The following is a 144,179-nucleotide window of genomic DNA, read 5'->3' as shown; positions in this document are numbered from 1 at the left end:
GCTTGTTTTGTTTTGTTTAAATTCCACATGTATGTGAAATCATATGGTATTTGTCTTTCTCTGTATGACTTATTTCACTTAGCAGAACGCCCTCTAGACCCATCCATGTTGTAGCAAATGGCAAGATCTCATTCCTTTTAATGGCTGAGTAATATTCTATTGTATATATGTACCATATCTTCTTTATCCATTCTTATATCAATGGACACTTGGGTTGTTGCCATGTCTTGGCTATTATAAATAATGCTCAAATAAACACAGAAGTTTATGTATCTTTTCAAGTTAGTGTTTTTATTTTCTTCGGGTAAATACCCAGTAGTGGAATTATTGGATATTTTTTAATTTTTTAATTTTTAAAAATTTTTGAGAAACCTCCAGACTCCTCCATGGTGATTGCACCAATTTGCATTCCCACCAACAGTGCATGAGGGTTCCCCTTTCTCCACATCCTTACCAACATTTTTATTTTTTGCCTTTTTGATTCTAGCCATTCCGGCAGGTATAAGGGTATTTCTCATTATGGTTTAGATTTGCATTTCCCTGATGATTAGTGAAGTTGAGCATCTTTTTTTGTTCTGTTGGCCACCTGAATGTCTGCTTTGGAAAAATGTCTCTTCATGTCCTCTGCCCATTTTTAAATCAGGTGGGTTTTATTTGTCTTTTCGCTGTTGTTGTGCTATATGACTTCTTTATATACTCATTAATCCCTTATGAGAGATACCATTTGCAAAAATCTTCTTCCATTCACTAGGTTGCCATTTCATTTTGTTGATGGTTTCCTTTGCTGTGCAAAAGTATTTTATCTTGCAGTAGTACCAGCAGTTAGTTTTGCTTTTGTTTCTCTTGCCTGAGGAGACATATCCATAAATATGTCACTAAGGACAATGACCAGGAGATCACTGCCTATGTTTTTAAAGACAGTACTTTAAAATCTCTTGCTATAGTGGTTTCATCATTTATTGAATACTGTGAATTACAAATGTTTATTTTATTGTTGGTAAAGCTTTACTTAATTTTTCAGTAGACTTTTGGCAGTAGTGAGCTCAAAATATGAAAAATATGTTTAAGGAAAACTAGTACTAAATCTCTACTTCACACACACACACACACACACACACACACACACACACAACTTATCAATGAAAACCCTTCACAACAGTAAATCTAGTAGTCACTACAGAGCCAGAAAACACAAGTCCTCAAAGAAATATCAACATATGCTTCAAAAGTTAATCTTATTTTAGGAAGAGTATTTCCAAAGATAATAAACTAGTACCCATAACTCATACATTTTATGCCAAGAAGCATGAGTTTTCATTTAGATCAACTGAGTGTTCTTCTGATTTAATTTACCATTCAATCCCAATTTTTCTTGGGAACATATGAAAAGTAAAGCAACAGCAATGCTAAGAATTCATGTAGGTTAATTCCAAAAATGCTTCAGAATTTTTACCATTCTATTTATGGAGTCAAAGTGAAAATTTCAGAGAAAGGGAAACATCTGACAATTGCAAATTACATAAGAGTTGTAAATTCAGGTAAAAAGTTCAACATAGAGGATACAGCTATTTATTTTTACAATGATTATGTAAATACAAACTTGGGTGGAGTCAGCACTGTGAAAAAAACCAACAGTTCTGGCTAATTTAAGAAACCTGTTGTGTCAGTTGGCCATTGGTACATTAATGCTGCCTAGTAAATTATCCCAAAATGTAGTGGCTTAAAACGAACTATTGATCTGTATGGATGTGTGATTTGCAGATAGCAGGAAGACCAGCTGATACATGAGTGCAGTGATCAGGAGTGAAGCGATGGTGGCTCAGGCTGGGATGAAAGGAGTAGGGACCTGGGTAGTAACTAGATTTTCATGTATAGGTCAGCTTTGCTTCAGACTGTGGCAGCTCAGGGTAAGCTAATCTGGGTTCCATGCAGCTGACACTCTATTCTACGTGTCTCTCCTCTTTCTCATGGGCCCAGTGGGCTAGACAAGGACCTGTTTTTCTCATGCTGATGGTAAAGGCTCTGGACCACAAGCAGAAAAACTTTAAACTTCCTAAAGCCAAGCCGAGGCTCAGAACCAGCACGTGCCACTGACCTAAGTAAGTCCAAGGGTGGGGAAGAGGATTCTGGTCAGAATGGCAAGGCTGAGCTCGAAACGAGATCTGTTATTGGCTGTGGTCACACATAATTAAGTGAATCCCTAAGAATGCGATGCTCTATAGTCAAAGTAGAGGATACAGAGGTCAAAACTTACACCTTTTAATGTTTGTTCACAGAGTTAAGTACAAACTTTGGGGGATAAAACTGATGTGAAATAGATGTAAACATGCCTTCACCTTGAAGGACATGTTTTCACGTGCCACTTCTCTGTAGGATTTTAAGAAATATTTGTGACTTGGGAAGACAGACTTTGTACAACAACCTAAAAGTCCTGTAGTAGAATTGGAATTCTTTACAAACATGTAAACAACAACAACAACAACAACAACAAAATCCTCTAAATTTTGCTTGTATTTTGTTGAAAATTAAAGTTGAAAATATTGAATGCAAATGGAACAATAAAAAAGATACCTTTTCAAGGTTTTAGAAAAATAAAATTATCGAGAATAGTGTTAAAATCAGGAAGGCTGAGGGCACCTGGGTGGCTCAGTGGGTTAAAGCCTCTGCCTTCGGCTCAGGTCATGATCCCAGGGTCCTGGGATCGAGCCCCACATCGGGCTCTCTGCTCAGCAGGGAGTCTGCTTCCTCCTCTCTCTCTGCCTGCCCCTCTGCCTACTTGTGATCTCTGTCAAATAAATAAATAAAATCTTTAAAAAATAAAATAAAATCAGGAAGGCTTATAATGTATTTGTACAAAAACAAGCTAAAGATTGAATAAATTAATGATGAGAGCTCAAACAAGATACAAGATTTATGGTTTGAATTCTATACCTGCACTTTGGAAGATGTCAGTTTGTGGGATGAATCATTTGATAAAGGTCTGCATGGATAAATGTATAATTTCTATCAAAGTTGAGTGAAAGTGCTATAATTTTAAATATGGTGAAATAACCAAAAAATAATAAAGAGATAACCTGTCTGATAAGTTTTTTCTGACAAGTTTTTTCTTATAAAATATACATCAAAGAGAGGCTTTCTGAATGAAGACAAAAAGATAAAACCTGTCCAAATATTTAGGTTAAATATCTGCACATTTGAATTGCAAAAATAAAAGAAAGAATTGACAGTATCTTCCATTTAGCAAAAATTGCTTAAGTATTACCAGGAATCTTAGCATCTATAAAGAGATAAATTAAAAAGAGGATGATCTACAGAGAAATAGTAATCAAAATTGTCAACAATTTCAAATTTAGTAACCATAAAATACAACGCTGAAGAACATTGCAGGTAATTACATGAAAACTGAAAATAATTAAGATATTCTTTTTTAAATGTTTTTCCTAAGAAAAACATCAATGGGGCCCCTGGGTGGCTCAGCCGGTTAAGCATCTGCCTTTAGCTCAGGTCATGATCCCAGGGTCCTGGGCTCCCTGCTCAGCAGGGAGTCTGCTTCTCCCTCTGCCCTTCCCCCTGCTGGTGCTCTCTCTCAATCACTCTCTCTCTCTAAAATAAATAAATCTTAAAAAAAAAAAGAGGAAAAGAAAAACATCAATGGCATCTTTAATCAAACTGATTGAAGAATGTATGTGCCAAGAATAATTATTCTATTTTTGTAATATTCACATAATCAATATAAATAAATGTTAAATTTCTTTAATGAATATGGATAGATGCTATTTTTATTTCTAGAAATCATTATATAGTTTCAGCATTATAATAATAAAATAATTTGAGGGTTAGAGAAACAAATATTTTAAAAAGTTATGTAATTATTTTGATATCCTCTTTCATTCTCAAAATTATCCCAGACTGAGATTTAAAATAAATGGTTAAACCTATATTTCAGTGATATAGGAATGACATCACAGTCATTTGAACTTTGTAGATAAATGGTAATTGTCAGAAATAGAGATAGTGCTTGATTATATTTAAGAAGAAAAGTCAGTAGAAAGTTAAGTAAACATCTCCAATTTTTATATTTTTGATTAGTAGAACTAGTTGATAAGTGGAACTCATCAGTTACTAGATGTTGTTGGGCTTCATGGGATTTAAAAAAAAAGGAAGAAAGGTATGTAGTTTGGCAGGAGATTAGTTTTCAGATGGGAGTATCAAGAGACATTGAGGTTCTTGATGGTGGTCTGAAGACCCAGAGATGGTCATGGTTTTGATATAAACTAAAGGACAGCTTCTTCCCTAACTAACCATATCAAAGGTATTTCTCCTATCAAATGTACAGAGTTTTGTTCATTTGAAACCTCTGAATGTACTTATTTTAGGTGTTTTAAAACAAGGCTAGGAAAGAGATAACATTTTCTATAATTATGTTTGTATGACAGATAAGTTACAAGTTAATTAAAAAAAATACTCTGCTCTATACTAATTTTCTGTGAGACCTAGGCAAATCAATTAAGAGTCCAGTGAGATAATTGTATAATTCCATTTACCCAGTAAACATAATGCATAATTCAACTAAGTAATAAATCCATTGGAATTCTATGCACTAAGGAAGTTAAAAATTAATATATTTGCATTCTCTGTTGATTTATTTAGTTCCTCATGAAAACATACACACACACGCGTATACTGAAATCACAGCCCATATAATATCCCAGATGAGAATGCACAGATACAACCTGTAAAACTGGATCAGTCTGGCATTTTAAACTTTTTTTTTAAAGACTTAAATTTTAATCTGGTTAATTTTATTTATCTGATCTATTTAGTAAGACAGTAGATATTGCTTTAGCACACATTAGGTTTTTCATGTAATGTGATTTTCTAAAATCCACATTTTTTGTGATTTCTCTCTTTTAAGATTTTAAATTTCTTTATATTTTATTTTATTCATTTATTTGGATAGTTTGAAAAATTATCATGTGTGTTCACATGTACAAATTTTCGAAAAGCCTTGTGGAAAATATGATGTAGACCTTTTAATAATATAATGCCTGAATTTATAGGACGGTAAATTTTTTTTTTTTTTTTAAGATTTTATTTCTTTATTTGTCAGAGTGAGCACAGGCAGACAGAGTGGCAGGCAGAGGCAGACGAAGAAGCAGGCTCCCGCTGAGCAAGGAGCCCGATGTGGGACTTGGGATCCCAGGATGCTGGGATCATGACCTGAGCCGAAGGCAGCGGCTTAACCAACTGAGCCACCCAGGTGTCCCTAGGACGGTAAATTTTAGTCCTAAGACTTATTGTATCTGAGGAATTCTATTTAAATATTACTCTTTATCACAGATATTTAGACATTTAATCTGGCCAGATATCAGTATGTATAGATAATCAAGTTCTTCCCAGAGTACTATAGATGGATCAGAAAATAAATAACCTAAGTGGAAACAGAATCAATTAGATTCTAACAGTTATTAGAAAACTATTCCTTTTTTTAAAGATTTTATTGACTTTTGAGAGAGAGAGAGCACACGAATGTGGGAAGGGGCAGAGGGAGAAGCAGACTCCCCCTCTAAGCAGGGAACCCAATATGGGACTCAATCCCAGGACCCTGGGAGCCTGACCTGAGCCAAAGGCAGACTCTTAACCAACTGAGCCACCCAGGCGCTCCTCAAGTTGATTCTTGTATGTGCTGGATTCTATCCCTTCTTGCCTTTTCGAGGACTTCCATGCCTCAGCCATGCCTCAGACATGCCTCCTCTTTCCTACCTCCTTAGTCGTTTCATCTTCCCATCATCCATTTTTCCTCTCTATTGGAATAATTCCATCAGCATACAGATGTTCTCTACTCTTCCATTTTTTTTAAAAATGATGTTTGCCATCATAACTTTTAATTTTTTTTAGATTATTTATTTATTTATTTGACAGACAGAGAGAACATGTAGGCAGAGAGGCAGGCGGGGGAGGGGGGTGGAGCAGGCTCCCTGCTGAGCAGAGTTCAATTCGGGACTCCATCCCAGCACCCTGGGATCATGACCTGAGCTGAAGGCAAAGGCTTAACCCACTGAGCCACCCAGGCGCCCTACTCTTTCCATTTTTAAATCTCTTCCCTAACCCCTCATTTCCTCCAGTTACTGTCCTATTTTCCTTGTCCTCCTAGCAGACATTCTCTATCTAGTTGCCTATCCTCTCCAACTCTCTATTTCTCCAGTCCATCCATCAAACTACACACATTTCCCTTATCTGCCCTTTCCACTGACTCTTCTTTTCAAGGTCACCAATTACCTCAGAGTTGCCAATTCCAATAGTAATTTCTCTGCGTTTATCCTACTCGGCCTCTTGACAGCATTCAACACGTTGGCAATGCTCTTCTGGAAACCCTTCCTCCTGAATTCTGTGACCTAACAGCTTTGGGCTTTTCCTCCAGCCTCCCTATTACCTCAAAGTCAGACTCTGATTTATATCCTTTCTTCTACTTCTGACCCAAGATTTAGTTTGCCTCCTCTTCTTTATTATCCAATTATTTCCTAGGTTATTTTTTCTTTGTCGTAGCTCTAGATAGCATTTCTGTGCTTCCACATACTAAATGTATTTGTCCAGGTCAGACCCGGGAGAATTCTAGATGATGCATTCTAGACACATGTGTTCAACCGTCTGCCTGCTATCTTCCCTTAGAGGTCTAACTGAGTTGAAATATTCAAAAGCTAATTGAATCATTCTCCCTGCTGACCCATTCCTCTCCCTGCTTCCCCATCTTATGCAAGGGCTCTGCCATTTACTAAAGCAACAACAATAACAAAATCTAAAAACAATGCTTGACTCCTTTCTGTTCCACACCATCATTCCTGACATGCAGTTGTTTACCAGGTCTTGTTAATCTAACTCTAAAATATTCTTAAATTTATCTACTAGATGTCCATTCTAATGCTGAAATGCACCTGCCCTGTTCTAAGTTATCTTCCTGTATTTCCTAAAATAATGCAAAAGCTTTCTAATTATTCTCCCTTGTTAACAGTTTTTCCATTCTCCAAATTGTGGCAAGAGTGTTCTTTTAAGAAATAAAATGAGATCGCATCGCCTCTCCATTTATTTTCTTCTCATTGTTCCCTAGTTTGCCTTTCCGTCATCCAGCTCTTACTCACTTCTGCAAACAGGTCCCTGGAATCACCTCTGGGCTCTGTTCCAGGCTTCAGCCACCTCACCTCCATCCTGCTCTTCCGGTAGCCATGTTCCTGATCCCTGCTTGACATGAGTTCCTCCCCCGTCCCGTCCTCACCAGCCTCATTCTCATCCATCATACTTCAGCTTCAAGTTCTCACTTTTGAGGACTCCTTCCCTCCCCCATACCATTTAAAGTGGCCTCTGTCTACTACTCTTTATCTTCTCTCTCTTTTTTTTGCTGATCACAACTGACCACCACCCAAAAACATTCTACTTGGTGTTCTGTTCACTGTCTATCCATGTGAATGTCCATTTAAATGGAAGTTCCCAGAGAACAGGGTCATTATTACATTATTTCTCTGGACCAGTGTTATATTTTCTTAGGCCCAGGTCAGCGTCTGCCCTATATAGTACCTGAGAGGTCATTATTGAATAAACATACGTCTAAATGAGTAGATTATTTATAAAGCATATTTGTTATATGACAAAGGCCAAGGAATGTGAAATTGTATAGCATCACACTCTAACCCAAACTAAGTGCCCCAACACCCTCAATTGTATGAAAAAGCCAGAAAATAAAAATAATCCAAGATGACCTGGAATAACCGGACAGTCAAAAGAATAAAAATAAAACAAACGTATTAAGTTTAGAAGGATCCTTCTTCCCTCTTCTTTTTTAAAGTTCCAAAGAAATGTATATATAATTGTAGAAATCTTATAAAACATACATAAGAAAAATAAGATTAACCTGCTAATCCGTCAACTGATTAAAACCTCAATTAATATTTTGTTGGACATTTTCCAGGCTTTTCCCATGGAGATGTACATACAGTTATTGAACACTTAAAACTTGGTTATTGCACTTGAGGAAATGAATTTTTAGTTTGCTAATTTACTTATTTATTTTTAATAAAATCAAAATTAAAACTAAAGCAGTATAAAATGTTTCTTCCAAAAAGCACTTTATTGTTTGTTATGAGTACATTTTGCTTTAATGAAAATATAATGTCTTACTTGAGATGTTCTGTGAATGTAAACTAAGCACTGGAGTTTTTAAAAAGAGTTTATCTATTTATTTATTTATTTACTTGACAGAAAGAGGGCACAAATAGGGGAAGTAATAGAGGAAAGGGAGAAGCAGGCTCCTTGCTGAGCAGGGAACTTGATGTGGGACTTGATCCCAGGACCCTGAAATCATAACCTGAGCTGAAGGCAGATGCTTCACTGACTGAGTCATCCAGGTGCCCATATGCACTGGATTTTAAATACAATATAAAAAATAGTGCCAAAGAAATCAGTAATAACTTTTTTGTGGATTCCATGTGTATTCTGGATATAATAGATTATATAAAATATATTTTAAAATGTAATCTACTTATTTTTAGTTTTTTTATAGTAGCTACAAGAAAATTTAAATTACATGTGTGACTTGCATTATATTTCTATTTAATAATACTTCTGTATATACAAAGACTTTTACATATATATATTCACATCTGTTTTTATAAAATGTTCTTTTATAAATTATTTCCTTAGTGTTATTGTACAATCATCTTTTGCAGTCAATAAATACAGATCTATATTTAGCCTTTTGGAATGATTGTTTAGTATTTCACTCTGTGGAATACTAGATACATACTTTTTTACTGACCATGTAGATGGTTTCTAAATTTTCACTTTTATATACAAGTAGGAGAAACACATTAAGGGATATTTTTATTTGTGAGGGATGCTTACAAAAGCCAAGTACCTCTTACGGTAAGTGTTAAAAGAATTGGATAAGACCAGGAGAAATTTTTAGAAAATTATTAAGGCAATGAGAATAATGGAAAGCCAAAGCAATAGTGGATTATTGGGTACGAAGGGGCAAGAATGGGATGCAGAACTGGTCACAGTGCGTTCCAGGAGGAGCACAAGTCGTGGCAAGAAGAGTTTTCAGTGGCAGAGGGAGCACTAACAGAGGCTGAAATCAGAGACAGGAGGGTTGTCTGAAGGTATTTGGTCCAAGTGACCTTACCCAACTCCTGCACATATTGTTGTAATAGACAGAAGTTCCTAAGGATAATAAATGAGATCTGACCTGTTTCATACCTTCCGTTTAAGACATAATGTAAATATTCATTGATATGACATGATGTAAATAACATATTACAAAGATTTCTGTTAATAGCTAATTTTAAAAAATCTATGTAAGATAGTTCTAATTGGGAAAATATGTTATTTGACGAGTTCACTCTGATAACACTTTAAAATAATTTTAGATAAATACTGCTCTTTAAAAAACAGAATACAAGGTCATAGATATAAGGCACAGAAAGCTCTGGCCTTAACCTGTCAGTTTTGCCTGTCTCTGAGATGTCCTGAGTAGTTTCTGAAGACACAGAGCCTACAGGGACTGGTCCCCTGGTCCTGCCCTCCTGAGGAGTGTGTGTTATCTCTAGTGTGGTGTTTCCCCACCTATGTAGGCCAGTCCAGAGGTTCGTGGAAGGATGTGGAATGGAATTGTTCTTGGCCCAGTTCAGGTCCCTGTGTTCCATCCTATGAGATCTGCATCAGGTATCAACAGTCTGTAACTATGTTATCTCCAGAGAACTTAGGATGCACTCTACTTAAGAGAAATAAACAGAGTAGTTCTTTCTTGATTTTCCAAGTATTCTTAGTATACTAAATAATACTTAGTAATGCTAATTAGTATACTCTGTGTATACTAAGTATACTATACTCTTATTATGCTCTATGCTTAGCGTTTCTGTATTGTGTGAATTACATATTCCCAGTGTTCCAAGGCCATTGCTTGGTTCTTAGACTGCAAAAGATTCAAGTTTAATACAGAGGAAATTATAGATGCGGAAGAAGAACTATTTTATGGTATTACATAGAAATAAAATATAAATACTGTATTTAACATTGCTAGAAAAAAGTCTTTTCAAATTTGAACCCATCATGCTACTTACTCCATAAATAAAATCATGTGACTTCCTTGGATAAGAGCAGTACAGTAGAGTCTTTTTCAATCATTTGTTTCATTAATAAGGGTTTTGCCTCCTGGGGTGCCTGGGTGGCTCAGTCCTTAAGGGTCTGCCTTAGGCTCTGGTCAGGATCCTGGAGTCAGGCTGCCTGCTCTGCAGGAAGCCTGCTTCTCCCTCTCCCCCTCCCCCTGCTTGTGTTCCCTCTCTTGTTGTGTCTCTCTCTGTCAAATAAATAAATAAAATCTTTTAAAAAGGGGAGGGGGGTTCCCACCTATGTCTTACACTGGAATTTTACTACGATTTCCTGCAATGTAAGGTGAAATAAGTGGGATTTAAGAATTGTTAAGTTTCCAACAGTTAAACCTTTAATGTCAGTATACTGGAAATTCAGTCAAAAGCCACTCCTCTTTACATCATTCCTGGAGGGTCACAGAAGTAGCCAGAAGCTCTGTTCTCTCTTTTTGTCTCTGCTAGTTATTTCACCAAGGGTATGTCAGTTGATTTCTCAGAAAGTCAATTTCCTCATTTATAAAATGGGACAATAGATCTTATGCTGCCTACATCACAGGTTGTCATGAGAATCAAATGAGGTAAAATATATAAATACATTTACAAACCAAAAGATGTATTATTCCTGGAAGCTTAGAAAAATGTTAATATCAAATTCTCATTTGGTAAATATTTATTAGGAATCTTATGATTGCAAACTATAGAGATCAAATCCAACTTACTTAAGGGGGAAGCCAAAGGTAGACAGAGGGTTAGATTATAGGGATATAAAACCATTTCCTGATATCCGAAACCAGGAGCACATCAAAGTCACCAAGAACTAGAACCAGTCACCTCTCCGTCTCTCTTCTGTTTGTTCTCTTTCCCTGAAGCATTTCTTGAAAAATACCTACAAATAGATTTCTTCTTCTCCTTGAATGAAAATGTGGCTACCCATAAAGCCAGAACATCTGTTTTATAGATCCAGTCGCCTGGAGACGTTTGATCTCTCATTTCCAACGACAGGTTCACAGGGAACCTTGTTATGTTCGGATTCCATGCCCACCCATAGTCCCGTATTGTGATGAACAATAAGGACAAGTTAAAATGGCTGGTGAGAACTGCTCTCGATTTTATTTTCCAATAGACTGGAAAGAGAGATACTGCTTCCCTCCCAGGAAAAGGGATTGTCAGATATAAAATCCCTAAAGTATCCATTACTATCCTAAACTTTCCAAAGCCCTTTTTTTCATGTGAATGAAATGGGGGCAGGGGGGGGGTGTGTGGGGAGGAACTATTGTATTAACAGATAGAAACAGAATTTCTCTGAGGGATAGAAATTTTAGTTAAGAGGAAAAATACCTTGGCAAGCTATTTAAAGAGTTTGTGGTGCCATCTGAATCCCAAAGACAAAAGAGTACAGAAGGAGCCTCTGCTTGGCAAAATGAAAGGTATTAGATTTTTTCTCCTAAGAGGGGAGGACATGGGGTGGGGGGTGGTAGGAGCAAAGGGAGCAAGAGCTGCTGGGCAACAAAGCTCCACGGAAGAAAGAATCTCCCTGGTTGTAGGATACCCCGAGCATTCATTCCTATTTACCTAACCACTCCCCAAAAGCCCTTTAAGAAGAGAAATAACCCATATGTGATTTTTAGTTGTTTCTGAGTAATTTAGATTATATGTCTGCTCTGTGGACATCACAGAGAGTGTGTGTGTGTGTGTGTGTGTGTGTGTGTGTGTGTGTGTCTGTGTAAGTAAATTAAGCATGTCTGGACCAAATCACTAAGAAATAGAGGAAATGTAGAAAAGCAGAATCAGAGGCATTCGAGGGCAGGGAGGCAACAGCTGACTCAGGGTTATAAATGTATTACTTCCTATGATCCGCCCAACAACTTGTCAAGTGATGAAAACAGATTATCATTACCATGTGACAGATGAGAAAACTGAAGATAATCATTTACTTAATGGCTTATAGCAAATTAGTTTCCAAACAGAGCTAAAGCCTAGGTGTCTCCTCACTCCTGGGCTCATGTTACTGCATTGGATTTACTTTCCTTCCTCCAGATGTTATGACAACAGAACAGTGGTAACACACTTTATGGGCCAGAAAAGAAGACATTCTTTTTAATGAAATGCTTTTCATGCTTTTTAATGCTTTTTAATGAAACCACTAAGATTACCTCTTCTCCACTCATCTAATAGGTGTTTGTTGAATTCCTATTCTGTGACCAGCACTGTGATATGTGATAATTCTTTAAAAAAAAAAAAAACACAAACATTTTATTCATTTATTTGACACAGAGAGAGAGATCACAAGGAGGTAGAGAGGGAGGCAGACAGAGTGGGAAAGCAGGTTCCTCACTGAGCAGAGAGCCCGATGTAGGGCTCGATCCCAGGACCCTGAGACCATGACCTGAGCTGAAGGCAGAGGCTTAACCCAGTTAGCCACCTAGGTACCCTGTGATAATTCTTTATTATGAGTAAAAATAGCTTGACGAAAATGAATCTTAAAACTGAGAAAGAAGGGACGCCTGGGTGGCTCAGTTGGTTGGGCTGCTGCCTTCGGTTCAGGTCATGGTCCCAGGGTCCTGAGATGGAGTCCCACTTTGGGCTCCTTGCTCGGCAGGGAAGCTGCTTCTCTCTCCGCTTCTGCCTACCACTCTGCCTGCTTGGGTGCACTTGCTCTCTCTCTCTCTCTCTCTTTCTCTCAATAATAAATAAATAAATAAATAAAATCTTAAAAAAAAAAAAAAAACTGAGAAAGAAAATGACCAAATAGTAACAAAGGACCAATGCAATTCTCAATGTTCTTGATTGTGTGTGTGTGTTTTCTTTGAAATAGCAGTGTCACACAAAGTCTGGTCTGGTGTCAGCAGCAGACCCAAACAGTTAAAAATCTCATACTAAACACATCAGCCCTCATCTGCTGCTACTAGGAATATGAGGGTGCAGCCATTTTGGAAACAGCTTGGCAGTTTCTCAAAAACTTCACTATAGAGTTAACATAGGACCTAGCAATCCTACTCCTAGGTATATGCCCAAGAAAGAAAAATCAGGTATTTAAACAAATACGTGCACATACATATACATATCAGCCCATTTTGCAATAAATGGAAACTCAAAGTGGAACTAACCCAAATATGCACCAGCAGATGAACGGTAAACTAAACCATGCGGTGTATTTATACAATGGGATAATATTGAGCAATAAAAGGAAATGAAGTACTGTACCGCATGGATGAGACTTGAAAACATTATGCTAAGATACAAAATACACATTGTATGATTCCATTTACATGAATTACATGAATGGAAATTCATGTTCTAGAAATGTCTAGAACAGGCAAGTCCATAGAGATGGAACACAGATGAGTGGTTGCCAAGGGCTGGGGTGAGTAGGGAATTGGGAATGATTGCTAAAGGAGACAGAAGGTTTCTTTCTTGGAGTGATGAAAATGTCCTGAAATTAGGGGTAATGATGCACAATCCTTGTGACTATGTTAAATCCATGTGAATCCTACACATGGATTATACCATAGTTCCATGAAGTCAGGACAAATAAAATTATCAACATGAACACTGACCACACTGCACTCATAGTACTTTTGTTACATTTTCTTTTCAGTGTTTTCCTGTGCTATCCAAAATGCTCTTCAGTGAGACACTTTCTGTTAGAAGTGTCAACAATTTTATGGAAGCCAAACTTCTGAAAAGAAGCCGATGCCCTACTTTACCTTTCTCAGTAGTCTGGCTCTGTGTCCGAATAATCTTTTTCTTGTGGAAAAGCAATTGTTAATGGCTCAACACAGTGTAGGTCGGTTGTCCATCTCTGCTTTGAGAATTGCTAGAGATTAGGGTAAAGCTTTGAAATTATTTGAAATTTTACTTTCTAGGACCTAGAAATGCTTGAAAGTGCCCTGGCAATAGAAACCTTACTCATCTAGGAGTTCCCAAAGAGCTGATTCGAAAAGGAATAGGAGCACTTTGAATCAAAATCCCACACTGTCAGTAGCCCTGCAGCCTCTATATCCCAAGTAGAGCTTTGTAAAAGGAGGAGGTTGAACTGGGGCTGAAGCTTGAGGGCCAGCAGCACCTCCCAGTGAATACATATTAAAAAATCTGAGGGGGTTGGTGCGTTGGGGGAACCTGCCTGGCTCAGTGGGTTAAGCATCTGACTCTCGATCTCAGCTCAGGTATTGATCTGAGGGTAGTAAGTTCGAGCCCCACAGTGCATGCTAGGAGTAGAGCCTACTTAAAGACAACAACAACAGGGCACCTGTTAAAACCCCTGTCTTTGGCTCGGGTCATGATCCCAGTGTCCTGGATTCGAGCCCCGCATCGGGCTCTCTGCTCAGCGGGGAGTCTGTTTCCTCATCTCTCTCTCTGCCTGCCTCTCTGCCTACTTGTGATCTGTCAAACAAATATATAAGTATTTATTTATATAAATATATAAAATCTTTAAAAAAAAAAAAAAGAACAACAACAACAAACAAAACAATTCATGGGCCAATATGCTCAGGCTTAATTGTGAAAAAAACAGTGTACCCTAGGCAGGCTTTAAGCCAATACACATATTTAATGCCCTTCTTTTCGCAGGACATTTAGGACTTGATCTTCAGCATCTGACTAATAAACTCTCCAATTTGCCTGCTGCTATAATTGGGTACATGGAAAATCTGGAGAGTTTCATGTCTTAAAGTCCCTCGTGTGATTTCTTCCCCCATTCAGTGACCCTGAACTCATACAAAGAGCTCCTTTCTTAATAACTTAATATGAAGCTTATTTTGTCCTATTTAGTCCCTAATCCGTACATAACCTAATAAGGTGGCGATATTGAACAAATGCTTGCAAAACTCCTTACTGCCTTTATTTGGAATAATATTGCCAATAACTGTAATTAGGACAAAAAGGCATTCAGTGCTTCCCTGAATCTCTTTGGCCTGGCTCCTACTCCCTGGCCTGATCAATCCTTCTGTTGCATTTCCTGCTGAGCAGAACAAGAGACACACATGTCAGTTTCATAGCTGAAACAGAGAGCTAGAGTGAAAGAAAAAACAGCTGAGCCAGCAGGGAGCATAAACTGAGGGGGAGGTGTCAATAGAGATCTTTTTAAATCCAATGTAGTAAATAAACACATAACCTTTAATAAAGCTAGGTAGCTCTATCCTTGAGATACTAGCCTTTGCTTCAAGCTTGGCCCAAGGTTCAGTTGATTCTTTATCAGAGCAGCATTTTAAGGAATTTTGGTAAAGTCAAACAAATGTGGGAGAAAGAAAAAGATAAGGTGCCCATTCCTGGGCTTGTTCTCAAAAAGAGAACTGGGAAACCTGAGACCCACGAAAAGTCAAAGCAGGTAGGAGTCACAAAAATATATTCTAAAAATTTAGGATTGGCCATCAAGATACAAATGGATACTATATCACAGATTTGACTATGACCTAATCTTTCCTCTTTGGATCTTATGCAAATCCCTTGTCTTGGCTCTCAAAGCTCTCAATCGTCTTCTCTACCTTAATCTCTTCTCTTTCCCAGTCTGCTAAAGAGTGAAACTCTTAAACTCTTGGATCTGACAAAGCAAAAATTAAAGTACTGTAACTCTGAGCAGACAGGTGCCAGGAATTAGGTTATACATTATGTTACTTAATCATCCCAGTCCTTCTGCTTATGTGTTCAGTTTTGATGAAAAATTTGAGGCTTATAAATTCTAATTTAGAATAAAGCTAACTTAAATTCTGCCCATCTTTGAATGGTCTGCCCAATGCTCCCCGGCCTACCTTGCAGCCCTCATCTGTCTTGTCTCCTACCCCTTCATCTTCACTTTTATACTTCAAACCACCCTTTGAGATCCTTGAGTGGGCCAACCTTAGTTCTACCCCAGGGACTTCGCATCTGCACGTTGTCAGTGAGGGAGATCAGAATCCTCTTCCTTAAATCTGATTCTTCCTTATCTTCTACTTCTTAACTCAAAAGTGTCACCTCCTTGTAAGGTTCTCTCTAAACAGGTGGCTAACAAGTACCGAGTCCTTCTCTCAGAGTAGCTTCCTATTTTGACCATGGAAGTGGATCCTCAGGTAACTCTCTAGGGGAGTATAGCTGACTGACTGACTCCAACTGCTCCATCTTTAGATCCACTGCAGTGTTCAGTGTAGGTCTGAGACTTTACCCTTCGGATGCTGGTTGGAGTCTGTGACTGAGCAAGGTGAGGGCACAAGACCTGGGCTGTTTCTGCCCAAGGCAGGACTCTTCCAATGAGCAATATTTACTAGGAGGTGGGGGAAGGGACCCCATTGGCCTGGTCAAGATTTTCTCAGTATTGTACCCTAGTCTGAGGCTATACCTACCCAGTCCTTCTTCGTTCCTTCTTCCCAGTCCTGTCTTCCCCTAATGAACCACTTGCACATCTCCTTCTGTCTTGGTGTCTCCTTCTCAAAAGACCTGAACTGGTGAGCTTTCTTGCTAAACACTTTGTTTTGTTATCTTCATAGCACTTAGAATTACTTTTGAATGTATCCAGTTTAATTGATCAGCTTACCTATTTATTTAACATGTCTCTCCAGTCTCTGCCCCCATTCACACCCTGAGATCATACATCTTACTCACTGATTCCCAGTGCTAAGAACATTGCCTGGCTAATGATAGCCCTTCAGTTATTTTTGCTGAATGAATTAATGACTGGTTTAGAAGACTAGATTTATGCTCTAAATCTAGTTTCTCCATTTATCCATTTACAATAGGTATTTACTCTTCTAGCTGTTGGAGATAAAACAGTAAACAAAAGAGACAAAGTCTCTGCTTTTCCGAATTCATGTTCAAGTGAGAGAGACGGGCAATAAAAGATCACAAAAATATGTGTGTGATGTGCTAAGAGTTACAAAGAAGTGGTAGTGCATAGGAAGGGAATGAAGAGGGACAGAGTATATTCCCCTGATTAGGTGACATTTGCACAAAGATGTGAATGAACTAAGGGAGGGAGCCAAGAAGATATCTGGCAGGAGAGTGCACTAGTCACGGAGAACAGAAGTGTGAAGGCCCCATGATGGAGTGGGCGCTTGGCAAGTTCAAGGAAGAGCCTGGAGGTGGTGAGGCTGAACCACAGAGAGCGGGAAGGAACATGGCAGGAAATACTCGGGGTGAAGGAGATGAACTTGATAAATTATGTGAGTCCTTGTGTGTCATCATAATGACTTGAGATGCGATTTTTCTCTAAGTAGGACGAAAAGTGAATGGATGATTCTGAGTAGAGTGAAGATATCTGATTGACAGTTTTAAAGGATGGCTCCAGTTTTTAGCTAGATGATAGCAGGAGACAGCGGGAGAAGCAGAGGGAGTTGCCACAGGCTATTGCAATATTCCGTAGACAATCTGAACCAGGCTGTATCAGTGGATGTTGATACTGAGTCGTATTCTGGATTTATTTGGAGGCAGAGGTAAGGGGATTTCCTGACACACTGGATATATAGGGTTTGGGGGAGTGGGAGGAAGCAATGCTGACGTTTGATTTTTGGCCTGAGCAAATGGAAGGGTGGCTTTGCCGACTACCATGTTTCTTCCAGTCAAGCTCAGCTGTGCAGGTACAGACACGTTCAGGCAAAGACTTGATTAACCAAATTGGAGGTTTTCCCCACTGAATACAATGATGGTGGTGTTTTGAAGGTATGTGGCAAAAGTATGACGATCCTGGCGGAAGATGGGACATAAGTTGCGTAATGAGAGAAATTAGTGCATGACAGCTCATGAGGGACTGGGGAAAGGACTGTGCTCAGTGGATGGAAGGACTTGATGGCATTGAAGATTGGTGACTAGAAGGTATCACCGGGAGTGAGGGGAAAAAATCAGAGCCTGAGGTCCAAAAGTGGGGCAGCAGTGTTCCTTCCCTTGTACCATAAGCACTGCCTTTCCTACCCCTGCGTAATGCCTGGGAAGACTCATGGCTAAAATGAAACAATAAATCTCAAACCTACTTCTCCATCTACCATCCCATGTGTCTGCCGCTCTTCATGATTAAAATTCTTAAATGTTTCCGCATTACGCTCTGCAATCACAGCACTTACTTAACGTGGAATTTTACATAGCATGGATTCCATTCACAACAGTACATCAAAGTGCTTTTGTATCTTTGTCAACCACTTCCTGGGGAAATGATACACTCATAGGAACTCAGAGTTATTGGGACCTTGCGGGTGATCTAATTCCATAAACTCACTTTGACAGATTGGGATGCTGCAGTTTAGAGAGACGAAGGGACTTTCAAAGACAAATACGCAGTTGAAAACAGAGCTTTGAACTGCTCTAAGTTTATCTGATTATCTGCGTAGAGGTTCTTCTATCGTATACTATCGCCAGTTCTTTTTCTTTATACTTGTCCGGGGGGATATTTTGTGATGTTTTGGAAATCATATATTACCCTTTTCCCCTAAACCTTTCCCTCCTTCATTATGTCCTTTTATATTGTTCAGTTTCTCCTGGCCTCATCAACAGGGACTTCAAACCTTTGCTGCTTTAGCATGAATTTAAGCCTCCTAAAAATGTTTCCCAAGTATTTCCAAGAGTCCACCAAGGTGGCCTTCACATGTGCTCTCAGACCAGCCTGTTGGTTGAAGTCACTTTTTTTTTTTTTAAACTATCCTTCACGTTTTTTTCTCTTCTTTTTCAGTTCCTTCTGTCATGGCCTCCGTCTGTGAAGCTCCTTGAAGGAAACTGGGGATTACCACTGGCACAATGCCCATCGGGAGAAGGTGAATGCCCATACCCACACTCTGCTTCTAGAAGTTTTAGTCCCTCAGTGTGCAGGTGCCTGAGACTTGGTATGTTCCCTGCAGAGATGATGCCTTTTACATTATCTCTGCCCACATGTAACTTGCACACCCAAAGAATGTGACTTGACCAGTAAAGTCTCTCAGTAATAATTCAATGGGTTTTTCTTTTTCAACCTTTGCCTAGAATCCCACTACTCTAATAGAAATGGTTTTGATTTGGCCGTTTCTATCTCTAGCAAAAGAGGGGTATACATGCCATGCTAGCCCTTCTGTTTTTCTAATTTTTTTTTTTTTTTTTAGTCCCTCCCCAAACCAAACTCTTCCCTTCTCACTTAGAAAGTAATAACCTCACTGTAGGCAATGGAAAAGTATCCACACGCCACGTCTGTTCTCACCTTTGTGAACCAAAGATACACATTGCCCTTCTGATTTCTTTCTCCCTCCCTTTGTGTGTCCGTGTATGTCAGGTTGTCTTGACTCGGTCTTCCTCTCTGGTTCCTCCTTATCCCTGCGCCTAATCCGTCAACACACCAAGCCAACACCTGTTAGATGCACTGCCTTTTCCCACTTTTGAGTGTTTTGTTATATAGCAAGATAAGTAGGGACAAGGCTGGAGGCCAGAAGGAGTTTCTGAATTTTAACTCTCAGTTCTGACACTAATCCCATCTGACTCCTGAATGATACGGAATCTCAAGGTTGGAAGGTATCTTTAAAGTTTACCTATTTGTAGATCTTTCCCTAAATGCAATCATCCAGTCTAGACGTTTATATCTTAGTCAAGAATGAGGAAGCTTCCAAGGTCACCTATTCCTTTTAGGGGAATTGTACACCATTTTCCCTCACATCCAAATAAAATTTATTTGCTATAGCTTTCTTTCAATACCTCTAATGTACCACCTTAAAGTCAGACAGTGTTGAGTTATGACACAGTTTCGAGATACTTTAAGACCTTGATGCCCACAGCTGAATGTCTCAATTGGTCTTAACATGTCCCTAACTTTTTAAAAAATTAAATTCTAGTGTAGTTGGCATACAGTGTTTTATTAGTTTTGGGTGTATAATTAACTCTCTCAACATATGATGCTTATTAGTACTCAGCACTAAAAGAAGTGAAGTCCGGATCCATGCTACAACATGGATGAAACTTGAAAACCGTATGTGAAGTGAAAAGAAGCCAGACCCAAGGGTCACATACTATATGGTTTCTTTTATATAAAATGTCCAGAAGGAATGTATCTACAGAGACAGAAAATATATTAGTGGTTGCTTAGACTTGGGGTCAGGAATTTAAAAATTGGGGATAAGGCTATGGTTTAAGGGGTTTCTTTTTGGGGTCATGAATATAATTTATAATTGATGGCCATCATGGTTGTACAACTCTGTGAATATCCTAAAAACCATTGAACTGTACACTTTCAATGGATAAATTATATGGTGTGTGAATTATATCTCAATATAGTTGTTTAAAAATATGATGTCCAGAAGGGAAAACCGTACTCTGCTGTAGATTGCCTTAACCTCTGTATTTCAGTTTCATTCTATAAAACAGATGAGTTAATAATATCTACTCCACCTCCTTGACAGGATTGTTGAATCACACTTTGCAACATCATAATTATGTAAGTTATTAGTTTGAATGACTCTCACCACCTCATATCTGGATCACTGACACAATCCATTTACTGTAACTCATTTGTTTTGTGGGGTAAAAGACAATTTTTTTTTAAACACTTATTACCCAACTCAGGAGAATGTAAGGAACACTTAGCACCCATTGCATAAAGTCTAACACTTCACCTTAATATTTAAAGCATTCTTCCAACTTTGCCCCACACTTCCTATCATTCTTCACAGCCAGACTACATTTTAATGATAAAACACTTGCTTTTCCCAACTAGTATTTGATGTATTAACCTTTTTAGCTGGATATTCCTCTCAAACAAAATATACTGTGTTACAGACTGTCTTCCCTTCCCCCTCTCCCCCAAATTCGTATGTTGAAGCCCTAACTCCAATATGATGGTATTTGGAGGTGAGTCTTGGGAGGTAATTAGGTTTAGATGAGGTTGTAAGTCTGGGGCTTACAGATGGGAATTTAATGGTGGGAAATTAGTCCTTATAGAAAGAGAAAGAGACTAGAGCTCTACATGCCAGGGCACAGCAAGGAGGAGACCACACGTAAGCCAGGAAGAGAGTCCTCATGGGAGACCCAAATTGGCCAGCGCTTTGATTCTGGACTTCTCAGCTTCCACAAATGTGAGAAATAAATTCCTGTGGTTTAAGTCACCCATCTGTCCTATTTTGTTATGGCAGCCCCAGCTGACCAATATATGCCCCTGGAAATCCTTCACTAATCCCAGTTATGGCTTCCTTCCAAAGTTTTTTTTTAACTTTTTTTGTAACTTTCTCTTGGACCTGCCCCCCCATCGCCTTACTGATTACTCCATTACTCTACATCCTCGAAGAAGGTTAGCTTCATATAAAGCTAATTTTCAGTTCTTATTCACTTATGTACTATATTTTAACTCCTTACCTACTTGACAAATTTGTCAAATGAGAGATGCAATGTGAATAATTTTGTTGCACCTTTTCCAAAATATGAATTTTATGGTCATTTCCTCCAGTATTAAGTCATGGCTGCTTCCTCCTTTCCTGTCATTGTTGGCCCTACACTGAGTATGGCCCAAAGCTTATAGCCAATAATCCCAAATGGCTATTCCTCATAGCCAATAATCCCAAATGGCTAATATTTAAACACTATGTTGAAAGTTCACTCCATCAAATTTAACTCCAGAGTTTCTGATGAGTGTCAACATTTAAAGCACCAAGAAATATGGTAGCAAGTGATTAAGTACAATATAAAGCTTGTATCTTTTTGTCGTTATGTTACAAAAGGTCATAGGAAAAGTTGGGGCAGTTCTTGAAATTGCATCTCTTGAGCCCAGCGGGTTTGACTATTGTGGGAGGACAGGAAAAGGCATATCCAATAAGAAGGAAACTGCAGCCTTTGCTAACTCCCCAGCCCGGGGTTCACTGACCCACTTCTGCCCAGAGCATCAGTTCGACCTTACCTTCATGGAAAACTCAACCAGTTTGGTTTTTGTTTCTGTGTTTTTTTTTTTTTTTTTTTTTTTTTTTTTTACAAACACTTTGTAGAAAGTAAGACTTCTAGGTGGAAACCAAAGAGCAATCTCCTAATTTTTTAATACATTAAAGAGGATGTTTTTCTTTTTGCTACTAGCCCCGTCTTCTAATCAATCAACACTTCCTGCAACGTCAGGGAAAAGTGTAGTGTAACTGACAGAAGAGACCAGAGCTTAAACCTGCGCTCATTCATTCCATTCTGGGTGAAATGCCTCCGAGAGTCCTACAGGCTTATTCCCCCCACAGACCAGTTGGCAATAGAAGGTTGGAGCCATACTATGGATCATCTCCAACTCATTTTATGGGCAAGGAGACTAACTAAGGCCTGTGAAAGGGAATACCATGCCTGGTGACTTAGGATTTACAAACGTGGTGATAAAAATTGGTTCAAAATTTGGTGTGGAAGCTTACAGGATGCTCCATAGGAGGTAGGTTTTGGTGCGGAGCACATTTATCTGTGTAGGTGTGTTTTATTGCTCCTGTCGTTATAAAATCTACTCTGAATATTTGTCTCATATTTTCTCAAGTTATGAGAAAATCTATCAAAATGTTCTCTGCTTGTGAAAAGAAACGTAAGAATGGATGGAAGGAGGGAAAACAACGAAGGAAAGAAAAACCTGAAGGAAGTAAGTTAACCTCCCAGCCCCCTCCCCTTTTCTGTTCCCCACCGTCCCCATCTCTGCTTTCGCCATGGCTCCATTCCCTTCCCAGCTCCCTTTATTTCCCACAACCCTGAAGGCCAGCCGACAGGGGTTTACATTTCGAAAACCCTTGCGCGGCTGCCGGAGCTGGGCATGCTCAAACGCCCAGGACGGGCTTTTTTCAGCTTCCAACTTTGGCAGCTCTCCCACCCGCACCCCGAAGGGGCAGGTCCGCACAGATCCCTCGGTGTGAGTAAGCGGGGAGAAATTAACCCACTCCCACCGAGGAAGCGAGGTAGGGGAGCGAGCCGGGCAGTTCGGAGTTCCGGGGGCGCTTCCAAAGGGCGGGCGCGGGGTTGCCAAGCCCTGGGGGGCTGCGCAGCGTGGGGGGGTCTGTGGCCGCGCGGGCGCGCGCGCCCGTCCGAGGGGGCGCTGTCCGAGGGCACGTGCGCGGGAGCGCGCGCGGGGAGTGGTCGCCGAGTGGCGGGCGGGGCGGGCAGGGGCGGGGCCGCGGCGGCGCGCGGACGCCGAGCTCCACCGGGTTTCCTGAGGCTGCGGCGCGGCCACCAGCGGGAGGGCGGCAGCCACCGTATCCAGAGCCCGAAAACCTAGGATTTCGGGGGCGCTGAGGGACGCAGGAGCGGAACCCGGCCGCGGGGAAGAGCCGCGCGGTGCAGCTCGCGCCTTTGCAGACAGCGCTTTCCTCGCTCCGCTTAGGAAGTGGGTGGGGGTGTTTCGTGGCCGGCGTCGGGAAGGATTGGAACGCCCGCGCCGGGAAAGAAAGAATTCACCTGTGTTTGAAGGCAGCTCGTCGGACGTGGAGGGAGCGGCGGCGAGCTCTCGCTCCTGGCACAATGGGCTGTACGCTGAGCGCCGAGGATAAGGCGGCGGTGGAGCGGAGTAAGATGATCGACCGGAACCTCCGTGAGGATGGCGAGAAGGCGGCGCGCGAGGTCAAGCTGCTGCTGCTCGGTAAGGGCGGCCAGGCGCGTCCCGGGGGGCCCTGGGGTCGGGCGGCTTGCTGGGCGCGGCGCCCCGCGGTGGCCGCTACGGGCCCCTCGCGTTTGGAAACGCAGAGCGGACGTGTCAGAGCGGCCGAGAGCGCGTCTCGAGGCGCCGGGGGATGGTTTCCGGGCGAGAGCGCGGCCGGTGCCGTGCGGAGCCGCGGCGGGCGCTCCCGTCCCTGGTCCCCTTGCCTGCCTTCTCCCTGGCCGGGGAGAACTCGCCCGCGGGCGGCGGGAGCCTCCGTCCACTGACAGGCGTTGGTGTGGACCCCGCGAGGAACCGCGGAGCGGGTCGCGAGTAAGCCCGGTTTCTCTGAAGTTCGCTCAGCCTTCGGAAGATGAAGGGGGCTTTCGCGGCGAGGGTGGGGGGGGGGGAGAAAACAGCCCACCACCCCTCCCCCCTTGAAAACCCTTCGTTAGGAGGTGTCCTATCGTGGTTGTGGTTTTCCCCTGTCTAGAGTGCCTCGTTTTGTGAAATCAGTGCATCTCTTGTGAGGTTCCGTGGGATCGAGATGGGTCCTTCCTGTTAACTTCCTATGACGACTCAGTAAGTGTAAAGGGAGCACCGACTATATTTACCTTGCTCAAGGAAGTAGGCTATCTCTGCTGGATGCTCGGTTTTTATTACTGCGGAGACGTGGAAACCATCAAAGTTGGGTAACGTTTGCTGCGGTCGTAGGCAAGGCAGATACTCGAGGGGGAGAAACCTATGCGAAAGGTGCGAACGGGTCACGCGGAAAGCGAATTCTCTCCCAGCCGCCGCGGTTTCTGATGAATGAGATTTGCCAGGTACACGCCAGGCTTTTATTTGTCCTTAGTATTGTTCTCTTGGTGGAACGCTCTGGGGAGGTCTTTTCCAGCTTCTTGAGAGACCCCCCCCCCAAAAAAAAAAAGAGTAAGCCTGGGTTTTGACTGAAGAATACATTAGGAAAATAATCACAGTTTAAGATTTGTAGATCTGTGAGTTGGGGTTTTCTTTTGTTTGCTTGCCACCCCTCCCCAACACACACACTCTATAGCTATTTAGGTAGGTGAAAGATTTCAGAATCTTTATTTGCGCTTCCAGCGATTGCTTTTGTTTTAGAACAGTTAAAATAAAAGGAATCTTGCACAAGCCTGTTTTCAGTAAGCTTCTGTTTCATTGGTTTAATGACTGCAGGAAAAATGGTGGGTTTTTTTCTCCATTACTAGTAGGCTTAGAAGCAGCAAAGTTGGCATGACTAAAACTAATAATGATCTGAGTCATTTTGCTAGCAAACTGTGAAATAACTTTGCATTTTAAAGACCTGAGTGACTTTCTTCACCCTTTCCTCCAACATAAATCTTTCTCAATTAATACTGTTTACCCAAGTTTTTATGTTATTAAGAAATAACATATTTTGCCTGGGTCAGTGTGTTTTTAGTGTCTTGAACATAGAAGAGACACACCTTGACATGGAAACGTGTAGATGTTTCTCTTCTGATGTGGATGTGCTTGAGACAAAAATGAAACAAAAGAAAGATTGCAAAGTTCTCTTCCTGCAGTTTCTGCACTCCTGCTCTGATGTATTCTTTCAGTGTATTTTAGTGTGACTCTAGTTTGAGCCAGCCATCCACCGTGTTTAAAGCAATTGAAAATTGAGTCCTCTGGTGTTGTTTTATGCTTTAATTAGATGTCTAGTGGAGAGAGATGGCCTAGGATAAAGGTCAGAGGAGTTGGTTTTTGCTTATATTCAGAAGAGGTCAGTGTTTCTCAGCCTTAGCACTATTGGCATTTTAGGCACGGTAATCCTTTGTTGTGCAGGCTGTCTTGTACGTTGTGGGATGTTCAGCATTGCAGGATGTTCTTTGGCATCTACCTGTTAGATGCCAAGAGCAGCCCCCTTAACCTTTGATCCTTGAAAATGTCTCCAGATAGTCCCCAGACTCCCCTTGGGGGTAAAAATTAATCTCTGACGAGAACCTAGATTGACAGGTATAGTGACTGTATAATGTAGAAGTAAAAGTTGCCCCTCTACAACCAGCTGCAGTAAGAGTTAGAGGAAGGTGTAGCAGAGTCATGCTTTTCAGAAGAAATTATGAGATTTTGTTTTTCTATACCACTAATGTTAGAAAGATTTCAAAATGATTTTTAATATTTTTTAGGTAACTGAATTCCTTCAGTTGTCTTTTCTAGCTTTGGTGTTTTGCTTTTCCCCCTGCATCTTCTTTCTCTGTAGAAATCCCTTTGCACCCCTGTTGTGGGCCCAGTTCTCCCTCTTCTTCCTCTTTATCTGTCTTACTCCTACTCCTCTTTTGCTCAGGGTCCCAGCGTTCTAGATCCTATAAACAAAATGCTGGCTTATTTCATAAATGTTATTCTTGGAATGTTTCAAAACACTTTTTTCCCCCTAATTTGTCTTTAGCAGTGAAGTTTTGACCTTTGGTTCTTTTATGGATGTTTAAAGGCGTATGTGTAAGTAGCTCAATGAAATCATTCCACATAAAACACGACAGCTGAATCAACTAGAAAAACAAAATGGTTTTCTGGGTAATCAATAACCACTGTCACTTCCATTTATATCAGGTCTTTCTCTTCAATTATTTTATTATTTTTTTCATCAAATGAACTTTTTTCTTTTAAAAATGCCAGAAATCTCCCAAAGTATATTTCAGATAATATAATAAATAGTTCATTGTATTGCATTTTTTCTTGAGGTGCATATGTATTGTATTTTAAACATCTGGGTTGGAAGTTTTAGGTATGCTATGCCCATTATTGGGGGAAAAAAAGGTACTGGGTGTCTGTTATAATTTAAACTTTTTTAAAAATCAGAGCTATTTCCCTATCCATACTAAGAACAGTGAATTAAGACTTAAAAAAGAGAGGACTTAGTCTAATCATTGTCCTAAGGGAAATGAGGTCATCATTAGAGTGGTTCAAGTCTTTAGGTTTAGTTTTCAGGCACTGATATGAGAATAATAATCCTAAATAGAAAAACCAATTTTTTAATTACACCCATTTTCATTAAACCCATTTTAATGAAAGTTTTCTTCCCATTATAGATGGCTAATTGCCTGAGGGGAAAACATTTTTTATTGTCATATCTTTGAGGATGTTATGATTTATCCTTTTTTAAGGTCTGTATCATTAGGTTTTGACTGTTTTTACAGTGAGACTATAGTATGCATATGGACACTTCTTAATTATAATTTTCACAGATGTAAAGGGTTAGATTATACAAAAGTAGAACTTCCATGCATTCTTCATAACATTGCACTCTGAAGCGGAGTTTTGAATCTCCTTCCCTCCATCTCATTATCCTCTCCGCTCCACTCATCCTCTCAGACAAACACAGATCCACACCCTTTCTCTTTCTGTAGGTGGTTTTAAATACTATAGGGTAAGTGAAAATGAGGAGAGGGATAAGATCTCTTCTGCTTGGTGAATATTTTTCCATTGCTACCAGCAACCAGCTCTTTGAGAAGCTACATCATTAATCTTTTTGTTCCTTTATACTTGCCCTGTGACTTCCTTCGTTGGGAAATTCTGGCATTGCAGGACGTTGGATTTTGCGTTGCTTTAGCTATTTCCTTAGCATTGGCTCAGGATCTTACATGTTGGGAGTCCCATTTCCTTGAGTAAATGGACCTGTATTTCAACATGGGTTCTATGTTTCTCTCTCACTCACCTACCTTGAGGTTAACGATTACTTTGATAGTCACTACAGGTGGTATTAAAGTGTGTTTTGAAAGGGCTGATTTTTCTGTATCTTCTGTTTCTCCTTCTTAAAATTTATAGTTCAAGTTCTCTGATGCCACTGGCAGCCTAATTGCAGAAGGCTTTGCAGCGTCTGGTCTTTCACCTCTTGCCTACTCTTGGTATTGTGCTAATTCCTTGCTCAGAAACCTTTGTTGTCTTCTCCATTGCCTGCATAAAAAAACTTTCTTCTAGACCTCGCTTCCCTCCATCCTTATGCTCTTCTCCTCAGGGCACCCTCCTCCTCCAGACAGGAACAGTTGGCATATGGTGAAGCATATTGTGCTCTGGTTTCTAGTTTGGTTTAGCTGTGTGCCCTGCCTGTTTCTCGGACTAGTGTGAGCACTTCAGGGGCAGAATCATTGTCAGTTGTACTTATATGCATCCCAAACAACCATTTACTTTGTCATATGCTTAATTAGTTGCTAATTATGTTAATACCTTATGTAGAATTAGGACTTCATCTAGAATATAAACCATATACTTGGCCATTTTCAGTATTGATGGGAATAATTATCCAGCCAAACAAAGTAAACCAAAAAGGAATATTAACAGCATGTGATGACCAAAATAAACACATGGTATCTAAAAGCAGATTCGTTTAAGAATTCTTTTTGATTTTTATGTGAATTTTTCACAGTCCTTATATTATTTGAGAAATTAGAAAAAATTAAAGAAAAATGACAGTGGATATTCAATGGAGGAAAGTCTGCTGTGTTGCAGTTGATATGTTATTCCTTAGTTTTTTTTTTCTTTTGTACAGATCTTATTTTGTGATCTTTATTTTTGGCCTCTTTTAACCATAAATAAAGAGCATAAGTCTTATTAAATTTATCAGTGATGGGAAATCTAGTGCCAATATTATAGGACTTAGAAGATGTTTGGAAATGTAATGCCCATTTTCTAGGATTTAGTGGGAGATGTTATTTAAACCTGGGAATGATGGGTAGAAATTTTTAAACAAAAAGTGAGCATCCAACCACAATCTTATTGCTCCTTGTTTTGCATGCCTCAGCTTTGGAAAGTTCAAGCTACCACAAATTCCCCTGGGAGGACCTGAATGTATTTGTTGCACTTCTAGGTCACATATTTCTTGGTCACATGTTCTGGCATATGCAGTTACCCAATGTGTGAGTTCCCACAGTGTGACATTGGTGAAGCTCAGATCCCAGATGGCATTTGAGCTGTATGAACTAAGGTCAGCAGCACCTAATCTTGTAGTGCTTAGACTGCCTTCTGTCATAACTTGTTAAATACTAATTAAAAATCTTAGCAGAAATAAGGCAAACATCATTTTAAGGTGAATGTTCATTCCATAAGTGTAGTGGCTTTTAAACAATGTAAAATGTAATTAGCTTTATGTTCCTGGAGGTCAGAAGTCCAAAATGGGGTTGACCAGGCTAGAATCAGGATGTCAGCAGGGCTAATTTTCTTCTAGAGGTCTCAGAGGAGAATCTTTTTCTTGGCCTTTTCCAGCCTCTGTCTAGAGGCTCCCTGCTCTCCTTGGTACATGGGAAACTGTCTCCATCTTCAGAACCAGCAGTGACTGGTGGAGTCTTTCTCAGGTAGCGTTGTTCTTGTACTAGTCCTTTCACTTCCAGGGAACCCTGTGATTTCATTGGGTCCACCTGGATGATGCAGGATAAGTCCCTTCCTTCAGGAGACTTGTCTTAATCCCTTCCACATAGTTTCTGTTCCCATCTAGGCTGACATGTTCTCAAGTTCCTGGGATTGGAACATGGACATCTTTGGGCATCTCATGGGCTATTATTCTGCCTCCCACAGTCTGCCCTCTGGCTGCCAAAGATTTATGTAAAATGCACTTACCGAATCCCAACATCTCCCACAGTCTCAACCCATTACAGCCTCAGCACAGTGTCCAAAATCTCATCCAGATCTCATAATCTAACTCATTTTGGGTGAGAGTCTGGGTATAATCCATCTTGTGACAAAATTCCTCTCTGCCTGTGAACCTGTGAAACTTGAGAACCTATCATCTGCTCCTATAATATGATGGTGGGACAAGCACAGGGTATCAGTTACAGATCTTCCTGTCCAGAAAGAAAGTGGAACCAAAAAAGAGTCATCCGGTCCCTTGCACTGTCCAAACTACATTAGGTTTCAAGACCTGGGAATAATCCTCTGATCCTCTCTACCTTCAGCGTTCTAGACCCCACCCTTCCTTTTAATGAAAGGTAGCCGTGTTTGCAGCTTGAGTAATTTTATCAGCCAGTTTCTTGCCTATAGAATTCTTGTGACCTGATAGGTTTTTGGACTCTCTCATCTTTTTTCCTTTACTGTTTTATAATAATCAGCAAGAAAGAAAACAGCTTGCACCTTCCAACAGTTTGCTTGGAAATCTTCTCATCTAAATACCCAAGCACATAGCTTATATGTTCTGTTTTCACATAACCACAGGACATAATTCACTTAAGCTTTCTGCCACTAGGTAGCAAGGAACCTCTTTCTGCTAGTTTATAACACGTTCTTCCTTTCTGTCCAAGTCCTCGCCAGCAGCACAGTTAAAGTCCATATGTCTGTCAGCAGCATGTTCATGGCAATGAAAATATTTCCTGAGATCTCCTATGTTTTCTCTAATATATGTTCAGATACTTAATATAGGTGTTAACACCTGTATTTCTAATAGTGTGTTGGGGGCAATCCAGGCTTTTACAACCTTGTTCCTCAAAATTCAGCCTCTGCCTGTTGCCTGATTCCAAACCCATTTCCGAATGTTCAGTTTTTTTTTGTTTTTTTTTTTTGGCAGCATCACTGATATCTCACGTATAACTTAGAGCATGCAGAATGATTATGACTTCATTTTCTTCAGTCTTTTGCAATTTGCGTGACTATCATGATAACAGCAAAATCACCAGTTTCTAGTGCTTCGTATTGAACCCGTGATATTTCAGTCCAGGCATAGTGTTAAAGAATAAGACTTATATTTTTGTTTGCCTCCGCTTCAGTGAAGTTTTTCCTGACCATCCAGTCTAAATTTGTCTTCCTTCCTCTCCCTTCCTAATTACACCATTTTGAAATCATCTTGTGCATTTACTTTTTTATTGTCTGTTGCGCCTTGTGTTAGGGTTGGCTTCCTCAGAGCGTGAATCCTGTCTGACTTGTTTTATCATCAAATGACACAGAGTAGTCCTTCCATAAATGCTGATTAAATGATTGACTAGTTAAATTATTGAACATTAATTTTGATTAATAATCTTTTAAAAAGTTGATACATTTTTCTTGTGCCTTGGATATTTTTAATGAGTTTTGGCCCAGTGTATTCTCATTTATTTCTTTCATATCTTGCTGGTTATTATAACTAAAACCTACTACATTATTATTCACACTCTTCTAAAAACTAAAATTAATTTAGGATACCTAATTCTTGTTGCATGATCAGAAACATACTATGACTCTTGGGAAATTAGGTGTAGAGTGAAATGTGATTTTTATATTTGCGTATCCTGGACATTTTTTCTTTATCTTCGTGGACACTTTGTTTTTAATAGGATTGTTGCATTGCTATTTCACCTGTTATTTGAGCGCTTTCTTAAAAGGCCTGCAGTCATAGAGCGTGACATCAGATGTATTCTCACAATCATAGCTTTCACAGCAGGACAATGAGATTGTAACTTTGGCTTTCTGGAGCCAAAGTTAGAGTGCTCAGAAACTGACCACAGTCTATTCTTTATGTCTTTTCTATCTTTATGTGGCGAGAATTGTCATTGGGGCATTTGCAAAGTGCTTTGTATATTTTTGGTTTTGAGTTATGCCTTAGGCTTACCAAATCCTTAAGAGAATTTATAATTTACTTAGGGATATATATACATAAAAGTAGTTACTCATAATGGTAAATAGGGAAGAAATGGTATAATAATAGATACTAGGGAGGTGAGCTTTAACACTGGGTGTCTTCATTATTGATCACAGATGAGGGTGGAGGTTATGTACCTCTCAGGAATTACCTCTCAGAATAACTGTGGTTTTAAATCTGTCCATTTCCATGCATTTCTGAGCTTATTTTTTGATCCTGCCTGGCTGTAAGCTCTATTATACAGAAACCTGCAATCTAGAAGAGACTTTGCTATCTATGACGTAGTTTTCTTACAGTCTCCACATAGAAGGAATTTTAGCCCTCCAAGGTTTATTTAGCTCTGTGCAGAGACTCTCTACACAGGGAAGGGCCGTTGACCTGGCAGTAAAATGTTTCCCTTGAGATCTTGGTCAAGTTATCCTAATTTTTGAAGCTTTAATTTTCTTTTCCATAAATTCCGGATAGTAAACGTACCTACCTCACTGGGGGACAAAGTAAGCTAATACATCCAGGGTACTTAGAGTAACACATGGCGCAGCAGTTCTTAGTAAATACAAGCTGATAAGATAAATACTTCAGAGATTCTTTGGAGTCCGCCCTCCCTCTCCGTCTCCTTCCGGTTTGATCCATTTATGTTCGTAGATATTAAATCATTTGTTGGCTCTTCTTAGCCAAGGGTCTGTACATAGCAAAGATATCGAGAAGTATAAAGCCTGTCTTAATTACTAGTTTCTGATCCAGCCATGGCTTCCTTGTGGGACTTGGCTTTCTGCTAACAGTATCTTCACTGGGAAAAGACCAGGTAAATATCTGTGCTGTTAGGAATTCTAGAGAGAGTAGATTTTAAGTAATTGGAAAACTTTACAGATGATTTAAAAGTAATTTTTTCTCCCTTTTATTACCTGTTTTTAGAGTAAATGTATTAATTTCCTGTAAACTTTCCTTTTTATCTTTCTTGAAAATAAAACAAGGCTGTTAATGTAAGTTTTGAAACATTATTTGAGTTGACTCAAATGAATGTGCCATTTCTCTGGTGAATTTATGATTAGTTGCCATGAATTTAAAGCCTTTTCGAAACTTTCTGTACTGGTGACTCAAACAGATTCCTAATAAAATTTCAAAATTACCATGAATATACTTTTAAGAAAGAAGTAGCATCTCTTGAGAAAGTGGTAGTAACCTTGATATAGAAACAGTGGAACATTTACTCTGTGATAGTATTTGTCTCTTTTAATAATATTTCAGAGGAGTCTCTTAAGACTTAGTCTTGAATTACCTGGAATTCCTTCTGCTTTTATTGTGCCTTTCTAAGGCACAGTCTGAATTTTTTTCTAGTAATTTACTTATCTAATCTATATTGTAATTTTTTTGTTTGTTTGGGCTCATGTCTTTTATTTGACAGACTTCCATGATATTTAAGAAGCATTGGACCTGTAAGTAAATGGCACCCAAGATCAATGTAATAGAATAGGAATTAGAAGAAAACCTCCTTATTGGTAGTTCTGAAGTTAATTTAATTTCCAGAGTTAAATTTATTTCAGTGCAATTTAAAATTGATCTACTGAGTTTTTACAAACTGAGCAGTCAGTGTAATCAGCAACAAGATCAAGAATTATAGACAAGGGTTATGCTGTGACTGTAACCAGTTGCCAGTCTGGCCAGTCTGGAACTGATGAGCTGGTGCACTGGCTCCCACTCAGCCTCCCAGAACCTTCCATCCTATCCTGGTTCTCTCTGCCATCTTCATATTTCTCTAAAGACTCTTGCATCCTGGTCCATAAACATTCTCAAGTCATGCCCAGCATTAAAAATAATAACATCCAAGCAAGATGTCCATACTCTCCTTCAATCATTTTTAATCTCTTATTTTCCATCTAAACTTTTCAAAATAATCAGGCTGCATTCCATTTTTCCTTTTTCACTTTCCATTTGCTCTTTAAATTGCTTTTTATTTAAAAAACTTGTTTTTCAACTATATAGGAATATTGAGAAATAAAACAGGCACTCTTGTAATCTGTATGAATATATTTTTTTAAAGAGAGACTATCTTATGGTTAGTCCCTTCTATAATTAGGTCAGGCCTCTCATTCTGACTTCCTATCTCTTAACTTTTCTCCAGTTTTTTCTTCTTTAATCTCCTTTTTATGTTACGTATATATCTTTTAGTTTACCTTATCTATTTAGCAATAAACTAATCTGCCTTTTAACATACTGTTTTTAATTTTATTAGTAATATTTGTGTTTCTAGGAACTCTAATCTTTTGGAAATAGTTTTTTCCATTCTTATATTTTGTAGCTTTTTAAAATAGTCACTTTCATCATACCATACTTCATAGTCTCTTTGTGAAAGATTTATTATGTAAAGTTCTTAACAGTTCACATATTTGTAGGGTGTTGACTGTATTTCACAGTAGGTAGATCGTGTGCTCTAGTAATTTTTTATTGTGAGCGCATGGTAACCAGCACATTGTGTGAATTTTGTGCACCCCAGGTTGGCTGTAGTTTTTTCTTAGTCTTGCGGGGTGAGGGTAGAGGGCAGATTTACTTTACTCACCTTATTATCACAATATTCTAAAACGGAAGGCCCCATCTCTCACCCACTTACCCAACCACTTCTTCCTCCTCCTCCTCCTCCTCCTTGCTGTTGGCTCTATTTTAGTTGGTGGCACCACTGATCCTTGATTTCTTATTTGCTTTCACACCCATTTAGTCAAAAGCTCCATTGACTTTGTTTTGTGAATTTGTAAATTTGACTTTGTTTTGTAAATATTTTGCTTATTTTCCTGTCTCACATTTTATCATCCAGCAACACTGAACTCAGGGTTTCTCTCCATTCCTGTGCAGTTTTCTTTCTTTCTTTTTTTTTTTTTTTGCCGCCAACCACCCTTTGCTCATGTGGTTTCTGTTTAGGTGAGGATTACGTGTGTGTATATGTGCATGTCCGTGAACCTGGTTGGCTCTTCCAGTGCTGTTCTGGACTTACGATGAACTCCCATGGTGTCCCATGTTCCTGGCAGCCAGTTTTTTTTCTTTGCCTGCCAGCGTCCCCTGCTTATTGGTCTGTTATGGCTCATTTTGTTCACGGCCAGGACAGTTCTCTTACAGTCTTGCCCCTCCTTTGTGTCTCATGGGTGCTGTGGACCTTCTGATCTCTGTTTTTCCTGCGTAGCCCTTTGCTGCAGAGCCAGTCCTGGTAGCCAGGCTCTTTCGTGGCTACCTTGAGTGCTCTGTCTTCTCTGGTCACATCAAGCATGTTGAAAATTATATGTCCTATGCATTTTGCAGTGGTGCTGATATGCCCCGGAGAGATGCCTCAGGGGCTTTCTTCTCCCCGGATCTCACATAGGCTCTTCTGCCTTGAGCAATCTCTTCATCTTCTCTGACATTACTGGTCACCTCCGAAACTGTGGCTCAAAATGGGATATCAAGATAGAGGTGACTCCCGACCTCTCTCATCCCTAGCTGCCTCCTGCATTTGCCACTAGGCCATGGATGACCCTCTGGTTACCAGGCTAACGGTCTCTGCCATGCGATGCCTGGAAAGTAAAGCATTTGTACCCATCCATTTCATCTGATGACACTAATGCACCCGGTCTGCCTCTTCTCTCATTATGCATGTAAATGCAAAGGAGAAAAAAAGAAAAAACACATCAGTAATTCTCCAAATACTTCTAGCATTACATCCTCTGTTGTTCTTTCCATTCCTGCTCTGAAGTTAGGCCTTTTCACACTTGTCATTATTGTATGCTCTTGCTGGTCCAAGTATGCTAACCTTATTTTCCTAAGGCAGCTCTTCTGAAATTTAAACTTTAATGTGCACTGAAATAAGACGGAATCTTTTTTAAAATGTAGATTTCCTTTCTATGTCTGGGATGGAACCTGAGATTCTGCATTTCTCACAGGCTCTCAGGGCCTGCCTTTGCCACTGATCCCCAGGCCAGTCCATACTTTGGGAAGCAGAGTTCTAGAGCTGGTGATCCTCCTGGGTCTTTTCCATTTATTCAGTGGATAAGCATTTTTCAAGACTTATGCCATTTTTGCCATGTTCATGAAATCTCCCATAACCTCATCTTTAAGGTATTTAAAACAGTGCTTTGCACAAAGAGCTATCATTTACACACGCATGTTCACATGCGTATGTAACACCTGTCACACTTACATAGTTAAGCTGTTAGTGTTAACCTGAAATGGTTTTTTAGTAGAATATTTTGAGAAAAACTATTTGATATGATCTTGCATGGAAACATGCACTTCCTGGAGAGTGATCAAAAACTGTAATTAGCCATAATGAGTCGTCAGTGTATTTAGCAAGTATTTTTAAAATGGATTTCTTCTTTTGATGATATGCTTATTCAAGTCAGGTTGAATGTGACCTTATAAATATATTTTTATGAACATTTTCATCTAGTAATATTCATGATGACATTCCTTTCTCAGAAGTAAATAAAAGATGGTTGCAAACTCTCAGAAAGTTTATAGACATTGGTCTTGAAATAATTGATCATGCTATTTTTATGTAACCTCATCTCTCCTAATCTCACCTCACATACAACATGGTTTCCATTGCCTTCTTTAAAAGGCAATTCTGGTCTTAGAAAACTGTTCTTTCCATTAATATTTACTGGCAAGTACTACAAAATATGAAACATTTTATGATTAAATATAGCATAAATGACTTATCACTTCTTTTCATTTGCTGGTTAGGCTTAACTCTAAGTTAGTTATGACACCCGGTTCTTATAAAACGTGTAACTTCATTCAATAAATATTTATAGATGCTAGCTCTATGGCTTGCATTATCTAGGTATCTGGAAATGGAACAGTCTCTGGAAGCTGATATTAATTAAAAGAGAGGAAACATTCTTCAAGTGTTTTAAGTATTAAAATACTGGAAGCGTAGAATAAAAGCAATATGGTTATTTTGGCTTGTTTACTAGAAAGTTTAAAGCTTAAGAAAATGGGTTCTGTTTTTTTTCTCTCTTTTGTCTTACTGTGTCTTTGGAGTAGATCATTTTAACTTTGTTTTGGATGATTGCATTTTTTTTTATAAAGATTTTATTTATTTATTTGACAGACAGAGATCACAGGTAGGCAGAGAGGCAGGCAGAGAGAGAGGAGGAAGCAGGCTCCCTGCTGAGCAGAGAGCCTGATGTGGGTCTCCATGCCAGGACCCTGGGATCATGACCTGAGCCGAAGGCAGAGGCTTTAACCCACTGAGCCACCCAGGCTTTCCTGGATAATTGCATTTTATACATCAGGTTGAATTTTACTGCTTTTTGCCAAACGCTATTCAAAAACTTCCAGATCAAGGAATAAATAAGGAACTCCAAAGTAATTTATACCATTCACATAGCCATGCTTAGAATTTTAAGACTAATTTCTTGAAAAGTTTAACCAACAACATAGCCCATGGGAGTTTTAGCAGTATATTTGAGATGCCTTAAAGTTAGATACAAAATGTAACCAATATAGAGGTGCCTGGGTGGCTCAGTGGGTTAAAGCCTCTGCCTTCGGCTCAGGTCCTGATCCCCGGGTCCTGGGATTGGGCCCCATATCAGGTTCTCTGCTTGGCAGGGAGCCTGCTTCCTCCTCTCTCTCTCTCTGCCTGCCTCTCTGCCTACTTGTGATCTCTATCTGTCAAATAAATTAAAAAAAAAAAAGTAACCAATATAAAGAGAGTAGTTCTGAAGAATAGAAAACTCTTAATAGACTCTTAGTATGGCTATATTTGGAGAGCCAGTCAGCAGAAATTTATAATTCATAGACTTGTGTAGATTTTGAAATATATTTGGGCATGTGTATGTTTTGTTCATCAGTGAGCAAGTGTTATTTAAAAAAAAAAAAAAAAACCAAACCAGAAATGTTAGAAAATTCAAACATCAGAATGAGTCTTTCAGATAAACAACTTGTTTTTTTCTGAATAGAAGTAGAAAATGCTTTTGTGAAGTTTTTGTAGAATGAACCCATAGACATGAGGAGCTGAGTTGAGATCTCAACTTGAATATTTTCAGAGTTGTGTGGTATTCTAGAAATCATTTGGCATCATGGTTTGTCTGAGTTTCTGAAAGTTAAGATTAGTTATTTATATTTATGTAGTTTTAGTTATTAAATATTATATGAATAAGTTTGCAACCAAGAACCAAGATATTCAGTGCATTTAAATAGGACATTTTGAGTAAGGGTATGGAGATGTCATTTAACCTTTGCTGCATTTTCAAGGTTTAGTTTGTTATTAAGATTCTGAAACTGGATACGTGTGACCCTTAAAGGGGAGCATTCAGTGGAGCATTTCTGTTACTATCTAGTGATTCTGTGTTTTTGAATATGTTTCTTCTAATAATGGATTGTATGGTGTAGATCCAAGATAGTTTTGTATTTTTAATACAACAGTGGTGTGATAACTTCAGTACAGAGACCTCATAAAAGATACATTTTGCAAATTTCTTGAGCATAAAATATTCACTATCTCTGTTTTTCTAATTTTTTCTTCCTATCTGTTTTTCTAATTTTATCTTTAATATTTATATGTTATTCTCTTATAAAAATGGCATCTGGGCTGTAGACATGGTAAACATTTGACCTGGTAAGTGTGTGAAGAGTGCCCCTGTTTATAGGTAAGGCTTTTTCTGTGTTAGGGGAGATACTCTTCAAGCTAGCTTCAGCACAGAGTCTATTATGAGGCAGACACCTCAAAGGAAACCCAACACTGAAACTTGAAAGCTGGTGCACGGGGAACAAGACTGTGCCTTTGGCTTTGGAGCTGATGGCCTTGCCATGGTGGTTTCCTTCCAGCCTTCTGATTTCCTCACTCCATAAGTTTTATACTCAGTTTATACTACTCACTGCGTCAGACTCTTAGTTTTCCAAAGTGAGACAACTCTGATCCTGCCCATCTCACCTTTTGTCCCCTGCTGTAGTGTCTTCAGCCTCTGGCAGGTGGAGATTGGGCCACCTTTTGGTCAAATACACAGTCCTCTTCAGTTCAGGCAGCTGTGGTGGGAGAGCAGGGCAGGGCCATGGTGCCTGGTCCTTGGCCAAGGAATGAAAGGCTTTGTTACACAAAAAAGTTTGGTGCTGCTTCCAAAACTTTTATACATCTAGTATCAAAGAAATAGTTTATTTATGACCTCTTAAAGAACAAAGAAGAGGCTTTTTTTATGAGACTGTTCCATCAGCAATGACATGTATGTTCATTGTCTTACATGCTTTGTGTTGTTTAGTTTTAAGCTTTACATGAGAGGTTACTAATATCTCAATATATCTTGAATATCTTTAGTTATATACAGCATTACTGTTTTATAGAAAGAAAATATAGATATTGATCCCTTTTGTTCTAGTATCTAATTATCTTCAAAGGCTGATCATCTAATTATTATTACATGTATTCTTTGAACATTTGGGAAAATAAACCTTTGAGAAGTTTCTTTCCTCTCTGCATTTTGAATAGTTTACATGATACTGTATATGTATTTAACTGTGTACTTTTGTGGCTCATATATCAACCTCTCATTAAGTATTTCCAGTATGTCTCAAGTTTAGTGCCTACACAATAATCCACTTATAGATCTGCATAATTTATTGAATCACACTAATGTTGAAAATTGAGGCATTTCAGTTTTATAATCAGATATTCTGCCATGATGACTGTATTTTATGCATATATCATTATGTGTATTCCTGACTATTTCCTTAAATTATTGGGTTAAAAGGCTTGAACTGACTTAAGGCAGATGATGTGTACAGCTAGACTGCTTTCCGCACACATTCTGGTTTCCACCCCTGCAGGTGGAACATCCCCTTCATTAGCATTGAGGGTTCTTGTAATTATCTGTACTAAACTGATGAGTAAAAATGGCTTCACATTGTTACTGTAATCTGCAATCTACTTTAATTTGCGAAGGGGTGGTGGAAGGACTGTTCTAAGGAAGCGAGTCTGGTCCATTTTCAGGTTCATGAGAACCTGCCCTTTAATACTTTGCATATATGTTGCATATAATTTCCCCTGTTGTGTGGTTCTGGATTTTGTTGCTTTTAGACATACATTGCTTGTTTTACTTCAAGTTCAGTAAGAAGATACAGAGTTGCTTAAGTTGTTGGCTCAGTAACTATGCCTTGAGTGATTTTGACAAATGGTTTTTTGGTATTAATTTAATTATATATGCCTTCAGAATATACAGCCTGAGAGCTTTCTCATCAGCAGTAGAGAAGACTTCCTTAAAAAACAATGGAAAAGTGCAAATTGTAGAAGACAAAATTGATTAATTCATTGATGATAACATTGATGACATATGTACCATGAACAAAGTGGGGCAAAAAGAATACTGTGTGCCACCTGTTACGATGAAAATGCAAATTAAGATGAGATACCATTTCATGCCTTTTAGAATCAGGCAACACCAAATGCTAACCTGGACAACTTTAATATCCTTTTGGGTGGGAACATTAGTTGTTAGAAGCATGTTGGGTAAAGATACAGATCTTTACCCCACTGTAGTAATGTAGTAATCCCACTCTCAGGTACAGACTCCAGAGAAAGTATTGTGGTTTTAGTGAGAAAAATTTTCCTTGCAATATTGCTTGTAATAGCAAATTTGAAATACCTAAATTATTCAACATCAGGTGTGAATAAATGCGAAACAATGAATAGAGTATATCTTGAAAAATGAAATAACCTGATGATTATGCAAATGAAATATTATACAGAGAAAGTAAATGTGTGATAAATCTTAGTGGCAATGTTAAGTCAGATATGCAGTTTGCAAAATGATATATTCTATGACACATTCATATAATGTTAAAAAAATGTTCAAAACTATAATATGTTTGGGCGCCTGGGTGGTTCAGTGGTTAAGCCTCTGCCTTTGGCTCAGGTCATGATCTCAGGTTCCTGGGATCAAGCCTCACTTTGGGCTCTCTGCTCAGCAGGGAGCCTGCTTCCCCCTCTCTCTGCCTGCCTCTCTGCCTACTTGTGATCTCTCTCTCTGTCAAATAAATAAATAAAATCTTAAAAAAAAAAAAAACTATGTTATATGTTTATAGGTAGAACATATATAACAGAAGTATAATAAGTGCCTGGCGAGGCTAAACATCAAAATCAGAGTGTTGGTTATTTTAAGGAAGGGAGAAAGGGAAGTAGGTGAGGGAGAGGTGTCCAGGGTGCTGTAATGTCTTCAATCTTAAGCAGGGTGCTGAATGCACAGATGTTTGTTCTCTTATTTTCTGGATACTTTCGTATGACTGAAATATTTCATAAGTAAACAGAAGTTTTGTTAGATGCTAATTCATTGCAATTTTGGCATCTTTGTTTTCTCTGCTCCCACATCTGGTTGTTTCCCAAGCCTTGTTTACTCTCATTTCCATTCCCTTGTCCATCCTCGTCCTCCTCCCATTTTCACATAAATTAGTCTGCTGTAATACCCTCCTACCTGGTCTTCCTGCCTACACACTTTCCGCCCTCCATTCTAAATTAATCTTCGTAAATGACAGCTTTGATCTTATCAGTAATTTCTCAGAAGTCTCTAGTAGCTCCAGTTATTTACAGAATTTCACCCTGTTTATTAGCACTTCTGTGGTTTGGCTTCCACTCTGCCTTCCAGATTTCCCATGACTATCCCTTGGCAATCTCTGAGGACGTCCCATGCTTTCTTATCTTTGATACCCTTGCTCATGCTGTTCTTTCTAGGAATACCTTTCCATCCTCACCAATTTCTAGTCCTGTCCATGTGTGTTTTGGACAGTATTTGTCAAAATTGAATAATCTGTCTTTAATAAGGAGGAAACAATTCTTAGAGGTTCCTAATACTGATTTATGTATATTGTGATACCACTTATACAATTATGCAGCATGTAATTAGGTGTAAAAGTCATATGTTTCTAACTTCTAAGCAGTCATAAAGCCAAAAAAAATTGCAAGTCTACAAACTATACAGTTCTTACGAACATTACTTGTTCTGTGCTGATTGTGATATGAATCTGATAGAGACTGCTTTTGTATTTGGCATTCCTGTACTACCAAATGCCACAAGATGTCTCAATTCTCTCCTCCACTTTCTGTAATTGAGCTATTGTAAAACCCTCATTCCTGTGATGTGCCCACCTTCATTGGAATAAATGCCTCATTGAGGAATCATCTGTGAGTATCGTGAATTGTAAGGCTCAGTGGTGTTCCTACCGTGTAGTCTGATTTTATACATAAAGATAATATATCTCAGGACCTTAACGCAGATATTCAATAAATCTTTAAGTAGCTACTGTCAGCTGTGGGCTGTGTCAGGTGTGTGGATCCAAACATGCATCAAACATGGATCTGCTCTCAGGGAGTTCAGTGGCAAAGTAAAGCAAAAGGAAACATTAGTTATAGGAGGAACAAATGCTGGGAGTGGGCTTGGAACTTATAAGGAGAGGCACTTGAATTTCAAGTTCTAGCTGTTAACTGTTCAGCCCTTCAGCTATTAAAGTGCACATACAAGAATCTTATGTTGATACGTTTATATTGAGTTGATGTCTCTACTTTTATATTTATGTTCTTCATTCTTCTTTCCTTGCCTCTCATTTCTTTTTCATGGACCCTGTTTTTTCAATTTTTTTAGAACTGGGGTAGGTAATATTAATTTCATGCTGCAAAGGATGAAATTGAAATTGAGGCTTAGATAGACATGTAATATGTCCAAGGTTATACAACTAGTAAGTGGCCAGGCTAGGTCTTGTCTCTCCCCTCATCAAATCCTAAGTTCTTAGCTTGCCAAGTACTTCCTTACACTTTGAACTAAAGTAAGCTTCTGTCCTCTTGTTATATTAAGTGGGCTTTTGCGTTTGTGAAATTAAAGGATATTTCCCCTCCATTAGGGGGACAGAGCCTGGTAAAGAGTAGACATTCAATAAATGTTGGTTGAATAAATTAGTTCTATCTTATGTCGAGAGAATTAGTAACTATAACTAAGAATACCAGTATTAACTGATAATATGTGATCAGGTGTTTTAACTTGATTTTTTAAAGTGGAGAATAACTCCTACCTGTATATTAAAATAGTGTCAGTGTTTTGTTTTGTAAAAATGAGAGAAACCATCCTCAGGATATAGTCTAGGATTAGTATAGATTCAGTCTCGTCTCTTACATCTTCTTTATTTAGGGCTGAAATATTTCAAATGAAAAATGAAATATATATATATACATATATATACACACACACGTATACACACACACACACACACACATATATATATATATATATATATATATATATATATAAAGATACAGGTACAGTTAAATATCCTGAGTCTTTGAAGAAAGAGTTAATTATACTTAAAAACTGTACTTACCAAAGAATAAATTTGGATTATTATATTTTAGAGATACTTTTTTTTCTATGTCAGTGACTTCCTTATTAAGCAAAGTAACTAAAATGTTAACTTTTTCAGACTGTGCCACAATGTAAAAATATCCCTGTCATTCATAAGCCGGCCACAGCTTGATGATGACAGAGACTCTAAGAGGGCCGATTAAATTAATCAGGCTTGTCATGTCTGATGTACTCTTCAGAAAGAATCCAAGTATTCATTTTAATTTAACATTCTTTTTTTTCTTTGATAGATACATAATACACAGTTTTACATTCCTGTTTTAAGGTTTTGATTATAATAGGTTTATCTTAAAAAATGGGAAGCTGTAGTTAATGCCTATAAAGTATCTTTCTAATAACTTTGGAAGTATATTTGAACACCAATAGGTCTGATTGAAGTTGAAGTATTTCAACTTCAAATTGAAGTTAAGAGTATTTCCCTTTCTACAAGTGAACCAGGAATATGTTGGAGGTATTTCTCTCTGATAAAATTGAAAAAAAAGAGTGAGATGATTAATAAACAACTCACAGGTGCCTGGGATAGACTGCGCTTATTCCATCCAAAATGGTAAAATATTATAAATATACAAAGGAGGGCTTCTGGTTGTCTTATTTTGAGGGGTCATATTAAATGACCTTACCATCCTTAAACAGTGCCCTGGGTACTTCAGAAACAACAAAAAAGAGATCTGTCTTTTGTGCCTTGGGCAAGAAGGAGAGGAAAAAAAAATTTGTGAGCTGAAAATAATACTTTTTTTCCTTGCATTTAGGAAATTGTCTCGTTTTGTTAATCTTTTGTGACTTCTATTCTCTTTCCTATACTGTAATTCCTAGAAGTATTTCATGCAACCAGCTTTATGGAAATCAGGCTTATGTACTCACTAAACTGTTTTTTTTTTAAAGAGAGCAATAAAGAAGCACACCTTTATTTTGTTATTTTTATGATTATAAAGTTTTTGTTTATTTGAGTTCTGGATTGTAAATGTTTTGTTAAGTGTGTGCTTTTAAGCCCCTGTGAAAATAGAGCAAATTTTGTGTTTAGGGCAGTTAATGGTAAGGTAGGCCTAAACTCTTTGCAGAGAGACTTTAGAAATAAAACTTTAATCTTTTCCAAAGATTTCGGTGTTTGCCCTGGACAGAGTGGCAGGGATGGGGTGATAAAACCTGATTTTGTGAACTCGAGTGTTAATTTCCAGACTGAAATTATCTGGGGCTTTCTTTTTTTATTTGGATACTTCTTAGATAAATAAACTTCTACCATAATTTATATTCTTTGTTGGAGTAATTTTATTTAGGTTTATGGTTGACAAGTAACACAGTTCAACTGTTACATAATTGTTTAGGGTTGTTATCTTTATAATAAAGCAAATGATGGGTATGTTTTACATTTGGGAGAAAACTATAAAATATCTTTTGAAATTGGTATTTTCTCTCAGTTGCAAGAACTTAGAAGGATTTCAATTATTCTAACTAGAGCTTTGACCTCAGTAATAGCTCTCTGGGCTGTGTTCCAGAATTATTTGTGGGGTCTAATTGTGAAAGACGTGGTTTTACAACTTATAAAGCTACAAATACAGTATTTTTTAAAGTAGGTTATTTTTATAAGATGTAGTTTCATCTTCAGTGAGAAATATTACTGCAGCAGGAATACCTATTACCTATTATAAAAAAAATAAATAGGTCAGTTATTTTTTATTCCATTTTAGCCTGCTTTTGAAAATTCATTTTTATATGGATAAATGTTGTATTTCTAACCAAAGTATGAGATTTTTTTCAAATTACTGACTCAGTAAGTAGGATTATGAAACTTTTGAATTATTGAACTTTCCTTGGTAAAAAGAAAATTTGATGCTTTGAGTCTCCTTCCACAAATAACAAACCTTTCAGCGTTTGCTCTTAATCGAACATATAACTTATTTTGCTTTTTGGATATTTTCATCATGATTGAATTGTTTTCTTCTTACATAGAAAAGGAAACAAAACTTTCTTAGATAGTACTGCCAATTTAAGTGATTTCCAAATCTATATTTCTGTAAGACATGTATAAAGTATAAAAATGAATTTCTGAATTTCTGAGGGGGTGTGTGTGCACCAAGTCTATAATAAAGGTTTTAGAGATTTCAGAATTTGGTTGTTAGGAGTATTTGTTTTTATTTTGAAATCACATGATTTCATCAGGGTTAAACAAAACTCCTATGTGCATACCTTCCTTAAATATAATTTATGTAGTCTAGTTTTTAAGACTTTGCACTCTTAGTCATTAAGGTGTCAAAGTCAGTGAGTAGGCTGATATCTTTATTATTAAAGATCAGTGATTATAATTGAGGTTTTGAAATTTTAAGTAGCAATGGCATCCCAGAAAGAATGATAACAGAGTTATGTAGTTAGATGTTTAAGAAAAAAAAATTCACTGTCACTGAGTAGACTATTAGAAAGCTGATGTACCTACGAGCAGGCAAGTCTATTGGAGCTTGTCCTTAGTCATCTCTTAACAAAGAACTGTTGGAGCAGGACTTTGTTGTTGAGGATGCCATGTGCATTTGCATAATTCTCCCAAACACTTTTCCCCTGTCTTAAATACATATGTTGTAGTCTGTAAGCACATATTGTGTGCTTATTGTGTGCCATGTATCCTGTTGTAACAACTGAAAGAAAACAAGAAAAGACAAGGTTCTTGTACCTTAGGTCTAGTGGTGAGTGAGGGATTTAAGGTATCCCTTTTAAGGTGAAATAAATCCCCAAGTATACATTATAAGTACACTTATTCTACCTCAACATAATAAAGGCCATATAAGGAGCTAACATCTCACGCTGTGGTGAAAAGCTGAAAGCTTTTTTCTAAATTCAGAAATCAGACAAGGATGCCCACTCTTCCCAGTTTTATTCAACATCGTATTGGAGGTCTTAGCCAGAGTAGTTAGGCAAGAAAAAGAAATCAAAGGCATTGAATTGGAAAGGAAGAAGTAAAACTCACTATTTACAGATGACATGATATTATACACAGAAAATTCTGGAGACTCCGGTATGTAACTGTTATAACCAATAAGCAAATTCAGTAAAGTTGCAGGACAAAAAAAATCAACTTAAAGAATCTGTTGCATTTCTGTACACTAATAATGAACTATCAGAAAGGTAAATTAATAAAACAGTCCCATTTACAGTTGCATCAGAAAGAATAAAATAGCTAGGAATAACTTTAACCAAGGAAGTGAAAGTCAGTCTTGTATATTGAAAACTATCAGATATTAATGAAACAAATTGAAGACACAGATAGAATACAGATAGATACTCCGTCCTCATGGATTTTCAGAATCAAGATTGTTAAAATGTCCATACTACCCAAAGCAGTCTGCAGATTCAGTGCCGTCCCTATCAAAATTCCACTGGCATTTTTCACAAAACTAGAAAAAATGATTCTAAAATATGTATGGAAGCACAAAAGATCCCAAATAGCGAAGCAGTGTTGAAAAACAAAAACAAAGCTAGGCATATCAGGCTCTCCGACTTCCAACTATGTTACAAAGCAATAGTCATCAAAACAGTATAGTATTGGTATAGAAACAGACACATAAATTGATGGAACAGAATAGAGAGCTCAGATATAAACCCACACATACATGATTGATTATGATAAGGGAGCTGAAAATATACAGTGGAGAAAGGCCAGTCTCTTCAATAAATGATGTTGGGAATATTAGACACCTATATACAAAAGAATGAAACTGGACTGCTGTGTTAAACTATACACAAAAATTAATTCAAAATGGGGTGCCTGGGTAGCTTAGTCCATTCAGTGTCTGGCTATGGTTTTGGGTCATCATGGGGAGGACAGAGAAATGGGTGTACTGTTTTCTTTTCCCTTCTTTTTTTTCTAAGTTTAAATAAATTGAATTAAAAAAACAGAATGGATAAAAATAAGCTGAGAAAGGGTGGAAAAAAAGAGACTGACAAAAAGATACACAAGTTAAATATATATTATGCTGTATGGTGTTAGATTCTCTGGAGAAAAATGAAGCAGGAATTGCAGATAAGTATTGGGACTGGGAGTTGAAATTTTAAATAGTTGTTCAAGGAATGCTTCAGTGAGAAGGTAACATTTGAGCATATACCTTAAAAGAGATGATGGAGTAAATTACACCAACAGCTGGGACAGAATTTCTGAGGATTAGAAGCAGCCAGTGCAAAGGCCCTACTGTGGAAATATGCCAGGTATATTTAAGATTAGTGAGGAGACCATTGTGGTTTGAATGGATCCAACTAGGGGAAAATAGGAAATTGGACTTCAGTGAAAGTCCACATCAGAAGCAAAAGGTTTATATTTAAATGAAGATTGAAAACTCTTCATCTAAATTACCTTTGAGGCCCTGAGAAGCATTAAAATTCTAAGGTTCCTTCTTATAGTACATAATCAGTGAGCCTTCATTCAGTGATATTAACTGAACCCCCCCACCTTTTTTTTTTTTTTTTTTTTTTTTTTTTTGCTAATTAATATCACTCCTCAGGGATTCTATGTTTTTCCAAGAACTGGCTCTTAATACTTTTTTGGAAACTCAACTATCTTATTTTAGGAGGGAACGAGAATGGACAACCTGATCATAGTATCTAATTTGGCTTTCTAGAAGTCTATTAAATCCACAGTGGTTTTAGAACTCAAATATATATTGTTTTCATATTCCCACAGCCAAGTATGTCCGTCTCAAATTCCTAAATTATAAATGGCAAATAAAGATAACTCTGGAGAACTTCTTGAGAATTAACCAAGTTGAAATTTCTTTTAAGTTATCAAACATTTGAATAACCACACACTGTGGCACTTTGCCCTTCCTCAAAACAGAAAGAGCTGTTTATTTCAGTTGAAAGTTGAAAACATACAGAATCTCCTGAAGAGGAACACTCAAGTTGTAGGGTGAACCTAGACTGTTACCCTTCTTTGAGTTAATTTTATGCACCTACTGAAATCACCGAAAAAACAAAAACAAAAAACACTTACTCTAAAGGAGAACTTTTGAAATAATTTCTTTCTGATTCCAAAACTGTGAATGAGGGGTTTATATGCTTCATCAGTCTGCTAATACTTAACAGTTTTTTCTAGACTTTTAATTAAATTTTTCTTTTTCGGAGAGTGACCCTTAAATGAATATAAGTCGCATTGCCACTGGTGAAGCCTATTTTCTCAGTGTGCACCAAGCTGATCTTGCCAGCCTCAGAAATCTATCCTTTCACATTCTTCCTAATCCATCCTGAGATTTGTCAGGGAGTCTTCTTGAGCTTTTGCTCTTGGCTTTCCATGGACTCTGTCCCTTTCTTCTGCTTTTGGCATGACTCACCATGGAGAGGTCTTCTCGAACTGTTGAGGTTAGAGGTGGCCTAACTCCTGACACTGCTCATCACCCACCCCCAACATGCTGGGACTGCTGATGCCCAGCCTTGAGGGTGCTGTTTCTGTCTTGTAGCCTCACCAAGTCTTCTGTGGGTCAAGTTAAGAGTACTGTTCTGGGCCACCGCTGCTGGTGCTTTGTGCTCTCACAGTCCCACAGACACATTTATGAAACAGTTCTTTTTAGGTTTTACTACAGGTTGTTTATTACAGTGCTCTTGTGCCCTATTCTGGCACACATCCAGATAGGCTTGGCCAAATGACACTAAGAACCATAGCTCTGGGTCTCCCTTGTTTTCGAGCCAAGAGTGTGTGACTTGATTTCTCCTTACTCCTCTGTTTCTTTTGAAGTAGTGTCTTGTAGTGTTGAGAAAAACCTGAATCCTAGATGACCACAGCTCGAGTTCAGGTAATACGTTCAGAGGGTGGTTCATCACAGACACTTGAGACATTTCTATTTATTATTTTCATTTTCAGCAGTCTCTCGGTATTTTGAAATATCTTTGTTTCCTGTTTGGATGGCCAAGAATCTTTATTTGTGGTTATAGCCAGGTAGATTCTCTCCGTTTTTCAGTTTTCTATACTAAAATATTCCAGTCTTCAAACGGGCAGAATTCAGTTTGAATCTCTACTTCAGCTCTTTAACTGGTGGGGTGACCATGGCGCATTTCTAAATTTCTGGGGAACTCAACCTCCTCATCTGTGAAATTGGCGGAAAACATCTGTCTCATAGGGATTGTAATGAGGATTAGACATGTGTCAAGTGCTGGGCACACACGAGATGCTCATTACCTGCTAGTTAATGTTGACCTCCCTGAGTTGTTTGGATCACTCATTAACCATCAGTAAGTAAGTCCGCCCTCCCCTTTCTTTGTCTCCGAGATCTCTGCTTGGAGACAGCTCTGTTGCGTTTTGGTTCCTGGCAAGCCTCTCGGGAAGATGACAGTTTCTTTTTTTAAATGATTTCACCATTACTCCACAAGTGACGTTTGCATATAGTATATGTAGCCTCTCTTTTAGGTTAGCTCACTGCAGACAGTGTTCTTTGAAAATATGTGGGATAGCATTAGAACTGTTTGCACATGATGTGAACATATGATAGCGGAGTGTAGATTAAAACACAGGAGTTCATGGAGCCCAGTTCCTCTGTAGTTCTCTGAACCTCAATTTTGTTATTAAGAAAAATGGCAGGAATGAACCAGGTGATATTTTAAGAACTTTAATTTGTTTGAAAAAATCTGTTATTCTCTAAGATCTGTGCTCAATTTTGTATTTTAGGAAGGTGGTTTTCATATAAGGATATTTTCTGGGATTCCCATCATGGAGTAATTAAGTGTCCAGGAGAATCTCAGTAGAAATCAGAGTTTGGAAATTGATCAGACAGTTTCCAGCCCCTTTTGGTTGTGACCTTCAGAGATTTTTATTTTAAAATGAATACTGTGACATTCATTTGAAGATCAAAGTCTTCTAGTTACTTGCCAATGTGTTATCTGGAGTGATTTTACCCGTTAACACTTTTAAGAGGAAGAATATTACCTTGAATTGTTATAGTACATTATATTCTTGAGAGCAATGTGAAAATCTATTAAAGAGGATATTTTGGTAAAACAATTTGAGTATTTCCTAAGAAAGGCAGGAAGTACATTTTTAATATTCTTTCCATGTGGTAATATTATTTTTCCAAAAAAATGCTTTGATAGCTAACATAGTAGTTCATGTCGTATGGCATGGTATCTTCCACTTTTCTCCAGAACACAGAATTTCTGTACATCAGGTAAATTGGCTTCCCACATCTAAGAAGTACCAAGTTCAAGTTAACAGATTTCTACTGTAGGACACTTGTGAATCTTTAATACGGGGATGTGCATTGTGAATTCTCAAAAAGAAGGTAAACACTTTATGACACTAGCCTGGTATGCACAGAATACTTCTTGGCATTCTTCATCATATCAGTGTTACAAGGTTACGGTTTGCGAGAAACTCATTCATATATAGTATTTGGCAGTTTATAAAGTGCTGTTACATTATTACCTCATTTGATCCTCTCAACCCTGTTAGGTATTGTTTTAATGTTGCAGGTATTAGGAGCATTGGAGAAACTGGCTGGCAACATTATGAAGGCACATATAAATGTCCTTGGAGATTATTTTATGCTGAGAAGGAAATTAGATCTTAAATCAGCAGCAGCATGTTGTTTTGAGAAGCATTTGAGAAGTTAATTGAGAATGGCTTTGGTGATTAAAGAGAAATCTGTTAGAAGACATTGATTTAGAGAATGAGAGTTTAAGAATGTCAACTATTTATCACTGGCGTGCTAGTGAAATTTTCCACTCCTTAATTATGTTTGTGTCAACAAGAAAGAATTTCTTTAAATGTCATGTGTTTTTAGAAATGCATTATATGGCTCTGCAATATAACATCTCTGGGGTTCTTAATAAATTTAATTTAAAAATACAAGTTAATCTATAATGTTACTATTTGTTAAGGCGGTCTGTGTTTGTTTATAACGTGTGATGGGATCATAGGATGATGGGAAGTTTAGTCCAAAGAAATTTTTGTTGTCCCTTACTTCATCCATCCTCTTTCTCAGAAAGCTGGGGTTATCCCTGCAACATTTCTAGTAGACCATGGAAGTGTATGGCATGATTGGAAGTCACTGTAAAGGTGCTCACTTGCTTTATTAACAGGTACTTATATGGTGCTGGCCATTTGCCAGGCAGCCTCCGAAGTGATCTGTAGAAATACCAGTGTGTTTCATTAATACTCACTGAGTATGTGCTAATGTGCCAGGTGGTTGGCCTGGATCTTTAAGGTACTTTATGAAATCCTACAGCAACTTGTGAGGACGTGTGTATGAGTATTCTCATTTTGTAGATCAAGAAACAGATATTCTTCTCCTGCTAAGTTAAATCAGGAAATGTATTCTTCTCAAACAGTGTGTACACACCTGCATGCCAGGGTTAATACAAACCACAGGAAGAGAACTGTGCTACATCTTCCTGAGTTGGCTTTGTTGACGCACAAGCAGAATCATTAGAATTCCCTTCAGTTTCATGTTTTCAAAGAGGTTTTGCTCCTGGAACTGTCATCTCAGTAGGTCAGTAGTTTAGGGAAATCTGTCTACCTGGAAACTCTTCTTGGGTTGAATGAATCCTTGAATAGCTCCTCAGGTTGGTGGAGAGAAGTAAGTGGTCATTATTCAGTCACATACTAGGGTTTGGTGTGACAGTGTGGTGGGTGGTTGTGGAGACACCAGCTGAGAACAGAGTGGAAGGGAGCTGGAGTGACTTCCAGTGAAGAGAGGCAGGGGAAGGAGGAATGGACGTGTGTGTTGGGGAGGGGGGTAATACTGTTAGGTTTCTGGGATGTACGGTGTGATACCAATTCTTATTTCTCATCTTCCCACAAAGTCTTTCTTAAACTTTAAAAAATAATTTGTGAAGCTGGACTTATATTAGGGAATGTGGCCAAGTGCTGACTACAGGTTTGAGGGAGGCTCAGAGCTGACTTGAGATGGACACATCTAGGTGCCTTTGTCTTTGTAGTCCTTGTATGCATTTCCCTCTGGCAGTGTTTGTGTCTGTTCCCTTTTACAGAGCATCTGAATGGTCCCTATCCTAGAATTCTTCATTTTTTAATCTAAGATAAGTAATTTTAGCTTTGTAATTATCTTTATCACATTACCACCCTCCTGCCCCCCAGATACCTTAGTGTCCTAGGAGCCCTTCTGCATGTAGGCCCATGCCTTTTGGAAAACAAGGTATATTTGAACAATGGCACATATTTAGACCTTGTGTCATCTCCAGATGTCTTCACAGTATGGTCTGTTTCCGGTAGAGTCTTCATCAGTCTGCTGTGTTTGGTAAACTCTTCACCATTGGCAGGTTCATTCTGTTCTTCTGAAATTAATAATGTAATTCCTTAGCTCAAACCAGTAACACATTTGAGAAATGGGACATTTTCCATCTAACTTGTATTTCTCATGTCCATTTTAACATATGTGAAATTATTAGTTCTGAATTTTAAGATATTTACAGATAGAGGTTTTTATTGCCCACCTTATGATTAAGATAATGGATTTTGTAGCATGTTATTAACACGCTGATAGTAATTAATTAATCAGTATTCTTTAAATAGATGCTAGATACACACTCGCCTAAATGAACTGAAGTCCAGCCCTATATTCTTGTATTGAGCACACATATATTATGGGGCATATTGTTAAAGCTTTGCTGAAATTAAGTTAGTCTCAGGTGTACTCAGGCCTTTTTCTCTCATAACCTTATCAAAACAGGGCTAGCTTTTTTTAGTGAACCTAGGCCACATCCTCATGCCAGTGACTTTTCTATGTGCCCACAATTTACCTTTTAATGAGTTGTTTTCACAACCGTCAGAAACTGATTCCAGACTCGCCACGTTTTCCCACCCCTCCTTGCCGATCCCTTCTCTGACATTCTCTATGATTTCCTAGTTTTCATTTGATGATTTTACAAAAGTACCAGGAATTGGAGGAGAAAGAAGGATGGCTTAATAATAGCTGATTGACATTTCAGAGCATTAGAGTACCACTTGCTTCTTCATTCTGCCTTTTAAGAGTAATGGAGGGCATCAGGGAAAAGGATTTATAAGCAGTTAGAAAATAAAGCTTATGAGAAGAAGATAAAGCTGACCTATTTGTCCCCCCAAAAGAGAAGGCTGAAGGCTTTATAAGTAAGGCTGTATTGTAATGGTCAACTGTTGTGCATATTTCACAAAGACCAAACAAAAGGAAATGGATTTAGGCGGGACAGTTCAGGGGTTTATATTGAGTATTCTTAGGAATTTTAGGATTCTAAACATTGTTGATCTCTGGAGTGACTTTTTGGAGGAAGTAGATTTTTTTCTCCGTAGTGTCCAGAAATGAGAGATTTTTTTTCATTTCTCAGGAATGGTGTAGTCTTATTGTGCTCCCAGAGGCTAACAAAGATACTCGATGACCTTTACAAGTTCTTTCTTGCTCAGTGATTTTGTCTTTTCACAATCTCACTTCACATCTAGAGATCTGTTGCATTAGAGTCACTTTTATTCTTTCTCTGTCATTTAAAGTGCTGTTAACATTCCATCATGTATCTGCTAATGGAAAAGTGACTGTGCAGTTTAGTGTGCTCTTCTCAGTATAAAAATAAAACTCTCTATGTTTATATAAAGTAGAAAGACCTCACGTAATATTTCACTAATTTAAATGGCACTAGGTACTTGTGTTTAGTGACCAACTTTATTTTTCAATTTATCTTCAGAGATTTGACAAGAGTATTTTTTGTGTCTGTTGTGAAATTGGATATGCCATTCATTTATTTTTATTTTCTCCTTCAAATATGTCATTACTAGTTTGTTCTTTTAGCTAGATTATTCTATAACTGGAGTAAGAAATACTATAGTACTTTCAGAAAACTAGATTATTCTTTAAGCATGTCATATTATGTATCCCAAAAGAACAGATGCCATTTGGGAATATTATTCTTAATTTTTTTTTTTTAACTTAGAAGTGAAATAAGCTATAGATATAATCAAAATATTGAAGTAACTGTGTAAAATATTCTCGTAACAGTTACTGCACCATTAGGACAGTGTTGCCTCATTTGACTTTCATTACATTTTACTTCATTGAGAATTAAAGACAGAGAAGGTTTGTTAATATGAAATCTTTGGCTCCTGATCTCTGTTTACAAGTAGGGTAATCTTGAGCAATTTAATTTTTATTAAGCCTCAGTTTTACCACTTATGATAGAACATAGGAATGTCACAGTGCTTAGTAAGACTGATGATAAAAATGAATGCAAAATGCTTAGCATTAGTGCTTGTCACACAGTAAGAACTATAAAGGTAGCCATTTTTTTTTTTTTTAAAGATCTTATTTATTTATTTGACAGACAGAGATCACAAGCAGTCAGAGAGGCAGGCAGAGAGAGAGGAGGAAGCAGGCTCCCTGCTGAGCAGAGAGCCCGATGTGGGGCTTGATCCCAGGACTCTGAGATCATGACCTGAGCCGAAGGCAGCGGCTTAACCCACTGGGCCACCCAGGCGCCCCAAGGTAGCCATTTTTATGCATTAACAAAAACAGATATGGTTTGCTTACCACCATTTACTAAGCATTATACAAGACACTGAGCACTTAAGAGGAAGAAAATCAGTCTTTCCTATGGGGGAGCTCTCATACTTAAATAGGAAACATAGGTAGAAACTAGTAATTGTGATAATGAGAGTGACCACAGAAATGTAGTCTTTCAGAAAGTGAAGTTGGATAATACCCAACTTTACCTGCTGTTGGGAACAACAGAAATTCCAAATTGTTTCTAAAAAAGTGCTGTTCAGATTTTTTTGTGTGTGTGTGCAGAGTATATTGATAAGTTGTTCTTGTAAACATCAGTAATCATAGGATTAGCAGTAGAAATGCATTTTGCATTTGCTTGACTCTCAATCTATTGGCAGTCTAGAGTCTCACAAAGAATACCATTGTGAATATTTGCATATTGATTTAACTTAGTATTCTAGATTGACATTATGATTACTCATTGAGTTTTCATTCTAATATTCTTTAACTGTACATATTATAATTTAATTTTAGTGCTTTCAAACTATGGGAGTTCTGATAATGATGCATATTTATAAAAATAATACAGGGACACCTGGGTGGTTCAGTTTTTTAAGCGTCCGCCTTTGGCTCAGGTCATGATCCCCAAGTCCTGGGGTCAAGTTCCACATCAGGCTTCTTGCCCAGTGGGGATCCTGCTTCTCCCTCTTCTTCTTGCTGCTCTCCCTGCTTGTGCACTCTTTCTCAATCTCTCTCTGACAAACACAATCTTAAAAAAAAACCATATTTATATTCAGTTTCATTTCCCCCATTATTCCTAATGTCATTGGTTAGTGATGGAAATGGATCTTGTACACATAATGCTCTATAAAAATGTATACCTGTGGTTCTTAAGTGATTTGCTATAGTTCCCCCAAGCGGGTCTTCATGACATTCTTTTTAGTCTTCAGGTTTATAAGTTGATGAGTTCTGTAGAGATTTTATGACAAGTTTATTTGTCACCATTGGTGTATGTTGGGTGTGAGAACTGATGAGGTAGGTAGAATTGGTGTGTTCTGTGGTCAGTGCTGTGAATTGTGTAAGACTGATGAATCACAGACCTGTACCTCTGAAACAAATAATACATTATATGTTAATAAAAATAATGATAACCAGTGGGAATGAGTGGATTAATGAATGGTAGTGTTTCATAACCCCAAATCACTTGAGAACTGTTGATAGTTTCATAGACCTCTTAATGGAGTTGGAGCACATCTTGGATTTAATCTTTGTCCAGCCTTAGAGTGAATGTAAGAACGCCCTCTTGGCATTCTAGATCTCATCCTGATTCTGAGCCCTGCATATGGAGAGATAGAAGAGAAAAAAGGTCTTCTTTTAATTGCTTCACATTCTGTGGAAAACAGACATTTACAGTATCTGCAATATACATCCATTTTGTAGCAAATATTAAACTTTTAATATTTAATATTAATATTAATATTAATATTAATTTTAATATTTTAATGTCACCTGTAATATCCTGAGATGAGATGTATAGATAATTGTAACCTATCTATATATACCACTAAAACCAGTCAGTATAACATGTAACTAATGTATTAGAGAAGTAAAAAAGTAATCTATAATACGTTTTTCAGTGTGAATGCTCAGCTACAACTATAAGTCATTATAAAACTCAAATACTTTTTCCATATGTAGAATCATGCGTAGTTTGCTGTACATGCAAACTGCATTAGGTCTGCCTCTGAGAATGTCATTGTCAGAAATGATGCTCAGCTCTAGTGAAATTTCTAAGTGATGAGGATAAGTAATTGCATTCTTGGAAAAATTTGGTGTATATTTAAGGCATGCAGAAATTTATCTTTATCATCTTTGTTTATATGCAAAGTGAGTTCTAGACTCAGATTATAACCCTGTGCTTTTGTTTGTTTGTTTTACCAACAGAGATGTCCAGAGGGTCATTTGAAAATTGGGCAGCATAGAGGGTGATGTTTCATTGATAGCATTGTTCTGTATATTGCACCCAGCCACTCTTAAAACCAAAAATGCTCTCATAAATTTCCATTACGCTGCCTGTGGGTGGTAGTGTCCTTTTTGAGAATCACCACCCGGTGCTGACTCCAGTGGGACACCATGTAGCAACTTAGAGCCTAGGAGCTACCTTAGGTTAAAAAACTTAATTAACATAAGTCAATGCATAGGGACAGTCCTCTGGAAATCTCTAATTATCTACTTAGCCCCTTTTCACTAATTTACTAGATTTTAAGATTACTGTGAAATTTATTAGAAACAAGCCCCCATGCATAAAAGGCCCCCATGCAGAACCCTAGATACACTTGAAAATTTTTTTCTATTATGATAAAAATGTAGATAACATAAAATTCACCATCCTAATAATTTTTTAGCAATAGTTCAGTGCCACTAAGAATAGTCACACGGTTGGGGTGCCTGGGTGGCTCAGTTGGCTAAGCCTCCTGACTTGATTGTGGCTCAGGTCATGATCCTTGGGGTGGTGAGATGGATCTAGCCCGCTGTCAGGATCAGCATGGAGCCTGTTAAAGATTCTCTCTTTCCCTCTCTCAGTCCCTTCCTCTCTCCCCCTTTAAAAAAAAAAAAAAAAAAAAAAAGAGCAGTCATACTGCTGTTCAAGCACCATCACTGTGCATCTTTGGAACTTTTTACATCAGCCCAAACTGAAGGTCTGTACCTATTAAACAATAACTCCCCCCTCCTCCCAGCCCTTGGCAACTACCTTCTACCTTCTGTCTGTATGAATTTGACTGTTTCGTATCCTTCATGTAAGTGGAATCATTCAGTAATTGTTCTTTTGTGTCTGGTTCACTTAGCCTAATGTCTTTGGAGTTCACCCATGCTGCATGTATCAGAATTTCCTTCCCTTTTAGGGCTAATATTGCATTGCATATATTTACCATATTTTGTTTATCCATTTGTTTATTGATGGACATTTTAATTCTTTCCACCTCTTGGGTGTGGTGATTAATGCTGCTGTGAATGTGGGTGGTACAGGTATAGATAGGTATCTCTTTAAGACTGTTTTTAGTTCTTGTGGTTATGTACCCAGAAGTGGAATTTGTTAGATCATATCACATAGTAATTTTATTTTTTAGAATAAAAAATTCTGTTTTTATTTTAAACTGCCAGATTGTTTTCCATAGTGGCTGTTCTGTTTCACATTCCCACCAACAGAGTGCAAGTGTTCTGCTTTCTCCAGTTATAAGTTATTACACTTATAAGAAGTATATCTTCTTGGGACGCCTGGGTGGCTCAGTTGGTTAAGCGGCTGCCTTCGGCTCAGGTCATGATCCCAGCGTTCTGGGATCGAGTCCCACATCGGGCTCCTTGCTCGGCAGGGAGCCTGCTTCTCCCTCTGCCTCTAGCCTGCCACTCTGTCTGCCCGTGCTTGCGCTCTGTATCTCTCTCTCTAACAAATAAATAAAATCTTTAAAAAAAAAAAAAAAAAAGAAGTGTATCTTCTTTGGATATATGTCTAACCAGGTTCTTTGTCCATTTTTTTTAGTTGGGTTATTTATCTTTTTTATCGAGTTGTAGGATATATATATATATATATATATATATGTAAAATACATAAATATTCTGCATATTAATATATAGTATATATAATATATAGTTGTATAATAATGTATATATAATATATAGGTATTCTGCATATTAATCCCTTGTTAGGTATATAATTTGAAAACATTTTCTCCATTTTGTGGGCTGTCTTTTCATTTTTCTTTTAGTATTTTTGATGCACAAGTTTTTAATTTTTGAGAAATCCTATATAACTGTTCTTTTCTTTTATTGCTTGTATTTTGGTGTCATATCAAAGAAACCACTGCCAAATACACAGTCGTGAAGATTTTCCCATGTTTTCTTCTAAGAGTTTTATAGTTTTATCCCTTGCATTTAGGCTTTTGAAATGTTTTGAGGTGGCCTTAGCATATGGTGTAAGATTATGGTCCAACTTTGTTTTTTTGCATGTGGATACCTAACTTACTAGGTTTTTAACTTTCAACTCTCAGAATTGTTGTTATAGTCTCAGTGATGTTACCATTTCAGTGTCTTAATCTCCTTTGCACATGTTACTTTTTTCTACTTAATTTTTAAAATATTCTGCTTATTTTTCTAATTTGTTATGACATCATTTTTATTCGTAAAGATGTGCACATTTTTGTGTGTTTATGAAATTATTTTAGCTTTGTCTCTTTTTCAACGTTCTCTTCAACTATCCTATTTCTTTTCTCTTACCTTTTGTTACTGCCACCAGATACATACAGACCTCATTTCAATAATGTTTTCCATTGTAAGATTATTATTTTTATTACAAGATATGTGATTATTATAAAAATAATTTGCAAAAGGAAGTCAAAAAATGAAAAACATAATCTTAGCCTCAAAGGATAACAATTTATTGTATATCCTTTCAGATACTGATTGATTAGATATGTACGTATTCATATATATATTTGATCTGTTCACACACTTTTGTAGCCTGCATTTTTTTCCACATTAGGTATCCTATACTTTTTTCTATGTTGATTCATGTTGAATTGTCAGATTTTAATGCTTATATAAAAATATATCCAGGGGCGCCTGGATGGCTCAGTGGATTATGCTTCTGCCTTGATCTCAGGGTCCTGGGATTGAGCCCCCCATCGGGCTCTCTGCTGGACGGGGAGCCCGATTCCCCTGCCCTCTCTGCCCAGTTGTGATCTCTCTCTCTCTGTCAAATAAATAAATAAAATCTTTAAAAAAGAGAAAAATATATATATTCATATGGTTCTATCGTAACTTGTTTAATAAACTCCTTCTTCCTGGACATTTAGGTTAACTATATTCTTTTTGTATTGTTAAAATGCATACATGTATTAAGGACAGACTAGAAAGGATCATAGTGTTTGGATTTAGAAAATTTAAAAATATTTAAAGGTTTTAAAAAATATATTGTCTGTTGCCTTCTGAAAGGTTGTAACAATTCTCAGTAATAGTATATAAGCATATTCAGACTTCCACACCATGTCTTAAAAGTCACCCTACTGGTGTGATTAGAAATATTTTATCCCTTTTTTTGAATGATAGACTCTTTTTTTATGTTTACAGAGCTTGTAATTTCTTCCTGTGCTTTGTTTTTTATTTCTTTATTGTTACTTGTTCTCTCCTTATTCTGTTTATTGGTTTCATCTTATCTGTTTTATTTTTTTCTAAAAAGACTTTATTTATTTGACACATGCAAAGGGTGGGGGGTCAGAGAGAGAGAGAGAGGAAGAAGCAGGCTCCCCACTGAGCAGGTAGCCCTGTTGGGACTTGATCCCAGGACCCTGGGATCTTGACCTAAGCTGAAGGCAGATGCTTAACTGACTGAGCCACCCAGGTACCCCATCATCTCATCTATTTTAAGTGTTAACTTTTTCATCACCATCTTTCTGTGCTGTTTTCCCCATTTATTTTTATTTTCATTATTGTCAGAATTTTTAAAAGTATATTATATTTTTTTCTTAGATTTAAAATAGGGAGCAAGGAAAAAATAGGGAACAAGAATTATGAATTGAGAGATCATGATTTTAGGAAGATTCAGTGTCATACATTGGGCACTTAGGGTGACTTTTTCTAGCCACTTGCTTCATTAAGAGAGGCTCCTGCCTCTCTTTAATAAAGCTTTAGAATGACTGTGTTTGAAATGAGCAGTCTAAAGACCTACAGGCTAAAATTTCCTCCTGAGGGAATATTTTGCTAGTACTGGAATCATACTGAAGTAGTACAAATACATCATTTTCTCATACAAGACACCACCTGTATGCTTAGGTATAAAATCTTTGGATTTCTACTTTAGATAAAATCACGAATCTTTCAGAAAATTGTGCTGTCAGAAATGCTACACAATGGAAGTGGCGGGGGGAGTGGTATGAATGTTCCATTTAGAAAAGGTTTGGTTTTACTGAGCAAGGAACAAAGTGTTTTTGAAAGTCTTGGGATGATTTCCTGGGAAGGAAGTAAATAGAATATCTGTAATCAAGTTTTTAAAATATTCTTAAATTATCTATAATTATTTTCACCAAACTTCTTTAACTTTTAAAAACATCTTCACTGAGATATAAACCACACAGTTTGCCCATTTAAAGTGTTGTATGAGTCAGTGATTTTTAGTATATTCACAGTGTAGTATAGCCATTACCATCACCAATTTTAGAACCTTGTTACCCAGAAGAAATCCCATATCCTCTATTAGTAACCTTCCATTTCCCCTAAACCCCACCTCAATCCTAAGCAACCATTAATCTCCTTTTGTCTCTAAGTTTGACATTTCCAAACATTTCATATAAATGGAATTTCATAATATGTGGCCTGTGTTTGACCCCTTTGACTCAGAATAGTGTTTATAAGGTTCCTTCATGTTGTAGCATCTATCAGTATGTCTTTTTCTGATGGAGTAATATCTATTGTTTGCATATATGGATATGCCACATTCTGTTTATCTGCTCATCAGTCGATGGATATTTAGGTTGTTTCTGTCTTTAGGCTATTAAGGAATAATGGTACCATGAACATTCAAGTACAGATTTTTACCTGGGCTTATGTTTCATTTCTCTTGGGTATGTATTTAGGAGTGGAAATGTTGGATCAAATGATAACTCTCTAACATTTTGAAGACTGTCTGAGTATTTTCCAAAGTGGCTGCCCCACTGTACATCCCCGCCACTAGTGTATGAGGGTTCCAGTTTCTCTACGCCCTCCCCAATACTTGTTACTCTCTCTAATTTAGCTATTTTGATGGGTGAGAAGTGGCATCTTATTGTGGTTTGGATATGCATTTCCCAGATAACTATTAATGCTGAGTATTTTTTCATGTTTATTAACTCTTCAAACTTAAAGTATAAGAAATCCCTAGTAGAAGCCCTAACCTGATATTTAGATCCATTGGCGAGGATGAAACAAGGGAACACATCATATCTCATTAATTCAGAGATACACATTGCATCTTTTTTTTTCTTCCAAGATTTTATTTAAATTGAAGTTAGCTAACATATAGTGTAGTATTAGTTTCAGGAATAGAATTTAGTGATTCATCACTTACAGAGAACACCCAGTGCTCAGTACAACAAGTTCCCCCTTTAATGTCTGTCACCAGTTTAACCCATCTTCCTGCCCACCTCCCCTCCAGCAACCTTCAGTTTATTCTCTGTAGTCAAGAGTCTCTTAAGATTTCCCCCTCTGTGTTTATCTTATTTTTTTTTCCTTCCCATCCTCTTTGTTCATCTGTTTTGTTTCTTAAATTCCACATAAGTGAAATCACATGGTATTTGTCTTTCTCTGACTTATTTCGCGTAGCATAATATACTCTAGTTCCATCTACACCATTGCAAATGGCAAGATTCCATTCTGTTTGATGACTGACTACTAGTCCACCGTGTATGTATATATACACGCACACCACATATTCTGTATCCATTCATTAGCCAGTGGGCATTTGGGTTCTTTCCATTCTTTGGCTGTTGTTGATAATGCTGCTGTAAACATTGGGGTGCATGTGCCCCTTCACATCAGTATTTTTATACATTTTGGATAATTACCTAGTGGTGCAATTGCTGGGTCATCGGGTGATTCTATTTTTAACTTTCTGAGGAACCTCCATACTGTTTTCCAGAGTCCACCAGTTTGCATTCCCACCAACAGTGTAAGGGGGTTCCCTTTTCCCCCTATGCATCAATGTCTATTGTTTCCTGAGTTATTTTTAGTTATTTTGACAGGTGTGAGGTGGTATCTCACTGTGGTTTTGATATGTATTTCCCTGATGAGTGTGATGTTGAGCAACTTTTCATGTGTCTTTTGGCCATCTGCATGTCTTCTTTGGAGAAATGTCTGTTCATGTCTTCTGCCCATTTCTTCAAAGGATTATTTTTTGGGATGCTGAGTTTGATAAGTTCTTTATAGATTTTGGCTACTAGTCCTTTATCAGATATGTCTTTGATATGAGTGCCTCATACACCAAGTGTAATATGGCTTTAGTAAAAACAGCTTGAAAAAAGAAAATCTAGACATTTAAGAAGTTTACTGATTATGGTTCTATAGTCCTAGAGTAACTTGTTCAACTAGAACCTAAAGTATTCTCAAGTTAGGTTCAAATATTCTTCCTCTTATACTTCATCAGATTAAATTTCTGAGTAGCTCGTGGTGTGAAGCCTTTTTACTTTTTTTAAACCTTCTGATTAGTGTGCCAGTGCTTGTGAAGCTATTTTATCATGTTCTAGCTGGTGATTTGGTGCTTTATTTATCCTCATTTTTAAATAAAAACTAATTCCCTATTTCCTTGTAAAACATTAATTTTTTTGATATTTATTCAGGGACTTTTGCCTATTTTCTTTTTTATAAACTTGAGATCTCTGTGTGTCCGTGTGCATGAAGGAGTGCAGGGATTTAGTTAAAGCTGCTTGGTCATTTATCATTGTTAGACTCACCCTCATTCGGTGGAGATGGCTGATGAGAAAAAGCAGTGAGGCCTTCCTTGTCTTTTATTGATCTCCGTGGAACTTTGACCCTGTACAGAAACTGGGTACAGCGAGAAAGCCAGAATTAAAAACAATTTATTATTGTTGTTTATATGAAATCTACATGTTAACACAACTGCATGAGTCAGGATGGTACAAATAATTTTAATCATTTCCAGCTGTGTAATCCAGAGTTCTGTTGTGGCCCATTTCCTCTCTCCCTCCCCCTGTTGTCTTTTTATTGTGATAGGAATACCTAACATGAGATCAATTCTCTTAACAAAATAATTAAGTGGACAATACAGTATTGTTAACTATGGGAAATGTGGAGTTGCCCCATTTCTTTTTAATTTGTATGTGATGTAAAGTGACATCTAACAAAACTATATATATGTTACATATTTTATATATATATATATATATATATACCTTCTACAGTAGAGAACTGGTCAGAATAACAATCCCATTGACAGATGATGTTGTTTAATAGATCTGGCATCAGATTATTAATAGATCATTACTTTTACTGAGCAAATTTGCTTCTGTGTAATTTCAGTTATTGATCTTAATTCAGCCTTCTTGAGTGTCGCACAGTAACTTCTCTTTCTACATGAGGGCTCTTCAGCTATTTATCAGACAGCCTGTTTTCCCTGATGTTTTTCTTCTGTTAACTTCTTAAGCCTTTTTCTGAATGAAGCAGTTCATAGACCTGTATGCCTCTCTGGACATACTCCCATTTATCAATATCCTTTCTAGAACAGTAGTTTAAAAAGTATTTCAGATATTAGTGGAGCAGTGGAAAAGTATAGGGTATAGTTCTTATATTTTGGAATTATACGTGCTTGTACATGTTTTATTTGTATTAACTTTTCTGTAACTTTTTACTCTCATTTTCTTTTTATTAATTTAGTTCTTCCAGGGAATTACTGGATACATTAATTTGTTAAGCTACATTTGTAGCAGGTGTTGATATTTTAAGTCAACTGCATGTATTAATCACTTCCTCTGAGTAGCCGTTCCTTACCGCACAGTCTGTAGTGTCTCCTGCAGCCTGTTTCTCTCCGCTCCTGAGACCAGGGACCACAACTCTTATTTCCACTCACTCTGTCGTCTATGTCCAGCACTGAGCCTGCCATATAGGGGGTACTTCACGTATGAAAGAAAAAGCACCGTGATTGTTCATTTCCTTCACACCTTCCTAGAATCAGAACCCTTGTCTTAACTTTGACTTGATTGCCTAACATACTTGTTGACACCAAGTTGCTAGAATTCTGGTTGTATGGATAAGATAGACTCTTTTGAGCACTGACACAGCTGGAAAATGGTTGCAGGCATGGGAAAGAGGGGACACTACAAGGCCTTGGGTTAAAATAAGGATCTTTGGGATGCTGTGCCAAGAAATTTGCATTGAAGAGTTGATACAAATTTAAATATTTGAGAAAAGCAGTTTTGGAAGGAGTATAAAAATTGGGAGATTGGGTAATTAAGTTTTGAATATGTTGATACGCAGGAGGAAGTTTCCTCTGCACCGATGGGATTCGTATTTGTCAAAAACTGACTGTCTTGGGATGCCTGGGTGGCTCAGTCAGTTAAGCATCTGACCCCCGGATCCAGCACCGCGCCTCCCTCCCCCTCAAGTGGGCTCCCTCCTTCTAGGGAAATCTTCTTCTCCCTCCTCTCCCTCTACCCCACGTCGGCATACTCTCTTTCACGCGTACTCTCTCTCATGTGCTCTCTGGCAAATAAAATCTTTTTTAAAAACCCCTAAAAAATACCTAAGGGAAAATCCTAAAAAAAATGCAAACATACCTTGAATATTTTCTTTTAAAAATATGTAGTGTACTTTTATTTAGCAATCTTTTGATGTAGGATTGAATGAAAAATGCACAGTCAACATCATACTTAGTAGTGAAAAACTTGAGTATGCCTCACTCATTACAGTTCAGAATTGTCTTTTTACATATACGAAATAGACCTCTTATTTCTGGTTTCTATTTCTTTTAAGTCAGAATTTAAAGATACCTGCAAAGGAATCTGAATGAAGAATCCTACTAGATTTAAAAATATTTTCCCTTCCATTTAACAGTAACTCATGGCTTACTTGATTCAGTAGCCTTGATTAGAGCTTGCTTTATTGGGTCTTTCCAAGACATCGAATTTAGTTTTTAGAAGAAAACCAAAACAACAACAACAAAAAAACCCTGAAATGTTTTATTTTGTATATGTTGATTGGCATAATATTTAATTTTTTAAAATTTCTTAAAAGATAAACGGATCATAAAGGGAAGAAAAGAATAGACTTAAAGCGTACAGCCCAGACTTCTGGTTATCCCCAGTATCCACTGTCCCTCAGTATTTATTTTCTAGAATATGGCCACACAGCAAGGAGCCAGGTGAGGCCAGGAGGCTAGATTCTGCTCCTGGGGATGTGAGTGGAAATGATGGTTACATTTTTTGAGTTAACACATTTGAAAGCAAAGAGTGTTTCCTCCACTTCCCTTGCTTGTTCTCCCTCCCACTGTCTGCAAGGTTTGTGTACAGGTGGGATCACAGACAGACAACTACACTGAGTTGGAAGCCTGTGAGGTTGTGAAGATGGCAGAGTAGTAAGGCGAAAAGGCACTTGGGCTCCTAACATTATCACGCTGACTGTGACCTCTGAACTGCTTATGTTTGGACTGCTGTGTTAAGGAGAGGTGCCATTCTTTTTCTTATTTAGATCACTTCCTTTGCCTGAACCAAAATATTTTGGAAAACTTTAAACCCCAAGCACCCACCTCCCTATGGCAACCATCAGTTTGTTCTCTGTGGTTTAAAATTTATTTCTTGGAGGGTATGTGTGTGTGTGTGTATGTGTGTGTGGCTGTTTCATTTCAGTTCCAGAGATAAGTGAAGTTAAATTATCTTTCTCTGACTTATTTTGCTTAGCATTATACTCTCTAGGTCTATCCATGATGTTGCAAATAGCAAGATTTTATTCTTTTCTATAGCTGAATAAAATATTCCATTCCATTCCAACATACCAGCTCTTCTCCATTCATCTGTTGATGGACGCTTAGGCTGTGTCCATAGTTTGACTATTGTAAATAACGCTGCAAGAAGCATAGAGGTGCTTGTATCCTTTTGAATTAGTTTTTTTTTTGGGGGGGGGAGTGTAAATACCTAGTAGTGTGATTAATGGATCATAGGGTAGTTTTATTTTTAAAAATTTTGTGGGGGGACCTGCACACTCTTCCACAGTGGCTGCACTGGTTTACATTCCCACCAGTAATGCACAAAGCTTCTTTGTTCTCCACATCCTCACCAACATTTGTTGTTTCTTGTGTTTTTTATTTTATCCATTCTGACAGGTAAGAGATGGTATCTCATTGTGGTGTTGATTTGCATTTCCCTGATGATGAGTGATGTTGAGCATCTTTTCATGTGTCTGTTGACCATCTGTAGGTCTCCTTGGGAGAAATGTCTGTCCACGTCTTCTGCCCTTTTTTAATTGGATTACATGTTTTTTGGATATTGAGTTGTATAAATTCTTTGTGTATTTTGGATGCTAACCCTCTATTGGATATGTCGTTTGCAGATATCGTCTCCCATTCAGTAGGTTGCTTTTTAGTTGCGTTGATGGTTTTCTTCACTGTGCAGAAACTTTTATTTTGATGTAGTCCCAGTAGGTTATTTGCTTTTCTTTCCCTTGCCTCAGGAGACCTATCTAGAAAAATGTTGCTACGGTCTATGGTCAGAGAATACTGCTTGTGCTCTCTTCAAGGATTTTTATGTTTTCAGATCTCACACTTACGTCTTCAACCCATATTGAGTTTATTTTTGTGTTTGGTGAAAGAAGTTGTCTAGTTTCATTCTTTGGCATTTACCTGTTTAGTTTCTCAACACCATTTGATGAAGGGAATGTCTTTTTCCCATTGTGTGGTCATTTGTCCATTGTCAAAGGTTAATTGACCATATAACTTTGGGTTTATTTCTAGGTTTTTCTATTCTATTCCATTCCACCAAAAGCATGGTGTCACATAGAAATGATTTAATCTGAGTTGGTGAAAATAGAAAAATAGAATGGTAGTATATGCATCCGATTACTTGAGGGAAGTGTTTAAAGTGGTGAGAGAATGACCTTAGTTCACATCAGGTGTGTGACACATGGTCATCCAAGTCCCTTTGATAATTCTTCAGAGCAGGCTGTGGATAGTAGGTAAAATTTAGGGTGGATACAGGAGAAAGTATAATATCCATGTCTCCTTCTAAATATGATTAGAAACCATTACTTACGTATTAATAGTGAGGGTTATAGGAGTTAATGTACACCATTTTTGTTTTAATTTAGCCCAAAATCAGCTCACCTCCTGCTGAACTCCTACCTACTGATTAGTAGAGAAAATTACAAAATGTTCAACGTTACTTAAGCCTTAGGCCAATCGGATTATTTAAATAGCCCATTTATTTTTTAATTGAATTATTATTAGCATACAATGTTACATTAGTTTCAGATGTACAACCTAGATTTGTCAATTCTGTACATTGCTGGACCGTCTCCACAATAAGTGTGGTCATCATACAGTGTTGTTACAGTATTGTTGACTATATTCCTTATGCTGTATTGTTCATTTCCATGACTTACTCATTTTATAACTGGAAGTTTCTATCTCTTAATGCCCTTTTCCTATTTCATCTATGCCTCCCCTCCCCCCCACCCGGCAACCACCAGTTTGTTCTCTGTATTCATGAGTCTGTTTGTTTTTTTTTTTTGGGTTGGTTTTTATTTTTGTTTTTCTGATTTCTCATATAAGTGAAATCATATTAGCGTTTCGCTCTCTGACTTATTTCACTTAGCATAACATCCTCTAGGTCCGTCTATGTTGCAAATGGCAAAATTTCTTTCTTTTTGATGGTTGAGTAAACAGCCCATTTATGTAGTTTCCAGAAGAAAATGTTTTATCATTTGCCATCCTACACTCCTGGCTGTTATCCCTAATTGGTATGGGGGGGGTCAGTGTGTGAGTGGGAAGAAGGGGCAGAGTGACTTACTCCAACTCATTGTAGCAGGTCCAGAGTCTTAGATGTGCTATGCTCTGCCTCTTCTGGTCTTGAACACAGTGGCTCTTACCTAGGTGGTCCTGGCATCACAGTTGAAGTGTCTCGTGCTATTAATCATGGCTTGCGGAGAGCCCTCCTGCTTGAGCTGCCTCTAAGTGTGGCCTGATGATAATCTGTCACCTAAGTCTCTCTAGGGTTGTGGTTATCCCGCCTGCCATATGGGCCATCTGGTAGACCCAGTGTCTGTCGTCTTAGTTCCCACACTCCCGAAAATTGGAAGTACCTTGGTCGGAAAGGCTCAGCCTCAGATACTTCCCTCCCTAAACATGATGTGGTCATTTTTAGTCTCCATGTTGGTAAGGGGCTCTAGTTAGGATAAAGTAGGGGAAGATAGGGATGGTCATGAAACTTTTGTTAATAAAAGTAATTTGCTGTGATTAGATTGTGAGATTTATATGCATGAGTGATGATAAGGGAATGTGGGTTTGAAGCAAATGAGATTCAAAAAGATAATTTTATTCAGATTTGATCATGAGAGAGATATGACCAAGTTTTTCTAAATAAATTGCACAATTTTAAGTCAGTGTTATAGACAACATAAAAATTCGGAAATTACAGAAATATTTGAAGTATAAAATTGCCTAAGATACAAATATTTAATGCTATACCTCTTTAAATGTTCTTTTCGCACTAGCTGGCCGGTTAGCTCAGTTGGTTAGACTGGCGCTAATAAATATATTTTTTTGCGTGAATATATATTTACATATAGCTTAAAAAGGTATGTTTGATTTTCCTCTATAAATTGTTTTGTCAATTAATTTTAATTCATTATGCATTAAATCTATGTTTTGATACTCTTTTATCACTGATATTTTTCCCTATTCTGTACTTTGCCTTTCCACTTCATTATGGTGATTTAAAAAAAAAAAAATGTTTGTAGGTTTCGGGACTTCTTTGTTTGGTTTATATATATATACATATATGTTTGCTTATATATTTAAACCTAAACAAATTTAAAAAAATTTATGTCAGTATAAAGTCAAGCTCTGTACCAAAGAAACCTAATCTGACCATGGCCTAATGAAGATGGATGCTTATTCCTTCCAGGTAACAAATCTGAGGTTAAGTAGTGTTGAGGTGCTCTCCTTATATAGGCATTCAGGGACCCAAGTTTCTTCTTTCTTGTTGCTCCAGCATTGTCTTAATCCATATAGTTAGAACAAGACCACAGGCATATCTAATTTCTGGCTCATACAAAGGATCAGGAGAGAGATGCCAAGGCTGCATTTTCCTTTTATACACGTCATATGCTCTGATGGGAAATGTGGTGATGTTATACCTAGCAGCAAGTAAGGATGGAAAATACAGTCTTTAGCTGTCATGTTCTCAGCCAGTACTCCTGTTACAATAGAAGAGAACCTGTTTTAATGGAAAATCACAAGCTCCCACCACACTTTTTCTTTTTTCTTTCCAGTCCAGAATTCTCCCTTTCCGTAGTTCATGGACATATTGCTACATTTTGTCATACTTTCTTCATGGTGTATTACTTCCTGCCTGCCAGAAAATGTGTTTATTGTATTCCTGCCATGTGCTAAGTATAGGAGAAAGCTTTGGGGATATTGTGGTAAAAAAAAAATCACTGGGGGTGCCTGGATGGCTCAGTTGGTTAAGCATCTGACTTTGTCTGGGGAGCCTGGGTTGGGAAGGGCTCCCTGCTCAGCGGGAGTCAGCTTCTCCCTCTCCCTCTGCCCCTTCCTCTGCCGCTCCCTTCACATCTTCCACTCCCTCTGCTGTCCCCTCACTGCTCAGGCTCTTAAACTCTTAAAAGCAAAACAGGGCTTTCTTTCTTCATAGCTCATAGTTCAGTACCTGTGAGAGACATTAAATCAGCGATTCTAGGAGTGATCCATGGACCCTGGGGTCTCTGAGACCATTTTCATAATAATACTAAGATGTTGCTTGCCTTTGTAATTGTGTTGTCCTTTGCTATGATAGTGCCAAAATACTAATCAGTTAGACTACCAAGTGAAGTCAGTGGACCTAAATTGTACCAGCAGTCTTTGTAGTCTTCACTACTATGCACTTGTGATAAAAAATGCTAAAGTTGTAAAAATCAGTATTTTTATGAAATCATGACCATTAGGTAATGTCCGTGTAATACATGGTGTAACCAAACAGGAAGTGTGCCCAAAGGACTTTGCCATGTTCCAAAGCATGTTGATTATCTTGAGGAAAAACAGTTGTGTGGTTGCTTGAGTTGTGATTTGAACTAGTTGCTCTTTTCTTGGAATACCACTTAGACTTGAAAGGAATTATGGTTAGTCCTACTTTGGGATTTGGCAGAGTTAGTTTGTCACTTCAAAGAAAACAGCTAACAGTGTTAGTTGCCAATAATAAAATTAGAGATTTTGAGCAAAAAATTTTTTTTGAAATTAAAAAACTGTGTCCCTGGCACTGAGAGCCTGATATCTTCCCAAGATCTAGACTCTTTTCTGATGAAATTACAGGTAATATTAAAAAGGTAATTAAGGGTGTGTGGGTGGCTCAGTTGGTTGAGTGACTGCCTTCAGCTCAGGTCATGATCCCGGATTTCCGGGATCGAGTCCCACATCAGGCTCCCAGCTCCTTGGGGAGTCTGCTTCTCCCTCTGACCTCCTCCTCTCTCGTGCTCTCTCTCTCTCATTCTCTCTCAATAAAAATAAAAATCTTAAAAAAAAGTAATTAAATAAATACATATACTATAGGTAATATATATTCTTCTTACTATGTCATTACCATTTTGTATTGAAAATACATCAATGTTGAGTTCTGCAGAGCTCAGCGAACTAATTTCCAAATCAGACATGGGTAAAATACCTATCCAAGTACAAGGGAGATGTATGAACTTTAAACTCTCAGAAGTATGAACAGTTCATAGAAATGCATTATTAACCAGTCTTTAAGCTACCCTTTTCAAATTTTGATATAGAATCGAAGAAGACTATCCACAGTCATCTATACATGCTATGAAATTGTTCTTTCCTTTTCTAACTACACAATTACGTGAAAACAGATTTTCTTTATATACTTCAACCAAAGTATGATAATTGCACCATATTAAATGCAGAAGTATATATTAGAATAGAGAAGCCAGGTTCCTTTTAATAAACTGTTTGCAGAAATGTAAGACAATATTACTTACCTCACATTTGAGGGGAGGAGGAAGATACAGTTAGTTTATGTTTTTTATAGGTAGTCAACAATTAACTGATTACAGTTACTCTGATCACTAATCAAGAAAAAAAATGTGACCCTTTTTGGGGTTCCTGGGTGGCTCGGTTGGTTATGCAACTACCTTTGGCTCGGGTCATGATCCCAGCCAGGGTCCTCTGGTTGAGCCATTCTTGCTCAGTGTCATAGTATGGAACCTCTTACAAACCTCTTAGGATTTAGTTTTATTGAGAGTTAACAATGAGAAGGTTGGCCATTTGGGGAGTCTAAATTTTGGTGTTTATAGTCATTATCCAGTTATCGTTATATCCCAGAATGCCAGATATGCCCCATAAATATGTATATATTTACTTAAATAAATTCAGAGCTTTTTGTAGGTAAGTAAAAAGGATTTTTAGGCTATGACCCCTGTTGAGGAATAAAATTAGAAACAAAATATTCTCCCAACCTAGAAATCCTCCTTGTAAACGTATCAGAGGGGAAAAAACAAGAACAGAAACAAAACAACAACAAAAAAAACACTTGTTTTTGAATAAGCATTGAACCAGAGTGTGGTGTATATTACAGGCAGTGCACTAAGATCTTGCAAAGACAGGAAACTCCTCCCCTTATACAGCTAAACGATACAACGTACTATATACATATTTTCAAGTTAGACCTAACTAGTCCTTAAGAGGCTTGACACCTTATGCACACAGTTCATTGGGTAGATCATTGAGGTTAGCTAATTGGCCTTGTCTGAAGGAGAAACATGTCTCTTATCTTTATGACAGGAGGTAGTTTTGCATCTTAGAGCAAGGCACCCATCCAAGTTAGACCCCTACCCTTCCACAGAAACTGGGAGATAGGGGTGCTGTCTTCTTTGATGTTCACATTTCAAAGAAGTGGCTCCCAATCTCTTAAGAAGGATGTTTTGGGTTATAAAGCTGACCCCCCCAAAAAAAGCCTATTTGTTTTCTAAAATATGTGCACACACACATTTGAAAGAGAGGGAAAGTATTTACAATTATAATTTTTCTCAAGTAAATGTTCTAAGAACAAGGAGGGGAGGGTTATCTTTCCCCTTACTTTCAACAGGTTTAATTAAGCCTCATATTTTTAATTTATACTTGCTTCTGTCTTTATTGCTTCTGTCGTAAATATAAGGACCTTATATAAGGACCTTATAAGGACCTTAATCTTGTTGATTGTGTGGCTGCAGTTTGATAAACAAAAGTGAATTTACATGTAATTTGGTTTTATTCCAGTTTGAATTAAATTATGCTGTAGCTTTATTCACTGTAAAAATTTGAAGTTGTTAAATTCCATATAACATTTAGGATTCCTTAAAAGTAGAGTTGGTAGCCCAGGAATTCAGAATAAGATAATGAAATTGCCATCTTAATAGCTGAATAGCCTCTGATATTGGGCAGCTGAAATCCTGAAGCCAGGAGAATTGGATGAAGAACCTTCTTGGGGGGGTGGTAATTTGTTTTCTGAGGTCAGAGGTACTTTGTTTTTAAACTGTTTGCAGTTAAAAGTTTAGATTTCCTATACTGCTCCTCAACAAAATCAGGGGCAGACACTATTTGATTATTATTTTTTAAATGGCAAATTATGTAATTCTAGTCTAGAATTAAAATCTATCTAACCAAGTTTCCTTTACTTGGATACTGTTTGTGTTTTGGTTCCTTCCCCCTACTTGTCCTTACTTGATGTGTTTCCCTTTCCCGAATCTCTTTGTTGACCCTCAACCGCCAGGAGTTGCCTCTTGGTGTTACCATGGTGATGCTCTCTGACTTTCCACCATCTGTCTGTGCATTACCATCAGAACTCTGCTTCATACTCCTGCTGAGCTTACTCTTTGCCCTCAGAGAAGTAGTTTTCTATTAGCCACTTTCTCCTTAGAGAGAGATCTGAAGGAGCAGTGGGAGGGGGTTGTGCCTGGATGGTGCAGTCAGTTGGGCATCCCACTCTTGGTTTCAGCTGAGGTCATGATCTCATGGTCATGAAATCAAGCCCTGTGTTGGGCTGCACACTGAGCAAAGAGTCTGCTGGAGATTCTCCCTCACTCTCTGCCCCTCCTGCTTATGCTTGCCCTCTCTCTGTCTCTCTCTGAAATAAATAAATTTTTAAAAAGAGAGAGGCCAAGGGGCCTTTTTGGTGATCCCACCTTTGACTTTATAGCGCATTAGCTTACTAGTCTACCATGACTATATTGTACACATTCTTGCCCTTTGGGAGTAAAATCTCCCTTCCTAGTACTCTGAAGTCTTTCTCATTTGACAGTGACCAGCTTGTTCACAGTTACTCTGTAGATGATTTAGTCACCTTGACCAGCCTGATGTTGTGACCACAGTGGCCACACACTTTGCTCTTTTCATACATGTTCTATATTCCTTGTTTCTCCTTGAGAGAAGGGTGCTTCCAACCCTTTTTAATGCCACTTCTGGATTTAAGGGGAAAACACTACTGTCTAATTGAGTATTACTAGTAAAATTCACTTTTTTCCTTTCCCCTGCCTGTCCACTAGGTCTGAGATTATTTCTTCCTCCTCCTCTTCTTTTTTTTCAAATAATATTGCTTCCTGTCAGTGTCTCAAACATGATTATACTGAGATTTTTGAGAATGACCTTTAACTCTTTCTTGTAGGCTGTGTGGAAAAAATACCAGTATTTAGTATATTGGAACCCTGATCATGTAGCATTTCTGATTTTCCTATTAGGAGTCTCTGCATGGAAGTGAGAATTGAAAACTAATTACATGAAATTGCTAAGCTTTGAAACTCTTCAGCATTTCTGCCTCTAGGATATCTGTTCCTCAAAGAGCACCTTGTGACTCGCAAATAAATTAGGTAAAAATCCAATTAATAATACTCCCATTCTCAATCTTTAATGTTAAAGAGATTTGAGGGTATTTTGCATCACAGGCCATTGACTTAAGATGGTCATTGCAAAGAAAGCTAAGTGTCCCTGCTATCAATTATTTTAAGAGATGCGAAGTGTATTAGAACTTAAAGATAATGTCAGGAAATTTTCTTTTCTTATTAAAATTCTTATCTGTGTATACATAGTTAAACTGGTAGTTGGGTTTTTTTTTTTTTTTTCTTTTTTCTTTTTTTCACTATTTCTGATTTTACCCCATTTGGCTCTCAGACCTAACTGGCTTATATCATGTGAGCCTTTCTGGGCCTTTCAGTTGTTGACCTGTTTCACTGAAAGAACGATCCTTGGGTGGCTTTTCATCAGAGCTCACTATACCAATGGAATCCCCACTTCTGTGTGTGGTTACAGGGATCTAGAAGGTCTCATCATCACAGCATGGTTGCTGCTGACTTAGTGTACATTTCCGTAGAAACCAAGAGGGCCTTCGTCAAGATAGCCCCTGCTGCAGACTACCTAGGACATGTTAGTTGGGTGGATCTCTCTTGCATGAGAGAAATGTGTGAGCCACAATGGCTACAGTGGTGCTTTTCACAGAGCCAAGTACACTGTTGTTGATTAATAAATAATGGGTTGTTTATCTTGGAATTGTTTTTATTGGCAGATGCCCTGAAACATTCAAAGGCTGTCTGTAAATGAAGAATGTCCTCATTGTTTATTCAGCTCCTGCTTTTCTACTTAATGTGCTGGTATCTTGGGAAAATTTCTTGAATATCAAGTCACAAGTAAAATTTAAGCAGCTTTACCCGCCCCAGATTTTCAAATAGGCCATTTAACAATGACTTGTTCTCATATACCTCTGATGATTTGGGATTGTGTGTGTGTGTGTGTGTGTGTGTGTGTGTATGTGTTGTGTGTGTGTAGCTAGAGGGGATGCGGTGAAGGGAACGAAGCCCAAAAGTTTGCTCTCTGATTGTAACAGGCACAAGTAGCTTAAATAAATTTATGTACATTTCTGGTTGATTTTGTGGCTAGCACAAGTTAGCTGCTGAGAATTCAAGAATTCAAAAAATATTGCAGAATTCAAGAAACATGTGCAGAGTGAGGGGCAGCAGGGATCCCTGGGGGAGTGGGTCAGGAAAAGGTGGTTGATGAAGGGGTAAATTCGTGGTTGATGGAGGATAAGCAGGGTGGCAAGAAGCAGCAGAGCAAATTAAATTTTGGCAGGGGAAACAGAATGTTTGAAGGTTTGTAGTGTGATCACAGTAGGTGTTCTTGGAACTGTAAGGTATTCGGTCCTGCTGGATATGGGGCCCAGATAATATAAATCCTGGCTGTGTCTCTGAAACCATGATAAATACCTCTATGATAAGTAGCCCTGGCCAAAGACAACACGAAGGCAGGTGATGGACTTGTTGTATTTTCTTTGTTTTGTGTCCTGTGCTCAGATGTTCTCTGCTTCTGGCTATCGGAAGGAGCCTGATAAGTAATTGATATAATGTGATACGTGAAGACCAGTTACTGTTAAATGTGAAGGATAGGACGGCTCTCCCTTTACAAAGGGCCATTTGATTGGTAATATTTTTATGTTATGATGGCATAATTCTAGGGACCCAGACTCTGAAGAGACCTTGCATATGTAGAAAGGGAAGGAGTGTTTTGAAAATGGTTATGACTTGTGTGATAGGGAGGCTAGAAGAATGTGGGAGAGACACTTCTGTCCTACATCCCGTTGCATCCCCCATGCTAGCCAGTTATGTCGGCTGTTTGTTAGAGGTTTATGATGCTAGTTGGACATATATTGCATGAGACACAGCTGTTGCAACATAATATTTTTCAATTATTCGTTATATGGCTTCTTGGCACCACTGCCCTCCACTTCATTCTTAGGAAGAAGCAAAGGTTAAAATTAGGATAACTGACCAAACAGAACATCTTTCAAGACAGAGCAAAATTTTGAATAAAACTAATTTATAGTACTTTAAGTTATAGAAGATTGAATTTTTTAATGGTTTAGAGAATGCACACATCAATAAAAGCATTTTTTTTTCAGTTAAGTTGAAGTATTGTGAAGTAATAAACTGATGGGACCCTTTTTGAGTTTTTCTATATGTTATATGTTAAAGATTGTTTTGATATAGGGACTCCTGGGTGGCTAGTCAGTTGGGCGTCTGGCTCTTGGTTTTGGTTCAGGTCATGATCTCATCGGTTGTGGGATTGAGCCCCGTATTAGGCTCTTCACTCTGTGGGGATTGTTCTTTTTTTTTTTTTTTTAAGATTTTATTTATTTATTTGACAGAGAGAGATCACAAGCAGGCAGAGAGGCAGGCAGAGAAAGGAGGAAGCAGGCTCCCCGCTGAGCAGAGAGCCTGATGCGGGGCTTGATCCCAGGACCCTGAGATCACGACCTGAGCCAAAGGCAGCGGCTTAACCACTGAGCCACCCAGGAGCCCCTCGGTGGGGATTGTTCTTGAGGATTTTGTCCTTCTGCCCCTCCCTGCACACACACACACACACACACACACACACACACTCTCTCTCTCTCTCTCTCGCTCTCTCTCTCTCTTTCTCCCTCTCTCTCTCCCTTTCCTTTTCTCTCTCAAAAGAATAAATAAATCCTTTAAAAAAAAAGTTTGTTTTGATATACAATAAAATTTAGCTGTAAGACAGAGAAGATGTGTGTGTGTGTGTATGTGTGTGTTTGCGCGTGCGCATGTGCGTGTACACACTCATTAATGTGCTGTGTTGAGGGGGTTGGATATGTGCAAGTGATGAAGTTAGAAATCCTTTATTTTACTTTTTTTTAGGTGCCGGTGAATCTGGGAAAAGTACAATTGTGAAGCAAATGAAGTAAGTAGATTGAAAACATTAAATTTGTTTTTTATGTTTAACTGTACCCTTCCATCAAAGGAAGTAAGTGTTGTTTTGCCTTTTTTTTTTTTTTTCCCTTTTGTCCCATTAGAATTATCCACGAAGCTGGTTATTCGGAGGAGGAATGTAAACAGTACAAAGCAGTGGTCTACAGCAACACCATCCAGTCGATCATTGCCATCATCAGGGCCATGGGGAGGTTGAAGATCGACTTCGGTGACTCAGCTCGGGCGGTGAGTTGTTAAATTCATTATAACAGGCCTGATGAGTGGCCAGAATAACTTACATGATAATACTAAACTATGTAACACAGATTTATTTACTGTGTCAAGACCATTTTATAAAAGGAGTCAAAAGGTTTGTAGTGAGTGAATTGAGTCAGAAGCTTTAGAAGTGATAACCCAAGAATCTATAGCATTGTGTAATCTCTTTATACCTAGAATTGTTTCCTTATCCATCAGATGACTTGGACAACTCAATAACCAGTGCAGTATTTTCTATGTAACGTGTGATACTGGGTACTCCTGTATCTCCATAGTGATTCTTGGTAGTTACTGCTGAGTTTAATGCTGACTTTTCAGAATTTGTTTTCATAATCTGAAATGCTGAAATGATCTAATTATTTGTATTTATGCCCAGCCTAAAAAGCAGTCTAATCTCCTATAATGAAAACAGTATAAAATCTTGCCTGTCTTTTGAATAGGAAAATATTGGCTGTTAGAAAACGTGGATCAGGATTTTGGAGCTAAAGGGATGGGGACCTTAGGAGAAAAGCTAGTTCCACCCCTTTATTTGATCAGTAAAAACACTGGAACCCGACATGACAGAAAGATTGCCATATGGTTAGTGGGAACAGGGCACCGGGCTGGCACTTCTGCATTTGGTCCAGTAACTCATTTTACATTTGATTGCAGCTTCCCTGGTCTAGTCCTTCTGACACTTTTTTCTTCATTTCACCCCTCCCATTTGTTTGCTTAATCTATTATTTAAAGTTTTATTATTTGTGTGTGGTTTTTTTTTCTTCACTGATTTATTTTTAATAACTAATAAAACTTAACCCTTCCACAAACCTTACCTGAAATTCTAGCTTAAATTTTGATTTTTTTTGGGTACAGAGTAGGTGTCTTATTGCTATTACTTTTTTTTTTTTATAGTCCCTTGTATTTCATGTATTCAGTATATATGTGTATGTGTGCATGTGTGTGCGTGCTTGCTGTCTCCCTGCTAATACTAGGAGGAGTTTCTGTATTGAGACTGTAACTTTTCCTTTTTGTCTTCATAGTGTTTGGTAGAAAAAAAAAAAATTTTTTTTAACTTTGAGACTCAATTTGTTCTTAATAGGAAAAAATAAAAGCATTATGAGAAAAAATATATTGGGGAAATTTAAAATAACCCTTTTTTTAATATAAGTTACTCTTAACATTTCTTTGTCAGTTATTGATCCATATTAATTTACTAAGCTTTATCTTTTAAACAAAAATTTAAAAACTTAGTATACTGAATTAAAATGTTCAGGCAGATTTCAAGATTATTTTGAATAATAATTCATTACCTTATAATCTTCTTTTCTGGAAGAGGATTTGATCATATTCAGACATTTCTGCCTAATCTACTGTTCATAGAATTTTTTCTTTTTTTATCTTTGATTGATTCATTAATCATTGATTCATTCAGCAAATGCTTTTTGAGCTCTTAATCTTACAGTAGACTACCACCTTGAAGAAGAAATGGATATAGATTGTACTTCACACCAGTTCCAGTTATGGTAATTTAAATCGTCCATCCCAACACATAGATGGCATTCTACATTTAGATGTTATATGTGATTATTAGTTCGGTTTTGTAGCCTCCCATTTTCTGAGGAAACTGAAGGGCCAGTGCAAGCAGTATTTTGTGGAGTCTCTTTATTTCCTGTTTTTCTCTCAAGGGCTGAAGGACAGAATTGACTGGGAATAACTGCTCTGTTGCCACAGACTTCAAAAAAAAAATTTATTTATTTTTTACTGGTTTTCTGATGCTTTGAAATCTACATGTGGTACTTCTTTTCTCCTCTTTGTTTCACTTAGTGGCAGTTTGAGTCACTCTTCTTAGACTCTCTGGCTGTAGCCTAGTAACTGTTTGCCTCCTACCTTCAGACTCTTCCTTCTGTTTGCTTTAGCCATTGTTACTAACTCCTTCACACAGATGTCTTCATGCTCTCACATTGCTTTTGATGGTCTGCCCCATGTCTTTTTTTGTTTTCATTTTAATTCTTTAAAGATTTTATTTATTTATTTGAGAGAGAGAGAGTGAGAGAGAGCATGAGAGGGGAGAAGGTCAGAGGGAGAAAGCTCGAGGTGGAGCTGGGAGCCTGATGCAGGACTTGATCCCGGGACTCTGGGATCATGACCTGAGCCGAAGGCAGAGGCTTAACCAACTGAGCCACCCAGGTACCCTGCCCCATGTTTGCTTGTGTTGCCTTGCATCTGATTAAGCCTTAAAATACTTGGAGACTTTTGGAATTGTGCTAAGAAATAACAGAGATGCACTAAACATGGCCTAGACTTGAGGAAGGGACATGAAGCTGGATATTGAAACGTGTAAGACTTTCCTAGACAAAAACAAAGAAAATGCATTCCATAAATAAGAAACAGTATAGTGAAAGACTGAATATATTTCTGTTTCTAAAGTACCAGTTCTTGGAACTGTTATCCCTGAATTGGAGGATAACTGTATATTTAATTTTGATGGGAACCACAGATGTCCTTTCAGAAAGAAAGCGACATGAATAATCTTTTCTAACAACTGCATCAGTGTTTACCAGAATCTCGCCAACTTAGATATTATCTGCACTCTAATTTTTAATATCTCGTGCCTGAAAAATATTGTCTCCCTTTTTTTCTTTTTTAATTTTTATTTTCCTGACTGTTGGTGAGATGGGAAATCTTTGTCTTTCTCTCTTTCTTCTGTGAATTCCTCCTAGTATTTTTCACTCAGTTCTGTTAAATTACTTGTTCTTTTTACATTCATTCTCTTTAATATATTTATGTATTTAATTTATATTTTAAAATTGTATATTTAATGTATTTTTTTAGTTTTTTGAAATAGTAGTTATGCTGTTTTAAAACTTAATTTTTTTTTTGCAATCAATTCTGACTTCTCTGTTTGTAGCATAGATTTTGTTCAAGTTATAGTTATTTTCCAAACTACTCTTACTTTTCTAGAATGTTTATTGTTTTATTCTTTAGATTTATCACTTCACCCATCTGGAAATGTTATTTGTGTCTCTTGGTAGGTGGGACCTAAGTGTATTTTATAATCTGATCATCCCTTGCCTTACAGCCATTTATTAAATATTCCATTCCTCAGTGACTTGAAAATGCTGCTTTAGCATCAAATTGGATGTGTTTCTGAACTCCATTTTTCCCTTATTGATGTATTTTTTTTTTCCAGATTGGTCACTTATTGATTACTTTGCCTTTATAAGTTTCTTTTATTATAATAATTTGGAAATGGGCACCTAGGTGTCTCAGTTGCCTAAGCGTCTGCCTTTGGCTCAGGTCATGATACCGGGGTTCCTGGGATTGAGTTCCGCATCGGGCTCCCTGCTTAGCAGGGTGTGTGCTTCTCCTTCTACCCCCTCCCCCTGCTTGTAATCTCTCTCACTCACTCTCTAATAATAAATTAAAAATCTTTAAAAAAAAAAACAAAACCAATATAGAAATAATAACATTCAGCTGGGAGGGTTGTGAGGCATAAGGACATAATAAACATCAAGCATTTACCACATGCCTTTTTCATAATAGATGCTCTTTAAATGTTTGTTGCTACTGTTGTTGCCATTTGTAATTATTATGCAACTGTCATTCTTGGCAGAATCAGTTTATTTTAGTTCCTGTTGTCTCATAGGGTTAATTGGTATTTGGCAGGTAAGAGCACTTATCCCATTGTTCTTTTACCAAAGTGTGAAGGTGATTATGCATTTCTCTTCCAGGTGAACTAGAGAATCAACTTAATGCCCCACCTCCCTGATGTAGCAAAACAAAAAAGTCTGTTGGTATCTTGATTGGGATTACACTTTAGTGTGTAGGTTAATTTGATGAGAATTAACTAAAAAGATGTAAAATTTTCAGAGATGGTGACTAATTTGCTGTGGAATATTTCATATTTGGAAGTTTTCAGATTTGCAAAGCAGATTACACATTAGTTACTTAAAATCAGAGGAAACAAAATTGTTTTCTGGGATGGCATAGAGTGATCAGATTTCATGCTGATTATCCTCTCAAAACTCTCAGAATGAGTGTCTGTGGATGATAAATTATTGTTTCTAATAATGTGAAGTTAGGGAGGCATTAGGGAGGGGCCTGTTAGCATTTCTTGGGCGCTGCACCATTTAAAACAGCGCTACTCTAAGTGTGGTTCATGAATCCGTGTCCACAAGCATGCACACGAGATGAATTCTGAAATTAAGGGTAAGCACTTCAATTTATAGTAATTGGCAGAGTAATTTATATGCTAACTTTGATAGTTTAAAAAAATGGATTTATATTTTATGTGGCATAAATTTTATTTTTCTAATACTAATAGTTCTGAAATAGTTGGGAAATAAAACACAGGACTGGTCCTTTGTCACATATAGTTTAAGAAGAACTTACTTGAAATAATTCAAGTACTTACTTGAAATAAAATATCTTAATATTTAAGATATAAGGAGCAGAAAACCTTGCTTGAATTGACTGAAATTTTGAGCACCCTTTTCCCCCAGGCTTCAGCATGCTCCCACATAATGGCCGCTTTTCTGTTTCTCTAATTTTGTAGTTTATTTCATTAGTTAGTTTCTGTCTCTCTGCCTGCATTGCCAGATTGCCTTTGAGAAAAGTTGTGTCAATTTACTGTCTTGTCCCATTTACTAAAGTGCCTTTTCGTAGCCCCCTAAACCAACATTTAGAAGTCTTATCGTCAAAAAATATTGGCTAATTTATTAGTAAATCTTATCTCAATTTAATTTGCATTTTCAATTTTTAGTAAATTGCACAGTTTTCTGTCTCTTTATTAATTGTATTTTTCTATCTTTGCGTCAGTGACCTGTTTTATGCCTTACTCATTTACCTCTTGGAGTCTTCTTGTTTTGATGATCTGTGTATGTGTTATGTGTTACATGTTTATATGTTGTTTGTGTGTACATAATGTGTTAATCCTTTGTCCACTAATAGAAATTTTCTCTCACATTTTGCTTACTGCCTTTAATCTTAATGGTGTTTGGTTTTTAAATCTTGTTCTGTTTAGTTTGTTCTTGTGTTTAAATCTAGAAAATCTCAAAGATTTACTAAATATTCATTTTAAATGTTTTTAGGGAGTCAGTTTTAACATTACTCTTGTATTCTGTAATCACTCCAAAACGTTTTATGCATAGGGTTGAGAACTACATTATTTCTTTTTTTGTCTTCAGATGGCTATTTAGTTAGTAGAGTTTTTTTGTTTGTTTTTGTTTTGTTTTTTTATAATCATACCCTTTCCTACTAATTTACCTTGCCACCTATATCATATAATAAGTTCAGATTTGGGATTTTTTCCTCCCTATTGATCTGCTTTAATACCAGAGTGTTCTTCTATATACTTATCCTAGTTTATTTCTACTTGTTATTTTTCCAGATAGATTTTTTAATTAGTTTTTTGTTCTGGCTTATGTTTGAGAACTAAGAGGTTGTTACAGGATTATAGTATTTTTCATTCTAAGGAATATTGATTTATGTATGGGGCAAAGTAGAATTAACCTTCATTTGAAATATAATATGTGCCTCTCCAGCACTGTATTTTTCTATTTCCCTCAATTCATATATTAGGTAGCACATGTTTTTATATCTCTTTTGATAGCAGGTTCTATTGTCCATCCAAGAAACACTAAAACATTGTTTATTTTATTAACTTGAAAATAAAAAGTAGACATATTTATGATTCATAAATATGTGTATAAAAGTTATATTTGTCTAACATTTATTGTAATCTCCTTTCTTGATATAAAGAAGCTCATGCTCACTACAATTTAGTAAAATTTTGCTCTCTGCAATTTAGTTAAAATTAACTGAGATTATTTTATTTTTAGGCTCCCCCCACCCTGTTAAGTAGTGCTATGGGAAAAAAGAAGAATGACTTCCTATTTCCTTGCTTCAGTCATTTTAACTTTGATTACATTTGTGTTTCTAGGTGGGGAAATGTTTTACATTTGTTTATTTCTTAAAGCAGTTCTTTTTTTTTTTTTTAAGATCTTTATTTGAGAGAGAGAGCAAGCATGTGTGCCAGTGAGAGTTGGGGGAGGGGCAGAAGGAGAGGGAGAGAGAGAATCTCAAGTAGACTCCCTGCTGAGTGTGGAGACCCGTGGGGGTCTTGATCTTACCACCCTGAGATCATGACCTGAGCTGAAACCAAGCATTGGCCATTTAAACAATTGAGCCACCCAGGTGGCCCCAGTGCAATTCTTGAAATGTCTGGGATTGGCACCATGAGCCGTGGGGGTGGTGTGGTGACTCCACTACTCTCAGATTTTCCTTAAAGGTATACTAACTTTGATAAAAGTGGTATAGTTGTGTTAAATTTTGGGGGTGATTATATCCTATAGACATGTGGTAGATTAAATATGAGTAGTTCTCATATGTGGTATTCAGTATTGTTGACTAATGTTATTAAAAAATAGAGCTAAGTCACTGGAACTAAAGATTCCTATACATGTATTAATCAGGACATCAATATATCATCCTTGTGGCCAGAAATTTAGAATTGTCACTATTTTTAAGACTCCTTTATCGTATTAGTTAGTCTGTATTTTAAGAGGGCTTTCTCATGTTTTCTGTTTAAACCCCGAATTTCATTCATGAATTCTCTCTGCTGTATTACCATAAATAATTATCTAGTCTTTGCTTAAAAATTTCAGTCTCTCACTCCCCCTCACCCCATCCCCCGTTTTCTTTGGATGGCTTTGTTAAAAAGTGCTCTTAAAAAATTGAAATCTGATATCCTTTGATGCCTTAAGAATTCATAGAAGCTTTATGCCTACTAATGAAGTCTCTTATCTTGAATGATCCTTACTTAATACGTCAGAAGACAGCTGTCACAGTCCCTCCGTCTTCCCTTCTCCAGCCCAGAAGGACTCTTCCTAATTCTCATAAAGTGGGTGTCAGCTTTGAATAAAATGTGCTGTCACTAAATACAGCATGCCAAGTGTTCCTGACCATCAGTGGGAAAAGAGGCCCTATGACGTGTCTCCTGACACACAAGCATTTCATAACTCCTTTCTGAGTTCCCAGAGCACACAGTTATGTGACTTGGAGCGTACATTCTCCCCACCATCTGATTTTCTTTTCATTCTTATTAGCTTGAGAACATATTAATGTGGCACACCCATGGATTTTTCCTTGCTACTCAGAAATTGCCTGGCAAACAACTTTTCTTTCAACAACAGAGAAGACTACCCATCTACCTATACTGCTTTACTAACCTGTATCCCTTCTGATTAAGCTTCAGTCTTTTCTTTAGTAATCAGAATCTTTTTTCTATCCTCTATCAGGTTGTTTTGGTACCCTCATCTTTTGCTTTCTAAATGTTCTTAAGTTACATTATTTTACATAAATTTTGAAAAGACCTAATCCCATGGCCAGGTGGGATCATTGCTACTGTACAATGTTAACAGTTATCTTGCCTTGGGCTATGGCTGCTTATTAGTTGCTTGCTGGTAGGTGTGATTGGGTGACCAATTACCTGTGAAACTTGTTAAATCTTTTTTTTTTTTTAAGATTTTATTTATTTATGTATTTGACAGAGATCACAAGTAGGCAGAGAGGCAGGCAGAGAGAGAGGAGGGAGCAGGCTTCTCGCTGAGCAGAGCCATGTGGGGCTCGATCCCAGGACCCTGAGATCCTGACCTGAGCCGAAGGCAGAGGCTTTAACTCACTGAGCCACCCAGACGCCCCACCTGTGAAACTTTTTAAAGAAGTTGCCCAACTTCTCTGTGCCCCAGCGTCTTTTTATACCAAACACAAATTTAGGTAGAATAATTACTAAGGTAGCTTGCTGCTTAAGTTTATTACCATAAAGCTCATCCACAGACGTCTGATAATGTCCTCCTAATGACATGGAAGTGAATATTCTAATTAGTTTTTCGAGGAAGAGAGAGTATTTTACATTTTGTGAAGAAGTTAAATTTTTGAATGCAACTGAGATAGTATGTAAATATGCTTCCAAAGTTTCTCAGGTCTTTTCTTCAGGCTTCTTCCTAGAAGGATTGAAGAGAATGTGATCTTATGGCCCATACTAGAAGGCATTAGTGTTTTCTATCAAGAAATTGTATTGAGGGATGCCTGGGTGGCTCAGTTGGTTGAGCATCTGCCTTCGGCTCGGGTCATGATCCCGGCATCCTGGGATCGAGTCCCACATCGGGCTCCTTTCTCAGCAGGGAGCCTGCTTCTCCCTCTGCCTCTGCCTGCCATTCTGTCTGCCTGTGCTTGCTCTCTCCCCCTCTCTCTCTCTGATAAATAAATAAAAAATCTTTAAAAAAAAAAAAAAAGAAATTGTATTGAAATTGAATAAATATATCATAAGGCAAGCTGATTAAAATTACTAAGTGAAAAGTACTTCTCTGAAATGGACAGAGAAAATAATGTTTGATGTTATTTAGTTAATGACCAAATTTAGAAATTTCTCATATAAGGTAATTATTTGAAAAAGTGAATAGTTGTTTACTGTGGTTAGGTAAGTGGAGCTAAAGTGACTTGAAACTATATTATGTTGGTTTTTTTTATTAAGGCTGTTGTACATGTGTTACTTGCTTGCATGCATTTCTCTTGTGATTTACTAAAAAGGGAAACATATGCTTGAATAATATGTTCCCATACTGAGTTACTTAATTATTTTTCACTATGGGTTCTATCTGGAAAAAAAAAACTTTCACAGATTGGCAGCAGAATGAATTCATACTATCAGCTAGTACTCTTTGCTGTCCTGTGTCACCAAAAATTTCTCTACTATATACCTTGTCATTATGTGTGTCATCACTTTATAAACATTTACCATAGTACTTTGGGAAAACGCCCCTTGAGAAAAATTAGGGATTGTCCACCCAATTAACATAAAGCTATAAGTCTTAGGGTACAGGGAACCTCTGTGAAGTTAGCAACTTCACATCTCCCCTATTTTTGGATTAACTATGTTTTTACCTAAAAACTGGAGTTGTGTTATCCAGCACTGTAGTTTTATAGACTATTGAAAATGTATCTCTAAATAAATAAATAAATAGAAAATGTATCTAAGCAGAATTGGGATGTGCTATCTGTATAAAAGAAATGCCAGATTTTGAAGATGAAATATAAATAAAAATATGAATTATCTCAATAATTTTATCTTGATTACATTTTGAAACATTTATGTATAGGTTGAAGTATCTTGTTACATTCTACCTTCTTAAAAAAAATACATGGTTAGTAGAAAATTTAGAATTGCATCAGTGTCTCATGTTATATTTCCTTTGACAGCCCTAACCTAATGTGCTTGATTACTTATGGATCAGAATGATTTAAGTATTTGTAGTCTCAAAACTTAAGGAAAATTTAATTTACTTGATATGCAGCAGTCCTTCATTTAAAATATTTTGCATGCTGTCTTCAACATGTGTCGTATTTCTGCTTCATACCTGTGTTTTTTGTTTCCTGTGCCTGTATTAACAAACACCTGTTCCCACCTCCTGGCCCACTGATTTTAATGTACACACACTTTAGGGTCTCTAGAAAATTTCAGATCATTCTCTGAAACTTTTTCTTACTCCACGTTGGTTTTTCCCCTCTGAATTTCTTTTGCTTCTGTAGAAACTATCGGAAAGCCAACATTTAATGAGATTCTATTTTAAAATAATCTCTAATGGTATTAGTGTGCTTCTGAGAAACATTTTGGGTGGGAGGGGTAGGGCATACACTATTCTTCTGTGTCCAAAACTGATCACTGTCGGTGCACCACAAACTGCATGACAGTGCAGAGTTGGCTCACGTGTCCCCTCATGAACTGTAGGTGTAGGTGTAGGTCATTCTTCCAGTTTCCTAGTGCCTTGACAGCTATTACTAATGTTACGAAACATAGACACGTGATTTAAGATTATGCACTTTAAGTTAAGCCAATTTTTTTTAAGTGGTGCTTCAGAGAAACAAAAGTCATGACCCCAATGAGAAATGAAGGAAATTTCAGCATTGTGTCTTTTGGTAAATCTGTAATGCCTTCCTTTGTACTTTTCATCTATAATGTCTGCCCTTTCTACTTTGAAAAAAAAAAAAAATGGTCTTTGAATGTTCAGGATGATGCCCGCCAACTCTTTGTGCTTGCTGGAGCTGCTGAAGAAGGCTTTATGACTGCGGAACTTGCTGGAGTTATAAAGAGATTGTGGAAAGATAGTGGTGTACAAGCCTGTTTCAACAGATCCCGAGAGTATCAGCTTAATGATTCTGCAGCATAGTAAGTAATCATAACTTCAGAACTAAACTATCATGAATAATTACTTGCAAGTCAAATATACCTCCCAGTCAGTGTTATTGCAGAATTGGCTGACACGTTCTTGTAAAACTCAGGATATTCTGGATGATGGTATTTGAAGACTTTCATGTTTTTTGTGTTTGTAGATAGCATTGCTGCTACTTCCTTTGTGTCCAGAAGTGTCTCAAGAGACTCAAAGCTTATGTAACTCTCATTGAAACATGCAGAATGGACTATTTGCGGAGTGTTTCCAAGAAATTGGAACTTTGCAAAGTTCACTGAAAATTTGGGTATATCTCTAGTTTGCCTGGACTAGCCCAAGGGGAGGGTATGTGGTGTTGTTCTTTTCATTATGCTAATAGTGCCTGAGAAGAGTTGTTTGTCCAGTGACAGGCACCTTGCATGAGATGTACCCCTTTTGAAGGTGTGTGTGTTGACCCCAAGATGTTTTCTCATGGAGTAAAGTACTCTAAGCTTGAAAGTTGTCAGTTATATGTGCCCTGTTGTATCAGACCTTGTTTACAGATAACTAAGTATAGTATTTTGTAAGAAAAATCTGCCCTGATTTTCTAGGTGGTGGCTACAGAAAGCTCATAAATCAAGTTGTGATAAAACCTGGTCAGGTAGCTTTCTGCTTGGTAATCTAGCTACAGTTAAAAAAAAAATCATGTATTTGTTCCCATAATGTAGCATACATACTCAAAAATGTCGGATAGGAGTAGCATTAATTAGTTTTAAAACGTGTGCTGTGCACTCATTTTACTTTGCATGTTACTCCTTTCCTTGACCGAGCCATTGGCGTTCAGGAACGTTGAGGGTAAGATAGAAGATGGTGGTTAGTAATGCGGTCTGGTAAATGCACGCACTTGAGCACAGTGAACAGACAGACAGATGGGGGCGGTTCTTGCTGGTGATCACGCGGCTGCAGGTCACTGGGTACACAGCAAGAGCGCTCGGCACGTGTTCCGTGAGTGATTCCGTGTGAAGGAGTAGGTAATACGCCTTAGTGTGTAACCCATACCAATATTTATTTTGCTGTTTCCTAATCTGTATGTTTAGTGCTTTACAGCATGTAAACCACATACATTATTTCGTAGGTATTTTATACATGTGGATGTAACGTGTTACCCAGCACGTAGCTCCCCTCTCCAACTGGTATCATCGTTTCTTAGGCTGTATATCCCATGACTCACAGACTATGTCTTTGTCTTCCTGTTTTATATACTAATAATACAAAATAATTCTTTTAGAGCACTCACATTGTACATTTTGAGGTAACGTGATTTGTATTTGTATTGAAAGGATTGTTTTCTATCTCTGACGCTACACTGTAAATTCAGTCAGGTCTGTTCTCACCCTCTGTTCTTTCTCTTTTGCCTGGCACATAGTTGTCATTCGCTGTGCCCTTGTTTAATGATGAATGAATGAATACACTATACAGAGGCTAGAAGAGAAATTAGAAGAAAATTATTTACAGCAAGAACACAGCTCTTAGACCACATTATTTGCTTTGGCACCACCAGCACCTGCAGAAAGATCTAAATGGGAATCACTGTTAGTTGAGAAGGTTGCTCGAGCTGAGCCCAGCAAGGGGAGCTTTTTCAGTAAATAAGGGGTGCTTCTGAGGAATAATCGACTGACATCAATTTCCCCATGTGGTGGGACTTCCTGGACCACGCAAGCTAATGACCAAGACTTGTTTCCTGTGCTCACGTGTGTGGGTGTACACTGAGATAAATAAGTCATGTGGGCTCCCCAGTAGTAGTTCTGACCTTAAGACAGCAATAATGGAGCATTTTTCAAGAATGAAGGAAGTCATAATATTTTTTTCCATAGTGGTCACAGTGCATTTTGATTTCTGAGTTTTTGGACTAGAGGTGGGGGGATGCTGCCAAGTTGCAATTTAGGACTATCTAGCCACCTATTTGCTTTAAATTCATGATCATTTAAAACAATTGGGAATTTTTCATGATGACTGTCTTTCTTATTTATCTTGCTGAAATACAACGTGCATTGTTTTGAGAGACTATTAGAACTGTAGCAATTTTAAGCAAAGAAATGCATCTGAGTAATCAGAGCACATTTTAAAGAAGAGTAACACACTGCTTCAGAGGGACAATTAGTAAAATATTGCCATGACCTGTTTAGTTGTTTATTAAATTAGATTTTCTTACGATAATGTATAACATTATATATGTATAATTAAAAACACCCACTAAAGTACTGGGGGATTATCACCAGTGCAACAATAAGATAGTATTATTTCTCAGCTCAATAAATACAATATGTGTAACTCAAGCTATCTTCTACGAATCCTAGTATCATTATCACATACTTAGACTTAACTTTCTAAAACACGTTTGATTCCTAATTCAGTGTTTGGATAGCTTTTCAGCTCCATCTCTATGAATCAAATATTTATTGAGCTCCTTTTGTTTGCAAGGCCTGTTCTAAATGGCTAAGGAAGAGATTCAGAGGATAATAGCAATTAAAGTTGTAGTCGTTGGTGCCTCACTGTAATAGACATAGATGTATTTCTAACTTGTCTTTGACCACTCCACTCTGGTATCAGAAAACACTGTAGGGATGCCTCCCCACGCTCAGCTGACCTTAGGATCAATTCCAGACTTCTCCTTTGAGTTTATGCACAACCTCCTAGGGGCCTTACTTTCTGCAAAACAAGGTGACTATTCCTGCCTCCATACTATTTGACTACTTCCCCTGATGTGGGATGGCACTGTTTTTCCCATCCCATCATTCAGATTTCTTTTTACAACCCTCACTGTCTAGGAGTGCTTCTGTAACCACTCAGGTTCATATTAATCTCTCCATACCTGGACTTTGTTAATAACATTATTTACCATATAAAATGACACCATGACATTTTAGTAGCCCAACATATTTGGCACTGTTGGCAGAGGGTATTGAATGGGTGGGTAACTAAGATCAGTGGGAAGTAAAATGTGAATATTGATTCAGGGATCCAAGAAGATGCAGAGTAAAAGAGCATGTGCAGTGTTTTCCTATGTGTAACTTAAAGCTGGTTAAAAAGGTGATTGTAGCCTTTGGCTAGAGGTTTACTCATTACTTTCTCAAAAACTTAAAACTTTCTCAATCCTCAGATGTCTGGAGAATAAAGACAGATGTCTGGAAAATAAACACAGTGCTACCTTAAAGTGTGATAAAGAGAAACAAACTCCTAGTGTGCAGTTGGTTGTATCTGGTTTTTAAGAAGTTATTATTCTGTTTCCAACAAGGACAATTACTAATTCATGTCCTGGGAAAGCAAAGTACACAATACCTAGAAAATGTTAAAAGAGCTTTATGGCTGGAGAAGTATAAAAATTTTCATTTCAATGGGAATTGCATAACATATAAAACAAATTGGTTGTATTATATCATTACACAGAAATATAAAAATGTCTAATAATTTAGAATCCTGCATGAATCAAAATGTTTTACTCCTTGGTGTAGATGATCTTTAATGGCTGTATTAACTATTAGCATATTGTTTTGTTTATTTCCTCAGCTATTTGAATGACTTGGACAGAATAGCACAACCAAATTATATCCCAACTCAGCAGGATGTTCTCAGAACCAGAGTGAAAACGACAGGAATTGTTGAAACCCATTTTACTTTCAAAGATCTTCATTTTAAGTGAGTAGCTTCAAAGCATATCATTTAACAAATGTAGGTATCAAACACTTTGTTTAGTAAAGAAATGTGGTAGAATTAATAAAAGCTTTTAAAAACAGAGCTAGAAATTACAAAACATTCTTCTTAGGTGACTGGACAAAATATTTTGAGTGAAAGGGGACAAGAAACATTCTTAGGAATATTTATATATTTAAGAAGAAATGGCCATGCAGATCTCTTGTCTATATTTTTCAGAGTGATTTAAATAAAATAGTTGGCCTTTTATTTCCAAATGGAAAATAATTGTTCTGCTATTGTATATTTGGAGAAAGTATTGCTATATATTCTTAGGTTAAAAAAAAGAATTTTATTGATTATCTGCTTATTTATGGAAATACTAAAAATCAAGAATACCTTAAAATTTTTCATGAAAATTTTTATTCATGCAAACATGTTTGCACTTTTTCATGATGAAAATGCCATTTAATTTGGAGTGTGTACCAAATATTGAATTACTGAGGTTTGAGCAGAGAAGCACTGAATTGTAACTTTTTGAAACGCAAGGGATCTTGGAGCTCGTTTTGTCCAATACACTCATTTTGGAATGAACTAGACTCAGGGAAGTTCAGTGAAGCACTAATTTACAGATCTATGTTCCTCATTTTTTAAAGTATGAAAAAAATCTGTTGGAATTTGCTTCAGTTTAATGCTTTGAAACAGTTATAATAAAGCAGAGCTTCTGAAAGCATTAAAAGATTTCTAGTCGAAGATTAAAAATATTCATAAAGAAGCTCACTGTTAATAAGTTGTGGAAGTACAATTACATATATGCAACTGTACTTAGGATTCCTTCTATGAGTATTTACTTCTTCAGAGAGAGCAAGCACACGCACGTGAGCATGGGTGCGAATGACGGGGTGGGAGAGGGAGAGAGAAAATATTAGTAGGGCTTGATCTCACAACCCTGAAATAATAACCTGATCTGAAATCAAGACTGAGCCACCCAGGCACCCCCCTTCCATAAGTATCTTAGGTACATTTGTTACTATCATTTGTCACTAATTTATCCCATATTCACTGGTTCATGTAATTGAATTTTCCAGAAAACTGAAATTGAATTTTAATTTTCTATGGCAGCTTCCCTCCAAAAAAACCCCAAACATTGTGCTGCTTTTTAAAAAACAGAATTATAGATTATAACTACTTTATCTGACCATGTAATTTTGTACTTTAATACATGATCAAGTTTTTCATCTGCTTTAAATTCTTCCCTGTTTCACCAGTTTTTAAGCTGTCAGTGGACATTTTTTGGCTGCTAGCAATAGCTCTTACCAAAATCATTTACTGTCTTTTAATCTGTTTACTGTTTCTAGGATATTAAATGACCAAAGCTGGGAATAGTAAAACATTAATATTTAAATAGTCTGGTATTTAAATGGCATTGATCTGGGAACTATTGTCATATTTATCTTAAAGTTACAAAATAATTTTAAGGAAACTCACTGTCAAAATGAGGCTTCAGAGTTTTCTATTTTTTTTTTTTTACTTTGATTGATATGTACATATATTTTTCCTTTTTGCTTTATTTTAAATGCCTTATTTTAAAAAAGCTAATGTTGATTGTTATGTTCAAGCAATGACTGTGCTCTAACAAATGTAGTCTGAGGAGAAAATGCATGGAGTTGGGGGTTAACAAGAGCAAATTCTTGAGTCAGGTTACCCTAGTAGGTAAAGTGGCCATTTGGTTAAGGTTCTTGGCACAGAGCATTGCCATCTTGCCCATTGTCAGAGGTGTAAACACAAATGAGGTTATTGCCTCAATGGGAAATGAAGAGCTCTGTCAATGGGGAAATGTGCAGTCATTCAGCACTTTAGGCAGTCTGTACAAAATTCACTTTCAGTCTTGGTTCGATTCACCTTAAACATTCACCTGCCAGACCATACTCTTCACTTCCAGCCTCGGTTTCTCAGAGTTGTCATTTCGTCATTACAGAAGGGCTGGGATTCAGTAAAGCCGGCTCTCAGCATGCTGCTCCCCGGAAGTCCATTCATCTCTAGTCTCCTTGGGTGAGGTAGAATTTCATAGGACGTGTTTAGGTACTGTTTTCACTTGCTGCCTTGAACATAGGTTTGTCAGGAACTTGAGATAAATTTTATCTTATTTTGGATTTGAATTCTGTTAAATTACTATCATTGCTAACATATGGTTCTAACTTTGCTTTTTTGTATGTTAAATGAGCCTCAGAAGAATGAGGGCAGAAATGTACTTAGAATAAGTCTACTGGGAACTCTTGAGTGTGTCTTAGTAGTGTAATTCATTGTTTTATTTTAACAGCTGATGTAAAATTTCAGTTTCACTTAGTTTTGGTATGATGGGAATTAAATTCAAAATGAGGCAATCAAGCATTATAATTTAAGAATCTGTATTATCACTTTTGTGACTAGGCATTTGTAGAAAGTGTCTACATGGATTATTTTGCTTTAAGAAATCAATAGTTTTACTCTAATAATTTTGCCAAATACAAAATTGGAATACCCCTTCTATTATAAAATTATAAGACAAATGTGTCTTCCTTTTTTATAGTACTATAAGTGTGAAATGGGTTTTGGAGTATGTTATAAGGCTGATGGGCTTATATGGTCAGCTAGCTTTGTACCAGTCAGTCTGGGTCCCAGAATTGTTAGGTCACAGTCTGAAGAAAGTCATAACATTTCAGAATGTTCAGTATTCCCCTGCACCTTTTCCCTCTCCCCCTAAAAATAAAACCTAAGGAAACTCAAATTCATTCCACTATTTGATGCTAGAAAAAAGTCTAATCTCTTCATGTGAAGCAGAATGTATTATAATTTTCTTCAGTTTTTGGTTAAAAAAAATAGTTCAGAATTTAAAGATAATTCTAATGTATGTGTGAAAAAGAAATAATGCATTAGGCACAGTCATTTGTAACATCAGATTTTAGTCATTTTTGCTCCTTGGCTAAGGAATTAGACCAGTGATTCAAAAGTATGGTTCCCAGATCTGCAGCATCAACTTTATCCCTCGGGTGATTCTGTTTTATACTAGCGCTTGAGAAGTACTGGTTTAGATGAAAGGTTCTTTGTTTCTAAATTAGAGATTTTTGTGTGTGTAGTTAAATTACTTGATTTCATCAAGTTAAAGCTCTCTTACCTTTAACATTTCCACAGCATAGCTGGAAGACCTAGATCTTGAATTTTGTAAAGCTCGTCTGTTATTGCTTGAAGGTATTTTAAAATATTCTGTAGATAGAGTTCATTCATTCATTCAACAAATATTGATGAAGTACAACAAAGTCTTTGTCTCTACATTGTTGGGAAGCAGGGGGCAGGGAGAGATGAAATAAATATAATTATCAGGAGGTAATTGCTATAGTGAAAAATACAGCAGCCCTAGGAAATGAATATATCCCCCTCCACCTTGCTTTAACAAATTTCTACAAGGTAGATGGCATAAAACAACAAATTTATTTTTTCGTAGTTCTGGAGCCTTTGAAAACAACATGTCAGCAGGACTGTCCTTTTCTGAAGGCTCTAGGGAAGAATCCTCTCTTGCTTCTTCCTGCTTCTGGTTGTGGTCAGAAATCCTTGGTGTTCTTGTGTCACATGGCCTTCTCTGGTTCCTCTTGGCTTAATGGCTCCTTTGTCAGTTTCTCTCTCATTCCTCTTATATTTTACTATAGCAACAAGGAGAGAAGCAAAACCATACCCTGCACACTTTGCTTGGAAATTTCCTCAACTAATATTCTAGTTCATCCCCTAACACCCAGCACTAGAGCACAGTCTAGCGAAGATTTTGGGACTTTGCAAATGATTACCTTTTCTCCTTTTGAGTTCCTTTTGAGAACTCATCAAAAACATCTTTAATATTCAAATACCTCCCAACATTATGTTCATGATGATAAAATATCCCCTAAGATAGGAATATCTCCAAAATTATTACCTTCTATGTCTGTGTTTCTAACTGACCATCTTTTCAGAGCAATCTGGGCTTTTTCTGTTGAGTAAGTCAAGATTCTTCTAGCCTCTCCCTCTTACTCAATTCTACAGTCACTTCATGTCCCTTCCAAGGAATTGACTTCTAGGACCATGGGGGCTGGCAGGTGCAGGCTTGGACAGGAACTGATGCTGCAGTCTTGAGGTAGAATTTCTTTTCCTTCTGCAAGACCTGTTTTTGTTCTTAAGGCCTTCCAGCTGTTTAGATGAAGTCTGCCCACATCAGCCGGGATATCTCTTCTTTACTGAAAGACCACCAATTAGAGATGTTAACTACGGTGATAAAATACCCTCACAGCAGCACTTACGTCAGTGTTTGACTAGCTTCATGGCCAAATTGACACATAAAACTCACCACCACAGAAGGAAATTGTGGGATGGGATGGGTTTGGTTTGGTTATTATTTTACATTGAGTAATCGGGATATATGTGCCATTTGATCAGAGGAGTTATTGAATAGTCTTTTCGGTAAGCTTATTTTCAACTCGTGTTCTTGGCAGCTTAACAAATGGGTAATCATTTTAAGTTCTTTTATTTTGTTCTTATTTGATCTTTATTACCAGCTCTCTTTTTTGTGTCCCACCCATATTAATTCATTGTGTGGTAGAATCATTTTGTGATGTAGCACACTTAACAATTCGCTAACTAACCCAATAGAATGAAGGACACTTAACAATATTAGTTGATGCACTCAGATTTGGTTTATAGGCCAGCGCTACTCTGCAGGGAAATTCTTTTTGCCTGAGAATTAAATAGGGACTGTTTTAATTAGTGCACCATCGAGATAAATGGACCCTTTTAGAATGTACCAGTTTGCATCGTGTTTCCATTATATAAGTGGTTATTTCTAGGTTGCATAACAATATGTGAATTTCAACTTTTGCTTAACTTAATATACTCTTATAAGGAAAAGATCATTGTCTGTATACAGCTTGTGTTACTACCCTGCACTAAGCTATAATGGTCTACTATGGTATATTGTATAACTACTTTTTTTTTTTACTCTAAATTTTAAGACTGTTAGTAGTCTTAACCCATTGATCCATTCCATCTCTTATTTTTGTTTCTATACCATGGTTTTACTTGTTAATTTAGGCAACCTTTTCCCCCCCTGTTGCTCAGCTTTTTCTTATGGAACAAGGTTTCTTCTCCATGTCAGAGTCCTACTTGTTGCCTCTGAGAGAGAGGAAGCATTCTGTAGTGGGAAGAGGGGACTGTGTCCTCTGCCTCTAATGTTCTGTGACTTTGTCAAATTGAATATGCCCTATTATCTCCGCATTGCCGGCTGCTTCCTATGACTTCTCAATGTTTACTCATAGTGCAGTCCACTCATTCGTTTCTGCTGTTTCTGCTTTAATGTTCCGATCTAAGTGTTCTCATATGTTAATGAATGTGTTGTTTTTTGAGGGTATTTTGGGCTTTGTTTTCAATCAACAGTTTTTAAAAACCAGACTTTTTTCCCTTTTTGAAAACCAGTTTCTGACATTATTTTCCTCCTGTAATGTTCTCCTTTCTTTCCATCCCACATCTCCCTGCAATTTGGAGCTTTTTTGATGATGTTATAGAACCCCCCAGAGCTTTTGGACATTTAATGTGATGTCCAATGCACTGCTTCTCTTCCAGAATGTTTGATGTGGGAGGACAGAGATCTGAGCGGAAGAAATGGATCCATTGCTTTGAAGGAGTGACCGCCATCATCTTCTGTGTGGCACTCAGTGACTATGACCTGGTTCTAGCTGAAGATGAAGAAATGGCAAGTAGAGCTACTGTTGAAGATTAAGTGTGAAATCTGAAGGGCTGGAGATGTTGCCAAGAATTTTTTCTGAGAAAAATTCTTGAGTAATTCTTCTTAGTGCATGAATTATTTGAAAGTTCAGGCTTTTTTTTTGTTTTGTTTTTTTCTCTCTCTCTCTAGCTCTTCTGTTTTTGTAATAAAAGGGAAGTATACTCACTCAAGAAGCACAGACCCCCAAAAGATGAAAAGACTGATAGTTAATCTCACTTCAACCCTCTATGCTTAACTGTGCATTTCCTGTATGTGGTTCTCTACATAATGTCTGAAAGTAAACTTAGTTCCCATAATAGTCCAAGGCTCATTTTTCTTAAATGTTACTTCTGTCAGCTCTGTTATCTTTGAACCAGGTTATACTTTGCTATTGATGTGTAATTTTCAGATGTGTTCCAACATACCGTTAGAGGAAATATTTTCAAATAGAAATTTAAAATTCTGTCATTTTAAATTAATGTTAGTACACACTGGGGGGTGGGGGAAAGAGCTCACAATGTCACTTTTGTGTTTTTAAAATCAGGCACATACCATTACAGGGCAGTAGGTACACGATCCCGTCATACATCCATTTCTCTCAATTTGGCACTATAAAATGTATCCATGCCCTTTTAGAAAACACAGGTACTGGAAGGGCTGGAAACAAGATTGGAGGTTTCCTTCCCCGATACGCCATTATCTTTAGAGTATTGGGCTAATTGTGTCTCAGCTTGCTCAGTTTAATTTATTAATCTTTACAAAACCTCTCCTTGTCTTTTAATGGAAACTTTGATTCCCCCCGTAGCAGCGAGGTCTCTCCTCAGATGTTAGCACTTGGCAGCTGTATACTGCAGGGTCCTGAAGCCAGGGGTCCCCAGGCCCAGTGACCCGTGGTGGACACTCCATGAGCACCGGTGGAGTGCAAAACACATGCACCTCACCTGTAATCAAGTGTCCTTGTCCCTAAATGACAGGAATGTATTTTTATGGTACGCGGGGTTCAGCTGACTAAGCTCTGTTTTATTTTAGTGCTTTTTAAAAAGTAGTGCTTCTCCAAATCCTTGCCCTCATGACAGATAATATTTTTTTCTGTTACAGAATCGAATGCATGAAAGCATGAAGTTGTTCGACAGCATATGCAACAACAAATGGTTTACAGATACTTCTATTATACTTTTTCTAAACAAGAAGGATCTCTTCGAAGAAAAAATCAAAAAGAGCCCTCTCACTATTTGCTATCCAGAATACGCAGGTATGCTGCTCTCTGTGGATAACTTGTCAAATCATGGATCTCTAGGGAGAGTCCCCCTAATGCAAAATTTCAGTTATAGATTTTGAGTCTTTGCCTTAATAACTCTTACCTTTAAGGGAGATTATTAAACTATGCTCAAGGACAGATAGTTTCTTGAGGTTTAGCTAAGATGATTGAAAATAGCATAGTTGTATGGAAAAGCTGTTAAGATCGTTTTCTGTGATTACTCCAAGTCTTCAGAAACTTAAAATACTGGTTTTTTTATCCAGTGACCAGATCTCCTGTCAGGTATGTGTGACGCACCCTAAGACAGGTCTGTGCACACAGCCGAATCTCAAACACCGATATACCCCTAAAGCAGTGCAGCATGTTACTACAAAGGAACATGAGCCGTAATTGTAGGGGATATCTGAAGAAGGAATCTGTGAAATTACTTAACTTTTCAGGGGAGTCAGGCAAAGGTTCGCAAGAAATCCTAGCACTGGTAATGAGACTGTTAATGGTCCTGTCACTTCCCTGAGGCAGGAAATGGTTCGCATGCCTGAGCGACAGTCCTGGCCTCTGATGATGAGCTCTTTGATCTTGAACAAGGCCATTAATTTACCTGGGTCTCAGTATTCCCTTTGTGAAATCAGAAGTTGTGTTAAAACTTGGTTTTAGTTGTGTTTCTTGGAACCTCTTGGGCTGCATTTGAAAAGTGGGTCCCAGAAATGGAGACATTTCTCTCTGCCACCAGGACATGCACACAGCATCTCTTTTATTAAAGTCGAGTGACTTTGTTGTTAATCTAGTTTACATTTTGGGTTTCTGAATAAGATTTTATTTTAATGAGGAGAACTTTGTGCCTCAAATAAAAAGAGTTTGACTACCACTGGTTTATAGGATTTGGTTCATTTAGCTAATTGATACAAGTTATTCACCCTCACTCCATCCTTTCTTTTAAGACTTCTTTTTTTTTTAAGATTTTATATATTTATTTACTTACTTACTTACTTTTGCTAGAGACAGAGGGGGAGAGAGAGTGTGTACAAACCAAGGGAAGAGCAGCGGGAAAAGCAGATTCCCTGCTGAACAGGGAACCTGACCTGTGCCACCTTTTTTTTTTTTTTTTTTAAAGTCTCAAGAACTTGTTTCATTATAAACACAATTTCAGTCTTACAGGGAGTACATTGTACAATGAATATTTACTGCCCTGTCACAGTCACTGATAAAACAGCTCCGTGATGGCAGTGCCCTCACATCTGTCTCCTGCAGGTGAGAACCCTGGAGCTCAGTGACCGTCCAGACCCACGTCTGTGGCACTCCTGCACCCAGACCCTTAACAGCCAGACCCCCACAATTAAATCCGCACTAGAACCAAAGGGGAAGGTTCTTTGACAAATAGAATCACGCTATTCATTATTACAGGGGTTTTCGATGTGTACTCCAGGGTTAGACTTCATAATTATTTCACATAGTTGTTTACTTTTAAACGTTTTTCTTTTTGAAAGTCATAGTATCTGGTCACCTTGTTCTGAAACACTGTAGTGCTTCTTAGGAATAAAATTATAGTTCTGTCTCCAAATTTGACGTTAGCCAGAACCAGGGTGCCTCAGTTTTGCCTATACTTTCATCTTCCAGTTTATTTTTGTCATTTTCTATTATCAAGTAGCCATTCTGTGCTAATACTACCAGAGTGCTCACATGAATCCATAAATACCACATACCAGTAGGGATTTCAGAGCCGCCAAGATTATTTCTCATGTTGTCACGTAATTTCCTCATGCCCAGGGTTAGGGCCTGCAATGAGGACTTTACACGATAATCCTGAGTTTTGATTCCGCTGCTGCTTGCTGCAGCACTGCAAGCACTGCTTGCTGCACTGTTTAATTCCCACGACTGTTGGCTTTCCACGGAAGAAGCCTGTATGGCCTCTAAACTATGTGGTTGGTTTCTCTCTACCACTGCCTGCTCCGCTTTCCCCCTCTTCTGCTTAAATATCCATATGTTGGCATTTTAGCACATTCCATCTGCAACCTCTGATCCTTGAGCGCACTCTCTTTTCATAGTCTTGTTTATTCTCAACATGTTATATTCCAAGGTCGATTCTCATTTCTCTCTAGAGCCTCAGGCTTCCATTTCCAGCTGCTTGTTGAATATGTACATGCTTTTTAGCCCCTGAAACTCAAACTAAACTCATGGGATTTGTTTTCTCAAATCTCTTCTATCTCCCTTTCAGTGCTTCAGGTCTCCATTCGTGACCCAGGTTATCACCTATCCCTGCCTTTATACATGACGGTTCTAGCGCATGGAGAAAAGTTCTGTCACCCTCCCACCACATCCTTGCCAATCTTAATTAAAATCAGATGAGAAATGTGCTCATGAGTTTATTCATATATCTTGTAGCTCTTGGCACGGAGCATACCCATAATATATACAGCAAGTTGAGCTATGCACTCAGTGCAAGCTGTTTTCCCAAAGCATATTTTTAATTGACAGGTTGCATTAACTTCTATCCATAAGACACAGTTTATTGCTTTAGGAATTCAGAATATCAACCTTATTGTGATTTAATAAATTAAATTTTGATTTGTAAAGTATATGGTAGTCTGCTAGCAACCTGAGTTACATTAAAATGTAAACTTATTTTAACAGTCTAGAAAAAGTATAAAAATTCCTAGAAACATACAACCTACCAGGACTGTGTCATGAAGAAATAGAAAATCTGTTCAGACCAATTACTTCATAATCATAACTTCCCAATAAGTAAGTCCATTACCAAGTGGCTTTACTGGTGTATCCTACCACCATTTACACAAGAATACATACTAGTCCTTCTAAAACTCTTTCAAAAAAATGGAGGAGGAGGGAACACTTCCACACTCATTTTATGAGGACAGCATAACCCCAATACCAAAACCAGACAAGGATGACATAAGAAAATTATAGGCCAATATCCCTAATGAACATGAATGCAGAAATCCTCAATGAAATATTAGCAAACAGAATTCAGCAATCTGTTCAAAGGATCATACACCATGATGTAGTGGGGTTTATTCCAGGGACACAAGAGTAGTTTAACATTTGCAAATCAACATGATATACCACCTTAAAATTAAAAAGTCTTATCTCAAATGCAGAAAAACCCTTTGACAAAATTCAACATTCACTTATGATAAAAGCTCAGCAAAGTGGGTGCAGAGGGAATGTACCTCAGTATATAAAGGTTATACATTATAAACCCGCAGTTAACATCATACTTCCAACAGTGAAAAACTGCAGTCCACTAAGATCAGGAACAAAACAAGGAATCCCTGTCTTGCCGCTTTTATTCAACATAGTATTAGAAGTGCTACCCAGAGCAGTTTGACAAGAAATAAAAGGCATCCATACCGGAAAGGAAGAAGGAATACCATCACTATTTACACATGACAGATATATATGAAACTCTAAAGACTTTACCAAACGCCTATTAAACTAATCAATGAATTCAGTCAAATTGCAGGATACACGGTATATACACAGAAATATTTTGCATTTCCATACACTAGTAATGAAGTATCAGAAAGAAATTAAAATACTATTTACAACCGCATTAATACCTAGGAATAAATTTGAGGAATAAATAAATTAATACCTAGGAATAAATAAATATCTCTACACTGAAAACTACAAGACATTGGTAAGAGAAGTAGAAGAAGACCTAAATAAATGGAAAGATATTCCATGTTCATGGAAAAATACTGTTAAAATACCTCTACAACCCAGAGCAATCTGTGGGTACAATGCAATCCTTATCAAAATTCCAATGGCATTTTGTTTTCCCACAGAAACAGTATAAACAATCATAAAATTTGTGTGGAACCACAAAAGAACCCAAATAGCCAAAGCAATCTTGAGAAAGAACAGAGCCAGAGTCAGCATGTTCCCTGATTTTCAACTATATTATAAAGCTGTAGTAATCAACACAATATGGCATTGGTATAAAAATAGACACATATGTCTGAGGAACAGAATAGAGACTCTAGAAGAAAACCCACACACATATGATAAAAAAATTTACAACATAGGAGCCAAGAGCACACACTGAGGAAAAGGCAGTTTCTTAAAAAAATTGTGCTGGGAAAACTGGACCACAGTATTACACCATACACAAAAATGAACTTAAAATGGATCAAAGACTTAAAATTAAGACTCCAAATCATAAAACTCCTGAAAAAAAACAAGCAGTGGCTCTGAGATATTGGTCTTGGTGATGCTGTTTTGGATCTAATATCAAAATTAAAGACAACAAAAGCAAAAAATATACAAGTAGGACCACATCAAACTGTAGAGCTTTTACACAGCAAAGGAAACCATCAACAAAATGCAAAGTCAACCTATGGAATGGGAGAAGATATTTGCAAATCATGTATCTGATAACGATTAATACTGAAAACCTATCAAGAGCTTCAGCTCAATAGTAAAACACTAAAATATGGCTAGAGGCTTTGAATAGACATTTTTCCAAAGAAGACATACAGATGGTCGGCAGGTCCATGAAGAGGGGCTTAAAATTACTAATCATCAGGGAAATGCAAATCAAAACCACAGTGAGCTATCACTTCACCTGTTAGAACAGGTATTATCAAAGAAACAAGTGTGGTGAGGATGTAGAGAGGAGGAAACCCTCTTGCACTGTTGGTGAGAATGTAAATTGGTACAGCCACTATGGTAAATAGTATGGAGAGTCCCACAAAAAATAAAAATTGGAATACGATCTGGCAATTCAACTCCTGGGAATATTTCCAAAAAGAATGAAAACACTTGCACCGCCACATCTGTTGCAGCATTCTTTACAAAAGCCAAGATATGGAAAGTGGAGGGAAAGCACTTAGTATCACAGGTGGGAGTTGGTGTATAGGGTCCTGCCTGACATGTCGTGAGCCACAGATGGGGGAGAGGGGGTCTCGGAATAGCTTTACCAAGCAGGCTAACGGGACCCTGAAGCCAAGCAAGTAATTTTGTTATTACTGCAAAAGAGAGTTTGTTTTTTTTTTTTCCAGAAGGACCATTTTTGAGGTATTGTATATGTACATATATAAACTATATACATACGTGCACGCTTAGCATAAATGTGAAGCTCACTGAATTTTAAAAAATGAAAATGCAGATATATTCACCATTTAGATCAAGAAACTGAATATTACCAGGTCCCCAGAAACCCTGTCATGCTCCTCACAGTCTTAAGCAGTCACAACCCCCACCCTCCATACACACACACGCACGCGCGTGCACGTAATTATGACTTTCATAATTTTTTATCAATTTTGGTTGTTTTCCATCTTTTTCCAAACATCAGTTGAATCGTACAGTTATATACTCTCTGTGTCTGGCTTGTTCCGCAATGTGGTTCTGGACCTCCTCCATGCTGTGCATAGCAATAGTACTTTATCAATTCTCATTACTGTCTGGAAACTCATTGTGCAGCTACACAAGCTTTATTTGCCAGTCTACTGCTAATGAGCTTGGGGGTTGTTTCCTAACCTTGAAGTTGGTTCTGCCATGAATAGTCTTTTACAGGTCTTCTGATGAACATTTGTCTGTGGCTCTGTCAAGGGCACACTGAGACCCTATGGCTGCCTCGTGGAGTATGTGTGTGATTGTCTTTAGATACGGACTACTTCCTCAGTTCTTGTACTCAGAAGTCTTTAAGCTCATGGCCATAAGCCACATTGTAGACCCATGTACAATTTTTGAATAAAGAAAAATGGGAAAAGCTAATTGATATGTATAGAGAAAAGGGAATAAAAAGTTCTGATCAACATTCAGCCAACATTCCTTGATCAACCACTAGGTTAGAAAGCAAATGACATGCCACCCTCAGGGAGAGTTGGCTCAGTATTGGGATGGAGCTTATAAGGGAGAAGAAAGGGAGATCTGGTGCTTGAATCTGGCAGGGACAAAGACCCTGGGGAGCATGGAATACCATGCTTTTGATTGTAGGGTTTCTTTGAAAGGCTGACTGACAGTCATGAAAAAGTAATTAACTTTGGGTATTTTTCATTTAGAAGAAATCATTTCTCTTATCCCCAAAGGAAAAATACAGGGACAGAATCCACATATTTTGTATGTATGAAACAGACTTTTTTTTTGCAGTATTTGCAGGTCCATTTTGCTTAACCATGCACTCATTTTAACTCTTCGCCTTGTGTTTTTCTTGCCTTTTCCCATCTCAGGCTCAAACACATATGAAGAGGCAGCTGCATATATTCAGTGTCAGTTTGAAGACCTCAATAAAAGAAAGGACACAAAGGAGATATACACCCACTTCACATGTGCCACAGATACTAAGAATGTGCAGTTTGTTTTTGATGCTGTAACAGATGTCATCATAAAAAATAATCTAAAAGATTGTGGTCTCTTCTAAGTTTTGCAGTTAATGGGGAAAAAATGCATTTTCAAACCAAATGAGTGCTTATATGGGGATCTCTCTAAACTAGAGTCTTGCAGCAACACGGGAATGTAGTATACAGCAAATGCATCTGGGACCTGACCAAAGTTGTTCTGTTGTGTCTTTTTTTAACTGAAAGGAGCAAAAGGACCTTTCTTAAATGTGAGAAGTGGTCCTGCAGTGTGAAACTAAGGGCAGTGTTAACGCTGGGCTCTAGTGTATTGATGATTTCTGCGTAAGTGTAAATATGCAAATGTATGTATACATGTATTTATAACTTTAGTTTTCCACACTACTTTTAGGCTTTAAGAGTGGCAACTTAAGATTCTAGCGTGATGGCTTTGGTAATATCAGAAATATTAGGTACTTTGTACTGAATGACAGACTATTTGTTTGCCAGTTTTAAACAGCTTTATTTATGTTCCTGTCCTGTAAATTTTTAAGTACAATAATTAAAAATAGGAAACATTGCAGTCCTTATCTTGATTATATGTATACTTATAATTCTAAAGTTATTTGTACAAACATTGCACAGACTATTTTAATAACATGATTTGTTCTTTAAATTCAATGTGTTTTACTGAGATGTTCTTCAGAGGATGACTATACCTGCCTTTGGATCAGTTATGTAAACATTGTATGCATTTTAATTTTTCTTTTAAGAGTGCATGCTGATCTGATTCTACATTGAATTTGGTTTGAAAAACTAAAAATTTCAGATTTTTGAGGATATACTCTTAGACTTACTGTAAACACTTAATTTTTATTCAGTTGGTTTGTTTTCACTTTGAATTTTAATATTTGGATGGTATTCATGCATTTCCTTAAAAGGTGATGCCAGATTAATTTTTATACACTTTAAATAACTACATTTTTATTTATAACTAAGTTTAGGTGGATTATCGAGAGCATTTTGTGGGTAAAAAATATGTCAGCATAATGAATTTTGAGACATTCATTTGTGTATTTCCTTTGGGAAATCCCTTGTACCTAGAACACATGATAGTTCCTTATTTGGAAGATAACAAGAAAGACCTTTGATTATTCAGCTGCTGATATAATGCAAGCTTTAAATTCATATGTATAATTCATTTCAAATTTAATTATCACACTATACTAAAATTACTTTTTTCCCTTAGACTATTCAGAGTTCCTCCACTTGCTTGAGTTAATCTTTTTAAATTATACTATTATTTCTGAGTCTGAAATGGGCAATTACACTTAGAAAATGAGTAGTAGTATTTAATAAAGTCAGTGACTGTATGTATCCTGAAATAAGTCTTAAATGTCAGCTCGATATTGAATTTTGATAGCCTTTTCTTTTGATTCTTCACAATGTGTCTCTGTGACCTCATTTCAACAACATGAACAGCATTCCCTACGCTCCTTCTGTTTTGCGTCTTCATCTTGAAGAAGTCCTTCAGTAAGCTCTGTGGATAAGTACTTTCTAAGTTGAGTTATGTGCTGTCATTTTGTTGGAGTGTATTTCTTGACGTGTATGTATACGTATGTGTGTGTGGGGGTAACCACAGACTACATTTTCACCTGTTCTATTTTGGGGATTCGTTTTTCTTCTTTGTAAAGAAATTTGAAGTTATCACACTTTTCTTAAATGTGTTAGTTTAGATTCTTTATGTGCCTTTCACAAAAGATATGTTCTCATTAATTTTACCGATGAAAGACCTGTAACATCCATATCGTGAAGCTATGTATGAGATTCACCTGTACTAAGAATAAATTTGAATCATGAGAAATACTGTTTAAAAAGCCACAAAGAAGCACATCTTGGTGACCATCATTGGTGAATTCCTGAACTTTATTCTGTGTAATTGTGTTACTAATAAATCCTAATAAATTTAAATTTTTAAAATTTTACAAACCTGTTGGCTAAACACATGTTTTGCATGAGGATTTAAGTATCTCTCTAGAAAGTCCATTTCTCCAGTGTCTTTGCTATCTTTTTGCAATTTCATCTACTCCAGAAGCTTGAGTAAAGTTTCGGGCCCTAAGTTTTCCTCATGAACTATGGTGTCACATTTAGGACTGCCTGCTTGATATCCCCTTCTGAGAATGTACTGCCTGCTCCAAGCCCATATGCACCAAACCATCTTCATCATCATTCTACCATTAAACTAGCTCTCACCTCCGGGTATAGCCCACTCAGTACCATCATTTTCCCTTAGCGGGGAACTTTTTAGCCCTCGTCTCCATCTCTAATAAGCCACCATCTTGCTCACAAGTCTACTTATCTAATGCCTCACTGGATTTCATTTTTTTCTTTATACTCTTTACATTCTTTACATTCCTACCGAATGCAAGTTTTTGCTTAACTCCCACAGGAAATGGCTTATTAAATTTCCGGCCTCCCATTTCTCCCTTCTCTAACCCAGGCCAGTTATCCCAATATAGAACTGCAGCTGTGTTATCGTCTGTGCATTGACCTGCATTGGCTCTGACCTGTCAGTAAAATCAAATTTAACTTTGCTTCCTATTCAGGGCTCTTCCATCATGTGAGCCCAGTTCATTACATTTCCACTCTTCTCTTGCGCTACATCTTAATAGTACTTTGTGCATAGCCTGGGTTTTTTTCCCTCAAGCATCTGTCTGTTCACTCATATCTGCTAATGTTATTTTTATTTATTAGGACTTTTGTTTGTGATATCTTTTTTTAGACTCATCTGGCATCTTCTTTAATCTGCCCTTTTGAGAACTCCATGGTTCTAGTAGAGTTGCCAGTCCTCCATGGCATAGACTCAAGCCTGACCAGTCCTAATCTACTGTCACTAGGCATGTGACCCCAAATGAACCAGTTGTAGTCCCGGTTCTCATCCCTAAGTTTCGAAAAGCTGTTCTGGTTTCTAAAATTCCCTTCATTTCAGTACCCTTCTAAAAGACTACTTATATGCTTGATCTTATTCATTCGAATTCAATCACTTACTGAAAAAGTCCTGAATAAAATGTGTATGTTCTTACCCGAATAGCAAAGTAACCATAAGACCAGAAAAGTCTCAGAGAGGTTAATTAGGCTTAAAAATAAGGTTAAAAGGCTCAGAGAGGTTGAGCAAGATCAAAGTTTTCAAATCTTTGAAACTTCTGTGGCTTCTGACTTCATGTCTGTTATAGAACTCTTAAGAATGTGACCTTATTTCCAGAAAATGTATAAATAGTGTGCCCCCACTCTTAACCTTCTGAGTTTATCTGAACCACAACACTTTTTTAGATTAAAAATACACAAGATAGGGCAAAGCTGGAGGCATCATGCTGCCTGATCCTGAACTATATTACAAAGTTAAAGTAATCAAAATAGTATGGAATTGACATAAAAAGAGACACACAGATCTGAGGAATAGACTAGAGAATTCAGAAACCCATGCATTTATGGTCAGGTAATTTACAACAGAGGGGCTAATAACATACAAAGAGGAAAGGACATTCCTCAATAAATGGTGTTGGAAAAACTGGACAGCCATATGTGAAAAAATGAAATGACCACTATCTTAAAACACACACACACAAATTGAATGGATTGAAGACTTGGATATAAGACATGAAACCTGAAAACTAAAGAAACATGGTTACGTCCTAACATTGGTCTTGGCAATGCATTTGGGATCTGATGCCAAAATTAAAAGGCAACAAAAGCAAAAATACACAGGTAGGACTACAAACTGAAAAGATACTGTGCCACAAAGGAAACAAAATGAAAAGGCAACCTAGGGAATGGGAGAATACATTCACAAATCCTATCTGGTAAGGAGTTAATATTGAAAAGATAGAACTCCTATAACTCAATAGTAAAAATCAAACAAATTGACTTTGAAAAGGGCAGAGGATCTAAATAGACATTTTTCTAAAGAAAATTTACAGTTGGCCAACAAGTTCATGAATGTGCTCAGCATCACCAATGATCAGAAAAAAATGCAAATTAAAAATCACAATAAGCTATTGCATCATACTTGTTAGAATGGCCATTATCAAAAAGACAAGAAATAGTAAGAGTTGGTGGGAATGTGGGGAAAAAAGAGAAGACTTGTGCATTCCTGGTAGAGAATGTAAATTTGTGCAGCCACTATTGAGAACAGTATAGAAGTTCCTCCAAAAAATTTAAAAAATAGAGCTATAACATCATCCAGCAATTTCACTTTTTAAGAAAACAAAGACAGTAATTAAAAAGATATATATATCTCTCCCCATGTTCATTGCAACATTATTTACAGTATTCAAGATATGGAAACAATCTAAGTGTCTAGCAACAGATGAGTGCATCAGGAAAATGTGTGTGTGTATATATATGTGTGTATCTATATCCACATACATATACATAATGAATATTTTTCAGCCATAAAAAGAATGAAATCTAGCCATTTGCAACAACATTGATGGACCCTGAGAACACTATGCTAAGTAAAATAAGAGTAAAAGACTAAATACTATATGATCTCATTTATATGTTGATTAAAAAAAAAAAAAGGTAAGAAAAAAGAAACTGGGGCCCCTCACTGGCTCAATCAGTTAAGCATCCAATTCTTCGTTTCAGCTTAGGTCATGATCTCGTGGGTTGTAGGATCCAGCCCTGCATCAGGCTTTACCCTCAGCAGGGAGTCTGCTTGAGATTCTCTCCCTCCGCCCCTCCCCCTGCGTGTGCTCTCTCTCCCTTTCTCTGCCCCCTCACCCCACCTCTCAAATGAATAAGTAAACCTAAAAGAAAGGAAAGAAGGAGAGAAGAGGGGAGGGGAGAGGAGGAAATGAAGAAAGGAAAAAAGGAAAAGAGGAAGAAAGATAAGGAAGGAAGGAAGGGAGGGAGAAACAAAGAAGCTCACTGATAAAGAGAACAGATTGGTGGTTGCCAGAACAGGGTGGTGGGCAAAATGAGCAAAAGAAGTTAACACGTACAAACTTCCAGTTATAAAATATGTTATGGAGAGATAATGTACAGCATGACAATGATAATACGGTATTGCATATTTGAAAGTCTGAGAGAGTAAATCTTTAAATTTCTCATCACGAAAAAAGTTTTGTAACTCTGTGAGGTGATAGATGTCAACTAAACTTATTGGGTGATCATTTCACAATATATACACAAATATCAAATTATATTGCATACCTGAAACTAATACTATATGTCAAATATATCTCAACAAAAACTTAAATATGTTACCTGTTATATCTTATACCCAACCTATTTATGGTATCTTAACATCCATTAGATTTGAAGCTACTTAAGAGTATGAACAGTTTTAGATGTTTTACTTCATGTATGGTCTTCTGAACCAACCGTGATGCCTTGTGTAAATGAATTTAATTAATAACGTCATCAATGTTATAGCTGTTACTATTTTCACTGCTCAGTGTGCTTTCTTAGCACACTGAGGCCAGTAGAGAGTGGTGATGGGGGCCTAGGCTCTGGCATCCAGTCTGGCTTCAAATCCTGGCTCTATTTCTTATTCCTTGGGTAACCTTGGGCAATTTATTTAATCTTTATCTATTCCCTTTTTATCACCTGAAAAAAATAGAGATTAACTAATCAGACCACTCATCTTAATGGTTGTCAGTATTTAATAAGTTCACAATGCATATGAAGCTCTGAGAAGTGAGCCTGGCACGGGACAATCAATGTCCCTGTTATTTGATTATAAAGAATATTTAATTTGGTGGTGCCTTTAAAATCATAATCAGTGTTGACCAGTGCTTGTTGCTATGAGCCTTGGATGAAACGCCTCAGAAACAATATAACCACTGTGATTCATCTTCATAGTGAAAACCTCTGAGTGTCTCACATGGATATTGATAGACTGGAACAAGTGAAGCAGGACTGAAAATGTATCTTTTTTTAATTCAACTTCAGGATCCACGTCTTGTTTTCATGTAACCAAAAATACGAGAGATTTAGGTTATTTTAAAGTTGATTTGGGAAGTTTGGGAAGTTTTTTTCTTGTTAGTTGCTTTCCCAAACCCTATCTTAATAGTTAAAATGCCCTTCTATATCACGAGTTTTAGATTTCACAACTCCATTGGCCTGTTTCCCAGGCATTTTTCCTTTAACCAGTACCGCTTGCTTTGGTGTCTGTTGTGATTTCTATTATTTACTTGGATTTTTTAGTTACATTAAAAGTTGTGAAACACATTTCATCAAGTACAGAAACACCCAAATGTGCACAGGCAGGAAGCTGCTGGCAGCACACAGAGCGGGGCTGAAGAGCCCGGCCCTGGGACACATGCATTCCATGTAATAAATCTTCTCAGGACCATTTTGAAGGACAGATCGTTCCAGCTTCCCTGATTTACTGGCTGTCTTCCTAAGCTCCATACCAACAGTGAGTGCAAACACTTCCATTGCCAAGAGACAGTTCTTTAAATTAAAAATGCATGGTTTCATTGATGAAAATGGAGTCAGTATTGTTGAGCAAAGCATGTGCAGAAGATCGAGACTGATTTGATGACCATTTTAGCAGGTGATAAGTGCCACTTTTAAAGAAAGTGGTGCTGTTTCCCCTGGATTGCTTAGCACCTCACCTAAAAGAAAGCAGAGTAAGACAGACCAGGACTGTCGATAACCTAAGAATTAAGGCCAAAGCTCTTCCAACGGCAGTGTCTTTGAACAGATTCTTAAAATTAATTTTATTCCTGCATACGCTATATTCATATTCCCTATCTTACCAGGACTTTCTGCAATTTTGGAGTTCATTTTTACTAAATTGAGAGATGTGTGTACAATTTCACTGTAAAGCTAGTCTTAAAGTAAGCCATTTGGAAGATTAGATACTACCTAGAATTTTATGTTAGGCACTCTCGAATTTTAATTATTTTCTGTGCAACTCCTCAGTACAGTTTCAATCCTTTCCTTACTTTTGAAATAAAAATAGGTGTGAAGTGAAAACTATTTCCAGACAACTCTCTCCTTAATTTTTATTACATTAAATAGTACTGGGTTCCAGGTCATGATGGCAACATAGGAAGACCTTGAGCTCATCTTTCACAGACACACTGAATTTATAGCTACATATGGAACAATTTCCTCAAAACAAAACAAAAAAATACAGAACAAAACAGTAAAACCCCAAAAACGAGCTGTGCAACTCCTAAACACTGAGTGAATGAGGGGAAAATACCCCATACTCAAGTGGGTAGGAGAGATGAAGTCACAATCTCACCATAAAACCCATTCCTAGCAGGTCTACCCACAACAAGGAAAAATCTCAAAACCCCGTACTTCTTTGTGAAAAACTAACCTGACATTGAGCACCACAACTTCTAACACCTGCACCTGAGTGATGAGCCCCCAAAACATCCAGCTCTGAAAGCCAGAGGATCTTGCATCCATGAAACCCACCAGACTATAGTGAACGGAGAACACACTTCTTAAAGGGCTCTCAAGTGCACAGACTCATCCACCAGTACCCGGTGCACAGACAGCTGACTGAAAAGTGCCCAGACTTTTATGAAAGAGGTTTGTTTTCTTATCTTAAAGCATCAGCCTGAGGGTAGGCATCTAAGTCAACATTCATCTTACTGAATTGCTCTCTGGAGATGGAGACCAGTAGGCACCATCTTTGTGCCCTCCCTCTGCCTCACTCCAGCTTGTTATTGTCTCCTGCAAAGGAGTTTATACCCTGATCTGGTGCCCTGACTTTAATGGCTGCTGCCCAGAGAACAGCTCCAGAACCCCTTGCTCTGGTAGCCAGGGGGCTTATTATGCTCATGCTTCACACAGGAGAGAAACAGAGGAAGTGTTCTTAACTGGCTACTGCCCCTAGAGCACTGCACGAGGCCATAGACTGAGGCCCTCAGTACCTCTGTGAAAGAGGCCCCCTAGTTCGTCATACCCCCAGCCCGAGAGTCTGGCTAATTGAACACACATGTGAGGGCCAGCCGTAAGCCTCTCCAGTGACCCTGAAGAGCTGGCACTGTCTCTGTGCTCTCTCTCTGCTTTGCTCTTGAGTGACAGAGTCTTCTAGAGGGGAGCTTGTACGTGTGTCTGGTGTCCCAGTTTCTGTGACTGTCACCCGGGGTTGCCCCTTGATTTCTTGTCTCTGGTAGCCCAAGAGAGCTTGCTTTCGTGGGTTTCATGGGAGTTAAAAAAATGGAGAAACAGTTCTCAGCTAGTTACCACCCTCGGGGTATGACACCAACAACAGACTGAAAAACAGTCTTTCTGGAAGTGCCTATTTACTTTTCCTAAAGCCTCAGCCTAAGAGACAGGCTCCTAATATAGCACACTTCTAGGGCTCTACTGAGCTGCTCTCTAGGGAGACAGGGCAGTGGACCGTCCCTCTATGCATTCTCTTTCTGCCTCACTCCAGGTCATCAGTATTTCCTGGAAAGGAGCTTATCCAGTCATTTGGTACCTAACTTTTGCCACTGCCACCCAGAGGACACCTCTTGGACACCTGGCTGTGGTGGCCAGTAAGACTTCAGACTTGTAGTCCCACAGAACTGTATATATTTTCACACTTTAAAAACTGCTGCCTGATTGAACTAATAAATTTGGTAAAATTGCAGGATACAAAATCATACAAAAGTCTGTTGCATTTTTATGCATTTGTATACACTAATAACAAACTATGAGAATGAAATTAAGAAAACAATCCCATTTATAATTGCATCAAAAAGGATAAAATACCTAGGAATAAATTGAAGCAAAGAGGCCCACTGAACACTGTGACACTGATCAAACAAATTGAAGAAGACTCAAATAAATAGAATGATTATCCAAAGTAATCTACAGATTCAGTGCAATCCCTATCAAAATACCAAAAGCATTTTTCACAGAAAGAGAATGAACAATCCTAAAATTTGCATAAAACCACAAAAGACTCCAAATAGCCAAAGCAATCTTAAGAAAGAACAACAAAGCTGGAGGCATCATGCTGCCTAATTTCCAACTACATTACAAAGCTACAGTAATCAAAACAGTGTGGTATTGACATGAAAATAGACAAACAGATCTGAGGAACAGAACAGGGAGCCCAGAAATAAACCCATACATATATGGTCAATTAACACACAATAAAGGAGACAAGAATACATGACAGAGAAAGGACAGTCTCTGTAATAGTTAATGTTGGGAAAACTGGATAGCTACATGCAAAAAGGATGAAACTGAACCACCATTTTACACTATACATAAAAAGTAACTGAAAATGAATGAAAGACCTGAACGTACGACTGAAACCATACAACTCCTAGAAGAAAACATAGGCAGTAAGTAACTTGACTTTGGCCTTAATGACTTTTTAGATCGGACACCAAGAGCAAAGGCAACAAAAGCAGAGGTCGACAGGTAAGGCTACATCCAACTATAAAGCTCTGCACAGCAAAGGAAACCATCAACAAGAAGAAAAGACAATCTACATAATGGGAGAAAATATTTGCAAATAAATAAAGAGCTCCTACAGCTCAATAGCAAAAATACAATCCAACTAAACAAGTGGGCAGAGGATCTGAATAGATATTTTCCTGAAGATGACATATGGATGGCCGATGGGTCTGAGGAAAGGTGCTCAACATCATTAATTATCAGGGAAGTGCAAATCAAAACCATGATGGTTATTATCAAAAAGACAAGAAATAACAAGTGTTGATGGAAGAAACCTAAGCTTCTCCATGGATGAATGGAGAAAGAAAATGTGAATCAGTATTCTGTAGCCTGTGGAATGCAAACCATCCTGGCAGCAAATTCATTCATCTAATTTGTGCTGGACTCACTTTTTAGCACTCTACTACAGAATAGCATAGGTCTTTTTGTTTATTTGTTTTTAATAAAAAAGATAAATACCTGTCAATATAAGTGACCATTTCTCAAGCAAGACAGCTTTAATTAATTCTATTAATTAATTAATTAATTAATTGAGTGTTTGTGCAGGCTTGGGCATACATTTTATTCCATTCCAAAATTCTCTATTACAGTAGAGTACCAATTAATTTTAACCGTGCATCTGTTCTTCAAAAGGAAGCTTATCTAAAGTCTAATAATTAATGACTGAAGCTAGATGGGAAAACTTGGAGCCACTATAGTGGGACCCTTTCTTCTAAGACCCCCACCTTTAATCTTCTGCACCTAAGACTTCTACGTGTAGATTTAAAACAACAGAGTTCCAAACGGAGTCCCTTGAAAAATTTTACTAGTGTAATAAGATTCATTCAAGACCATAAACCTGTACATAGTTTTAAATATACTACATATAATATCTCCTCTAACATGTTAAGTATATATTAAAAATGCATAGATACGATATCTACTCAGCGCCTGAAGTAACAGGCATTTACGGGGCATTACTGATGCTTTCATTTAGTCCTTAGAAGAGTCCTGCAAAGTTACTGATTAAAGTTCCATTTTTTCAGATAAGGAGACAAATGAAGAAAGATTAAGTATCTTGTAAGGTGGCAGAGAAAGCTAAAATTCAGGGCCTCAGATCATTTGTTGACCGTGTTTTCAAAATGCGGTGGCATAAAGATGTTTTCCCTGAGTGCCACAGGTATACAACAGCGTATCTCCGATGCTGTTGCCTAAGCAGACGTTACTAAGTGTGCATGGTGCACACTAGCATACAAATGGCAATGTGTCTAGTGTGGAAAGGCAGGAAAAGAAGCCTAGCATGTTAATCCACTGTTTTCCCAACACTGGATCTGTGCTAACGCAGCAGCTATGACCCATATGTGATTACAGAGCACGTGAAATATAGCTGGTCCAAACTGAGATGGGCAGCAGGAGCAACACACACACACACACAGCTTATACAAAAAAGAATGCACATGTTAAACTAACATTTTGGATACAATGGGTTAAATGAAATGTATCTTTAGAATTCTACCTCTTCTTACATTGTTCATGAGGGTACTGCAATATATAAAATATTCAAGCATCTAGAATTATATTTCTACTTGAAAAGTAAAACACTTTTTTTCTTCCACAACTTGATTTGCATTCCATGGGAAAGTTCCCAACTTTTTAGAGAAGCATATACCATAGATAAAAAGCTTACATGTGAAGACTATTCCAGTTCTGAAATGGTATGGTTTGATGTAGTATGGCCTTTTACTGTGGGCGGAGGGGGCCTAGCTCATTCTCACTTCAAATATGTCAGCTGTAATAAGAGAGAGCAATACACACTTTAAAAATCCATACTCTAAAACTGAATTTTTAAATTAGCTCTGTCGTTATTTTTAGTTCCAATACATGGAGTAGAAGTAGACCCATCAGGGTACTGGAAAATTACTAAGCCCTGGTTTACAAACCCATCTCTTTACTGTTCTTTAGCCAAATCACAAGATTTGTTGCTGTTGTTGTTTTTTAATGTTGTTATTGTGTTTTGTTTTTTAATATGTTTCAGTTCCCTTAGCCAAATTCCTTTCTTCCTCCACACCTCCTACAGAACTGGGCTGAGCACAGTCATGCATTAAAAAAGCTTCTGAACTTTTTTCAGAAAGACTTGCTTCCCTGGAGCTGCAGAGGAGGACAGGAATTTCATATTCTGCAGGACTAAAATCATAATAGCATATCAAATATTCCAATGCCTTTGATGCATATTTTGTTCTTTGATAAAGACAAAAGTCAGCAAGAAGATCGCATCTGTTCTCAAAGTTTTAATAAAATCACATCTGTTTATCTATACAATTGAAGCTTTCTAGATTCTCAAACTTCCCTCAGGATTCAAGCTCATTAGTTCAATAGCATCAATCTGAGAAAGGTTATTATACATATGTGCATATTTTAGCTACACTCCTCTTCAGAATATACATGTATAAGTCACCCCATGAGAAATACCACAGTTTTTTATGTGGCACAACATGCACCAAATAAAAGTTAGCAGTATCAGAATATGGGAATAAGTTCATTTGTCATTAGCTAAAATGTCATAGGCATTTTAGAACAATGTCTAGGTATATTTTTTAAGTTTTGGAAGAGCCCAAATGATTAAACCTTATTTAAGTTGCTCTAACAATTAGGAAGAAAAAAACCCTATTTTTATATCAACTTAATTGTAGCTTGATTAAATCTTTATATATCCAATAAAGGCATTAAAAATCAAGTAAATTTATCTCCCTATTTTTATATCAAACAATATAATGTTTAAAAGAATAAATTTTTTAATCAAATCATCATGCACACATGAATACAAGTTTTAACTTCATTCTGGTAATTCCGTGTGTTTCTACCCTTTATGTCACTAAATCAGTAGAATGAACTTACTTTTACTTAAATCACCGTGGTTCACATTGGAAGAAGTACTGTTCCACAAAGAAACAGCAGTATCAATCCTGAGATCTAATCTCTCAGAGACTAACTTCATCTTTTAGGCCTATTTTTTGTGGTTGTTACTGTTTTTGTTTTTGCATAAGTGTGTGTATAATCAAAATCACAGTCACTCTGTTTACTAAGCAGCAAAGGACTTCACACACTTGGCTTGCAGTCCCAGCCCAGGGTTCTAGATCAACATGATTTTTCTCAAATTTGGCAAAAGAGTTTATCTAATAGGCCTATTCCTTATTTTCTGAAGAAGTGTCATTTTTCTTGAACTTTGGGCAAAAAAATGCCTTTTGTTTAGTTATTGTCAAGGGCAATTGAAAAGCATATATATATATATATATTTTTATATATATATAATATATATATATAAAAATATATATATATAAAATATATATAAAATATATATAAAATAACCTTTCTCAGAATGCAATAACCAATGTTTGGATCTTGAGAGACTAAGTTCATACATACAGGGTCTGAGCTGTAGTCTCAGCCAACAGCTCTGCTAATCTGCAGAGCCAAGACAGTCATGTAGTCTGACCAGGAAATCTAACAAGATGCATGTCTGCCTGATTTGGGTCTTCAAATAAAGGTCTTGCTGACCCTAGAGCTGAGTCATAGCCCAACCCACAGCTAAGTGTAGCTCCTGGAACTGGTTTACCAGAAAGCTTGGCCAAAAACATCTCAAACATTATATAGCCCAACAATACTTGAGCAGAGTCCAGGAGGCAGACCTGATTGCTTACAGAGCAAATCCAGTGTCCCTGGTCATCCAGAGAACTTGGGGCACAGGTCAACTTGAGTCAAGACCACAAAGAGCCTTTCTGGCCTTGGAACCAGTTTTCCTACTCTGCCCAGTCAGGAAAAGTAATTTGTAGCCCCACTCATAGCCAAATATAGCCTTCAGCCCACTCAACCACTGAATGTCAATATTGCACACAGAAGCTGCAAAGTCCACCCAACATCCATGCTTACATGGGTACTTGAACAGAAAGCACAGATCAGGACTTTTCCCCAATTGCAAGCAAAACCGGTGGCCTCAATACCAGGGAATTCAGGACAGAATCTTGCCTGGTTCAGTTTCCCAAACAAAGAGCCATGCAGGCCCTTGGGGGCCTCTTCTGCTGCCCCACCAGGGCAGGGAGGATAATTTGTATCCCCACCTATTATTCAGTATAATTCCCAATCCTGACCTAGGGAACCCAGGCCATTGTGGAAACTGTCCTACAGCCTTGCTTGGGCAGGGAACAAAGCCAGGAGTTTTATCCAACTCTTCTCAGCCAGCAGTAACTCTACCTCCCCCACCTCAGAACATGGGCAATGTCCTCACTTATAAATAGACACTGATAACAAGCTCCACTTCCCCCAAGGGCTTTATAAGTGGACACATCCAGAAGCTCAAACTGAGCTGACTGGTGAAGAATGGTCTCTGCCATAGTGAATCTGTAAAGTCTGGATGAGGAGATGGCTTACTCAAATGAACTGATACAAACATAAGGAATCAAGGATTATAAAAAAGCACATAAACATGAAAATGCCAAAGCAACTAATAAAGCTTCAATAACTAACCCTAAAGTAATGGAAATCTATGAACAATCAGACAAGGAATTCAAAATGATCTTAAAGAAGTTTAGTGAAGTATAGAAACCATCAAAGAAAAAGAAAGGAGCCAAACAGAAATCCTGGAGCTAAAAAGTAATGACTTAACTGAAGGACTGAAGAGAACTTCAAAAGGAGACTTGACCATGAAGAAGAAAGAATTGGTAACCTCAAAGACAGAACATTTGAAATTTTCCAGTTAGATGGTCAAAAAGAAAACAGAGTGAAACAGAATAAAGAAAGCTTACAGGACTTATAGGACACAATCCAAAAGAAACAATATATGCATTATGGGAATTCTGGAAGGAAAAAGCATAAGAGACAAAAAGTATATTTAAAGCAATAATGGCTGAAAACTACTTGAACCTGGGAAGAGAAATGGACATCCAGATTCATGAGGCCCAAAGAACCCCCAGTAGGTTGGATCTTAATAGGGCTACACCAAGACATAGTATAACTGAATTGTCAAAAGACAAAGAAAGGATTTTGAAAGCTGCAAGAAAGAGACAAGTCACATATAAGGGAATCTCCATAAGAGTATTGATGGATTTCTCAACAGAAACTATTAGGTCAGGAGAGAATGAGATGATATTTTTAAAAATTTAAAGGGGGGGGGGAACCTCTTGTCAACTAAGAACTCTATAGCTGGCAAAGATGTTCTTCAGAAATGAAGGAAAGATAAACTTTCCTGAACAAACAAAAGCTGAGGAAATTCATTACCAATAAATCTGCTTTATAGAAATGCTAAAGGGAATTCTTTGAGTAGAAATAAAAGGATACTGATTAACATCATAAAAATATAAGAAGGTAGTATAAATTCACTGGTATTAAGTATATAGTCATATTAGATTATGCATTACAGTATTGGTGGTGCATAATTCACTTATTATAACTCCAGTTTCAAAGTTGAAAAACAAATGTAAGAATAGTACATTAGTACAAATAGCACAAATAATACAAATATTTGTACTAATAGTACAAATTTGTACATTTGTACTAATTGTATAACTACAATTATCTGTTACTGGATTCACAACATAAAAACATGAATACAGTAATGTCAATAATTTAAAAGGTAAGGGGGAAGAAAATTTAAAGTATAAAGTTTAGGGATGCTATCTAAATTATCAGTTTAAAATAAAGTATTATAATTTTTTAAAATATTTTATTTATTTATTTGATAGAGTGAGACAGTGAGAGAGGGAACAGAAGCATGGGGAGTGGGAGAAGCAGGCTTCCCAATGAGCAGGGATCCTGATGCTAGACTCGATCTCAGGACTCTGTGATCATGACTTGAGCCAAAGGCAGATGCTTAACGACTGAGTCACCCAGGTGCCCCGAAAGTATTATAAGATATTTTATATAAATATCCTCATGATAACCACAAGGCAAAAACCTGTAACAATTACACAAAAGAACATGAAAAATTAATTAAAACATACTGATACCCAAGAGACATGAAAACACACAAAAAAGGCAGCATAACAAGAAATAAGAAACAACAAATCTACGACAGATCTAGAAAAGCCAGAAAACTATTAATAAAATGGCAATAGGAAGTCCTTAACCATCAACATTTACTTTAAACATAAATGGATTAAATTCTCTAGTCAAAAGACACAGAATGTTTGAATGGATAAAAAACAAGATCCGGTTATATTCTGCCTACAAGAGAACACTTTAGCCTGAAAGACACACAGACTTAGAGTGAGGGATCCTGATACTAAAGCCAGATAATGACATCACTAGGAAGAAAAAACAAACTACAGTCCACTATCCCTAATGAATACAGATGCAAAAATTATCAATAAAATATTAGCAGACCCAATTCAGTAGCACATTTAAAGAATTATTCATCATGATCGAATAGGATTTATCCCTGGGATACAAGGATTGTTCAACATAGATATATCAATGTGATGCATCATTAATAGAATAAAAGAAAAGAATCATAAGATTATTTCAGATGCAGAAAAGGCATCTGATAAAATTTAACATCAATTCGTGATAAAAACTTTTAACAAATCAGGTATAAAGTAAATGTGTCTCAACATAATAAAAGCTATATTTATAAGCCCACAGCTAATGCTATACTTAATGGTGAAAGGCTAGAATATTTTCTCTAAGATTAGGAACAAGACAAGAATCCCCATTCTCCATTCCCATCCAACATAGTACTGGAAATCCTATCCAGAGAAACTAGGCAAGAAAATGAACTGGAAAAGAAGAAGTAAACCTGTCTATTTGTAGATGACATGATTTTATATATAGAAAATCCCAAAAGACTGCACCAAAAAACTGTTAGATTTAATCCACAAATTCCAAAAGTTGCAGGATATAAAATTAACATACAAAAAGTAGTAGCATTTTTATATACTAACAAACTATTTGAAAAATAAGTAAAGAAAATAATCCCACTTATACTAGCATCAAGAGCTACAAAATACTTAGGAATAAATTTAACCACAAACATAAAAGTTTGCTACATGAAAACTATAGGACATTGATGAAAGAAATCAAAGAAGACACAGATAAATGGAAATAAATCCTGTGTTCATAGATCAAATAGTATTAATTCTGTTAAAAAGTATTAATTCCGTTAAAATGTCCATGTTGCCCAAACCCATCTATGATTTAATGCAATCCCCCTCAAGATTACAGTGACATTTTTTACAAAAGTGGAAAAAAAAACCCTAAAATTTTTCTAGAACTCCAAAGACCCCAAAGAGCCAAAACAATCCTGACAAAGAACAAAACAGGAGGCAGCACTCTTCCTGATTTCAAGTTATAATATAAAGCTACAGTAATCAAAATTTCATGTACTTGCATAAAAACAGACACATACATCTGAGGAACAGAATGGAGCCTGGAAATAAACACATGCATATAAAGACTACTAATATAGGACAAGAGAGCCAAGGATACTCCATAAAAAATATAGTCTTGTCAATAAACTAGATATTCATATGTAAAAGAATGAAACTCAACTATCTTATATGACTCACAAAAATTAACTCAAAATGGATTGACGACTTGAATATGAGATCTAGAACCATAAAACTTTCAGAAGAAAACATACAGTAATCTCCTTGACATCAATGTTGGCAAAGATTTTAATATGGCACAAGCAACAAAATAAAAAAAAAATTAATGAGTGGGACTATAACAAACTAAAAAGTTTTTGCAAAGCAAAAATATCCATCAACAAAATGAAAATACAACCTACCTAATGAGAAAACATATTTGCAAACCATGTAACTGATAGATGAGACCCAAAATATATCAAGAATTCATACAACTCATTAACCTCCCCTAATAATCCAATTAAAATGGGCAAAGGACCTGAATAGACTTGTTTTTCAAAGAAGATATGTAAATGATCAACAGGTACATGAAAAGGTGCTCAACATTACTAATTATGAGGGAAAAACAAATTAAAACCATGACAAGATATCTTCCTACAACAGTTAGAATGGCTATCTTCAAGAAGAAAAATGCTGGCAAAGATGGGGTAAAAAGCTAACCTTGGTGCATTGCTGGTGGGACTGCAAATTTAACAAACACTATGAAAAACAACATGGAGTTTTCTCAACAATTAAGTATTGAACTGCCATATGATCCAGAAAGTCTACTTCTGGAAATATATCTGAAGGAAATGAAAACACCATGTGAAAGAAATGTCTGGAGCCCCATGTTCATAGCAGTATTATTTACAATACTCAAGACATGGAATCAATCTAAGCGGCCACCGATGGGTGGATGGATAAACACAATGCGGTTGGCAAGTGCGCATACACATGTGCTCGTGCACGCGCACACACACACAAACACACACACACATCGCAATGGTGTATTATTCAACCATAAAAAAGAAAGAAATCCTGCCATTTGTGACATAACCTTGAGGTTATGATTAGTGAAATAAGTTAGAGCGGGAAAAAAAAAGAGAATGGCAAATACCATGTGATCTCACTTACATGTAGAATCTTGAAAAAGAAAAACATTTGAAAAAGAGATCAGACTTGTTACTAGAGATGAGCAGGGAAGGGAAGGGGAGTTAGATGTACATGGTCAAAAGGTAGAAACTTCCAACTAATTAGAAGGATACATAATTACAGGGGTGCCTGGGTGGCTCAGTGGATTAAGCCTCTGTCTTTAGCTCAGGTCATGATCTGTGTTCATGATCTCCCCTCTCTCTCTGCCTGCCTCTCTGCCTACTTGTGATCTCTCTGTCAAATAAAATAAAATCCTTAAAGAAAAAATAAGATACATAATTACAGGGAATTTAATGTGCAACATAATGACTATAGTCAACACTGCTGTATGTTTGATAGTTGTTAGAAGAGCAGATCCTAGGAATTGTCATGGCAAAGAAAAAAAAAGTTTTAATTTAAAAAACATGGTAAATATGAAATGATGGAAATTAACTAAACTTATTTTAAGTTGTTAGCCATTTCACAATATAGGTAAATTGAATCATTATGCTATATGCTTTTACAGTGCTGTATGTCACTTATGTATCTTAACTGGAAAATAAAAACTCATATGTTCCATCTAGTGACTCCTTTTTCCCCAAGTCAATTCTAATAATTTCAATTGACTTCTTAAAACATCAGGGGCAACATCTGTATGGATAGCTATTTTAATTTGCCATGGAGGTTTTTTAAAAAATATATTTTATTTATTTATTTGAGAGAGAGTGAGAGAGAGAGAGAAAGCATGAGCAGGGTGAGGGACAGAGGGAGAAGCACTCTCCCTGCTGAGCAGGGAGCCCTCCGTGGGACTTGATCCTGGGACTCCAGGATCATGACCTGAGCTGAAGGCAGACACTAAACTGACTGAGCCACCCAGGTGCCCCATGCCATAGAGCTTTGGATAGAACACAAATTATTACATTGAAATTCTTTGTTGCCCAAACTCTTTTTTCTATTAACAATTAGAATTAGGGTTGTAGTTGTGCCAAATTCTGTGTCCTTCACCTTTCAAATGACTACATATACTGTGTTGGTGAAAAGTCCTACTTGGGGAGTCAAGAGTGATAAAGAAGCCAGCCATCTACACCTGCCTCCTGGTTCTGCCATTTCCCACTGTGTGACCTTGAGCATATTGCCTAGCTTCTCCCTGCCTCGATAATAGTTCTATAAACTGAGGAGAACATCAGTGACATCCTGCCCAGCTGTTGCCAGGGCTGACTTACCACGTTTGATGCACACAGTGCGTCCAACACGTAGTGAGTATGATGGGAGTTGTAGCTATTATAATGATCAGGACACCGAGGGTTATGATGCTGATAAATACATCACGGAGAACAGAGAAAGAGGAAAACTTCCCTTATCTCCGACAAAAGGACTGGTGGTGAGAGGGGCGAGTAGTGGCGGGATAGACAAGTGCTTAATTGTCGTTCAAAAGTGTAGTTCAAAAGTGCGGTGAGCACTGTGGTGGAAATAGAAGCTGGGTGACCACCTGTCCTAGGACAGTTCTAGTTTACCCCTCTTTCCCCAGCATAGTCATTAATTTCACCCATTGCACCTTCAGAATGGACCTATGGTCCCTTGAAATAAAAGCATCCTGGCATGAGAGGCCAGGGGATGGGCTTAAGGCCTCATGGAGGAAAAACTTTTGAACTGATCCATTAAGAACAGTTAGAAAGGGGCGCCTGAGTGGCTCAGTGGGTTAGGGCCTCTGCCTTCAGCTTGGGTCGTGATGCCAGGGTTCTGGGATCTAGCCCTACATCAGGCTCTCTGCTTAGCGGGGAGCCTACTTCCCTTCCTTGCTCTCTCTGCCTCTCTGCCTACTTGTGTTCCCTGTCAAATAAATAAAATCTTAAAAAAACAAAACAAACAAACAAACAAAAACAAAACAGTTAGAAAATGAAAGCCATTTCTCTGTTCCTTGCCAAGTGTCTCCTAAAAGGGACCTGGATAGGGGAAAGCTAAGTTTTCCTTGCATTTTCAGAACAGAAAACAGGAAAAAAAAAAAATCTAAACAAGACTGTACTGGTTTCCTTTTGCTGCAGAAAATTACCACCAAATTTTAGTGGGTTCAAGTAATACAAACTGTTCTACGGGTTTGGAGTCAGAAGTCTAACATTGATTGGTCCATGGGACTGCATGTTACTTGGAGGCTCTAGGGGACAATCTATTTGCTTACCTTTCAAGCTTTTAGAAAGTACCTGTGTTTCTTGCCTCACAGGCCCCTGCTCCCTGCAGCCCAACCTCTCCTCTCTGACCTTGGCCTCTATTTAAATATTTTGACCCTCCTGCCTCCCTAAGGAACCTTATGACTACATCGGGCCCACCTGGGTAAACTAGGATACTCTCTCCTATGTGAAGATCCTTGACATAATCTCATCTGCAAAGTTCTGTACACTGTATAATGTATCCACTGATTCCAGGGATTAGACCATAGACATCTTTGGGGAGCCATTATTCTGCCTACCGCAGAGACTTATTGTTTTCATTGCTTTGGTGGCAAGAGCATAGTACTTGGAGCCAAATACCATCCTATTAAAAATGAAAGGTTCAATATTTTAGCAACCTCAGGCACATGGCTAAGTCATCTAACTACAATTTCCAAAACTAGAATTAGGAACTCATTTACTGAGAAAATAGGGCTCTAAACTTCAGTGTGACTTTTAGACTTATGTTTAAACGAGAAGAATACCAGCGTAGGAAATCATCATATGAGAATAACAGACAATGGAAAAGGCTTTTGAAGTGAATCCTTTTAAAACAGGAAGAAAAATGAGTAATAAATAATGATTAAGTTGACTGGATGTGTTCCTGACAGATGAAATTTAAGATTCTGAATAAAAAACATAGCTTATATTTAACAAAATTTAGATTGCATTTCAACTGTGCTCTAATTTGTTGAACAAAGAGTAAAACAATATATACTTTCGGCATAGTACTTTTCCAAATAAGTAAAGAAGACAGAAGGGAGTTGGGGGAAATCAGAGGGGGAGACAAACCACGAGAGACTGTGGACTCTGAGAAACACACTGAGGGTTTTGGAGGGGAGGGGGCTGGGAGGTTGGGTGAGACTCCCAGATTGCGTGGAGCACTGGGTGTGGAGCACTGGGTGTGGAGCATAAACAATGAATCTTGAAACACTGAAAAAAAAATTAAATTAAAAAAAAAAAAGTTAAAAATCTAAAAAAAAAAGAGTCTGATTACCTTCATAGTTGGCTTTTACAGGATGATCTCAAAAAGGTATTCTGAAGAATACTAGAGGGCTTACACTATTTCTCAAGCATCTCTCTTAATAATTTACCCCTGAATAATTCATTTTGTTATCATTCTTATAATTATTTTTCTTTGTTAACATTTCTTATTCTGCCAGATCTTTTCTGTATCAGATTTGATTATAGTATTTTTCTATCATTATTTTCATCAGTTGTGTTAATTCTCATATTCTCAGTGGCATCAGTAATTTGCCTTCACAGTGGATTTGAGTACATTTGCTAGAACTTCAGGTAATAAAAGGCAAAGACAATAATTAAAAGCCTGGATGGATGAAGGTATTACTGTCCTATGGCGCAATGTGCTCCTATTAACAAAAGAGAGATGTTTGAGCAGGGACCAAGTAAATCAAAAGTTCTAAATCAATTTTTATGACAGGATGACTTTTTATTCCCTATGCAATAATTTTTACTTTTAATAGTTACTTGAGTAGAGTCATAATAATTTAAAAAATATATTGGGGGCTAAAAATGTCACATTAAATTTGCCTTCAAATTGTATTCCTTATTTTACTATTAAGTGTGTTTAAGAGAGAGGATTACTTTCTAACTATTTATTTTTCTTACACAGAAGCTCCATGAGGACAGTAGTTAGGTCTATGTTTTTCACAATTGTGTTTCCAGCACTAAGATAGTACCTAATGTAGAACAGATACTCATTCAGTATTGGGGGAGAAAGCTTGATGTAAGTTTTTTTTAAGGTGATTATGTTGAGAAAATATTCACTAAACTATAGTATTTACCATAGAAAATTTGCTATCCACCTAGCAACAGAGAATCCAGGAGAATTAAAATATTTTATTACTAACATTTCATGTAGAAAATATTTGACTTCTTTTCCTTTTACTATGAGAACAGTATTGGTCATAATTCCAACTCAGTATTTCCCATAATTTCTCCACAGGACATATTATTATTCAAGAAAGACAGGTAGAAAAGAAGGGATGTTTTTGGTCAAATTTGGAAATGAATAGCATACCAGATCCTCCCCTTAGAGTTTTAAAGACACTGATAAGTCCTGATGCAAGACACAACTTCTTTACATTTGCTATACTTCCCTAATAAGGAAGGCTCTGTTGCTTTCAAACATCTACAAGGACACAATGAGTATATTTAGAACAGTATTTGGGGAAAAATTTATTATTCTTTTTGTCCTTTTCTCACCCCATTTCTTCTCTATTAGTATGTGCTTTAAGAATTTGGCAAATAGAGAGTGAAGGTTTTAATTAAAAAAAGGAATGGGAAAGGAGGTGAAGAAAGAGAGGAGAAGAGCAGGAAGGGAACAAACGTTGAACAAATGCAGAGTACATGGCTACTTGGGAGGCTGCACGCTAGAGCCATGGTCTGGAGGAGACCTAGAGGTCTGGAGGAGGAGAAACCTGGAGGTTAAAGTGCTGGGAGAGGTGAGTGGTCATCATCCACAGGAAGGCTTTTGTGTGAGGAGACTCTCCCAGAGTCTCGTGATCTGATCACAAGTATTTGTGGTTGTTTGCAGAGAACAGCTAGGGAGGAATTGGTATTTTGGTCTTTTCCACTCCCAGAAAGCCCCTGGGGTTCTTATGCAAATGATCCTTCACCGCCATAGAGTTTTGCAAGACAGGGAGCCAAGAAGATTTTCTGACTGGTCTTGTACTTCTGGAGCTACAGAGCCCACTTAAATGATCCTTTTAGTTTTTTTTTTTTTAATTATGAATGTTTGTATGTAGATAGGTATGCACGAAACATTGAGCATAGTCTATGGTTTAAAGAAGAATAAAACCCATACTTGCGTCACCTGGGTTATATAAAGTTAATATCTTTGGAGTCCCCCATATGGCTAACTCTGACCATGGCGCTCTCCATCCTCTCCAGAGCTAACCTGGATCCTGAAGTTGGTATTTACTAATCTTTGCGTTACTTTATTGAATTAGCACACATGTACTTCGTCTTTATATATTGCTCAGTTTTTCATATTTTTGAAATGGTATGTGATATATGACATCAGATTGCACGTATTCTTTTAGGACTTGCTTTTGTGTTGTTGCTCAAACTTGTTTGAGGTTTATGAATGTTGACGTGTGTAGCTCTTGTTCATTTTCATGATTTTTAATCCACTGTAGGACAGTATCAATTTACGTACTCTTCTTTGCTAAACATTTTGGTCATTTTCCCGTCTTTCATCAATACTGCCATGAGCATGCTTGTCTTGAGCTGATCCTTAGGAAGGAGAATTAGGGAGTACAAGCATAGTCACATCTCCAAGCAGAATTACCTAGGATAAGCACAGTCACATCTTGAACTCTACCAAATGTGAAATTGTTTTTTGAGGTGGGTGTAGCAATTTGTACGCCTACCAGCATCTTATAAAACTTGTGGTTTATTCACATCACCAAGAGCACTTGGCATCATTCAACCTGTAACCAATTTGCAGCAGGGCAGCAAAGTGTACTCTATGATCAGCTGCTGGGAGGCAGAGCGTGTGGAATTTTGAGTTTACCCTCAAAGAACATCCCTGTACTCCAGCTTTCTTGTGAAACAGTGAGAATTCAGACCCCGCTACTGGGGTATACGGGGACCTGTTTTGGGGAAGTGTCTGTGAAAATAAGTATTTCAATGATCTAGACCACTGAAGCTGAAAACTGGTCACCACTCCATCCTGGGCAGGTATGTGGACCTGCAAGGGCACTTATGAAGTGACAAGAAGCATCTGACAGTGGGAGATGCCCGTGACCAAACCAGTGGTGGACATGGGCCAGTCTGACCTTACAGATCTCTCTCCCTGTGTGATACGTGGAAGCAGAACTTATTTCCTTTGTATTGAGTAAGCCCTTTGGTTCCTCAACAATTTGTTGTGGGGTTGGGGTGGGTGTGTAGCAGAACATGTCAAAAAAGGAAAGAGAGGAACTTATACTGTAGAAGGAAACTTGAAAACTCAAACAACTAACTAGAAAATAAGTGTGATTATATTTATGTTGCAAGCAAATGAAACAGGTGAGGCTAAATTCATACCATTTGGTGATATAAAAACCCTTCTCTTCTCCCCTATTTGATACTAAGTCTGATTTAAACTTCTGAGAAGCTGCACCATAATCCAGCCTTCTTAGAGTGAACCAGCCTTATTTCTCATGACCCCCTCCAAAACTGTCATCTTGTCTTATCAGTCTGTTGTTCTCACAGTTGTATGAATGTCAAGATTTTATTGTTTTCCTTCTCTTTAGAATAACCTCTCCTCACTTCTTTCTCTATATAAATCATCTGAGGTTCTACTTAAAACTGTAACTTAAACCAATTTTGTTTACGGAAATTACAATATTTGTATGGACTTCTGTTTTTCTAGAAATTTCCAACATTTGCTTTTGGTAAATTATGAAATATTTGTCCTTGGACTCACCCTTCAGACTCCAAGGGAACGATACCTCAAGTAAGTGTCCTAGAGGTCAAACTCCATTTCCAAACCCCTTTTTGCCCTTAGTTGAGCATGGCCCATGTGACAGTGCCAGAGACCAATGGCAGTTCTTCCCTGGTACAACAGGACATAACCCGTCACAGCCCACTTTGTTGGAAGCCCTAGGAGTTCAAGTCTGTGGCTCAGATGTACATCAGACACCTCTTCCTAAATCCCCAGTGCCATGCTCCCCAATGTCCTGATGAAAACTTCTGCCACTTCCTGCCTCCTCCTTGTGAAAAGGTCTATTAGTAAAAGCCTCTCTCTAAAAGAAACCAAAAGGAAATTCAAGCTAGCTTAAGTAAGTGAATAAATAAGTAAATATTGATTCATGCACCTGAGAAGTAAAAGCATGAGGTAGACTTTGAGAGCATTTAGATCTAGGGTCTCCAACTAAGTTGTCTGACTCGGTTTCCCTATTTCTGGGCTCTGCTTCCTTCTACATGACAACTTCATTGTTATGGAAGCCTTTCTATGGGACAGGAAAGAGGAATATGGTCAGCCTCAGCTCCTTATCTCCATAGTTCATGAACTAAAAGAAAGAGAGCCTCTCTTGTTCCTGATATCTAGCTAATCTCATGAAGGACTAAGATGTGCAGGTCTACCTGTCAGATTATCATACTCATTGCCTGGATAGGTTATCCTGAGGAGATAGGCCAAACCCCGTGGCTAGGAGAGGGTGGGATTTTGTGATTGACAGGCCGCCTCAGAATCACCATGAAAGAAAGAGGAATATTTCCTCAGTGGAAATAGTGATGAAGTGTAAACACGTGTGCATGCATGTGTGGACACACACACACACACACAGTCCACTAAGCCCCTCTAAGATAAACCAAGTTAGGGATCCTACACTGAACACTTCCATGTCTCCATGTATAAAAGAAACTTGAAATGGTTAGGACATGAACCTCTCAAATTGTTGGTCTCTAAATTTTCCCTCAGTGGCAGAATGACTGCTTAGAAAAGTTAAAAAGTTAAGAGGACAATGTGCCTGAAAAGATAACTTTCTTCTGATAAATGAGATCTTGGCACATTCAAGTGTTTGTTCCTGGCTCAGCCTCCCTTACTGAAAGGAGTTTCTTTCTGAGGAACTCAGGCCTGAGAATAATCGAGATTCACTCACTTGGTTCCACTCTGGTCAGTCAATTAGGGTTTTATTCCTTGAGATCCCAGTCAAAGTGTCAGCACCTTTTCTCCTAAGAAAAGTATAAATGCGCTCACAGAGTAAAGATACCTACTAAAGCTACTCACTGACACCCAAAATCTAACTTTGGAAATGAATGGTGCCTCATTCCACTGTATTCAATATAAACTTAACCCCAAGTTCCAAGACTCCAAAAAGGTCTCATACTATTCTCTCTTAGGGCCAATTAAGGTCTCTCCTAAATCTTTATTTTCCTTACCCATTTTAGCTGACATATTGCTAGCTTTTTCTCTGAACGGTTATATATTTATAGTCCTTGCAAGGCAGAACATCTTTGCCCAAAGTGAATTGTATGTTCCACAAGAGTGTGTAGTTATAGAAAGATCAATATCCTATACTTATCATATTGTATGCTGCATACACTTAATGCATACTTTTTAATAGCCTTGAAAAAAATATATATAGGTCCCTATTTTTATATGTAGATTTTTGCTTTGAGCTCACAAAGTTCACATAGTTCAGAAAATAATTGATCAGTTTCCTAAGGGATGGAGGCAATCTCTCTGCAACACCTCCTTCTCTTTTTTCTCTGAACTTTTTTAGAGTGAAAAATTTACTCATACTTTTAAGCCAGTGTTTCTCAAATTGTTTCAGTACATCAACAATTAATTCTGTAAGCTGTCTCTCAAAAAATTTGAGATTTACAAAGTACTTAAGCATAATAAACATTCTGAATGTGCCTATACTAAAGAAAACAGCTTAATTTAATCTAGTACCTCCCAAACATATTTGACCATGGAACAGTTTTATAGGACAGATTTATTAAAATTTTACAGATCTAGTGCTTGAGGAACAAAGTATGGGAAATACTGACAAGTAGAGAGATGTGGACTTGCTTTAAGAGACAATGGCATCTCTTAAGTGTTTTGCCAAAAGATAGTATTTTCACGGAAGGTGGAGAGAAAAGGGTTAATGTGTCATGCTGGTATAGGAACAAGGCCATTTACATGGGAGGTCTGCCATCTGGATCCTAGGTCCATCACTGCAGGTAATGCACAACTTTCACTCTGACTCTATATTACCTTTTTGTTTTTTCTTTGCTGTATTTCTTGTCTATTTCTAATTTGCTATTTGGTTGTGTTCGCAATCTTTAAGTTGCTTTAAAATCATTTTTTCATTTACTTAATAAAAGTTTATTGAAAACACTGTGTGATTGTGTGTAGGCTCTGTGCCAGATGTAGGAATAAAAATTTAATGATAAATATATGAACAATACCTTTTTTAATTTTCCAGTCCACTGGGAATTTGAGATAAGTAAGCAAGCTAGATACCAAAGTACTATAAGCAGATTCTAAGGAACCTCAGAGTGTTATCCCAAGCTTCAATGATCAGTTTTCTTGAAAGACATCGTATCAAAGACTTGGATGAATGCGTGATGGTGAGGTGACAACCCATCAGAGAGCATTGTTCCCAGTAGAGAGAATAGCATGTGATCTGCTGATAGGAGAAAAGTTAGAAAACATGCTGGGTTCAAACTAAGAGATTAAACATTTAGTATGTCTGCAGCACAGGAGGAATTTGGGGAAGAGAATGGTGGATAGAGGAAGCAAGAACTTAGGCACAGCCTAGCAAACCATTTTTAAGAGTTTGGACAGGATCTACTCATGGAATGGAAGAAGAAATATTGTTAAAATGTCTATACAACTCAAAGCAGTCTACACATTTAATGAAATCCCCATCAAAATACTGAAAACATTTTTCACAGGCTTAGAACAATTCTAAAATTAGTATGTGACTACAAAAGATCCAGAAGAGCCAAAGCAATCTATAAAAAGAGAGACAAAACTGGAGGTATCACAATTCTAGACTTCGAGTTATATTACAAAGCTGTAGTAATCAAAGCAACATGGCACTGGCATAAAAATAGACATATAGGTCAATATAACAGAATAGAAAACCCACGGGGGGCCTGGGTGGCTCAGTGGGTTAAAGCCTCTGCTTTCAGCTTAGGTCATGATCCCAGGGTTCTGGGATCGAGCCCCACATCGGGCTCTCTGCTCAGCAGGGAGCCTGCTTTCCTTCCTCTCTCTCTGCCTGCCTCTGCCTACTTGTGATCTCTGTCAAATAAATTAAAAAAAATTTTTTTAAAAAGAATAGAAAACCCAAAAATAAACCCAAAATTTTATGGCCAATTAACTTTTGACAAAGGAGAAAAGAATATGCAATGGGAAAAAGACCGTCTCTTCAACAAATGATGTTGGGAAAACTGAACAGCCATACACAAAAGAATGAAACTGGACCACTTTCTTAGATAATACACAAAAATATAAACTCAGAATGGATTAAAGACCTATATATGAGATATGAAACCATAAACATCCTTACAGAGAACAAACAGTCAGAAATTTCTCTAACATCAGGGCTAGCAACATTTTTCTAGATGGGTCTCCTAAGACCAAAGAAATAAAAGCAAAAATAAAGTATTGGGATCACATCAAAATAAAAAGCTTCTGTACAGTGAAGTAAACAATCAACAAAACTAAAAGACAACATAAAAAATTGGGTGAAGTATTTTCAGATGATACACCTGATAAAGGGCTAGTATCTAAAATATATAAAGAATTTATAAAGCTCAACACTCAAAAAATAATCCAATTAAAAAAGGGCAGAAGACGTGGCCAGACGTTTTTCCAAAGAAGACATCCAGACGGCCAAAATACTCATGAAAAGATGCTCAATATCACTCACCGTCAGGGAAATGCAAATCAAAACTACAATGACCTATCACCTCACAACTGTCAGAAAGGCTAAAATCAAAAACATAAGACACAAGTGTTGGTGATGATGTGGAGAAAAACCCTTTTGCTCTATTTGTGGGAATGCAGACTGGTACAGCCAAGTTATGGAAAGAGCCCAAGTGTCCACTGATGGATGGATAAAAAGGTGTTTTATATGTGCAGTGGAATTTTATTCAGCCATAAAAAGAATGAAATCTTAGCATTTACAAGAACATGGATAGAGTTGGAGAGTATAATGCCAACCAAATAGGTCAGAGAAAGACAAATACCATAGTCTTTTACTTATATGTGGAATTTAAGAAATAAGACGGGGGGCGGGGGAGAGAAGGGGGGGAGGGGAGGGAGAGGGGGGGAGAAGGGGATAAACCAAGAAACAGACTCTTAATTGCAGAGAACAAACTGATGATTACCAGAAGAAAGGGGGTAGGGGTCTGGGGGGAATAGGTGAAGGGGATTAGAGTACACTTATCACACTGAGCACTGAGTAATGTACAGACTTGTTGAATCACTATATTGTACACCTGAAACTAATGTCACACTGTATGTTAACTATACTGGAATTAAAATAAAAATCAATGTGAGAAAGGGTTTGGACATGATCAGATTTGTTTTAGAAAGATAATGTTGACTATACTGTGGAAAACTGATTGAAAGGGTTAAGACAAAAAGCAAGGACGACAGCTGGCTAATTTTTAAGTCAAACATAAAAGTTCCGCAAATAGGAGCAACTCATGTAAGCTACTCCGGCAGCCAATCCATGCTCTCTTCAGATCTCTGTAGGTTCAGCTAATGGGATCAGGAGGAAAAGCAAGCAAGTAGGGTCAACAGAAAAGGGCAGCAGGATTAACCACACATTAGTCTATGCTGCAGATACAGCCCATGCTTGACCTATGGAATAAGTACATGTAACTCATCACAGTGTTTCTCAGTCCTGCTGCTCATTTGAAACCCCGAAGAACTTCTAAAAATACTGATGCTGAGGCTGAAATTCTGATTCCATTGCTCTGAACTGGGGTCTTGAAAACAGTCTCGAATGGGATCAGTAGGCAGGACTGAGAGTCAGAGAACCAATGAGTCTACCCAGAAATTCAGACCTATCTTAGTTAATTTACATTCCATAGTCTAAGATAGTTCTTCTCAAACTGTAACAGGCATCAGAATTTTATGGGGGAGCTTGTCAAAACTCAGACAGATATGCTCTACTCTGAGTTTCTGAGTCGGTAGGTGTGGGTGGCACCTGAGAATCTGCATTTCTAACAAGTACAAAAGGGATGCTGGTCCAGAGACCAGACTTTGAGAACCACTAGTCTTAGGCAATCATTTTGGAAATGAGATTTTTTTAGAAGAATATTTTTTTTCCTGGAGGAACTAAGTTTTATTGCTTTGTTCTTTTATTAATTTATGTATGTGGAATCTTTTGTTTCAGAATAAAGTCTTAATAATTATTGTTTCAGAATAAAGTCTTACATACAGCAAAGAATTTCCATAGAGTAATTTATAAAAAATACAAGTTTTTTCTTTTCTTTTCTTTTTTTAAGATTTTATTATTTATTTGACAGACAGAGATCACAAGTAGGCAGAGAGGCAGGCAGAGAGAGAGGGGGAAGGAAGCAGGCTCCCCGCTGAGCAGAGAGCCCAATGTGGGGCTCAATCTCAGGACCCTGGGATCATGACCTGAGCCAAAGGCAGAGGCTTAACCCACTGATCCACCCAGGTGCCCCCAAAATAGGAGTTTTAAAATAAGTTTGGCACGTTTTGTACAAACTATATATTTCCTTGCATCACGATTATTTTTAACAATGAAATCTGCTCAGAGGCTAAAAACAATCATCATTATAGTCTTTTATTTCTAAAAATATACCAATATTAAATATCACAGGAACTATACATATAAAAGTAAAGCCATCAAAATAAAATGAAATGATGCAATTTTTGAAATTAAGGAACTGACTTCTTCTCAATTAGGAAAAAATCTGGCTAAACAGATGGATCCTGAACTGAGCCCTGAAGGAGAATAGACTTGGCTTTATTGGACCATGACTGTTGGCCATGGCTTTGCCCTTTCATTGTCATTAACTCTTAGCACTTTACCACTACTTAGACTGGAATATTCCAGAAATAAGGTGACTCCTAAATTAGCTTTGGGGAACATCTTAACAACTGACAAGAAAAGCCACCAAAGCAACACCTTTTTTTTCCCTTCAAATTTTAATTCAAATTCTAGTTAGTTAACATACAGTGTGATATTGGTTTCAGGAGAATTTAGTGATTCCTCACTTACATTTAACACCCAGTGCTCATCTCAAGTGCCCTCCCTAGTACCCACCACCCATTTAGTGCATCCCTCCACCCAGCTTCCCTCTAGCAACCCTCAGTTTGTTCTCTATAGCTAAGAGTCTCTTATAATTTACCTCCCTCTCTTTGGTTTTTTCCCTTCCGCTATGCTTATTTATCATTTCTGATTAAGTCATCAAACAAACGAGAATTTTTTAAAGATTTTATTTGTTGAAAGAGAGAGAGAGAGAGTGTGTGTGTGTGTCTGTTAATGTGTGTAAGCAGTGAAGGGGCAGAAAGAGAGAGAGAATCTCAAGCAGACTCCCTTCTGAGCATGAAGCCCTACTCAGGGCTCAATCCCACCACCTTGAGATCATGACCTGACCCAAAATCAAGAGTCAGATGCTTAACTGAGTCACACAAGTACCCCTAAACAACAGTAGAAATTTTAATTAAGTTTAGATGGTTTCTCAATTTTACCTTCACCCAAATTTTTCCTGATAAACCTTTCCTTAATAAGATGGTTCCTGCACCTGCCAAAATTCCATTCCAAAAGCAAGAATGTGGTTTCTGCAATCTGACAGTTGTCACTCCCATGCCCTTAAGAACTCTCAATTATTTAGAGCCGTTTCTGCATTTCAGGGCAATGGGAAATTAGTTTAACATACAATAAAATCATAGGCAAAGAAAACCAAAGCCTCTGTAAGCCCACAGATAGACTTTCACTTTTTTCAAATCATGCAAAATATGTTTTCAGTAATCATTTGTGTCAGAAGTAATTTGTGGGGTAACTACTCCCTACTGAAGAAACATTTGCTAAACACTAATGGAAGATAGGGTACTAGACAGGTTCTCAACACAGGCTTAGTTTCATCATAAGCATGTAGATCATTCATCATTACTTATGACATGTTTTAACTCAAAACAATCAAAAGCCAGCATGGTTAAATATTTAGTCCTGTCAATCACTAAGAATATTAGTCAATCACTACTGAATATTAGTATAGATTTCATGTATCTATATTTTAAGTTTATGTTTTTGGGAGAGAGTGAGTTCACACACATGAGTGTGCCCAAGCATGTGGGGCAGGGGCACAGACTCCCCGCTGAGAGTAGAGCCCTATAGGAGGCTCAATCCCTTGACCCTAAGATCATGACTGAGCTGAAATCAAGAGCTGAATGCTTAACTGACTGAGCCACCCAGGGGCCCCAGTATAGGCTATATTTTTATAATAAAACATTCACTATTAAAACCATACAAGAAAAAAATGGAATACTTTGGATATTACCTATTTTTTGATGTTTAAGTAAGCAATATTTTCATTTGGAAGTATAATCTAATTCAGTCATTTTGTAAGACTGTCCAAGAACGCAATCATTATTTTAAGTATTTTGAGGAAAAAAAGAAAAACAAATTTGTAAGAAATGGATCAAAATATGAACAAGTATTCAGAGCATTCTTCTCTTTCTCCTTTGCTCCATGCCAACAAGGGCAATAAAATTTAAATATTTTCCTCTAGCTAATGCAGTAAATGACATTATCAAGTAGGAGACCTATGGAAAACCCTATCATATGGTTCCTTGAAGTGGCTGTTTATAGGTTGATAAGACACAACCTAATTGAATCACTTTAGAGAAGTTAGAGACAATCTCTTTCCACACCCTCACTGACCCATGAGGAAAGAGAGGCCCAGAGCTAACACCGGGAATCCGTAGATGTCCCTCTGTCATATGTGCCCTTGTAGCATACAGAGTGCGGCTGGTGATACACTCTGGTGTGGTGTCTGTGTCAACAATGGAAAAACTGCTCGGTGGCTCTCAAACGTTAGTGTGCTGCTGTGTTTATTAAACACGCCCCAGGCCCAGAGAGACAATTCACTAGGTCTGAATGGAGCCCAGGTGTCTGCAGTTTCAGCAGGGACGGTGCGATCACTGTGCTGACGACACAGGTCAGTCTTGGTTGGTACTGAGAAACGCAGAGAACTATAGAATGGTAAGTTTCAGAAAGGGGTTTTATGCTGAATGAGCACACTTTGCCAACCAAGTGACAGCTTTTTCATGAAAACTTAATGGCTTCCCCTTTCCTTTACAACTACAAGGAAAGAGGGAATGCTATTTATACAAGACACCAGAAAAACCACAGAGCAATAATGATCAACTTCTCGCACCTGACAATCAATCACCTGGGGATACCTGGAAAGGTACACATTCACCGGCCCTTTTTTTGAAGAGTCTTATTTATGGGGAGGTATGTGGTAGTCCCATGGAAACTACAGTTTTCATAATCACTCCTGGTAATTCTTATCATCCCCCTTTTTTTTAATTTTTAAAAATTTATTCATGCAAGAGAGAGAAAGAGGGGGAAGGGAGAGAGGGAGAAGCTGGCTCCCCACGGAGCAAGGAACCCAACATGGGCTCTGCCCCAGGACCCTGGGATCACTACTTCAACACTTCTCAACGTTGATCTATGAAAGGTGAAGTAAAAATAGAGTTGTCCATGGTAAGGGGTTTTAAAAAATCAGCTGGGAGGCTACTAAGGAGGTGGGCTTTAAGTTAGTCATCACCAGGTAAATAATGAACTTCTGACCTGGGCCAAAGTGCAAATACTTCAAGGACTCCGTAGGCGCTGTAAACCAGGGACACAAGCATTCCCTTTTTGTCTTTCAAAACCACTGACTTTTAGGGCGCTTTGAGTGTCTCGGGGGGTTAAGCATCTGCCTTTGGCTCAGGTCGTGATCCCAGGGTCCTGAGATCAAGCCCCCGCATTGGGGGGGGCGGGGGTCCCTGCTCAGCTGAGCATCTGCTTCTCTCTCTCCCCGCCCCATTGTCTGTGTGGTCTTTCTCTCAGTCTTTTAAGAAAAATTCACGGACTTTTGTTCCCTTAGTGGGACATAATTTGCATTGCTCCCCAAGCTTTGCTCCCTAATTTAGAATTCTAAGACCCTAAATAAGTGCTTTTGTTTTCTTTCAGTTCTGCCTCTTTTCTCAGTCAACAGGTATATAAAATCAGCTCGGGGGACGCGGTGAGACACGTACCTCCGCAGCTTCTGAATGCGTAAGGCTGGAGAGTGGTCCAAGAACTGGCATTGTTGCAAGTCCCCAGGTGATGCTGAGGATGCTGTGAAACCCCCGGGCGGGGCCACGCTGTGCAAGGTGAGATAGGAAAATGCCCAGAGGCCCGGGTAGGATCACTGCCGATGCCTGGACGTATGCCCACGGATGCCGGAGGAGCAGTAATGTGGCCTCTGCTGCTTTTCTTGCCTCCAAGACTCAAGCAGGTGTTTTTGGTTCATGGAACCTAAAGTGGAAACTCCTGGTAGAACTTCTAGACAATGAAGTTCCCAGGCTTCCAGCTGTTACAACCGGTGGTTGCACCCACGGGGGTGGGGGTGAGGTGGGGGCGGTGGGGGTGGGGAGGACAGGGAAGACATTAGCGGAAGCTCAAAGAGGAGAAATTGTGCTCAACTGCTAACCCAAAAGGTAGCAGAGATGTGCAGGAAAGTTTTCACAGTCATTTGTTCCAAACTATAAAAGTCCGTTTATCCCTGCCCATATTCCAAATTTAAAGGGATTAGGAGGATCTGAGGTTCTTGGAAAAACAAGAAAATAAGACCCTAAAAGAGAGGGGTGCCTGGGTGGCTCAGTGGGTTAAGCCTCTGCCTTCAGCTTGGGTCATGATCTTAGGGTCCTGGGATGGAGCCCTGCATTGGGCTCTCTGCTCAGCAGGGAGCCTCCTTCCCCCTCTCTGCCTGCCTCTCTGCCTACTTGTGATCTCTCTGTCAAATAAGTAAAATCTTAAAAAAAAAAAAAAAAAGACCCTAAAAGAGAGAAATTTCAAGGTTGAGGTAATCAGACCAGACTGTTCAATGTGACTAATAACATGCACGCAATCAAGAGGCTTACTTAACAAAACCTGAAAGCAACGTGATCAATGACTCTTTGCTCTGTTGGCACGTACCCAAATGCAGAATCCATCCCACTTGGACTTTGGAAACTATCCTTTTATGTGCAAGTGAGCTATTAATAGGGGGAGTAGGCTTTGGAAGCAAAGGCAGAGAGATCACAAGGAGGGCCACAAATCTGTGTTGGGAGAACAGAATTTTGCCCAGAGTAAGGCATACTTTAAGCGAGGGAAAGGAAGACTGAGAGATGTTCTAAGTATACAGAAGGGGATCTCACAGTCCCTAGGCAAGTGAAGGCACTAAGACGCAATAATAAAAATGAAAATAAGAAAGGAGCTTTGGGGACAAAGTAATAAATGAATGTTAAAGGGGTAACTATAGGGAAAGCAGCCACCAAGGCAATAAGCCTTGCATTAGAAATAAGAGTGGTGGGTATTAAGGAGGGCACGTATTGCATGGAGCACTGGGTGTGGTGCATAAGCAATGAATTCTGTTATGCTGAAAAGAAATTTAAAAAAAAAATAGAAATAAGAGTTTGGTGAACATAAAGAAGCCAGTCATTAAGGTGTAGTTAGCTTGTCTGTCTTCCACCAAATCTGCCTCTGTACAGGCACCATTTTAAAATCAGGCATCAAAACAGAATACTCCTGGCATAAAAGATCTGGTTTCATAAAATGACACGAAACAGGGACGCTGAAACTGTCACCGATTCAGGGAGCCTGAGATCATCAGATAATCACATTAGCACAGAGCCAGACTTTCAAACGCTATGTTTTCTTCAATTTTCTCTTGAATCCTTATGTTGATAGTAATTCTATTTTGTAGAGTTGAAAAGTAATATTCTTTGCTCTCGGTAAATGACACACTCCACGTTGCTGCCATATCTAAAGACATTTTAGGTCCCACGGACAAATTTAGAAATGCTTAGATAGAAGAAATCACAAAGATAATAAACACAGGGTAAATTAAGCATACTTTAACTTATGTTAAACCATAAGACCTCTTTACGGGAAAAAGTGTACATTGGAAGGAATGAGAGAGATAGTGAGAGAGGGAACACAAGCAAGGGGAGCAGCAGGCTGAGGGAAAAGCAGGCTCCCCTCTGAGCATGGAGCCACATAAGGGGCTCAGTCCCTGGGTGCTGGGATCATTACCTGAGCAGAAGACAGATGCTTAATGACTGAGCCACCCAGGTGCTCCCTATGATAGATTATTGAATGAACAAAGCAAAAGCAGCATTATATATATGCTTAGGGTCACATCTAGTAAATTTAAAAAATAAACACATTAAACGGATAAGTGGGCATATCTGATAGACATTAATCTAGTAGACCAGGTGAGACAGGCAAAGGAGAAAGGAGGACTTAGAGTTTACAGGCTTTAGTTCCACTCAAGGATTATGAGCCTTTTTTTTTTTTTTTTAAATTTTTATTTATTTATTTATTTATTTGACAGACAGATCACAAGTAGGCAGAGAGGCAGGCAGAGAGAGAGAGAGAGAGAGAGGAGGAAGCAGGCTCCCCGCTGAGCAGAGAGCCTGACGTGGGGCTTGATCCCAAGACCCTGGGATCATGACCTGAGCTGAAGGCAGAGGCTTTAACCCACTGAGCTACCCAGGTGCCCCGAGCCTTTTGTTTTATAAACATAAAAGATTTATCATTTAAATATCAAAATGCTGGATTTAAGAAAGCTGATTACTTGCACATTTCATGACTTCCCTGGTTTTAGATATCTTCTCAGCATTTCATACAAGAAACCAATGAAGTAATATATGCTGAGTTGTAAGGAAAATAATTCGTTTCACAAAAATGTGACATTAATGTAAGGTATCAGGAAGACATTCTCCATTGAGCAAATACGAAAGAGATATATAACTCATGCACTCCTCAGTACATATAGAAATTCATTAATCAGAAGTCACTGTGTAAAAGACCAATTATGAATCTATAACCCATTGGAACACAGAATTAATACTAAAATAATATAGAATCTGATTACAGGAAAGAACACAAAACTTGCAATTCTGGAATTAAAAGCTACATAATTTTCTCTAATAGACCAAACTGCCCCTGAAATGGAAGACTAGAAGTGGAAGAACGCACGCGTGCAAAGGTGGCCTCGTCTTTCATGTAAGGAGTGTAGCGCTTTGTCATCATTGGGAAGGCTGCCGGGAGTGCTGCCTGGTCCACAGCATGCTGGGGGAAGGTCACCAAGAAGACATGACCGCCAGCTGACCCGTGAGCTGGACGTGGGAGATCCCAGGCTCTGGACCCCCACCCCTGTCTTTGGAACATGGGTTCTGCTTGCCTTTCCCACTTCCAGAGGCTTCTCCAAGGACAAAGCCTTGAGGCAGTGATGATGTGGTGTTGAGAACACCTGCGTGGGACCCATGACTGATTCCAGTGAAGGCCTCTATATAAACTTTAAAGACTTGGCCAGCAGGCATGAGGATCGTTTTGCTTTACTGCTTCCACAAGAGAAGCCTCCTATGTAAATTCCCTCTGCTTCTGAAAACTGCCACCTACCAACATGGATGGCCTGCCCCTTCACAGTCTCCCTGCCCTCTGAGGACAGGGGCCATTTCACATCACACCTGGGAGCTCCTGAGGAACCTGAACCAACACAACTCTGAGAATGGCACCATGTGATGTGAATCACCTGGCTTAATTAAGGCCACTCCCCCTTTAGGGACAACCAGCATCTGGTGATGGGTCATCCGATTCCCTGCCACAACTCTGAAGGATCAGGTGAGCTTTAGAGCAACCCGTGGGCAGCTAAGGACTTGACTGTTACCGTGTAATGACACACCTTCCCCATGCACGCAGACGTGTTTTCTTCTTCCTGTTCCTATGCGTGGTCGTGCACAAGCACTCCCCCAAATCTTTGGGGGACAGTATAGTAGGTTCCAGCTAATAAGGTTAACAAGAATAAATATGCTCTAAATTACTGAAAAGAGAAGAACTGAAAAACCCTAAAGAAAATTTTAAAAATGCAGGGAGCCTGGGTGGCTCCGTCAGTTAAGTCTGTCTTGGGCTGCAGTCCTGATCCCAGGATCCTGAGACTGAGCGGCACATTGGGCTTCCTGCTCAGCGGGGAGCCTGCTTCTCCCTCTCCCTCTGTCCCCCACCCTGGTTTGTGCTCTCATTCTCCTGTGGTCTCTCTCTAATAAGTAAAACCCTTTAAAAAGAAAATTTTAAAAATGCAAAAACTCATAAAAATTCCGTAAAAGGATCAATACAAGATCAGTACAATAAAATCTACAGCGCTCTGCATCTCAACAAATATTTGAATATATAATGGCAAATTTCTGGATAACAACAGAAAGATAAAACATCTTGGAAATCCACCCCAAAAGTAAAGGAAAACACATGGTATATGTGAAATAAATCTTGAAATTTAAAAAGAAGGGGGCAATGAAGAGGAAAGATTGTCTTATCAGTCATGAAAATGTTATATAAAACTTGAGTGATTTTATTAATTTAATATTGGATGGCAAATAAAGAGGTTATGAAGAGAAGTGTAAAGACAGACTAATGAACGTCTAAGGATTTAGTTTGTGATAAAAATAGCAATTTATGTAAGTGGGAAAAGAATAGTGTTGAAATGAGTGACTAACCATTTGCAAAACATTGAGTGAGATTTACAAGTCCTACTGTACGCTAAAATAAAGCTTAGCTTTCCATGTAAACCTCTGACTCCAGCCTTTCTTCCACCCCAGCACCTCATCCCTTTTCCTCACCTTTTTCTGTATGTTCCACCTCTTCCTCTCTTTTCCATCAACAGTTAAGCATATTTAATTTATTTATAATATTTTGTATTATTTATATTTATATAAATATATTAAAAATATATAGAATATATAATATATATTTTAAAACATATATTTTTAAAATATATAAATATTATATTTACATTTATATTTATATTATTTATAATATTTATCTTTAACTACCAACCAATTAAACAAAAGAAAAACTCTCATCCAAACCTGCTTCTTTCAGCTACCACCATGTTTCTTGGCTTCTTGAAAGAACCCTCCATTGTTCCTGTCTGCTTCCCCTCCACTTTTCTTACGTGGCACCCCGTGTCTTACACTGGTCTCTGGAATAGGTTCTGCAACCAGAGAATTCTGGACAGAAGGGTTTTCAGGATGTGCTCTCAGGAGACGCAGTAGGAAGGAGGTAAAGAAGGCAGAACTAAGCAGATGGAGAAGGCGACCCACAGTGTAGGTCCTACTGAGTGCTCAGGTGATCCTGGGAGAGGGAGGCTAGAATTCTTCCAGTTGAAACACGGGGAGCGGGCCTTTAGATCCCACCACAGACAGTCACTGGCCTGGGCTGTCTTGTGCATGACAGTGTCCTGCCACTGAAGGCAACTGCACATGGCAGGTAGTGATTCCTGATCAAAGGATGGAGTATTTGGCCTTCCAGAAGGGACTGGGTGGAGCAAGATGGTGTCCACAACATTATCCACTACATCTACTTGGTGAGGGGTTTACAATTACTGGCTTCTTAAGTGATTTCTCCCCATCAGGGAAAAGCTTGACCCGGATTCCAGTTACTCTGGTTTCCTGGGGAAAATTAGGTGAAAAGTGTTGGTAGAATGAGCTACAACCCTTATGGCTCCACCTCATCTCAAAACTACAAGAGACGTTCATCTTCTCCTCCTCCACCACCTATTTTAGGTGCCCCTTCCCTTGGCTGACACCTCTGCCAGCTGAGACAATTTGCTGGGTTGACTGACTCACCACCATTCCTGAAGGATTGGAGCCCCTGCTTGCTGGGCCACTCCTAGGCTGCGGCTGCTCTACTCCTTCCAAGAGGGTCATTGTGAATTATGGCAATCAGAGCCACTCCCACTTAACTCTTTCATTTCCAAGCCCCAAATTCTACTTCTGTGGACACAGCTCCACAAACAGTTCCTGATTTAGGCTCCAACTGACATGCAGGAAGGTGACGCCTTTCTCACAGAGTACCTTCCCCAAGCTGACACCTCAGCTACTCCTGGAAGAGGCCAATCCATGTCCATCAGGCTGATTGGTTCTGAGTCGTGTAGTAATGTGATAGGACCAGCAAATCCCTTGTTCTTGTGCAGGACTGGAACTAGATAAGGCAAGTGAAGACTTAGGGTACAACATTTAAGAGAACCATTCAACTGGGGTGCCTAGGTGGCTCAGTCAGTGAAATGCCTCACGCTTGATTTTGGCTCATGACCTCAGGGTTCTGAGATAGGTCAGCATCTGGCTCCACACTGGTTGTGGAGCCTGCTTAAGGGTGCTTGAGGGTCTCTCTTTCCCTCTCCCTCTCGTGCTGTCCCACCCTGCCTCTTCTCTAAAAACAAGAAGGGGGGGGAAGTAAGGGAAGCAACCTCAAGGTTGCTTCAACCTTGAGGTTGAAGCTCAACCTCAAGGGTGTGACATATCTCTCAGACAATGTCTCTTTCCTGCAAAATGGCTGACCAGGCCCACTAACGGGTTGTCTACCTATCCAAAATTTCTTCTCACCAATTTCTTCTTAGGCCAGCCCTGT

At 37.9% G+C, this 144,179-nt stretch overlaps 1 protein-coding gene and 1 long non-coding RNA gene across 6 annotated transcripts; one reads left to right on the top strand and one right to left on the bottom strand.

Moving 5' to 3' along the window:
• The first annotated feature begins 22,772 nt into the window (after positions 1–22,772).
• GNAI1 (G protein subunit alpha i1) lies at positions 22,773–105,898 on the top strand. Of its 3 annotated transcripts, XM_032304762.1 has the most exons (9): positions 22,773–22,945; positions 23,454–23,622; positions 76,398–76,440; positions 76,553–76,694; positions 86,771–86,928; positions 90,476–90,604; positions 96,218–96,347; positions 97,458–97,611; positions 103,809–105,898. In XM_032304762.1, the coding sequence occupies exons 2-9, from the start codon at positions 23,505–23,507 to the stop codon at positions 103,997–103,999; spliced, it is 1,065 nt and encodes a 354-aa protein (XP_032160653.1). In that variant the 5' UTR covers positions 22,773–22,945; positions 23,454–23,504; the 3' UTR covers positions 104,000–105,898. The 3 variants fall into 3 exon arrangements, with proteins under 3 accessions (XP_032160653.1, XP_032160655.1, XP_032160654.1); XM_032304764.1 differs by lacking the exons at positions 22,773–22,945; positions 23,454–23,622 and adding an exon at positions 23,652–23,952; XM_032304763.1 differs by lacking the exons at positions 22,773–22,945; positions 23,454–23,622 and adding an exon at positions 23,966–24,201.
• On the bottom strand, positions 94,096–143,464 carry LOC116568927. 3 transcript variants are annotated; one of them, XR_004276785.1, is made up of 6 exons: positions 143,399–143,464; positions 142,640–143,221; positions 137,786–138,102; positions 129,657–129,729; positions 94,542–94,839; positions 94,096–94,275 (listed from the first exon to the last, which is right to left on the bottom strand). It is a non-coding gene; the product is annotated as an uncharacterized LOC116568927 (long non-coding RNA). The 3 variants fall into 3 exon arrangements; XR_004276783.1 differs by having other exon boundaries at positions 137,786–138,047; XR_004276784.1 differs by lacking the exons at positions 94,096–94,275; positions 94,542–94,839 and adding an exon at positions 126,892–127,305 and having other exon boundaries at positions 137,786–138,047.
• Between the last annotated feature and the right edge of the window lie 715 nt (positions 143,465–144,179).

Source organism: Mustela erminea, chromosome 11 (genome assembly GCF_009829155.1).
Source record: "Mustela erminea isolate mMusErm1 chromosome 11, mMusErm1.Pri, whole genome shotgun sequence".
Taxonomy (NCBI): Eukaryota; Metazoa; Chordata; class Mammalia; order Carnivora; family Mustelidae; genus Mustela; species Mustela erminea.
Note: the sequence above shows the minus strand (reverse complement) of the source record. Positions and strands in the feature narration are given on the sequence as shown.

What these genes read in the sequence shown, in the direction of transcription:
- GNAI1 (XM_032304762.1), top strand. Translation starts at nt 23,505, where the DNA reads ATGGGCTGTACGCTGAGCGCCGAGGATAAGGCGGCGGTGGAGCGGAGT. An exon ending in GGTCAAGCTGCTGCTGCTCG is followed by an intron (nt 23,623 to 76,397) that starts GTAAGGGCGGCC and finishes ACTTTTTTTTAG; the next exon opens with GTGCCGGTGAATCTGGGAAA. An exon ending in TTGCTATCCAGAATACGCAG is followed by an intron (nt 97,612 to 103,808) that starts GTATGCTGCTCT and finishes TTCCCATCTCAG; the next exon opens with GCTCAAACACATATGAAGAG.